This window comes from Salvia splendens, chromosome 1, assembly GCF_004379255.2.
Source record: "Salvia splendens isolate huo1 chromosome 1, SspV2, whole genome shotgun sequence".
Taxonomy (NCBI): Eukaryota; Viridiplantae; Streptophyta; class Magnoliopsida; order Lamiales; family Lamiaceae; genus Salvia; species Salvia splendens.
In genome coordinates, this window is record NC_056032.1 from 39,610,326 (window position 1) to 39,751,485 (window position 141,160).

The 141,160-nt window shown below is 40.1% G+C and overlaps 13 protein-coding genes, 2 long non-coding RNA genes, 1 other non-coding gene and 1 pseudogene across 25 annotated transcripts; 7 read left to right on the forward strand and 10 right to left on the reverse strand.

Annotated features, from left to right (window-relative positions):
* Positions 1–13,983: 13,983 nt before the first annotated feature.
* On the forward strand, positions 13,984–17,416 carry LOC121750537 (tRNA-specific adenosine deaminase TAD1). Its single transcript, XM_042145089.1, has 10 exons — positions 13,984–14,286; positions 14,421–14,541; positions 14,626–14,813; positions 14,895–14,999; positions 15,175–15,288; positions 15,761–15,927; positions 16,009–16,085; positions 16,176–16,295; positions 16,828–16,915; positions 17,171–17,416. Exons 1-10 carry the CDS (start codon positions 14,130–14,132, stop codon positions 17,273–17,275), a joined length of 1,242 nt encoding a protein of 413 aa, XP_042001023.1. The 5' UTR covers positions 13,984–14,129; the 3' UTR covers positions 17,276–17,416.
* A 7,555-nt stretch (positions 17,417–24,971) lies between these two features.
* LOC121750580 (O-glucosyltransferase rumi homolog) lies at positions 24,972–27,103 on the forward strand. Its single transcript, XM_042145142.1, has 5 exons — positions 24,972–25,550; positions 25,819–26,011; positions 26,107–26,171; positions 26,258–26,468; positions 26,534–27,103. Exons 1-5 carry the CDS (start codon positions 25,243–25,245, stop codon positions 26,936–26,938), a joined length of 1,182 nt encoding a protein of 393 aa, XP_042001076.1. The 5' UTR covers positions 24,972–25,242; the 3' UTR covers positions 26,939–27,103.
* On the reverse strand, positions 27,052–28,229 carry LOC121751084 (actin-depolymerizing factor 1-like). Its single transcript, XM_042145801.1, has 3 exons — positions 28,127–28,229; positions 27,563–27,828; positions 27,052–27,476 (listed from the first exon to the last, which is right to left on the reverse strand). The coding sequence occupies exons 1-3, from the start codon at positions 28,127–28,129 to the stop codon at positions 27,326–27,328; spliced, it is 420 nt and encodes a 139-aa protein (XP_042001735.1). The 5' UTR covers positions 28,130–28,229; the 3' UTR covers positions 27,052–27,325.
* Positions 28,230–37,689: 9,460 nt separating this feature from the next.
* Positions 37,690–42,167, forward strand: LOC121750192 (FT-interacting protein 7-like). Its single transcript, XM_042144679.1, has 2 exons — positions 37,690–37,951; positions 38,827–42,167. The coding sequence occupies exon 2, from the start codon at positions 38,884–38,886 to the stop codon at positions 41,911–41,913; it is 3,030 nt and encodes a 1,009-aa protein (XP_042000613.1). The 5' UTR covers positions 37,690–37,951; positions 38,827–38,883; the 3' UTR covers positions 41,914–42,167.
* Positions 42,168–42,440: 273 nt separating this feature from the next.
* LOC121750972 (kiwellin-1-like) lies at positions 42,441–43,004 on the reverse strand. Its single transcript, XM_042145676.1, has one exon. It carries the CDS (start codon positions 43,002–43,004, stop codon positions 42,441–42,443), a length of 564 nt encoding a protein of 187 aa, XP_042001610.1.
* Positions 43,005–43,492: 488 nt separating this feature from the next.
* LOC121750996 lies at positions 43,493–60,168 on the forward strand (annotated as a pseudogene).
* Positions 60,169–60,860: 692 nt separating this feature from the next.
* Positions 60,861–62,387, forward strand: LOC121750748 (putative ripening-related protein 1). The gene is made up of 2 exons (XM_042145355.1): positions 60,861–61,421; positions 61,890–62,387. Exons 1-2 carry the CDS (start codon positions 60,861–60,863, stop codon positions 62,385–62,387), a joined length of 1,059 nt encoding a protein of 352 aa, XP_042001289.1.
* A 514-nt stretch (positions 62,388–62,901) lies between these two features.
* LOC121750850 (AT-hook motif nuclear-localized protein 11-like) lies at positions 62,902–65,370 on the reverse strand. Of its 3 annotated transcripts, none has more exons than XM_042145478.1 (6): positions 65,093–65,370; positions 64,270–64,642; positions 63,959–64,023; positions 63,728–63,853; positions 63,476–63,634; positions 62,902–63,333 (listed from the first exon to the last, which is right to left on the reverse strand). In XM_042145478.1, exons 2-6 carry the CDS (start codon positions 64,607–64,609, stop codon positions 63,166–63,168), a joined length of 858 nt encoding a protein of 285 aa, XP_042001412.1. In that variant the 5' UTR covers positions 64,610–64,642; positions 65,093–65,370; the 3' UTR covers positions 62,902–63,165. The 3 variants fall into 3 exon arrangements, with proteins under 3 accessions (XP_042001412.1, XP_042001418.1, XP_042001427.1); XM_042145484.1 differs by lacking the exon at positions 65,093–65,370 and adding an exon at positions 65,009–65,070; XM_042145493.1 differs by lacking the exon at positions 65,093–65,370 and having other exon boundaries at positions 64,246–64,621.
* A 2,339-nt stretch (positions 65,371–67,709) lies between these two features.
* LOC121751139 lies at positions 67,710–68,545 on the reverse strand. The gene is made up of 3 exons (XM_042145861.1): positions 68,382–68,545; positions 68,191–68,252; positions 67,710–67,972 (listed from the first exon to the last, which is right to left on the reverse strand). Exons 1-3 carry the CDS (start codon positions 68,437–68,439, stop codon positions 67,850–67,852), a joined length of 243 nt encoding a protein of 80 aa, XP_042001795.1. The 5' UTR covers positions 68,440–68,545; the 3' UTR covers positions 67,710–67,849.
* Positions 68,546–74,014: 5,469 nt separating this feature from the next.
* Positions 74,015–79,730, forward strand: LOC121750451 (protein pleiotropic regulatory locus 1-like). 3 transcript variants are annotated; one of them, XM_042144992.1, is made up of 18 exons: positions 74,015–74,230; positions 74,307–74,643; positions 74,774–74,798; positions 75,491–75,602; positions 75,783–75,864; positions 76,062–76,124; positions 76,670–76,754; positions 76,849–76,941; positions 77,305–77,368; positions 77,455–77,540; positions 77,630–77,731; positions 77,810–77,893; positions 78,008–78,068; positions 78,153–78,219; positions 78,310–78,387; positions 78,944–79,008; positions 79,167–79,244; positions 79,333–79,730. In XM_042144992.1, the coding sequence occupies exons 2-18, from the start codon at positions 74,522–74,524 to the stop codon at positions 79,503–79,505; spliced, it is 1,440 nt and encodes a 479-aa protein (XP_042000926.1). In that variant the 5' UTR covers positions 74,015–74,230; positions 74,307–74,521; the 3' UTR covers positions 79,506–79,730. The 3 variants fall into 3 exon arrangements, with proteins under 3 accessions (XP_042000926.1, XP_042000928.1, XP_042000934.1); XM_042144994.1 differs by having other exon boundaries at positions 74,380–74,643; XM_042145000.1 differs by having other exon boundaries at positions 74,471–74,643.
* Positions 79,731–79,817: 87 nt separating this feature from the next.
* Positions 79,818–79,889, reverse strand: TRNAC-GCA. Its single transcript has one exon. It is a non-coding gene; the product is annotated as a tRNA-Cys (tRNA).
* Positions 79,890–82,526: 2,637 nt separating this feature from the next.
* Positions 82,527–84,864, reverse strand: LOC121751191. The gene is made up of 2 exons (XR_006040019.1): positions 83,585–84,864; positions 82,527–82,957 (listed from the first exon to the last, which is right to left on the reverse strand). It is a non-coding gene; the product is annotated as an uncharacterized LOC121751191 (long non-coding RNA).
* Positions 84,865–86,407: 1,543 nt separating this feature from the next.
* LOC121750553 (riboflavin biosynthesis protein PYRD, chloroplastic-like) lies at positions 86,408–88,784 on the reverse strand. The gene is made up of 3 exons (XM_042145113.1): positions 88,322–88,784; positions 87,436–87,734; positions 86,408–87,325 (listed from the first exon to the last, which is right to left on the reverse strand). The coding sequence occupies exons 1-3, from the start codon at positions 88,670–88,672 to the stop codon at positions 86,743–86,745; spliced, it is 1,233 nt and encodes a 410-aa protein (XP_042001047.1). The 5' UTR covers positions 88,673–88,784; the 3' UTR covers positions 86,408–86,742.
* Positions 88,785–89,358: 574 nt separating this feature from the next.
* LOC121750679 (F-box/kelch-repeat protein SKIP4-like) lies at positions 89,359–91,957 on the reverse strand. Of its 5 annotated transcripts, none has more exons than XM_042145289.1 (3): positions 90,801–91,829; positions 89,812–90,386; positions 89,359–89,682 (listed from the first exon to the last, which is right to left on the reverse strand). In XM_042145289.1, coding segments are annotated over exons 1-3 (1,080 nt in total). In that variant the 5' UTR covers positions 91,304–91,829; the 3' UTR covers positions 89,359–89,680. The 5 variants fall into 5 exon arrangements, with proteins under 5 accessions (XP_042001223.1, XP_042001209.1, XP_042001202.1 ...); XM_042145275.1 differs by having other exon boundaries at positions 89,772–90,386; XM_042145268.1 differs by lacking the exon at positions 89,359–89,682 and adding an exon at positions 91,848–91,957 and having other exon boundaries at positions 89,699–90,386; positions 90,801–91,315.
* Positions 91,958–92,255: 298 nt separating this feature from the next.
* LOC121750756 (zinc finger CCCH domain-containing protein 56-like) lies at positions 92,256–95,063 on the reverse strand. Of its 2 annotated transcripts, XM_042145363.1 has the most exons (4): positions 94,549–95,063; positions 93,575–94,263; positions 92,942–93,034; positions 92,256–92,840 (listed from the first exon to the last, which is right to left on the reverse strand). In XM_042145363.1, exons 2-4 carry the CDS (start codon positions 94,152–94,154, stop codon positions 92,590–92,592), a joined length of 924 nt encoding a protein of 307 aa, XP_042001297.1. In that variant the 5' UTR covers positions 94,155–94,263; positions 94,549–95,063; the 3' UTR covers positions 92,256–92,589. The 2 variants fall into 2 exon arrangements, with proteins under 2 accessions (XP_042001297.1, XP_042001304.1); XM_042145370.1 differs by lacking the exon at positions 92,942–93,034 and having other exon boundaries at positions 94,549–95,053.
* A 28,693-nt stretch (positions 95,064–123,756) lies between these two features.
* On the forward strand, positions 123,757–126,647 carry LOC121750483 (rop guanine nucleotide exchange factor 3-like). Its single transcript, XM_042145023.1, has 8 exons — positions 123,757–123,969; positions 124,269–124,572; positions 124,646–124,762; positions 124,841–124,995; positions 125,100–125,174; positions 125,268–125,570; positions 125,652–125,996; positions 126,087–126,647. The coding sequence occupies exons 2-8, from the start codon at positions 124,314–124,316 to the stop codon at positions 126,204–126,206; spliced, it is 1,374 nt and encodes a 457-aa protein (XP_042000957.1). The 5' UTR covers positions 123,757–123,969; positions 124,269–124,313; the 3' UTR covers positions 126,207–126,647.
* On the reverse strand, positions 125,103–128,340 carry LOC121751205. The gene is made up of 4 exons (XR_006040023.1): positions 126,677–128,340; positions 125,716–125,897; positions 125,407–125,561; positions 125,103–125,171 (listed from the first exon to the last, which is right to left on the reverse strand). It is a non-coding gene; the product is annotated as an uncharacterized LOC121751205 (long non-coding RNA).
* Positions 128,341–141,160: the final 12,820 nt, after the last annotated feature.

Sequence of the window (141,160 nt, forward strand, 5' to 3'; positions counted from 1 at the left end):
GTACCGCTGGATCAAGTATTCATTACTACGTGGTACACCCATCTGCAGGGGCTCCATGGCAGTACCCGGGCTCGAACTAGCACCATCTTCCGGTGTCCATCGCTCTGCAGCAAATCCTTCGTCATCTATTATCATATTGTTCATCGTCGGAATCCATAGTTCCAAGGTTGAATTGAAATTGGAAGGAAAGATTGGAGGAAAATGGAAGTAAAATGGAGTTGGAAAAATGGAATGGAAGTGTAGTGTTTTATAAAATAATTTTCGAAAATTAAAAAAAAAATAATAATTTTTTCGCGGCCCAGCCGCGAAACGCGGCCCGCTGCAGTGGAGGGCCGCGGCTCACCCTCGGCTCTCGGCTCTCTGCAATGGGGGGCCGCGCACCGAGCCGCGGGCCGTGGCTCCCCCATTGTGGACACTCTAAATGCTAACTCGACCAAAAAACAATATAGTGAACAATAAATATGTTACTTTGTTTTATAGTAATTTTGGAGCAACTATTAAATGCTAACTCGACCAAAAAAAATATAGTGAACAATAAAATGGTGTTCGGTTTACAAGATTATATCTCATGATTAAATTTGTATTATATTTGGTTTATAAGATTGAATCTCATGACTTAATTCTATATGGATAGTCATTTGATAATTAGTCATAGCCAACCCCCTTATACTAAATAATCTCACAACTTAATTCTAAATTATACTGCCTTTGTCTCACATTAGGAGTCATATCTATGTACTCATTTTATAAAAATGATAATAAATAGTTAAAGTGGAGAAATAGTAAAGTAAGAGAGAGAATAATGTAGAGAAGAACTTCTCTACACTTCTCTACATTATTCTCTCTCTTACTTTACTATTTCTCCACTTTAACTATTTATTATCATTTTTGTAAAAACGAGTGCAGAAAAGTAAATGTGACTCCTAATGTGGGACAAAGGTAGGATCTTGCAACTAATTAATTTAGAAAACCGAACACCACCTAAGGGTATATATATGGTCAATAAACAATATCTTGTATTATTTATTTTTCACATGAATTTAAATGCTTACATTAAATGTTCTCATTTCGTAATTACAACTTTCATATTTTTCTAGTAAAGTTTGTCAAACATACATGCACCACAAAATTATGTCAACTAACAACCAAACTTGTTGCAGCTGAAAATAATTAAATGCTACTCCTAATTGTTATTGAAATGTTTAAAAAAGTTGCTACGGTCTTACATTTATTAAACGCAAAGGAAAGAGGTGAAATAAGAGGAATTGTCAAACATAACACAATCTATACATGATATTATTTTATTTCACTTTTGATTCTTTAAACGATCCCCGACTATTGTACTTCAATGTGCCGTATAATTCATTGTGTTATTTTACAATAAAAAAAAATGGGGCAATATTAATATGATATTGATGCTTTTAAAAAATGAATAGAAAGAGATGGTGGAGTAGTATTATTTATTGTTGAACATGAGATGTGATAAATAATGGAATCCCATGACTGTAGCTTTCAACTCAACTTGACATGATATTTTAGATTTTGATGAATTAATTTCATTTCACAAAAGTCCAATTTCCCATAACTAGACCACGTATTTTAGATTTGAGGACGTCGACGTCAATCATTATTGTTTATGAGAGTCAGATGAATTCCCTTTAACTTTATAAAATCATAATATAATGACAGAATTTACTTGTATATTTTATGGTAGTTACATATTTTGGTTATAGGTATTAATAAAAAAAATATAACAAAACAAAATATCATGTCAGTTGACAGGGAAGGAGTCAGAAATTCTATATAGATGAGGCAAAAATATACATAAAGATATTTTAATATTGAGAAGGAGTCAGGAATTCTATATAGTTGAGGCAAAAATAAACATAAAGATATTTTAACGAATTAAGAAGGAACACAAATAAAGATATTTAAAAAAATTAATATTAACTAAAAAAGTAGCATAAATATTTTTTTAGGTGGGGCATTTGTCCCTTGTGGCAACCATATAGATCCTTTGGCCTTGATCAATATAAAGTGCTTATAATTAACTGTAAAAATAAAATAGGTGGAAGTTGAGAAGACATATATATTGCTTCTATAATCATAAAATAACATCTTCGAAAATTTTATTTCGAATAATTTTTAGCAGTTATACGTATACACTTATTTATTTCTTTTATAAGTGAAAGTCGAGGATCCGATGCTTTCGAAAATACTCAAAATTATTTCGGAAAAGAAATTAATGATATGGTGGTGCCAGCATGCAATTCTTGGTCGTATTGAATTAGTAATTGTGGGTAGGGGCACTTTCACCATTATTTTATTTCTTCTTGTTTGATTTTTTAATTCGAGATGATTGGGTGGGACCTATCTAAAATTAAAAGCCGGGGAGGAATTTCAGTATTTACTGTTACTCAGTAAAAAAATATATATATTGATACCGATACACACCAGTTAAAACAAATTTCAGTTTTTATATTACTAGTATATTTTCAGTTAAATATAAGTCTGAATAAAAGTAGTTTTATGGTTGAGTTAAATATAAGTCTGAATAAGATGGGTTAGATTAGATCTGAAGGGAATACACATGTGATTAGAAGAAAGAGCTTGATGAACATTTTGACGTTGATTCCTGATGGTTGGGCGAATTTTTGATGGTAGTAAATGCAGGTAATGAATATAGATCACGACACAAAGAATTACGTGGTTCGATTTACTGAAGTAAATCTACGTGCACGGGAAGAAAGGAGGGCAAGATTGTATTGCTTGATCTGGTTTGCAGCTTACAAATACAGACTTGCTATATGTTATTTGATGTCTCGAGCCCTTCCTCTATCTGATCTAAGTTCTATTTATACATTGAACTAAGATCGTGGCTTGCATCACCACTAACTAGGTCGTGGCTTGCATCACCACTAACTAGGTAGTGGATGTCGTGGAGGTCATGAGATCCTGCATGGGTCCACTATCTCTTTGTTTGGTCCGCTATCCTGCATGAGATCCTGCATGAGTTGACACCACTAAATAGATCGTGTAGTGGAGGTCGTGGAGGTTCTGCATGAGTCCACTATCTCCCAGTTCGGTCGAATACTGAGACCGAACTTCTGAACTATTGCCGAGCAGCTTTTGCCGATCTGAGAGTAGAGCTTGATTGGTCGGCTTTTACCGAGCTGTAGGCTGGGGCCGAACTCTTTGGTAATGCCGAACTGATTGGTTGGCTTTTACCGAGCTGTAGGCTGGGGCCGAACTCTTTGGTAATGCGGCTGGGGCCGAACTCTTTGGTAATGCCGAACTGATACTCTTCCTTTGGCTTTGGGCTGATGGGCCGTCACTGCTATTGGGCTTGTTTAGTACGTACCCCATCACTACCCCCCCCCCCCCCGAAAAGCGAAGTGAATCACTTCGGCGAAGCGAGTCACTTCGGCATTCTGGATAAAGGTACGGGGGAGGCTGACGTCAGGGGACGTGCCTTGCGCGTGACTGCATTAAATGCGACAGTAAAATCCGGCCGTTGAATCCTGAAAAGGTGGGATTCGAAACGGTGCGATGATTTTGAAATCTTCTCCGAATCTGATAAATACGTCCTTTCTTCATCATTTGAACACTTTTGCTATTGCTTCTTCTGCATTCTCTCTCTTTTGCGTAAAAATTTCCTTCCACTTTCAAGAATTTCTTCAGAATTTCTTCAGACTTTCAAAGAGTAAGAACCATGTCTTCTTCTTCTTCTTCTGAGTCAGGTAGCGGTAGGAAAGGGGGTAAGGGGTCTTCTAGCCGGAAAGAATCCGGGGAGAAGACCGTAGAGTATTTTCACAGCATCTTGAGTAAGGATACTGTGATATCCTTACACGAAAAATATTTTTTTCCTGGGGGGAAGGTTGCGATTCCCGACGACCTTCATAGGGCTGACTCGCCGCCGGAGGGTTACGCCACCGTTTATGAAGCCGGCTTGGAATGCGGGCTTCGTTTCCCTCTTCCCCCTGCCTTTGTAGAGCTGCTAGATTTTTTTCAACTCCCTTTAGGTCAGGTGACTCCGAACTCTTGGAGGCACTTATCGGCCTTTGCTGCCGAACTGCGTAGGCTAGATAAGGATCTGTCTCTGAGGGCAATCCTTAATTTCTTCCAGTTTAAGAGGAAGGGATCTTGGTTTTACTTGATCCCTTTACAGCCCTTTAGGGCCTTCTGCAAAACCAAGTGGCCAAAGTGGCAACATCGCTTCTTTTTTTATAATAGGACAGCGGCTCCGGGCTTTCCCTGGAGAGGGCCGAAGTCCGTGATTCCTCATCCTCGGTTAGAACCGTTGGACGAGCTCGAGGGCGAGCTCAATAAGATTCCTATGATTAGGAAGCAGTACCTGGAGTCTGAGCTCGTCAAGGGCGACTTCGTGTTCGACTCCTCGTCTTCGGACGAAGAGGCTGAGGGTGAGGATTTCTTTTTTATGCATTACTGCCTTGACGACGAAAACTAACCTTGTTTTCTTGCTTTTTGGCAGTGAACTTGCTAAACAAGTTCGGTCGCAAATCCTCCGAATCTAAGGAACCGGAGAGGCCGAAAACCAGCAGCTCGGCGTCTGATGCCGAGAAGAATCCGAAGAGGCAAAAGACCTCTTCGGATCCAAAGAAGCCGGAGTCGACTTCGGCAAGTAGGAAGGGGAAGACCCAGAAGCCCCCAAGAGCGCCGGAGAAAGACGTGGTCTTGGCGCCTCCTTCGGAACATATCTGTGAGCCCTTTTTATGGCCCACGGACTTCGCCGAGGTGAATTCTCTTCTTGATTTTCTGGCCTTGCTTTTTTCCTGTATTTTTTGTGGCCCCTCGGTTGACTTTTTCCTTTTTCCATTTTCAGAGGAACGATATGCTCTCCAAGCTCGTCGCCGTTGAACTCTCCAAAGCGTCCAACGATTATGCTGAGATGCAGAGGAAGTTGGCGGCTGCTCGTCACCAGGCCGAACAGGCTAAGGCAGACTTTGAGAAGGCCAGAGCTGCTAGGATCTCGGCCCAGGATGAAGCCCAGTTTGCCAAAAACCAGCTCGTCATCCAGCGAGAGCAGACGAAACGGAGGGATGCTGCCGCCGTGGTTGCCCAAGGGGAGGTTCTCCTTGCTTTCGCGGAGAAACTCTTTCTGAGCAATCAATTTTCGGCCTTTGTCGGTGATCTGCTGAAACTGATGACCGATAATGCCGAGCAGGGGCCCGAAGTCGTCCTGCCGCTGTACGACCGAGAGATAGCAGCTCGTCTCCAGAGTCTGCCGCTCCTTGAGGAGCTTGCTTCGTCCTCGGTCCTGCTTTCTGCTGACCGAGTTCGTAGTTGCCGAGCTGACCGGGACGAGAATATGGAGGCTATCTTTGCCTCCTTAGGGCCAGTTTCACCCGCTCCAATTTTCCACGGAGAGGGTGAGACCGAGCAGCTTGATCAGCAGACCGGAGACAGGCAGGCCGAGCAAGAGGTGCTGCTGATCGGTGATGGGGGCACCGAGCAGGCTGGGGGGAGCAAGGAGGCCGAGGCTGAAGCTGAGGCAGACAAGGAGAAGGAAGCTGAACCTCACCGAGGAGCCGGAGACGAAGTTGGCGGAGTATGATTTCGTCTCCCTTCTCTTAGTTTAGTTTCTTCCTTCTTGTAAAATGGCCTTGAAGCCCTCCTTGTGTAAAAATTTTTTTCTTATGAATGAAAAAATTCTTCTTTCTGCACTTGTGTCTTCGTATAGCTTTTCGTACTCTCTTTTACTCCTGTTGTGGTTTACTACCTGCTCAGTAAACTGAAATGCCGAACTGACATAGCTGCTTTGTATTCTTAACTCTTAAGGAGCTGGAGGTACTTCACTGGAAGCGGCTGTACTCTTCCGCTTTAGACGAAGCTGAGAAAAAAGCCATGGCTGACCAGATGAAGAATGACGAACTCTTGGCTTGTTTAGTGAAGCTGGAGGCCGACAATAAGGACTTAGAGTCCGAAAAGAAAGATCTGGAGGCCGAGCTGAACACTGCCGTCGCTGAGAGGACTGCGTATGAGGATTTCATCTGCAGGCGCGGGGGAATGACCATCTCTGAAGTTCAGGAACGAGTTGACGAACTGTGGGAGGAATATCATGTACTCCGGAGGAACAATGCGCTGGAGAGCTCGGCTTGCCAACAAGTCGTGAAATCATTGCGGCGCTGGGCTTCTCGGTACGACATCATTCTTTCCCGGCGTCCCTCAATCGAGAGATTCCTTAGGCATTTCCCGCCAACAGATGGTCGCACTCCAGCTCAAACCCCTGATTCACTTGCTCAAAACCCTACTCCAAGTCAGCAACGAACTCAGGAACAGCCGGAAACGTCAAGACGAGAACGGACTCAGGAGCAACCGGAAACGTCAAGACAAGGACGGACTGAAGTTCGTAGAGGAGCTGTGATTATGAGTGAGCAAGATCAACAAATGCTTCGTGAAGAGACTCTTCGCCGCCGAGGTGCCAGAGCTTCCCGGGCTCAGGGAAGAGGCGGTAGGTCGATTAGAGCATCTCGTCGACCTGCTTATTCTTCAGCTGCCCGGAATGACCGAACTCGGCTTCACGAGGATTTTGTGAATAGATGGCTCAACTTTAGCAGCCAGGGACAGTAGAATAGTCCTTTGTAATGGCGTAACGCCTTCTTGTAGGGCAGCTGAATTATATGCCGAACAAGATTTAATAAATGAAATTTTCATTTCGCTTCTATCACTGCGTATTTACAGCTCAGCGAAAAAATTTCATCGTGCTCGTCCTCGGTCTTATGAAGTAAACTTCTTTGACCGGACTCGTCCTCGGTCTTATGAAGTAAGCTTCTTTGACCGGACTCGTCTTTGGTCTTATGAAGTAAACTTCTTTGACCGGACTTGGTCCTTGGTCTTATGAAATAAACTTCTTTGACCGGACTCGTCTTTGGTCTTATGAAGTAAACTTCTTTGACCGGACTCGTCTTTGGTCTTATGAAGTAAGTTTCTTTGACCGGACTAAGCTTGTGTCCTAATTTGGCGAGTTTTATCGCTCGGATCGGACTTTCCCTTGTCCTAATTTGGGGATCGGACTTTCCCTTGTCCTAATTCGGCGAGTTTTATCGCTCGGATCGGACTTTCCCTTGTCCTAATTTGGGGATCGGACTTTCCCTTGTCCTAATTCGGCGAGTTTTATCGCGTGGATCGGACTTTCCCTTTGTTGCAGTTCGTTTCAGACGAACTGCTTGTTTCTTAAGCTGAATTGTGGTCTTGTATCCTCCTTAGAAGCTTGGACTCACAATCGTTGGCTTATATATGTTCTAAAAAGGGGATCAGCCTTCGAAGAACAAGATACCTCAGTAACATTTGTAAGAGACGACACGCACATAGACAGACAAAACGCACATAGACAAACAAAACGCACATAGACAAACAAAACGCATATAGACAAACAAAACGCACAAGTAAAAAACAAAGAAAGCACATACCCCTAGGACCGAACTAGACACAAGACTGACTGACCGGACTGTCTCTTACAAATGGAACTTCATGAGGTTGGAAATGTACCATGTTCGGGGTACTTGTTCTCCTGACATGTGAGTCAATTTATAAGACCCTTTGCCGAGGACTTCTGACACCCGATATGGACCTTCCCATGTGGGTTCGAGTTTGCCCAGCTTTTCTGCTTGGCTTACTTCGTTGTTTCTCAAGACGAGATCTCCCACTTGAAATTGCAGCTTTTTCACCCTTTGGTTATAATACCGGGCTACTTGCTCCTTGTACTTGGCTGCTTTTATGCAGGCCAATTCTCTTCTTTCTTCGGCCAGATCTAGCTCGGCTCTCAGTCCGTCCTCATTCAGTTCTGCTGAGAAATTAAGAGTTCGGGGACTGGGTATGCCGATCTCAACCGGAATCACGGCTTCAGTGCCGTACACCATCGAGTTCGGCTCCGGTGTGACTTCGGTCATTTCGCCTGCCTCTGACTCCGCCTGCTGTGATTGCTATGCTTGATGGTGCCGATCTGATTGCTCGGCACTTTTAAGCGCAATCTGCAAACACTCTTGCTCTTTTTTGATCACCTCGGATGACCGCTATCCCTCCTTTAGTGGGGAAGGAGTTCGGCGAGGAAGCCTCTGATCGCTATGATCGGGCTTCTTTTTGTCTTTTCTAGATGAGCTGTCTAAAGACCGTTTTCGACGGTCTGCCTCATCGGCACGAGAAAACTGGTCCGCAATGTCCCACATCTCTTGAGCTGTTTGCGGACTGTATTCCACGAGCTTTCTGTAGAGAGCTCCGGGCAGGATTCCATTTTGGAATGCCGAAATGACAAGTAGATCATTGAGATCATCTACTTGTAGGCATTCCTTGTGGAACCTCGTCATAAAGTCGCTGATCTTTTCGTCGCGACCTTGACGTGTAGAAAGCAGCTGAGCCGAAGTGATTCGGGCTTCCGCTTTCTGAAAGAACCTCCTGTGGAAAGCATCCATTAGATCTCGGTAAGATCTAATGCTGCCTTTGGGGAGGCTATCGAACCACCTTCTTGCGTTCCCGATAAGCAGCTCGGGAAACAGCTTGCACATATGGACCTCATTGAGACCCTGGTTCGCCATGTTATACTGATAGCGTCCCAGGAAGTCATGAGGATTCACTAACCCGTCATAAGTCATTGACGGAGTTCGGTAGTTCTGTGGCAAGGGAGTTCGGGTGATATCGTCCGAGAACGGAGTCTTCAATGCTCCGTACATGGCGAACCCGACATCTCTTCGGTATGGAGGAGATGGAGTTCTCCTGTGATTCCGGTACCGAGGAGGAACAGGAACATGTCGGGGTTGAGGATTCTTATTCCTGGAAGACACGGCACTACTGCGGTAGTGACTTTCATGTCTGGATGAGGAGGGAGAATCCACCGTTTTCGTCTCAGGCTTTTGGCCTGTTTGCAGGAATGTTAAGAATTCATCCTGCTTCTCGGCCAAAAACAACTTGACAGCCTCGTTCAAATCGGGCTGCTGGGAAGACTCGGTGCGATGAGTCTTTGAGCGGCTTGTTCCTTCTCCGTGAGAACTGGAAGTAGATTTCTCCCGAGGCTGTTTTCCAGATCTGCGGGCTGGACTAGCTTCCTCATGGTTATCACGGACGGAAGCACGGGTATTATGTGATCTGGTATGCATTTTTTTGGTGGAAGAGGATCAAAAACTCGCTTTTATCACAGATTTGGTTCTCTGTTTCCCACAGACGGCGCCAGTGATGGTTGGGCGAATTTTTGATGGTAGTAAATGCAGGTAATGAATATAGATCACGACACAAAGAATTACGTGGTTCGATTTACTGAAGTAAATCTACGTGCACGGGAAGAAAGGAGGGCAAGATTGTATTGCTTGATCTGGTTTGCAGCTTACAAATACAGACTTGCTATATGTTATTTGATGTCTCGAGCCCTTCCTCTATCTGATCTAAGTTCTATTTATACATTGAACTAAGATCGTGGCTTGCATCACCACTAACTAGGTCGTGGCTTGCATCACCACTAACTAGGTAGTGGATGTCGTGGAGGTCATGAGATCCTGCATGGGTCCACTATCTCTTTGTTTGGTCCGCTATCCTGCATGAGATCCTGCATGAGTTGACACCACTAAATAGATCGTGTAGTGGAGGTCGTGGAGGTTCTGCATGAGTCCACTATCTCCCAGTTCGGTCGAATACTGAGACCGAACTTCTGAACTATTGCCGAGCAGCTTTTGCCGATCTGAGAGTAGAGCTTGATTGGTCGGCTTTTACCGAGCTGTAGGCTGGGGCCGAACTCTTTGGTAATGCCGAACTGATTGGTTGGCTTTTACCGAGCTGTAGGCTGGGGCCGAACTCTTTGGTAATGCGGCTGGGGCCGAACTCTTTGGTAATGCCGAACTGATACTCTTCCTTGGGCTTTGGGCTGATGGGCCGTCACTGCTATTGGGCTTGTTTAGTACGTACCCCATCAATTCCCTTTGGCTACATTTTTACTAGAGTAGTTGTGAGTTTGTGAGCTCCTGAGACCTTAAACTTGAATGTGTAATATTTGATAACCTTCAAAGGAAGATGATCTTTCTGTATTTATGGCTATGAGGCACTAAACTATATGAATTTGTTGGTTGTTGGTGACGTGTCGTCATCAATATGAGAATCTTTATTAAAACATCAAATAAGGTTTAGTTGATTGAAAATAAATTAGTAAGGCATGAACCTTGTGAATGTCATGGTTAAATGTCTACGAAAGGATATTACTATGTTGTTGTATGTACTAGTTGGCTACTATTTTCAATTGGTATCCTAGCGGTTTTACTATTATATGTTGTCTTCTTTTATTGTCATTTTTTAGGAGTTCTTCTTTAATGATACTCTATAAATCAAGGTATACCTAGCTTCCTACATTTCAAATATGGCTTGTTACAACAATTCACAACTTAGTGGCACATCGTCAGAAAAAATTTTAGTGATGTTTTTACTTTATAAAAAAAGATAAAAATGACCTATATTTTTTTACTATAAACAATCAAATGACCTCTAAATTTATGTTAATAGTGAGTGAATCTCTTAATTTATTTATTTATGTATCTAATTGATTGGGTTGGGTGGGAAATGAGCACAATTTATGCTTTACTAATTAGCCAGGCTGTTTATCTAACTTTTGAGATGGTGGCCTTAATTTCTAATCAATGACCACTAGTCATCGAATACATTCATTTCCCACCACTATCATATTATGAACCCTACTATTGTTAGGAATATTATGACGCACACATATCTCACTGTCTTCTTGATCATATTGATACCTTCACAAATATATCAGCCCTCCAACGTTCTTAAACATGGAAGCTAAACCAAAAGTACATGCATAAATTATTTTGTCTACACCACAATTTTATTTTTGAACCGACAACAAACACATCATTTCACATGTAGTGAGGAAATTTTTTTTTAATGCATGTTAATGGAATTCCATTTTAATGAAGCGTTTTAGTTGTATTCCGACTTAGGGAGTGACGTATAACCGTTATGCGTCGTTAATAGAGAGACGCATAACCATCATGCATCTTTTTTAAATGACGCATAAGAATTATGCGTATTTATTTAGTGACGCATAAGCATTGTGCGTCTTTCTTAAATGACGCATAACACTTATGTGTCTTTCCCTAGCGACGCATAACACTTATGCGTCTTTTCCTAGCGACGCATAACACTTATGCGTCTTTTCCTAGTGACGCATAACACTTATGCGTCTTTTCTTAGCGACGAACCATACTGATGTGATGGAGTATCCAACTTCGCAACGGCGAAATGTGGCCATGCCGCCCCGCCCACCAACTTCTCTTCGTCATGGACTGTCGGGTGTCCGGACGGGTGGGCACATGGAATACACGACAACATAGGTTGTCGCAGCCGCAGCATCTGCAACCTCAGTATGCGGTACCAGAGCCCACGAATCCGGAGTACGATCCCCCAAGTTGGTCTGTCTATCCAAGGTCACAGTCTCAGTTGAGTGGTGAAGAGTTCATCAAGAAAGATTGGGAAGGCTATGCACAATGTATTCAGGGGATTTTCAACAAGGAAGAACAAAAGGGAAAGCTCCAACAAAGTTCACCCCTTCGGGGAAATAGGTTTTGGTCATATGTTGGTATTTGTTTATATTGAAACAGATTTTGGTCATATGTTGATATTTGAACATTGTTGATGGGTTGAAACAGGTTTCGGGCATAAGTTGGTATTGTCGGGCATATGTTGGTATTTGTTTATATTTGTTTATATTGACATAACAACCGTCAACAAACGTCAATAAAAATCATAATAACTGTCGACAACATCTCACAAATGTTGATACATAAACATAGTAGCTGTCAAATAAGATCCATCAAATATGCTCCAAACACAAATATCAACAACATTCATCCTTGACGACATGCCCTCTCTTGTCATCAGTTCCTGCAATTCAACAAAAATGTCAATACAAAACATAACAGATCTCCAATACACAACGCAATAGCAAATATATACCACGAATTTACTGAACAGCACCGGCTGAGCAATTTCTTCGGTCATGCCCCTCTATCCCGCAATTTCTGCAACGGCGGGGAGCTCTCGGTTCATCTTCCTCGCGGACATCCATTTGATTAAGTATCCTCCTTCTTCTAACTCGGCCACGCGTTCTAGGAATCAACTGCTGAGGGGTGATGCACAATTTTCATGAAGGTTCAATCCAATAATCTTCGTGTCTTGGTGCATCAAATGAAATTTGACCATAGTACTGTGATCTCCATGCTCATCTCCATCAGCAACATCTACAACATCTACAACATCTCTCTGTTCATTCATACTACGATCAAAGCTCATATTCTCCACCCTCGCAGATGATCCAATACCACAGTCAAAGCTCATTTGTTCAACCCTCGCAGATGATCCAATACCATAATCAACAACTGGTGGGATTTCTGAACTCCTCAAAGGTGAATACTCAACAAATAATTCAATACACCCACTTGAATTTTGAGCATTGTTGAACATAACCATCACACTTTTATCATTGCAAATCACAGAACATGTATAGCTCATACCGGAAGCAAAGACTATACATTGTCTCCATAATAATTCAATTGTGTGTTGGTTCATATCTATTCTCATCGCATCACAGATCATTGCTACCAATTCAGAATAAGAAACACATGAATTTAATATGATCGAGCTCCTCGCACGAGGTAGTTCATAACCAATACCCATATGTGGTAGTTGCACTACTCTACCACCCCAATACAAACTCACAAATACTTGCATGATTTCTGCATAAAAAAAACATTTAAAAAACAACAAATATGGACATTTTTTCTACAAGCCCTAATTTAATAAATTGGGTAAAACTAACAAATGAAATCAAAATAAACATGAATAATGATGAATGTAGCTAAATTGAAGAACAATTACCGGATCTTATGGAGAAAATGTTGGAAATCGCCGGAAATCACATGAAATTGAGAGAGGAATTGAAAGTGTATTTCTGTGCGCTGCTTCTGCCTTCTGCTGTTAAAACCTGACTGAAAGACGCATAACCGTTATGCGTCATTATACTAAGACGCATAACCGTTATGTGTCATTACACTAAGACGCATAACAGTTATGCGTCTTTAACGACGCATAATGGTTGTGCGTCACTAACAGAAGACGCATAAGGGTTGTGCGTTTCATTAATAATGACGCATAACAGTTATACGTCACTCCCTAAGTCGGAAGAACACTACACTCTTTCATTAAAATGAAACTCTATTGCTAGCCTAGAAAGAAAAAAAAAAAAGAAAGAACTCCATGTAGTGAATTGCACATTAATAGTACAACATGCATGCGTGATGAGATCATCAGTTATAAACTTTCATTCATAATTGATTAGGAATTACAGTATGTTTATATACTACTGGTAATTCTTTACTAAATACTAGTAATATAATTATAATACTATTATTACATGCATATATATAATTCTAACAAAATTAGTATAACTATTTTTATTCGCGAAGAAAACTCGCAGCCAGGTAAGAATTTAATTATGATATAAAAATATTATAATGACTTCATTTGAAAAATGTATATGCATGTGGGCTATCCATGTCTTGAAATTGCTTTTTTCGAAGTTAGGTCAAAGTGCTCCTCTTTAGGGTGTCACACCAAAATATAGTGCTGAAATAATCATATGCAATCGTATAATGCAGCAATACCACACACTTTTATTAATTTAGTTTCTCTTACAACTTGCCCAATCACGCCAATAATTAGACACCAGCCTTATCATTCAAGATTCTATATTAACAAGTTCTATTCATGATCTAAATATTTCTATTTTATAATCAATTTAATTTTTACGAATCACAATATTAATATCCATATACAATATAAATTTATAAAGGGCAAATTGTCTTTGAAATACAAACTTTGTCGATGTGAATCATCTTAAAAGTTGTAAAATATGAGAATTGAGTAAAATTGGGTTATAGGTTCAAAAAACAAACAATTCAACTAGTAGTCTCTGTTACTATTACAAAAGTTATTTGGGCGTAGTTTGGTCATATAATTGGATCGATTTTGAGCCCAATTAAAGCCCACCGTTAAAGCACATTCAAAACGATGCCGTATGAAGTTTATATTCCCGCTCAGAAACTCGAGCGCCACCGGCGATGATGTCATCGCCGGAGAACACAGCTGAGAAGCCATGGGCAGAGAAGGTTTCAGAAGCAGTGACGTCGGTCTACAATTCTCTCCCCAAGAAAGGGAAGCCTCAAGGCCGCGAAGTCAGCGTTTTAGCCGCTTTTCTCCTCTCCGGCCCATCGCAAGGTTAGTAAATTCAAATTTTCCAGCGTAAATTGGTGATTTTTGGATTTGATTTTATGATAATGAATCTGGATATCGTCCGTTAGTTATTGTTGTAAGTGTCTGGTGTTTCTCTTTTGTATGTGTCGTGCGTGAAGAATTACGAGTGGTGGCGTTGGGCACGGGGACGAAGTGTATGGGGAAATCCCGGTGGAGTTCGAGCGGCGATGTCGTGAACGATTCGCATGCTGAAGTAATCGCCAGGCGATCTCTTCTTAGGTTCGGATTTTAGTTCCTTACAGGATTTTAGTTTCATATATTCAATATTGACATAAACCTAATAAATTCTCTTCATTTTTCTAGATATTTCTATACAGAGATTGATTGCTTGGCAAAAAAGTATAGGAAGCTTAGCAATGATGGAAGCGCGGCTTTGCCGAATGATGACATGATTGACGCAATTTTCCAGTTGAGGGCGGATAAATCCGAGGGAGAAAAATTTGAACTGAAACATGGCTGGGAATTGCATCTGTATATATCGCAATTACCATGTTGGTACTAGGTTTTTCGCTTTTCCTTCTCTTTTTTTAGTGATTACTGGACTAAATATACGATCCATCCTTCTGTAACAGGTGGCGATGCATCTCTCAATTCCCAGATGTTCACTTCTATTAGTAATAATTCTGTAGAGAAGCCTAACAATGAATGTCTCCATTCGCAAGAGTCTCTACAGAATGGTAGTTTTGGTTTATTTTGGCGCTGGTGGTTGGGTTGGGCGGGATGCCAGCAGCTGCTATGTTTATGTGTTTTCTAGAATGATTAACCTCACATATTTACGTTCTGGTCTTTGTTTTCTTCTTTAAAGCACTTAATTTGGATTATTGGAGTGTAATCTCAAAGATTTGTCTCCAGATGCTTTCGTTCAAGTTCCCGGTACAGTTCACAGGAAGCCTGGCCGAGGAGATACAACTTTGTCTGTAAGCTGCTCTGACAAGATTGCTCGCTGGAATATTGTGGGAGTTCAAGGTATTTGCTTGTCATATGATGAATTTGTGCAGAGGCCATCTGTATGTTGGCTTGCTGTTGTGTGATGCATCATGAATCCTTCCTGGAAACTAGCTGAACCTGTAAAAAGAATGAAGAATTTTATCTATTGGTTTAATCTTTAACTAGTTGGTCATTAAGAAGTAGTAGAAGTTAATTAGCAAATCCCCTAAATGAGTTTTCCTCATAAGAGTAAAGCCTGAAAGTTGGCAAGTATGATGATTTCTGAATAACCTCCAAAACTCCTGTTGCAAATAATCCATACTAAGCCTCTGTTCCGAGTTGTATATTTTTATTTATTTCTGCTAATTAGTCAGAAAATGAAATTGTCTCAGTTGGTAGTTTTATATGCCATATGCACTTCTGAAGACACCTTTTCAAAACTGGAAGCTATTTTGCTATTTGTGTAAAAGTAATTTATTGCGATCGTCTGGTTAATCTGTCTTTTACACAGGAGCTCTGCTTACCTTCTTCATGGAGCCAATTTATATTTCTTCTATAATTGTGGGGCAATCGCAATTTGACTCTGAAAAGATTGTTGGAGACAATCTGAGAAGATCTTTATACGAGAGGATCATTTCATTGTCAAACACCCTGACAAAACCTTTTAAAGTGAATAAGGTCATGCAGTGCACTATTTCTCCTGTTAGCCGTATGAGTGTTGAATTCAACTAAAAGCTTTATTTTATTTTTATCTTACAGCCATGCTTTCATGTTGCTCCAGTGCCACCCAAGGATTTTCAACATTGTGAGACTGCTCTTGAAACCTTAACTTGCGGGTGGGAATTTTAAAAATACATCTGATTTTGGAATTTATCTTTACTCTTGCTATGCCTGATCTCTGAAATTGGAGTCTCCTTGATTCGCAGGTACTCAATATGCTGGAACAAATCTGGCTTGCATGAAGTCATTCTTGGAACAACTGGCAGAAAGCAGGGAACCTCTGCAAAAGGTGCATTGTTTCCATCTACACAGGCATCTTTATGCAAGTAAGTATTGTTAGGTCACTAACAAAAAAATTGGCACCCTGACTTTTAAGTACTGAATCTAAGGATGAGTTGTTACTTGTTATATAGGTTATATAAGAGTTCATTGCTTTGGCTTCCTTTGTCATGTGCAATATTGGAATTGTAGAATTTTTCATTTGTTTGATACTTCCTCTGCAGTTTTTGTTTTCCGCATTAAATAGGACAACAAATCACGTTGTCAATATTCTTGAATCTTAATGAACTTGGGGCCATGTGAATCTTATATATGGGTAGGTCATTTCAACTCCTTCCGCCAAGTATACCACTCTCTGTGCGGCATAAACTTTTTAAACAACCTACCTCCATACTTGAATGCTAACAGATATTTCCAAGTGAATTCTGCATTGCTTGGCCATACTTAACCGCTTTTAGAACTACAGGCCTTTTTTCTTCTAAATCAGAAAATTACTACAAGAAATTGTCACCTTCATGATCAATCTTTTAACTAATAGTTTAGAGCTGCTATTAACTCTACTTAATCCTTTGTTCTTAGGAAGCGATTGTTGGAGCTTTTTATTTCACTCAAGCAAGATCACCCTTCACAGTGCCGCACCAGGGATCTCACTTATCGAGAACTCAAGGTACAGAATCTGTGCTGTCACTTCTCAGCATGTCTTTATAGAGTTCCTATACTGGACAACCAAGTGCCTCATGTTTTATTCATCCAACTACATAGTTTATGATTACCTTTGAGTGTAATTCCAAGCAGATCTAATGAAATATGAATTATTTTCTAGCAGTTGAGTCCTATGATATATTCAGTTTAAAATGTATATCTGTTCTTGAGTCTAAAGAGATTGAGGAGATGACCGAATCACATGGTTTCTCTATCGTAGGAATGTGCCGAAGAATACAGTGCAGCGTCAAAGGCCCTAAAAGCTAGCCCACATTTTAGAAACTGGCTGATGAAACCCCAAAACTTTGAGTCCTTCTCTTGCTAGAGGCGTTATAACAGGAGCACGGTGTTTCAGCTCATTCATTGATTGTTGTGTACTGTTAGTGGCAATGACAATATTGTATTGTTATGTGTAATTAGTTTTGCTGACATGCCGTTATTCAATTACAAGATTGTTTCAACTAAATTTTCCTTTCTCTGATTTTACATACATGCATGCATCATATATATGTAGATTCAAACTTACGTCGTACTGCTCATCTTTTTTTGTAATTTCTATCTGGTCAGCTGTTCGTTGATGGAAAATTGGTGAGGAAATGTCCATCATGTGTTGGTGTCACGTTTTCAGGTGATCCATTCTTCTTGCTTACTATTTTCTACAGCATGAGTTTGCATATGTTTTGAGATGAAGTAGATGTAGTCAATCCCAGAAATTGTGGGCTTCAGTCACATGTTTAATTCGTAGTATCACGAGAAATTCCCTAGTTCTAGAGTTTACTTTTCTCAGTTTTGTGGTGCTGTAAATTCCTCTTCTTACACAAAGTGCATTGTAAGTAATTGATCCTAAATTTTGTAAAGTTTGCTTGCCATATAAGACAGGAGTTGACTTCTAAGATCATTTTTGAGTTTGACCTATTTATAAAAATAGTTTTTCTTGATATTTTTTCTTGATGATAATTTAGTAAATATGTTATAGGAGTACTATTATAAGAAAATCTTCATGTTTATTTGTAGTTATTAGGTGATATCTACATTTGTTGAAGGTGATGGAGTAGTACGTGTTTAATAGGAAAAATATATACTAATACCAAAGGTCATTTACATTTATTATTATTATTATTATTATTATTATTATTATTATTATTATTATTATTATTATTATTATTATTATCAATGTTATTAAAATCGGCCATGGCGCCGCCGTGGCGCCATTGCGTGGCGGGTTTCGGAAAAAACGCCATCGCCACGAGCTGCCACAACTTTTTTATGGCGACCGCCATTTGCCGCCATGAGTGAGGCGCCATGGCAGTTATGGCGTCACTTTTGGTTGGGCTGCCCCAAACCTCAGCCCAATTATCAAATAACACGGCCCAAATGATTTTTAACCCTTAACTCGGCCCAAACCCGACCCAAATAATGAAATAAAATGTCAATTAAGTCAAAATCTAGGGTTTTTTTCATAGTATATATTTCCCTCTCAAACAAACCTAACCTGCTGCGGCCCCAGTCCCACTGCCCTAGTCACGTCGCCGCCTGCCGGTCCGTCTAGAGCAGCCCACTGCTCAGATTTTGAAGGTAACCGAAATTGTACCAGATTTTCTAATTTGCATGCCCTTTTAATTATCAATTTTCTAATTTGCATGCCATTTTAATTAGGAATTAGGGTCAGATTTTTAATTAGGATCAGATTTTTATAATTAGGGTCACATTTTTAATTAAGGTGTAGCTGTGCAGATTTTTAATTAGGATCACATTTTTAATTAAGGTGTAGCTATGCAGATTTTTATCATACTTCTATTTTTATAAATTTAGTAATTGCAGTAGATTTAGTAATTAAAAAGCATGCTTCTATCTTTTGAAATACAGTTATTGCCATTTGCAACAATGTCTAACGGAGAAGAAGCCACATCAACGGCGGCTAGTGGTGCAGATTCTAGTATTTCTACTAGAACTGATCCGGGGTGGATGTATTGCATTCAAGTGGAAGTATTTCACTCGATTACATTGATCACTGTAATGAGTGGTTGGTTGGAGAGTTGGATGGTGCTAATGGTGAAGGCAGTGATAGAGTTTTTGATGGAGATTCACTTGATTGGGATACTGTCTACGAGTCGTCGGGGATTGGAGAGCCTATCACATATACTAGGTCTAAGAAAAGAAAAGAAGCTTCTACATCATCAAGTTCTAGGAAAGCCTCAAGAACCACAACCACATCTAGAAAAGGGAAAGGCCAATTAGGGAAAGGCAGATTGGTGACAGTGGTTGAAGAAAGAGAGCTTGTGGATGAAGAAGAAGGATCTACTTCGTTAGAGGACGATGATATCGATGAGGATGAGGATAACTATCTTGTGGAGGATGACTATGTTGGGGATGGTGATGATTGAGGATGGTTTTAATTTAGATTTGATATGTATTATGAATTTGTGATGATGACTTTATATTTTGATTGTTGAACTAATACTTATTATGGTAGGCATATTATATAATTGCTTATGACTTTATGCTTTATTTATTGTTTTAATAGTTGATAACTTGATATATTACAATTTTTATTATTTTCTAATTTTTTGAATTTATATATACATATATTACTAATATTTTAGTATTAATTTATTTATCGACCGCCATATCCCGCCATACTGATACGCCATATCCCTGTGGCGGTTTTTGGGCTCACCGCCGTAAGCCGCCATACGCCATCCATAACATTGATTATTATTATTATTATTATTATTATTATTATTATTATTATTATTATTATTATTATTATTATCTTCATTCTAATAGTAGATTCATTAACCCCATATTTCCTTCCTCGGCCTATGTGTAAGGCATGATATAAGGAGGGTCAGTTGGTGTATACTGGGGGAGATTCCATTTTTGTTCTAGAGAATTAATGGAATTCCATTTTAATGAATGAGATTAGATTTATTCCGAATGGGGGAGTGACGCACAAGGGTTATGCGTCGTTATTATTGAACGACGCACAACCCTTATGCGTCGTTGGTTAACGACGCACAATGATTATGCGTCGTTCAAAGACGCATAAGCATTATGCGTCTTACCCTAATGACGCATAACCCTTATGCGTCACACTGGTAAGCATTCCTGCCTGTCACCCGGGTGACCCGGGTTCGATCCCCGGCAATGGCGCATTTTAACTATTATTATTACTATTATTTATTAGAGTATAGTCACCGCTATTATAATAAGCATTATTTTATTTTCTTATAATAGTGGGTAGAACATTCATTAATCAATATTGCAGCAAGGACTTTTGGAAATTATTTTATTTTATTTTCTTATAACATAAAGACTTGGATGATTTAATTAATAGTATATAATATTATGCCATGTATTTTATATAAGCGTAATCTATAAGTGAATAAAGTTTTGATTTTTATGTTATTATACAATTAACGGCATAAACAATAGTAATTTTAAGATATTCAAAAATAAACTTAATATTTAAAATAAAATAAAAGTGGTCATAGATAATAGTAGTATAAATTAATTTGTCAATGTACATGTATTCGTTTTGGGGGATCAATTAGATTGGGCATTTATTCTTAACTTCTTTAATTAATTCTTTTATAAGAGTAATATCTATTTGCCAAAAACAAATGTTTAGAATAACTCATTTTTATCAAATAATAATCACTTAAAAAAATGTGCCGTTGCCAGGGATTGAACCCGGGTCACTCGGGTGATAGGCTGGAATGCTTACCAGTGTGACGCATAAGAGTTATGCGTCATTAGGTAAGACGCATAATGCTTATGCGTCTTTTAACGACGCACAACCCTTATGCGTCGTTACCCAACGATGCATAAGGGTTGTGCGTCGTTCAATAATAACGACGCATAACCCTTGTGCGTCACTCCTCCATTCGGAATAAATCTAATCTCCTTCATTAAAATGGAATTCCATTAGTTCTCTAGACCAAAAATAGAATTGTTCCGTGTATACTGTCATCCAATAGGAGATCAACGTGAATAGCCCTCTAAAGAGTAGATGATTCTACAAATCATTTATTTTTATTTTTTTTTAAATGACCGCAAAGAATTATTCATATTATTACCCATGTTTCACAACTCTATATATACATTCAACTCTCTCCCTCTCTCTCTAGAATCTTGATTGATGAGTTTTGATTACACATGTATAAGCAGTAATCACGAGGTGTGTTGGCAGAAGTGAGGGAAAACATGAAAGGACATGAGGAGAAGTTGATTAAGGCCATTGCAACGCATCCCTTAGCCGTCTCTTATCTCGTCCCGGAGAAACGAGACGGATAAGAGACGGCGTTGTAGCCTTCCGTCTCCATCCCGTCTTGGAGGGACAGCTCGCGAGACGTCTCGCCACGCGCGTTGGCGACGTGGCGAGCTCCGGTTCGTCCGTGACGGCCACACACGGGCCGACGAGTGGGCGACGTTCTTATCCGAAAAAATGTTTTTTTTTGTTTTTTTTAAAAAATTCAGGAAAATTTCAAAAAGTAAAAAAAAATCCCAAAAAATATATTAGTCGTTTATAGGCGTTTTTTGCAAATTTTTATTATTTTTTATTTTTTTAAGCCTCCAATCACTTCAATAAATATCAAATCATTCCCACAAATTAATCCACCATAAAAAAATATGTTTTTTAATTTAAATTATGTATTTTTAATTTTTTTAGGATTTTATTAATGAGGTTTTTTATTTTTTTAGAATTTTAAGTTGTAATTTTATTTTATTTAATGAAGTATTTTTTATTAATTGAATTTGTTGGAAATAAAAATAAAAATAAAATGAAATTGAATGAGTTAAGGGATGAAATGGTTAAGAGATGGAGGGTTGCATGTGCTGTCTCTTAGTTAGGAGATGGAGTAAAAAGTACAGTAGGGCCCATGAATAGTTAGGAGATGAGATGGTTAAGAGATGGATAAGAGAAAAAGTACAGTAGAGCTCATGAATAGTTATGAGATGAGACGGTTAAGAGACGGATAAGAGATAGTGTTGCGGATGGCTATATGCTGGCTAAGAGCATCCGCAACGGTGGTGGGGAAGAAGGCCGCCGTCCGTGCCAGCGGCGAGGACGAGGCTCGCCGCCGCTGGCACGGCGCTGCTCGATGCATCGAGCAGCGCCGTGCCAGCGAGCAGTCGACGTGGAGGCACACGATTGGGCAACGGCATAGCCGTTGCCTTTGAATAATTTTTTTTAAATTCGTTAATTAATTTTAAATAATGATAAAAAATAAAAAAAAAAATTTATTTTCCAAATCCCAAAAATATGGCCGTTTTTTTGCCCATTTTTCTAAATTTTTTTGATTTTTTTATATTTTTTTTCCCCAAAATCATCTATAAATACACACATTCATCATCTATTTATCACATCAAATCATCTCTCATTCATCTCTCATTCATAATTCTCATACAAACTATCAACACATTCATCCCTCACTCAAAACCTCAAATGGATTTCACCCATATTATGGCGGAAGCGGAGCGCGAAGAACAAGAATACTACGAACAACTAAGGATGTCAATGTAACCCGAACCCGTGGGCCGGCCCGAATAACCCGATAAAAATACAGGGTTAGGGTTGTAATTTCGCAGCCCGAATTTAAAATCGGGCCATTCGGGCTGACCCGTTCGGGTTGTCGGGTTAGGCTGGCTGACCCGTTCGGGTTACGGGTCGGCCCCGTCGGGTTGAAGGTTTCTGCATAGTGAGTAGTTTTTGTAACGGTCATAACTTTCTCTACAAAGCTCCGATTGAGGCATGCAATATATCCACGCGAAGCTCTTTCGAATACGAAGAGAATAATATGTATTATAGGTTTATCAGACTTCAAAATCGCGAGAAACATTGACTCAAACAAGGCTGCTGCACATCCACATATTTTGTGTACATTTTCTAATCAATTTTCTATCATTTCTCAACAAACATGTAAACATACCAAAATATAGAAATATAATCAAAATCATCCAAGACAACCCTCTAAAACCATGCAAAATCCAAATACGTCAACCGACTGTATAAGATCACAAAAAAAATCACCATGTGGTTCATGGATTCATAAATACGCGTATATAAAAGCTTTCTTTTAGTATATTTCCAATATAATAGTGCAAAGTGTTTTGACGTCGCTTCGTCATTGAATTATGTGTACTTTGATGATTCTTAAAACAAAGATAAATTATTATTTGACTTATTTACAGCTGGAATAAATTAAATTTGACCAATTATAATTCAAGAAAACTTAGAGTTACTCCAATTAGCTAGCATCTTGATAATTCACTCTTTAACAATTCAAAATATTTTTGTTACATCTACGATGCACCTCTCACGTTATGAAAATTTTATTTAATTTTCTACGAATTGATTTATGTTTGAATTTTGAAACAAAGTGTTGATTTATGTTTTAAATACATAAACATAAACATACTATTGATAGATATTTTGTAAATAATTATGTAATGAATAAGTTATTTAAATTTAAATAACTTAATCTTTTTTAAAAATATTAAAGAAAATTAAAAATATATATTTCATTATTGAATGATTAATTAAAAATATGTATATAATTAAAGAAAATTTAAAATACGTATTATTTTTTGAAAATATTAAAAGAATTAAAAATACGCATTGGCCCGAATAACCCGGTGGGTTAGCCCGAAACCCGAAGGGTTAGGGTTATGGTCGAACTTTTATAACCCGAAAAAATCATAACCCGAATAGCACGTACCCGAATGGCCCGACAACCCGAACGGGTTGGCCCGATTGACATCCCTACGAACAACATTGTGCCGCTTACGAAGCATATGTCGCGGCGAATACCCCCGCTCCTCCTCCTCAACGAACTAGATCAAATCGCCGCTACATCCATCGTGACCGCGGATGAAATTCAGCAACGAGTAGTGATTTTTTAATTTTTAGTATTTTAATTATGTAATTTTTAATTTTTAGGCTTTTAATTATGTCGTTTTTATTTGATTTGTCATTTGTAATTATATTTAGGTTTTTTAATGAATTTTATTATTATGGAAATGTTATTGTTTAATTGAATTTTAAATTAATTGTGCTCGTCATTGCGGGAGAGCACAGCTGTGGGTGTTATGCTCTTGCCAGAGAGCAGGCAGAAAAAGTGGGGTCGGGCCCACAATCGTGCCGCTGGCAAGAGCACGGTTGTGGATGCTCTAAGGCCTTCTTTCAAGAGACATTCTCTGTGGTCGCCCTCATTTAACAAGCCACTTTGTTCATCATATTCACTTCTCCTCTTCGTCTTCTTCCTCCTCGTTCTTGTTGTGCTCATCTTCACCGCCCAGGTTGACCCCGTAAGTGTCCTACATCAATCTTTTATGAAACATTAGTGAGTGAAACGATTTTTTCTTTTTTTTAATACATCTCGTTGGATAGTAGTAGTATTCGATATTATTATTGTTAAGTGGAATAAAATTTTCTTTTATAGTCTTATGTATTCATACAAGATCTGGAAAAAGGAATTTATTACCATGGGGTTAAAGTGACCTCGTTGTGCACTATCAAATTATTCGTAAACTAAATTTTATTAGGCGGAGAGAATTACTCCTAGTAGACTAAATTCAGTGAACAATATCTCTTTTGCAAAAGGGATTTGCCATGATCAATTTTTACTAGATAAAAGATGTTAGTTGGATAGATGAAATTGCTCGCTTCATTATTGAATTAATGATAATTTGACTTAAAAAAAGTTAATGGAATATAGATGAAATTGCTCGCTCCCATATTGAATTATTGGTAAGTAGTTCATTCATGTAGATATAGGACACAAATCTATTGGGACATCACATTCATACATGCCCTCTATTAAACAATTAATTCGGAGATGCAGATGTTAAAATATCTATTTTCTGAGTATTAATTCGATGATCTTGTACATGTGCACCGAGCCACTAACATGACATTACTCCTCATAACAACCAGCCTCATCATTTGAATTTAACTAATTACGCTTAATTAGATTTCATAAATAGGAGTATAATTTAAACCTTGGCGCAGAAAAAATTATTTATTGAGAAATGTTGTTATGCATATATGAGTAACCAAGCTAAATTTAATCTTGAAGGGTAAGTATGTAAAATACTCCTATCAAAGGAACACTAGCAAAAGGCGAAAATACCCTCGCCTGCGGCGCGTGGAATCACACCAAGTCCTGCCCGATAAACCGCCCGGTCAGGCGCGAACCGTCTAGAAATCCGGCGCCGACCTGCCCTGGATATTTCCGATGGATCCACGAGGACCTCCGCCACTGGAGACGGACCGGAGTGACGAAGGAGATGGTGGATAAGGCGCGAGCGACGGCGCATTTCCGCCTCACCATCCTGGACGGGAAGGTGTACGTCGAGAATTTCCGGCCGTCGATCCAGACTCGGGCTCTGTTCACGGTTTGGGGGATCGCGCAGCTGATCCGGACCTACCCAGGGAGATTGCCCGATCTGGAGCTGATGTTCGACTGCGACGACCGCCCCGTCGTCCAGACCAGCCGCTTCCGGCTGCCCGACTCCGCCCTGCCGCCGGTTTTCCGCTACTGTTCGGATTGGCGCAGCTTGGATATCGTGTTTCCCGACTGGTCGTTTTGGGGCTGGTAACGTTGTTTTTTAACTCGGGGCATTTTTTCCCTGCTTATTGTTTGTTGGTGTATTCTTGGAAAAAAAAAAGGCGCGAAAATTAGGAATTATAACAAAATTAGGGTTCTTGAATCTGTTCTAGTCCAATATGATTTCTTGTCTAGCTCATTTGTAATCATAAATAGCATGTATTGATAAAATGAAACCGAAGACACTAGATAAATTGGATTGAGGCGTTTGATCATTGATGATGAAGGGGAAAATTAAGAATAGTTGGTGGTGTAGGGCTGAGACGAATATAAAGCCATGGAGAAGTATGTTGAAGGACATAAAAGAAGGAAACAAGAAGATAAAATGGGAGGATAGAGAGCCCTATGCTTATTGGAAGGGAAACCCCAATGTTTGCAAATGGAGGGCTGACCTTATGAAGTGCAATGCTACTCCTCAAACTGACTGGAACACTCGTCTTTATGTTCAGGCATGCAATCTTCTCTTCACCCAATCATCATCATCATCATCCATCCCTCAACCTCAATTACTACTATTCTTATTGTTGCTTTGCTTGCATTTCAGGACTGGATTGCAGAGTCCCAACAAGGATACAAGCAATCTAATCTTGGAAACCAATGCATCCACAGGTGATAATTTGCTTCTTGCTTTTCTTTTTCAAGAATGAACCAACCTCAAAAGAAAAAAGTTGTTCATTCATACATTTGAAATTTAGGTACAAGATTTACATAGAACGATGGGCGTGGTCCGTGAGCAAGAAGTACATATTTGCCTGCGACTCCCCCGTCTTGCTGATGACACTACGTTGGTATGATTTCTTCACAAGAGGCATGGTTCCTCAGCACCACTATTGGCCCGTCAGGGACAGTGACAAATGCAGGTCTCTCAAGTTCGCAGTCGATTGGGGAAACAACCACAAGGAAAAGGTAAACTGTTTCCTTCTTGCTAAAAAACCTCAAAAGTGTCCTAAACAAGTGAGTCCAAATTCTAGGCAAAGTCCATTGGTGAAGCCGGGAGTCGCTTCATCCACGAGGATCTGAAGATGGAGTACGTCTACGACTACATGTTCCATCTTCTCAACGAGTATGGGAAGCTGATGAAGTACAAGCCCTCTATTCCTGCTGGCGCAGTGGAGCTGTGCCCGGAGTCAGTGGCCTGCTTTGCTCAAGGGATCTGGAGAGAGTTCATGGAGGAATCCTTGGAGAAGGGGCCTAGTGAGTCGGATCCGTGCACGATGCAACCTCCCTACCAGCCTCAAGAAATCCAAGCCTTGGTTGATGGGAAGATCAAGATGACTAAACAAGTGGAGGCGTGGGAGAATCAGTACTGGGACACAGCGGTTATAAGCACTCTTTTATCTTTACTTTTTTTAAAAATTTGTTACATGCTTGTTTAATGTGGAAGCTGCTGTCTTTTTATGGTTTTTTGTTCACTTTTTAAGCTAGTGTTGCATAAGAGCATAGTTTGAGGTTTTGTAAATGTGGGTGTCATGATTCAGAAGCCATGGTGTGATTCTTGAAAAGCATTGTTTATATGAGATGAAAAAAAAGGTTGCCACAGAGAAGATGCAGCAAATGCATCGCAACACTCTTGTAAAAAAAACACAACATAACCAAAAATGACAAAAAAAAACAGATGGTTTTATCCTTCTAGAAGTAGTAATTCCAAAATACTAAATAAAATGAAGCCCTGTTGAGATGTAGTCGAAAGAGCCGCCCACGAAACTATAAGAAGTCGAACGTTTTATGTGAGACTGAGACGTGGTGGATGGTGCAATGTGTGTTCAAAGAGCCCTGGCCTTGAGGATATCCCAGCTCATCTCGCTAGGATCGGTTGCCTGCAACTCAACCTGAATCCCATCCAACTCTCTCTTGAACCTGTCTTTGGAGCTTGCATACAACATCTTAGTCCTCACCTTTGCAACATCAGGTGACCTACAATATTTGAAAGAAAGAAAATAAAAAAAATTATTTTTGAGAAACAGACAAAGCAGTGAAAAGGAAAAATAAAAGAAATTTACCATGCAAAGAAGAAGATCTTGCTCTTGTGGCAGTTTTCATCTGTGGTGAAGTCATAGTCGAAGACAGCATAGCGACAGTCGTCATCGGGCAAGCACTTGCAGAAATCCTCGTAGCTTTCGCCCTGGCCCCCGATCTTGTCTACCACCACTTTGTCGAGGCCATCATCCAGCTTGAAGATCACATATCTGTGGTTTCTTCTGGCTTTTAGCTCCAAGAATGTCAGTTTGCATTCGTCGTGCACAGCAATTCCGGAGGCTGAGTTGGCCTGCAATGAAGATTGAGGAAATGCAGGAAACAAGCAATGTTGTGACAGTTTCATCTCTTACTTATAATGTTCAAAATCTTGACCAATATTTTCCATGCCTCACTTTTGCACATTTTGGTGGATTAATCAAAATGATCTAAATGTCATAAAAACAGAACTACAAAATGTGTTAAGGAAAAAACAAGCAGTTTTCATGATATTTCATCTCAAGAATCAAGATTAATGGATGCAAACAGAATAGAAATGGAAGATGAAAGGATGAACAAAATCATGAATGAGTTGCACCAAAGAAACATACCATGTTGTGTCTGTGTGTAATGAGAGAAAGGGAGTTGGAATGAAGATGGAAGTGATCAAATGGGAAATCGAGGCAGAGATGAATAGATAATGAAAAATGGTCCTTGTTTTTTTGTTAAAGAAGTTGACGAAATATTCAGAGGATGGGGAGATTTTTTAGCTGCGTTTTTAGGAAAATTAAAGGTGCATATCTCTCATCTTGCCTATTTTTTAGGATCATCATTTTTCACTCTCATCTTGCCTATTTTTTAGGATCATCATTTTTCACATCCAACAGCAGTATCTTTTAATTATTTTCAACAGCCTCAAAATTCTAAGTAGGGCTGACAATTTTTTATACCGATAATAAGATATGAATTTGGACGAAAATAATGAATTTGGGTCAAGCTTTATTGGATTTTGAACTTTAACGGGTCGACCCAATAAGAATCAGATGATTTCATGTTTGGTTCAGGTTATACGATGAGAAATAAAATTATTATTATCAATTAAAAAAATTGCTAAGTTTATTTTATTACTTAGATTTAAATCATGTTAAAGTTTTAATTATGTTATGATATAATATCGTATTCTATAATGTAATATCATGTTCTGATTGTTACAGTGTCGTGTTAAGTAAATTTGTACAGTAACTTACAAATATTAACTTACAAAATTTTTGACATGACACAATAATCAGATAAGAACCCGGCGATTTTGGCTTGGTTAGGATTTGGCCTTATTGAGTTGGGTCGATACAGGGTTGACCCGATAACGACCCAATCCGCACGACTTGTCAGCACTACTTATGAGTTACTCCCTCCGTCCACCAATAATCGTCTCATTTTCATCTTCACCCACCAATAAATATTTCATTTGCTTTTTTTACTATTTTTTGTGATGGACCTTGCATTCAACTAATTTAAGTTCATTCATATTTCACTTTACATCTAATACTACTACTCCATATAATAATAGGATCCAACTTCAACTAACTTTTTAGTATCCACTTTTTATTAAGTGTAATTGTTAAAATCTGTGTCAAAACAAATTTGATTTTGTATCAGTGAACGAAGGGAGTATGCAATGGACATGGCCAGGGGCGGACGCAGAAATATTTATCAATAGGGGCTGGAATTTCTAAATTTTATTCTAAAGTATACTTTTGAATAAATTAGATCATTTGTAGAGGCTTTTACATAATAATTTACACTAAATCTTAATAATTTTTTTTAAAATTAATAGAAAAAGGTTTAAAAAATAATATCAATGAGGGTTTAAGCCCCTCCCCCTCCTCACTTGGGTCCGCCCATGGACATGGCCATGGGTGGGATTTTTCAAATAATACCGTACTATAGTCTTTAACTAAAAAATATTGGATAATTTTGTGGAAAAAATAAAGAATAAAAAATGTAGCAATCGCACGTGTTGGGTTTTATTTGTAATCAAGTCCTAAGTTTTTTAGTTGATTTTTATGTGATTTTTTATCAGTGAATTGTGGCATGATCTATAAAGGTGCTAAAAATTATTATTAATTTAATTATATAAACATGTGTTAAAAGATTCATGGTCCGGTTAAAAATTCATGGTCCGATTATAGAAGAGTTAAAGCCCAAGACTAAGTTAAATAGAGTAGTGTACATCTGTATCCAAATAATGAGACTTGGAAATATTGTTCTATAGTACCCATACACAATACTATAAAATTAGTAATGGTAATAATGTGCGTTTGTGTTGGTATAATGGTAAAGTGGTTGATGTCTAAGCCAAAGGTCACCGTAGCGTAGCATGATCTTTAAAGTTTATGTTTATTTTCTAATTAAAAAAATAGTACTATAATAATATGTATTCATTAATGGGTTAAAGAAAAAAAAAACTAACTTGTACTAGTATTTGTGGAGTAATTATTTATAGGACTTTGTAGTGTAGCATATAACTTCGACTTGCTTTACATTATAAGAGCACCCACAATGAGCGATCGGCCTTCCCATCGGCTCTCTAAGGTCTTCATTGTGGAGCAAGGGCCGATGGCCACCCACCATGGGCTCCTCCTCAGGGCCAATTGATCGGCACAGCCGATCTCCTCTTCTCTTACTTTTTTTAATTTTTATTCATTTTTTATCCTCTATATATAACCCATTCCCCACTAATTATTCACATTTATCTCACTTCATTCTATCTCACTCTATATTTTACTTCTCTCTAGTCACAATGTCTTTTAATATTTTTATTAATGTTTTTTGTTTGTTTTTTTCTATATTTTTTTTAATGTAGGATGTTTTCTTTTTAATAAAATTTGCTTTTTTATTGAGTTGTCTTTATTCTTTCTTATTATATATCATTTTATTTCACTAAATTAAAAGTGAAAAATATAAAATAGTGGTGATGTGGAAAGATATAGACTCTGAGATAGGCTCTGGGATGAGCTCTCATTGCATGGAGATAGGCTCTGAGATGGGCCTGCTGATGTGACAGGAAAAAAATGGAGATAGGTTATGAGATGGGCTTCGGAGATAGGCCACCATTGCTAGTGCTCTAAAATGATAAAGTGATGTCGATTAGCCTACTAAAACAAGAAGTAATAAAAAAAGTCAGTACTCCCTCCGTCCCACTGAAGATGATCCACTTTTCTTTTTCGTTTTTCGTCTGTCCCAACCAAGATGGCTCATTTCTTATTTAGGAAATATTTAAAATACTCAATTATTTTTTTTCATTTCTTACTTTATTCATCTCTCCTACTTTTAAACACCCAACAACCTTATTTCTCTTACTTTTTGCATTTCTCCTATTTTTAAACATCAACAACTTTTTATCTCTTTTACTTTATTCAATCTCTCCTACTTTTAACACCCAACAACTTTCTCTCTCCCTTCTAAAGTACTTAAAAATTAGCATGCATAAACCATGTGCCGTCCCAAGAAGGGGGGGTCGTCTTCTTTGGGACGGGGGAGTAGTACTATATTCGTGCCTCACAACAGAGAAAAATATTTTGACGCATCAATTGCATACTTTTAAAAACACAAATACAAGTGAAATACTATATGCTAGTACTAGTTTATGTATGGAGTAGTAATAAATGGGCAAGGCTAAGACCTTGATATCTAAAATGAGTATACTTCCTTCATGGGTATGAGTAATCTTAACAATTAATTAACACTAATATAGTTATAGAGTAAGACTGTAAGAATGATGCATGATTGTCATTTGAAATACTACATTTCTGGGAGTAAGACTATGAACACAAGTCCCATTTAGTGTATTGTTGCATGGTTTAATTATATTGGTTGAGAAAAATTGGTAGAGAAATACTAGTGGATTCTGAATATCAAGATGCGTTGTAGTATTATCTTTATGTTAAAGCGCAATATTACAATATATATGTCTCTCTCAAAATATGTGTAAAAGCTACTGCTTCCTTTAATTAATCCGACGGGTCACAATATTTTTCAGGTTTATTTATGACCCTTTGATCTACTTTCATCCTTTTTAGGGCAAGAATGTGGTTACTTGTGTTGTGTGTCTTTATTTGTGAAAAATGTGAGGTAAAGGAGAAATGATATTGACCGATCAACGAATACGCTTTGCCACTCTACGGATAACCAATTACTACATGCATGTCAACCAACATTATTTGATTGCTTCACCTTTAATTAAAACAATTATCAATGAATTATGAATCTCTCTCTCGTATTTGGATTTGTAGAATTTGTTTACAACGTCGTAGTGGTGAAAACTAGCTAGTCAACGTAATTATTATAATCTTATATTGAAATTTAGGTTATCCATATTTCTAAACTAATTTCACCTAAATTTATCAACCCCTTTCTATCGCACGTGCCACTAATTAACCTGAATATGTTTAATTTAGTCCCAAACTAATTAAATCGAAATCTGTTGTCCAGATAATGTGAAATTCATTAGAAAATGAAATTTCGGTAAAGGTTGGCCATTATTTAATAAATTGCCTAAACTATAGAAACGCGTCAATACGAGAAATCAATAGCACCTTAAATACTAATTGTATGTTATTTTATTGAGGTGAGTTGAAACTGCTTTTTTGTATGGTTGGGTGTGAAGACGACACCAAAGTTAATCTACTCCATTCATACATACCCATTACTAATATTATATATATTCCACGTACAACTACAACTCTTTTTTTTTTTTAATTAAACATAGTTGTTGTCATCTGGTAAGAAGTCTATTTGCAGAAGGTTAGTATAATATTTTGATAATCAGGTGATATTATCTAAAATTGCAGACCACTTTTCAACCTCAAATGATACATTAAATGTAAGGCAAAGCGTTCAACCCTTCTCACGCAGTAGGTCGGTTGAATTAGATTTCTTTGCAAACAATAATACACCAAATTTGACCAAAAACGTTTAAAATTATTTCAATAATTAATACTTCATGCTTTTCTTTCTTTTCCTTTTTTGCAGCAAATAAACACATTTTAGATAGTATAGGAAATTGTTGAATCTTGACAAAAAAAGCATATGACGATATTGTTTTGCTACAAATTCAAAGCTAGGTCAAAATTGATATTTTATTTTTTAGAGTTACATGTGTCATGTGTGTATATAGACGTCTCCAAACCGAACCGGCCCGGATGAACCGGCCCGGAACCGTCGCCGGCGGTTCCGAACCGGAATCGGAACCGTCACCGGCGGTTCGAACCGGCACCGGAACCGCCGGAACCGCCGGGCCGGTTCCGGTTCCTCATTTTATGCAAACCGTAACCGGCGGGTCGGAACCGCCGGTTCCGGCGAAACCGGCAGTTCCGAACCGGCGGTTCGGCGGTTTCCGACACAATTTCAGGCCTACTCCCTAGCCTTTTCACAATGTCAGGGTTAAACCGGCGGTTCCGGGCCTAAACCGGCGGTTCCGGGCCTAAACCGGCGGTTTCCCACCGAAATTTTCAAAATTTGAAAATTCAAACGGTCCGTAAACCGCCGGTTCCACCGAAAACCGGCGGTTTCGGCGGCGAACCGGCGGTTTCGGCGTTATTTTTCAAAATTTGATTTTTTTTTTAAATTTTTAATCACAATTTTCCCCTATAAATACCCCCTCCTCTTCCATTTCTACTCACCCCATTCTTGTGTTAATAAGAATTTCTCTCTCAATCTCAATTTCTCTATTCTCCATCCTCATTCTCTCAAGTTGTGTACGTTGTTTGCGCTCATAATTTACTCACGTTGTTCTTGTTCATGTTATCATATAGTCATATTCACATAAACACTACTATCTATTCTCTACTTCCAATTTCCATAATATCATGTCTTCATCTCGTCGTGGTGGTGATCGGGGCAAAGGCATTGCTCAAGATCAAAGTGACTCTCGGCGTCGTCGTGCCCCTTCTAGAGCACAAGTTGCGGAGGAGGTGGGAAGGCGAGCCGCTCTTCGATTACAAGTAAGTTCTGAACTTCTAAATTAAATGTTTTACTATGTTAATATGTTATAATAAGTCTTTAATTTGAGAGCACCATTTGGTATACTTGCTCGGAAAAAGATTATGTGCGGACTACCGCCTTTTCTTATATCCTTGTGCAAGATGGCCTATTGTGGAATGCCTCAGCGTGGTCCTTCCTTTGATTTATATGTTAGTATGTTTTAATATGTTTTAGTACGTTTTAATATGTTAATATGTTTTAATATGTTTTAATATGTTTTAGTAAGTTTTATATGTTTTAATATGTTTTAGTAAGTTTTAATATGTTAGTATGTTTAATATGTTTTAATATGTTATAATATGTTAGTATGTTTTAATATGTTAGTATGTTTTAATATGTTTTAATATGTTATAATATGTTAGTATGTTTTAATATGTTTTAGTAAGTTTTAGTAAGTTTTATATGTTTTAATATGTTTAGTAAGTTTTAATATGTTAGTATGTTTTAATATGTTTTAGTAAGTTTTAATATGTTAATATGTTTTAATATGTTTTAATATGTTTTAGTAAGTTTTATATGTTTTAATATGTTAGTATGTTTTAATATGTTTTAATCTGTTAGTATGTTTTAATATGTTTTAATATGTTTTAGTAAGTTTTATATGTTTTAATATGTTTTAGTAAGTTTTAATATGTTAGTATGTTTTAGTATGTTTTAATATGTTAGTATGTTTTAATATGTTTTAATATGTTAGTATGTTTTAATATGTTAGTATTATATGTTTTAATGTGTATAATTCTCGTAGGAGGAAGAAGATCGAAATGCGGCCTTGTTACTTGCCACCCTCGGCGACGAAGAGCCACATTCGGCTTCGCGTTTCGAATACGATGTGAATCTATCATCGGACGAAGGCGACGATGGATCGCATCAATTCCCACCTTCTAGTGCCGGCCAAGTTGGCGAAAATGACGAGGAGGCCGAAGCTCCTCCTCCTTCCGGGAGACAAAAGAAGAAGATGCCTCCAAAGTTGAAATCCGACATCTTCACCAAACATTACAAGAAGGTCCCGGTTGTAATTTCTAATCCTGATGATTCGACCACTACCGTGGAGACAGGCGAGTTCAAAGCTTATTGCAACTATTGCGATAAAGTCTATCCATTTGTAATCGGTGGGGGATATGGTACTCTCACACGCCATTTGAAGGCAAAACACCCCGTGGAATTTGGGCATTCTAGATCCCAAACCCAAATCAACTTCCCCGCCGGCTCATCGTCTCAAACAGGTACGCCACTATTTAAATACGATCCCAAAAATACTACCGATACCATGGTAAGATGGGCGGCAATGAAACATTTGCCGTTCAATTTTTTTAATGACAGAAAATATGAAATGACTATGCAACAAGCTTTTAATGTTGCTGCAAAAAGAATTCCCCCCTCTACTGCTCAAAGATCTAACAACCGGCAGTATTTTGCAAAAAAAATGGAAATTGCAAAGAGTCTATCCACCTTGGGGCACAAAGTTAATATTTGCTCCGATTTGTGGACGGATTCTTTCCAACGAAATTCTTACATGGGTATTTCTTGTCATTTTATAGACAATAGTTGGTCTTTAAATAAACGTTTGATTGGTTTTAGACAATTTCCTTCCCCACACACCGCACAAGCAATTGCTTCTTTAATTATTCAAGTTTTGAATGAGTATGAGTTATGCAACAAGATATTTTCGGTTGGTTTTGATAACGCAACCGCCAACACCGCAAGTATATCCGATTTAATTGCGGCTTGCTCCCCGGTGATAAGTGGTAAGTATTTTCATCAACGATGTATTTGTCATATTTTAAACTTATGTGTACAAGATGCTTTGTCTTTATGGCAAAGACATATTCAACCTATTACTACAGCTGTATCCTTGATCCACTGGAAGCCTCAAATTGGCAAGGCGTGGAAGAAGTATTGCCACTCGAAGAAAATAAGGTACACAAAGTTTACTTTAGACGTTTCTACTAGATGGAACTCTACATATGACATGTTGCAATCTACAATGGAGCATATAGACTATTTAGTTGATTTTTATAGAACTTACCATGTTGATGATTTATATCTAACATCTTCTTGTTGGGAACAAAGCCTGAGTTTATTTAAATTATTCAAAAATTTTCGAAGTGCCACTATGGAGTTATCGGGTGTGTATTATTGCACATCCGTTCGTGTTTTAGAACATTGCATGATCATATCACTTGGTTTTAAAACTGCAATGAAAAATTCCGCAAACAATCTTGAGCTTATGTGTGTTTTATATTACATGGTTGAAAAATGGCTCAAGTATTTCAATGAGATCCCAACAGTTTTTTTGCTTGCCAAAGTTTTGGATCCAAAGTGGAAACTAGTTGGTACTTTCAAAATTTTAGAATTTTATTACAACAGTTTAGCTTCTATTGATCTTGAACCACTCCGAGCTTTGCAAACTGACGACGACGACAACTACATAAACCTTGCCCAAACATTCCAAATAAACCTCCCCCACCTCCCAAGCCTCCAAAGAAATTTTGAGTTCGACTTGCGGGCTCTCTTTCACGATTACGAAGTCAAGTACAACACTACCCACCAAGTTCGACCTAGACCCCCCCGTCAAACACAGAACTTTGGCTTCTTCCAAGTTGATGACCCCGACACCCAATCCCAATTGGCGGACCTATACGCCTTCAGCAGCGGAGGAAGGACGACACATTCGGTAAGTGAGTTAGATTTATATTTAGACTCACACTTTTCATTCAATGAAGAAGAAGGAGGTCCCGTTCCCCAACAAATAGACGTCCTAGATTGGTGGTCTTCACACGAGAAAGATTTTCCCATCCTTGCATCAATGGCCAAGGAGATCTTTTCGGTTCCGGCTTCCACTGTCGCCGTCGAGTCCGCCTTTAGTGTTGGAGGCAACGTCTTGGACGACCGAAGAAGTAGGCTCACCGGACAAAACATGGAAGCCACCATGTTACTTGATGATTGGTGCTCCGCCGAAATTAGAGACCAAGAACCGGATTGGGATAAACTAGTAGTACAACCCGACCAAGACTACTTCCCCGACGAAGAAGAGTAGGCGCCAATACTTCCGATCAAGCCAAATAGGTAAGCAAGGTAAGAGAACTACGTGGACTTTGATTCCAAAATGCAATTGAGCATTGAGGATACGTAGGCATCTCAACTTATATTTCAACTTAAATTTTAAATTTAAGTTTAAATTTAAGTTGAGCTCAAGTCCTTTTCCTTTATTTCTTTTTTCTCCCCTTTATTTCGAATATGTAATTTTGTAAATTGTAATGAAGAATTTAAGTCTTTTGTAATTTATAATTTTGAAGTTGTAATTTCTAATTTTTATGTTGTAATTTGTAAATTTTAACTTGTAATTTGTAATTTTAAAGTTGTAATTTGTAATTTTGAAGTTGTAATTTGTATCAATAAAATTACATTTGTACATCGCTTCATTCTAATGTTATTTACGCAAGTTTTTTTACATTTTAAACTTGAATTACAATTTACAAAATGCAAAAAAAAAAAAAAAAAAATCGGATAAACTGCCAAACCGCCGAACCGGCCCGGAACCGGGTAACAACCGACGGTTAGGCCGGTTCAAGTGAACCGGCGGTTCACGGTTCATAAACCGGAACCGTGCGGTCTTCGACGGGCCGGTTCCGGTTCCAACAAATTTTGAACCGGAACCGCCGGTTCCGAACCGTGAACCGGCGGTTCACGAACCGTGGTGACGTCTAGTGTATATGCATATATATCAAAATGTGCTTCTTATTAGACAATTAAATTAAAATGCAATGTGTACTTTCAAGAACCTTGGGTTATATTTCAACAAACATGAGTTCAAGTATGTCATATAAAGAAGACACCAAATAATAAGATGATGATAAAATATAAAAAAAAAAATGCACATAAGCAAAAAGACTAACACGCACTGTATTTTTTTATGCGAACAGAAACAAATGCAGTCGTATAAACATCAAATTATTTTCACGTCTTGTAAAAGACCTCGACGCGTATGCTGAATCGATGATCACTGGACGCGTATGCTGAATCGATGATCACTGTTTCAACTTTCAACGTCGTTAGAAAACAGTACTCCTAATTAAAAAGTAAAAATAAATATTAATTCCATTGTTTATGTGCTGGAGTTGAATGCAAAAGAAACAACACACGTAACTCCAAAACAGTACAAGACTTTTCCACTTTCTCCTTTCTTGCTAAAAGGATGACCCCTGCCCTGCCCTGCCCTGCCCTACTGTTACACTTCCTTACTCTTTCTTCACCACCATAAATTCTCTCTCTCTCACGTTTTCTATTTCTTCTTCACCCTATTTGTTGCTGATTGGATCTGTGTAATTGAAGCTCACTGTCCTCTTTTTCAAACTCTGAAATTTTCACCTTTCTGTGGAAGGAGTAGATAACAGGTAGTACTATCATTTTTTCCCCAACCCTTTTCCTTTTGCGGTTTATGTTGTAGTATATTCTTTTTCTGAGCTGTATTGTTAATTTTGTTTATATATTTGGTGGGTTTTCTATTTTTTTACTGTAAAGACTCCTCCTTTCGTGTGTGTGCTTTTCTGTTGGTGTGGGGTTTTGATTTTGAAGGTGTGATTTTTTTTACTTGGTTGTTTTTTTCAAGAATCTTGCGCATCTGGCTCCTTGTTGATGAGTTTCTTTGTTTTGATAATCAGTCATGAAATAAATAGAATTATCGTAAAAGTGGGAAGTTTTATGTAAAGTGGAATATAACTAAAAGTGGAGCTCTTTCTGAATAAAAATTGGGAATCTGGAAGGGATATTCTGCCCTTTATTCCAGCCTCCTGACATGGTTCAGATTTTAGATGCCTATTGTTCTTAAACTTCTCTTTGTGGAAAGATAAAATGTGTGATTATATTCAATGTTTCTTGGTTTCTGGTAAATGAATCTATAATTTGATTTTGACATATCTTATTGTTTTGGTCTAGAGATAGTTCGTGAGTAAAATAAGAATGATTTTTTCACCCCTTTTAAAGACTTATCGAGCTTCATTAGCACTTGCGTATTGCTGGATATTCGAGGTTATGCATTGTTGATATGAATATAATGTATAATGTACTCCATAAGCTTTAACCAAGATGCAGATTTTAGTGTCATAACTTTGAATTGATCTTACTTCTTTATTGCTCACTACTTTTATGCTGCAAAGCAATAGTTCTTGACTCTCTTTGGCACTGCAAAAAGATATACATCTCCGAAATACTGGGGTTATTTTTTTATTCTTCATCATCACTTTGACGTTGCTCTCCTTTTCATGAGCAGGTTGATAAATTCACCCGAGAACAAGACATTACTTTTTTGTGGTGTAAGTTGTAATCCATGAGCAATCTCAAGCTAGGTGTGGAGGTTGTAAGAGCCCACAACCTTTTGCCCAAAGACGGGCAGGGCTCGTCCAGTCCATTTGTGGAGCTGCATTTTGATGGTCAGAAATTCCACACCACGGTAAAGGAAAAGGACCTTGACCCATTATGGAACGAGACGTTCTATTTCAATGTGGCGAATCCTGATAACCTGCACAATCTCATTCTCGAGGCTCATGTCTACAATATCAACAAAACCACCAACTCAAAAGCTTCACTTGGGAAGGTTAGATTAACCAGTACGTCGTTTGTTCCCCATGCTGATGCGGTTGTGTTTAACTATCCATTGGAAAAGGGGAATTTATTCACCCGTGCCAGAGGGGAGCTTGGCCTGAAAGTTTTTGTGACGAGTGATCCCTCTATCAGAGCTTCAGTGCCTCTTCCTGAGACAACTTCTTCGTCTTCACGTTCGAGCGTGCATCCAAGCAGCCATGCCAGTCATCTGCCTTCTCAGAAAGGGGAAGAGGTTGTCTCTGGCACATCGGCTAAAGGCAAAAGGGGGTCAATACGCACGTTCTTCCATCTTCCTAACTCAAGTAGCCAGCCGCAACAGCCACCTCCTACGGGTTTCCAGCAACCAAATGTACAGGGAGTTAATGAGATGAGGTCTCACCCTCAGGAACCACAAGCATTTGGCATGTTTGTGAATTCCTCCTCGCATCCTGCTGATTTTGCTCTTAAAGAAACAAGCCCTTTTCTTGGAGGGGGGCAGGTCATTGGGGGACGAGTTAGACGTTCGGAGAAGCCATCTGGTATCTATGATCTTGTCGAGCCAATGCAGTTCCTATTTGTTAGAATTGTTCGAGCTCATGACCTTCCTTCCAAGGACGTTACTGGGGGTCTTGACCCATATGTAGAAGTGAAGCTTGGTAACTATAAAGGAGTGACGAAGCACTTTGAAAAAACACAAAGTCCAGAATGGAACACTGTGTTCACATTTTCAAAGGACAGAATACAGTCATCAGTTCTGGAAGTTACTGTTAAAGATAAGGATACACTGAAAGATGAGGTTGTTGGAACTGTTCGATTTGATCTCCGTGAGATCCCCACACGAGTTCCACCTGACAGTCCGTTGGCTCCAGAATGGTATCGACTTGAGGACAAGAAAGGTGGGAAAAAGAAAGGTGAATTGATGCTAGCTGTCTGGATGGGCACACAAGCTGACGAGGCTTTCTCTGAAGCTTGGCACGCAGATGCAGCTAGTCTTGTTGATAGCTCGGTTTCCTCCACTCATATTCGCTCAAAAGTCTACCACTCACCGAGGTTATGGTATGTGCGGTGTAATGTGATCGAGGCACAGGACTTGGTCATGGGTGAGAAAAATCGTATTGCAAATGTGCATGTTAAGGCTCAGATTGGCAACCAAATTCTGAAGACGAAACCTGTCCAATCACATAGTATGAATGCTTTGTGGAATGAAGATTTGATGTTTGTTGCTGCTGAACCTTTTGATGACCATCTGATACTTTCGGTCGAAGATCGTGTGGGTCCAAACAAGGATGAGGTTCTTGGTAAGGTTTATATACCATTGACAGCAGTTGAACGACGTGCTGATGACCGAATGGTTCACTCTCGATGGTTTAACCTACAAAAATCAAGTTCAGCTGATAGTGAGGAGCCAAAGAAAGACAGGTTTTCTAGTAGAATCCACCTGCGTGTCTGCCTTGACGGGGGCTACCACGTGCTAGATGAATCCACGCATTATAGCAGTGATCTCCGACCATCAGCTAAGCTGCTATGGAAGCAACCCATTGGCTTGCTCGAGCTAGGCATTTTGAGTGCTGATGCTATTACCCCCATGAAGACTACAAATGGCCGGGGCACTTCTGATACTTTCTGTGTGGCAAAGTATGGCCAGAAGTGGGTTAGAACAAGGACGATCACAGACAGCTTAAATCCGAAGTATAATGAGCAGTATACTTGGGAAGTTTCTGATCCAGCAACGGTTCTTACAGTTGGTGTTTTCGACAATGGTCATATTGGTGAGAAGGGCTCGAATGGTCACAGAGATCTGAAGATAGGTAAAGTTAGGATACGAGTGTCAACTCTTGAAACAGGCCGGGTTTATACTCATTCGTACCCATTGCTGGTGCTTCATCCCTCTGGTGTCAAGAAAATGGGAGAGTTGCATTTGGCTATTCGGTTCACATGCTCATCAATGTCCGACATGATGGCCTTGTATTCCAAACCACTCTTGCCCAAAATGCACTACAAGATGCCATTAACAATGGTGCAGCTCGACATGCTGCGCCATCAAGCTGTTAATATAGTGGCAGCACGTTTGAGCCGTGCAGAGCCCCCTCTGAGACGAGAAGTGGTTGAGTACATGAATGATTCTGACTCACATCTCTGGAGCATGAGGCGTAGCAAGGCTAATTTTTTCAGGCTAATGTCGGTTTTCAGTGGATTGCTTGCTGTTGTAAAATGGTTCAAGGAAGTCTCCCTGTGGAAGAACCCGATCACAACCGGACTAGTCCATGTCCTCTTCACCATGCTCATCTGTTTCCCAGAACTGATCCTGCCCACACTGTTCCTCTACATGTTCCTCATCGGGCTTTGGAACTACCGCTTCAGGCCGAAGTACCCGCCTCACATGAACATACGTCTGTCCTGTGCCGACACAGTGCACACTGATGAGCTTGATGAGGAATTCGACACTTTCCCTACCTCACGGAACCCAGATCTCGTCAGGATGAGGTATGATCGGCTACGAACCATTGCTGGGAGGATTCAGACAGTGGTAGGCGACATAGCATCCCAAGGGGAGAGGATCCAGGCACTGCTGAGCTGGCGAGACCCACGCGCAACTGTCCTGTTCATGGTCTTCTGTGTTGTGGCTGCAACCGTGCTGTATACTGTGCCTTTCCAGCTGCTGGTGATCTTGACAGGACTATATTTCATGAGGCATCCAAGATTCAGGCACAAGTTGCCGCCGGCACCACTCAACTTCTTCCGCCGTCTCCCTGCCAGGACTGATAGCATGCTGTAAGTCATCACGCCGAGCTTACTACTGTTTTGCTAAGCCATCAGATTCCAGTATGTATTCCACAAATTCATTTAGTTTAGCTATGTCTTTTTTATGGATTTCTGGAGTGGAATGTACAAAAGTGTGTGTGCAGCTTCTTCTTTGCTGTAGCAAGCCACTTTCTGTTTTGGTGACAGAAACTTCATGTCAATTGTCATGTATAACAGATATTCCTGTTTATCGTTCTTCAATTATGGATATGTAATTATGTATGGTCACATCTCTTGTTTCTAGACTTAATAGTAGAAAGCAAAAAAGAACAAAAAAAATTGCGGTTGGTATATGTATCATAAATATTAAAGTATAATATGAAAAAAAATCCTTAGTATTGAAAATCAGAAAGCCATATGTTTATCAATCTTTAATCCTTGATAGAGATAAAGCAAAAATTTCAACAAGCTGAATTATATTACATTCTTGAATATAATTCAAGAATTCTCACAAGATAATTTTACAGTACATAAAAACTGGATAAAAACGCATAAGCTGCATCAGGCATCAGACCAAGTGATATCCAACTCGCCCCAGTCACCTTCATCTACTCCCAATGCTTTCCAGACAGCTTTAGAGGCATCGACGATGTTGTTAGGACACGGAGGCTGATAGTCGTGGTCATCATCGCACCCCATTGTCGAGTCACACTCATCAACCACCATGGCGGTCACACTCTGCCCATTACCACTTATGACAATGTTCTTGAGGCACCTTGATCCTCCGGTGTACCATCCAGTCGAGAGCGCCACAACAGGCGTGTCATCGGAGTGGTACTTTTTGTCGCACTCTGATGGGCCACCTCCGTCTCCGCCCTTCTGGAAGCTGTTGATGGTGAGAACTGCCTTGGTGCTTCCAGAGACAGGGGGGGAGCACTTGTAGGTGGTGTACGTCTCCCCTGCTTTGCAGCAGTCGGAGTCGTTCTCTTTGTTGCATTCCCCCGGTGGTGGAGTTGTTCCCTTTATCTTGCCACTCGGCTTGCACGACTGGAGTCTGGCATCGGAGGGATATGATGCAACAAGGATCAGCACAAGGAGAAGCCCTCCTAGGGTGAAGTTCCTCATTTTGGATTGATATATCGATATATTGCTTTGAATTAGTATTGATCAAGAACTGGATGACTGATGCAAATTAGGATGCAATAATCTGATTATATATACAGATTTAGGCAGTGGAAATGACAAGAGAGTGCTCAAAACAGCAGTGAACGCTGTTATTTTGTCTCTGATGATCAAGATTTTCTAGTAGTTAAGAATTACTACTACTTTACCATGATAACAATCATAAAGAAATAAATAAATCTCAATCTTTTATGATATATATAGGCCAAATTATCAGTCTGTGGCGTGAGAATGAGGATGAGAAGATTGATTTATTTTGACTGATAATTTAAGCTATTTTGAGCAACTAATTTGGTTGGAGTTGATTGCCTTGATCAGTTTCTCGGCATTTTTACTGCAAAAAGACTTATATAAATAGATCCCTTCATCCTATTTGAGCATCAAACACACAGCAAGTTAATACAATCCTGAGGCAACAGAAAAAATACAAGATGATGAGCCTCAGAAAATTAGCCATCTTTGCTTTGCTAATCATCCTTACTGCTCAGGCATTGGAGGGCCGTCTTCAGTCTTGTAATCCGAGTGGAAAAATTAGAGGAAAGAAACCACCTCCGGTGCAATGCAACCAGGAAAACGACTCCAATCGCTGTAAACAAGGGAAGCTCTACACCACTTACAAATGTTCTCCCCCCGTTTCTGGAAGCACGAAAGCAGTTCTCACCATCAACAGCTTCCAGAAGGGTGGAGACAGGAGGCGGCCCATCAGAGTGTGACAATCAGTACTGTTGATTTATTGAGCTGATATATCGATGGACTATTATTTGGGCCTGGGAATTATTTTGGCCCAGGTGGTGACTTGGGCTTGGGCTGCCCTAGCCCAGTTTTCGGATGATATACCCCCCTCTCCCTCCATCTGCCGCTTGACATTCACTACTCTCTCATTCTCTCTCTGCTCTCTCTCGCGTTTGTGTGATTCCCTTCTTTCTGTCTTCTTCTCTGATGGGTCTCCGATTGTTTCACGATGATCTTTCACGGTTATTTGAGTGATTGATCTTGTGTAAGTGTGGGAGAAAGTAACTGCTTTGGTTGCTTGGGTGTTAGAGAAACTAGGGTTTCTGTTCCGAGGGTTTCTTGTGAGCTTGTGTTCGGAGAGTTGTTAGATCCGGCATTGTGGAGTGGATTGGGGTTGGTATCCGGTGTGTGAGGTTAATCACTTGTGGATTCAACGGTGCTCCATTGGATCTTGGTTTCTGGAGAATAGATTCGTACTATTAGCGGGTGGTTGAGCCATAGCTACTAGATCTATTCGAATCCTTTGTTTTCCTTGTTATTTCTGCACTGTGTTTGTATTACTATTTTAGATCCGAGAGGATCTTTTGTGTTTTACTAACTAGGGTTTTGAGTGTGCAGGTTCTCGGTGGTCCAGTGGCGCATCCGGTCAAGGATTGCATGGTCCGAGAGTAATAGCTAGTTGTTGTAATACCTAGGGATTCATATTGTATAAATCAGCCGCGTGGGTGAGAGTTTGGCTGAACTCTCTTGTATAAGAACAAAGAGGTATCGGTAATTAGTGAACTCGGATTTGTTACAGTGGTATCAGAGTCACGGGGGGACTAGTCCGGCATGCCGAGTCGCATTAATGAGGTGGGCAAGTGGAACCCTCCCTCGAGTGGGGGTTCTGGTAAATTGGCTGAAACTTCTCTTTTTTTATGTTTAGAGTCGATATAGGATTGAGATCTTTGTTGCTGGTAGACAGTCTTTGGCAAAGACTTAGGGCTTTTTCTGTTTTCACTGTGTTTTACTTGCTTCCGTGGTTTCTTGGTGATCTCTGATCTCTGTTCTCTGATCTCTTATCACTTGACTACCAAGCATATTGTGCTGCCTAAGTAACCCCCTGCGCCCTCCAGAAGTGAGTGATTGCGAACTGGGATAGCCTTAGCCAGTGTTGCTCATGACAATCAGGGATTTGAGGTCTGACTTGTTGTGAAAACTGTGTGAAAGTGTGCTCTGTGCTTGAGTGCTTGCAAGATTGTGTGTTCTTACCTTGCTCCCTGTTTTCTTGCAAAAAAAATGACTCAACATGTTGTCTTGGTTCCTTTTAATGGCAAAAATGATTTTGTGATTTGGAAACAGAAACTTAAATGCATTCTTATTCAACAAATGGTGTTTAAATCTGTTGATGGTTCTTTGCCTGATGATACTCCTCAAGATAAACTAGATTAAATGAATGAGTTAGCTAGGGCTACTATTATTCTCAATTTGTCTGATTCTGTGATTAGGAAAATTGATCATATTGAATTTGCTTCTGAAATGTGGAAACACCTTGATACTAATGACAATGTGGATAGATTTCAAAAGCTTGTGCAAGATATTAAGAGATCTTGTGATAAAACAATTGATGAATATACTAGTATTGCTTTGATGAATGACATACCTGATTCTTATAGTGATGTGAAAGTTGCCATTAAGTATGGCAGGGATTCTGCTCCTCTAGACTTAATAATTAGCTCCCTAAAATCCAAAGAACTTGAATTAAGGGAAAGGGTTTATGATAAAACTACTTTTAATAAGACTTTAAATGTTAGGGGAAGATCTAAGTCAAGAGGGGGAATGAATCAAATGGTGGATTTAATACCAACTCTAATTTCAAGAAAAAATTTAGATCTAGGTCCAATATCAAGGACCATAGATCTTTCAGAAAATGTTTTAATTGTGGAGAATCTGAGCATTATAAAAGAGATTATACTAAGCCTAAAAAGAATAGACCTCCTAATAATAATAACTCTCTGATTGAAAATATTGCAAATGTGGCAAAGTATGATGCTGACAATGAATCTGTGTTTATGGTGCATGATTTGTTGCATATAAATGCTTCCCCTATTTGTCCCTTTACTTCAAATGATTGGCTGTGTGACTCTGGATGTACTTATCATGTTAGTCCCTTCAAGGAAGTGTTCACTGATATTAAGCCTATAACTAATACTTATGTGTCAATGGCTGATGACAAGAAGTGTGAAATTCTTGGCATTGGCACTGTGTGTTTGAAGTTTGATAATGGCTATGTGTTGAACCTGAAGGATGTGAGATATGTTCCAGATTTGTGCTATAATTTGATGTCTTGTACTGCCTTGGAAAATTCTGGCATGGGTGAAAAATGGGGGGAAGGTTGCATGAAAATCTGTAAGGGTTCTATGTGTTTGTTTAAGGCTAAAAGAAAATGTGGTTTATATGTCTGTACTGTTGTGCCTCTTACTTGTGAAAAAGCATGTGTCAATGTTGTGAAATCTGATAAATTGATGTTGTGGCATAATAGGCTAGGCCACATGAGTGAAAACGGGCTGAATATTCTAAAAAAGCATGCTATCTTATCTGAATCTAATGTTCATGGTAATTTGCCTTTCTGTGACACTTGTGTGCTGGGTAAACAACATAGGGTTACCTTTCCTACTCCTGTGCCTGCTAATATTAGTAGAAATACTCTTGAATACTTGCATATGGATGTGTGGGGCCCTGCCTCTGTGTCTTCTCACTCTAGTGCTGTGTATTTTCTTTCAATCATTGATGTTTTTCAAGAAAAGTTTGGTGCTTCCTTGTGAAACATAAGTATGATGTGTTTGGAAAACTTGTTACTTGGAAAACCTTGATTAAAACTCAGACTGGAAGTAAAATTAGGGCTATAAGAGCTGATAATGGATTAGAATTTTGTAATAAACAAATGGATGATATGTGTGCTGATTTTGGAATTAAAAGACATAAAATTGTGCCTTATACCCCACAGCAAAATGAGGTTGCTGAAAGAATGAATAGGACTTTACTTGACAAAGTAAGATGCATGCTAGCAAAGTCTGGTTTATCTAAAAAAATTTGGGGTGAAGCTTTGTTGACTGCTACTTATCTGGTAAATAGATCTCCCTCTGTGCCTTTGTTAGGGCAGTACCCTGAACATGTTTTTACTGGAAAATACCTAAATCTTTCTCATTTGATGGTGTTTGGTTGTTCTGCTTTTGTGCATACTAAAACTGATAAACTTGAACCTAGATCTAGAAAGGGTGTGTTTTTGGGATATCCTGAGGGTGTCAAAGGGTATAGAGTCTGGTTAATAGATGAGCCTGGGTTTAGAGTAATTAATAGCAGGGATGTGGTGTTTATTGAAACTGAATTCCCTTGCTTGAGATTGACTGATAACCATGCTCCAGATAGTGTGGACAATGATCCTCTTATTGAGGTGGAGTCCACAGAACAGCCCACTGATGTGGAGCATCCAGTGGATGTTCCAAGTGAGGTGGTGGAGCAGCCTTTTTGGAACTCTACTCCAGCCTATACTCCTAATGAGATACCCAATGAGGGGAATCTTCAAGATAATGATGTCAACAATGTGCCTTTGCTTGATAATGTTGATAATGCTGGTGATATGCTTAATAATCCTGTGAGAAATAATACTCCTGCTTCTGCCCAGAATGTGTTAAATAGCCCCTCAGGAATTCAAAATGCTATTGATGTTCCCAACTTGAATGTCTATGTGCTATCTAGGGATATGCCTAGAAGGCTTAATGTTCAGAAACTTGCTAGATATGAAGGTTATGTGGGGTTGGTTGCTTTGATCAATTTGGCTTTTAATGTGCATTAATCTGATGGGGATGAGCCTTAGTCTTATAAGCAGGCCGTTAAATCTAAATTCTGGAATGAATGGCATAAAGCTATGTTGGAGGAAATGAACTCTCTTAAAATAAATCTTACATGGATTCTTGTACCTCTGCCTCCTGGTGCATCTATGGTTGATTGCAGGTGGATTTATAAGTTGAAAAGTGAGGTGGAAGGCCTGTGGTATAAGGCCAGATTAGTGGCAAAGGGTTTTACTCAACAAGAGGGAGTAGATTATACAGAAATATTTGCTCATGTTGTTAAATCTACTACTGTTGAGGTTAATGCTTTCCTTATGTGCTCATTTTGATTGGGAATTAAAACAAATGGATGTTAAAACTGATTTCTTGCATGGTGACTTGGATAAACCAATTTACATGAAACAACCTGAAGGCTTTGTTGATCCTAAGTTTCCCAATCATGTGTGTTTGCTGAAAAAAGCTTTATATGGTTTGAAACATTCTCCTAGGCAAGGGAATATCAAGTTCAATAATTGTATGCATAAGTTGGGCTTTGTTAGAAGTACTTTTGATGCATGCTTGTATATGAAGAACCTTGATTCTGTGCCTGTCTTCTTGTTTCTGTATGTGGATGACATGCTGATAATGGATCCCTGTTTGAAAACCATAATTGCTGTGCAAACTGCCTTTAGTAAGAATTTTGATATGAAGGACCTAGGTGATGCTCAGAAAATATTAGGAATCAATAGTTTCAGGAATAGAAAATAGTGTGTGCTTGTGTTGCATCAGGAACCTTATGTGTACAAAATTTTGAGAAAATTTAACATGTTTGATGCTAAGCCTGCTTCTGTGCCTTTAGCTGCTCATTTTATGTTGAGTAAAGATATGTGCCCTAAAACTGAACATAATATTAATGCCATGAAGAAAATCTCCTATGCTAATGCAATTGGATCAGTAATGTATTTAATGGTAAGTACAAGGCCTGATATTGCCTATGTTGTGTCTTGCTTGAGTAGATACATGGCTATTCCTGATCCTGTTCATTGGGAAGTTCTAAAATGGCTTTTGAGATATCTTAAGAATACTGCTAAGTATGGAGTGTGTTATTCTAAATGTGATGATGGTGTGAAATTAACTGGTTTTGTTGACTCCAATTATGCTAATGATAGAGACAAAAGGAAGTCCACCACTTCCTATATGTTTATTGTGTGTAGATCATGTATAAGTTGGAAGTCTCAGTTGCAGCATATAGTGGCTCTGTCCACTACTGAATCAGAGTATATTGCAATTACTGAGGCAATGAAAGAAGCTGTGTGGTTGAAGGGAGTGCTTTCTGAACTGAAGTTTGTGAAATCTCCTCCTGTTGTGTTTTCTGATTCTCAATCTGCTATTCAGTTATGTAAAACATCCTGTTTTCCATGATAGAACTAAGCACATTGATGTAAGGTTTCATTATATTAGAGACATTGTAGAAAATGGTGGAGTTTCTCTTTTAAAAGTGCACATTGATAAAAACCCAGCTGACATGGGGACTAAATGCTTGCCACTTGAAAAACTTCTTTTCTGCATAAACTATCTGCATTTTGACCTAGGATAGGTGCATGTCTCGGGGGAAAAAGTCCTCAGTCACCTTATCTACTATGGTAAGGGTATTAGGTGGCTGGAGGCATAAAGTCCTTTAGACTAATGGGTGTCAGCCCCTTTGGTGTCTAATAGGCAAACCTGGTGGCTTCCCTAAATGCTAGTGAACTTTGTTCTTTGGAACTGAGGGGGCTGTCTTGTAGGCAATGATGATTTAAACCTTAGCTAATAGTGCAATTGGTTTCCTAGAATAATGTCCAAGGTGGAGTATGTTGATTTATTGGGCTGATATATTGGTGGACTATTATTTGGGACGGAGAATTATTTTGGCCCAGTTTCCGGATGATATACCCCCTCTCCCTCCATCTGCCGCTTGACATTCACTACTCTCTCTGCTCTCGCTCGCGTTTGTGTGATTCCCTTCTTTCTGTCTTATTCTCTGATGAGTCTCCGATTGTTTCACGGTGATCTTTTACGGTTATTTGAGTGATTGATCTTGTGTAAGTGTGGGAGAAAGTAATTGCTTCGGTTGCTTGGGTGTTGGAGAAACTAGGGTTTCTTGTGAGCTTGTGTTCGGAGAGTTGTTAGATCCGGCATTGTGGAGTGGATTGGGGTTGGTATCCGGTGTGTGAGGTTAATCACTTGTTGATTCAACGGCGCTCCCTTGGATCTTGGTTTCTGGAGAATAGATTCGTACTATTAGCGGGTGGTTGAGCCATAGCTACTAGATATATTCGAATCTTTTGTTTTCCTTGTTATTTCTGCAATGTGTTTGTATTACTATTTTAGATCCGAGATGATCTTTTGTGTTTTACTAACTAGGGTTTTGAGTGTGCAGGTTCTCGGTGGTCCAGTGGCGCATCCGGTCAAGGATTGCATGGTCCGAGAGTAATGGCTAGTTGTTGTAATAACTAGGGATTCATATTGTATAAATCAGCCGCGTGAGTGAGAGTTTGGCTGACCTCTCTTTTATAAGAACAAAGAGGTCTCGGTAATTAGTGAACCCGGACTTGTCTGTTCCCTACAAGTACCACTCTGATGATGACACACCAGTCGTCGCGCTGTCAACTGGATGGTACAGCGGAGGGAGCAGATGCCTCAGCAATGTAACCATAGGTGGAAATGGCCGGAGTGCGACAGCAATGGTGGTGGATGAGTGTGATTCCACCATGGGATGTGTGTTAGGAATTCTTGTATTCATCTAATGAGCGCAGCGGAAATTGCAGACAAGAATAACATATCTAGATTCATAATCATATTGCAAGTTGAGCACGTAACACACAACGGAACTAAATCTTACTTGTTGTGTTGTTCTTCTTCGATTGAATCCTGCAAGTTGAATCCACTACTATCGAGGTCCACGTGCAATCCAATCCGATGCAGGAACTATCCCGGTACAATTGCTCCGTAGAAGAAAGCTAGGAATTCTCTCTACAGAGCTTTACGTATTTTCTCTCTAATGTTACGCTATTTCTCATCTCCCACAATGGAGAATAAATAACCATATATATAGACAAAGAGTCATTAGGGTTTCATGATTGTTGGGCTTATGGACTAATTATAATTTTAGCCCAACTATAATTATTTAATCCATATTAATCTAATCTAGCCCATATCCTTTCAATCTCCCACTTGGACTAGCATTAGATATAATACGCAGTTCCAACTTTGTACCCTTGAGCGGATCAAAATACACTTATAGTGTGACCCTTTAGGCCCCCATTATCGACGACGATCTAATCGAAGTCTGCACAAAACTCCTAGACTGCGTTGGCAGCGTAGCTCGATATATGACGGACGTTTACGTGAATTCGGTAAACAAACCTTTACACAAAGTTTATAGTAATATCCTTTCATTCACGAACCACCCGATTGAGCCTAAGATTTGTCATGTGTCATCCAAATAGTTCAATCACTTTATCTCATCTTTATTAAATGACTCATTCGATCATATTCAATTACTTTAATTGAATATATCTTTGCATTGGCCAATGACTTAATGGTCAAGTAATATAGAGAATTTGAGTGTTCTCTCGAAATTCTAATCGAGGAATGAATCTCATTCTTGGCTCAACTACCATTTCCATTTATCTTATGATGTACCCAACACAAGTCCGTGTCTCAATCCTCCTTTGGGAGGCAAAGCATTGGACAAGATCAAAGCACACCACTCAACAAACAAAATGTGTAATGACCTCAGATCCAAGGACTATTACATACTTCATGCACTAATAAACTGTAGACACCTAACAAAACAGTTTAAGAGTAGGGTATACCAATACTCTCCAAAGTATACCATGTGTCCATCACGAGTATCTAATATCTCATAGTTGTGAGAACAACTACATTCTCGAAGAATGTGATGCAAACCCCATGCTAACCTATAACATATCATCAATATCCCATTCTTGATGATCATTGGTTAGGGCTATTTTAGAATTATACTATATCATTAATGTCTCACACCATTAACGACAGTCATAATTCAAGGGAACAAATATTTAGAATAAAATCAAACATTTAAAACAATTATTCCAATAAGTGCACAAAACCCATAGAAAATGAAATTTTCATATAATGTGATCAAGTAATATTGTCTCAACACAAAATGTTTCTAAGACATATAAAACTGTAACTCCCACTGATTCAAAGCCATCTACCAAGATGCTTAACACCTAAGCTCTCAAAGTGCTTGTTGTGTTTTGCTATACATAACGGTTTGGTGAAAGGATCAGCCAAATTATCATCAGTGGGTACTCTTTCTAATTTTATGTCGCCTCTTTCAATTATTTCTCTGATCAGATGATATCTTCTGGGAACATGCTTGTTCCTGTTCGTAGCTCTGGGTTCTTTTGCTTGCGCAACAGCACCAGTGTTGTCACAATACAAAGGTATTGCACTATTGGCACTCGGAATGACACCCAGTTCTTTAACGAACTCTAACAAAGCAACAGCTTCTTTGGCAGCTTCAGATGCAGCAATATACTCGGCTTCGGTGGTGGAATCGGCAGTTATACCTTGTTTGGAACTATTCCAACTACTGCTCCACCATTGAGGACAAAACATATCCAGACTGAGACTCATAGTCGTCATGGTCTGTTTGGAAACTAGAATTAGTGTACCTAGTAACTGATAACTCTGGTTGTCTACCATAGACTAAGAAATATTCTTTAGTTCTTCTAAGGTACTTAAGAATAGTCTTAACAATTTTCCAATGTTCCTCACCGGGATTTTGCTGAAATCTGCCTGTCATGCTAAGCGCATATGCCACATCTGGCCTAGTAGAAATCATGGCATACATAATAGATCCTATAGCCGAAGCATACGGGATCCTTTTCATGTTGTCTCTTTCTTTGTCATTAGAAGGACAATCCTTCTTTGACAATACAATGCCATGTCCCATAGGAAGAAAACCTTTCTTAGAATTCTCCATTGAGAAGCGCCTTAGCAACTTGTCTATGTAAGTGGATTGTGATAATCCTAACATCCTATTTGGTCTATCTTGATAGATCTTAATTCCAAGGATGTAGGAAGCATCACCCAGATCCTTCATCATAAAGGAACTAGACAACCATTCTTTCACGGATTGCATCATGGAACGATCGCTTCCCATAATCAAGATGTCATCAACATATATGATGAGGAAGACAACGTTTCCATTCTCGCGTTTACTATAAACACATGGGTCCTCTTTGCTTCTGACAAAACCAAACGATTTGATTGTTCTGTCAAAACAAATATTCCAACTCCTCGAAGCTTGCTTAAGTCCATAGATGGACTTCTTTAGCTTGCACACTGCATTCGGCCTTTCTTTCGATACAAAACCTTCTGGCTGTGTCATGTAGACATCGCCTTCTAATTCTCCATTGAGAAATGCGGTTTTGACATCCATTTGCCAAATGTCGAAATTGTAGTATGCAGCAATTGCAAGTAATATCCTAATGGACTTGATCTTAGCAACTGGCGAAAAGGTTTCATCATAGTCAATGCCTTCACGCTGACTATAACCCTTTGCCACTAACCTAGCCTTATAGGTTTGTACTTTGCCATCTGCATCTCTCTTCTTTTTGAAGATCCATTTGCAACCTATGGGGTAAACCCCATCTGGCAAGTCAACTAGTTCCCAGACTAAGTTGAAGTACATCGAGTTCATTTCAGATATCAAGGCTTCAAGCCACTTCTCTCGATCGGTGTCTGACACCGCCTCGGTATAGGTCTTAGGCTCATCATCATCTAAATCAACTTCATCATCTTGGTTCTCAACCATTAGATTCAGTCTCTCAGGTGCACGACGAATCCTTCTAGGCCTATTGAGTTGGTTTTGTTCTGGTTCAGGCTGTTCATTCTGTATGTGAGAAGGTTCAGGAATATCACTATGATCTTCTTGAGGTAGAGGTGATGCAACTATTGTATCATCTTGTCTTTGATGCATCTCATTGTTTTGAGGTGGTCCTTCGAGAGTCTCTCTAAGGTCCTCTCTAAGAGTAATTTCCCCTCCCAATAGATCATCAAAAACTCCCACTAAGTTATTGTCCAATCCAGTGGATAAAACTTCATCCTCATTGTTAACTCGTGGTTCTTGAATTTCTTCAAGATCTACTGTATTTTGACCTTGTTCCTTGCAGACATAATTGTCTTCAAGGAACGTCACATTCCTTGATGTTATCACCTTGTGATTTTCAGGACAGTAGAAATCGTACCCTTTAGTTTCTTTAGGATATCCCACAAAATAACATTTCTCACTTTTGGTTTCCAATTTATCAGTCATCATTTTCTTAACAAAAGCTGGACAACCCCAGGTCCGGATATGGTTAAGACTTGCTTTCTTGCCACACCATAACTCATATGGTGTTTTCTCGACTGATTTAGAAGGAACCCTATTTAGAATGTAAATAGCCGTTAGTAAGGCATGACCCCATAGGAATAAAGGAAGACTAGCTAAACTCATCATGGATCGAACCATATCTAATAATGTTCGGTTTCTCCTTTCAGATACTCCATTCATTTGTGGTGTACCAGGAGGTGTCCAGTCTGACTAAATTCCATGTGATTTCAAGTAATCAAGAAATTCTCGGCTCAAGTATTCCCCTCCTCGATCTGATCGGAGAGTCTTGATACTTTTCCCAAGTTGTTTCTCAACTTCACACTTAAACTCTTTAAATTTCTCAAAGGCCTCAGATTTGTGTTTCATAAGATAGACATATCCATACCTTGTCAAATCATCAGTGAAAGTAATGAAGTACGAATAACCACCTTTTGCTTGAGTTGGAAACGATCCACACACATCTGTGTGGATCAACTCCAACACACCATTAGCACGCACCCCTTTCCCAGAAAGTGGCTTATTAGTCATTTTTCCTTTGAGATAGAATTCACAAGCACCATATGATTCAAAATCAAATGAAGTGAGATAGTCTAACTTTCTCAATCTTGGTATTCTTTTCTCATTAATATGACCAAGTCTGCAATGCCAAAGATAGGTTGCATTATTCGTATTACTTAGTTTAAGTCTTTTATTTTGCACATTGAGAATATCTCGTTTGCATTCAAGCATATACAATCCATTCTCTAAAGAGGCATTTCCATAAAACAATCCATTATTAGAAAACTAGCATCTGCTGTTTGCAAAATGGAAGGAAAAACCTTCGATGTCCAACATCGGAATGGAAATAATATACTTTGAAATAACTGGAACAAAATAACAATTATGTAAATCTAGTCTATGTCCTGAGGGAAGATCTAATCTATAAGTTCCTACGTGTTCGGCAGCAACCCTTGCTCTATTTCTAACACGTAGGTCTACTTCCCCAGGCCTCACTTTCCTGCTGTCAATTAAACCTTGCACATTATTACAAATGTGTGAACCACAAGCGGTATCCAATACCCAGGATTGTGAGTTATTCATAGACATATTTATCTCAATGACAAACATAGCTGAACTCCCACTCATTGCACCTTGTGCCTTGAGTTTTGGGCAGTCTCTCTGCCACTCCGTGAAATTTGACCTAGTCAATTTGTTTGTTTCCATCATACACTCATAAGATAAGTTTGACATATTATCTGAACAGAAAATAAAACGAAAAGCAAATTATAAAAGCATATAAAGATCACATTCGTATCACTAATTAAACAAGGGTTTATTGTATTGATTAGCTCCCACTAATTTTAACATATATTATGTCCCCCAAACATAAAATACGAATTTATATCAAATATAAATTTTAGTGGTCCAAGATCCAAGTCTATATTATTGCAGCCCCTGCTTTGGCTGATCACTACAATAATATCACAAGGTAGGCCTCCAAGCCAATTGCAACAACTATTTTGCAATTCTTGGTTTATTAATCCAATTAATATGCATCCATAAACTATTTAGGCCGCTTTGGCGTCACTAAACAATTTAAGCAAGTCAACCCCATCACACGATGCCAACCATGCATCTATGAATGAGCTTAGGCCTTGTAGATTTAGAGTAAACACTTTGGCGTAAAACTTGTGGTCGAAAAGGCTAGGAACATCAAACAATTATGATGGACGATGCGTTTGTTTCAAAACAAGACTTATATTTTATGGGGAAAAGTGTGATACTAGTTTTGTGAATATAATATCCAATATTAAATTTCAAACAATTACTGGGCGCCGCCTACCCAGACATAGTATAACACGGACTACACATACTGGGCGCCGCCTACCCAGACAATAAAACGGTCTCTAACTACTATAGTTAAAATAAATAAGCATAAAATCAAATAGCATGCTTATCACATAAGATATCAAATAATGCCCAATGAATAAAATCAAATTTTATTCTCTAATTAAATGTGGATTTAAAATTACATTAATTCGAAATTAATATAACAAAATTTATTAATCCAATTAATAAACTAATTAGGGATACTTTATAATTAAATTGATTCTTAATCAATGTATACAATCAAATTGATTCTGAATCAATGTATACAGCCCAAAAGAAAAGCCCCAATTCCTTTTCCTTCTCTATTCTGTCTCACTGCATCAACGAATTATCTAACCAATTAGTAAACAATCACCAATTCCAAATCATCACTTGTGTTTCGAGCTTTACATCCTCAATTATCCAATCAATAAAATGGATGCTAAAACAATCAAAGAGGAGAAGGCTGAGGTAGAGATCTGGCAGTATGTATTCGGCTTCACACCAATGGCCGTAGTGAAGTGCGCAATCAAGCTCGAAATCGCTGACGCCGTCGAGAGCCACGGTGGCGCCATGTCTCTGCCCGACCTCGCCTCCGCCGTCGGCAGCATCATGCGGTACTTGACCCACCGCGGCTTCTTCGAGCTCAACGAATCCACAAATCAATGCTCCAACACTCCCTCGTCTGCGGAATTTGCGCTTGCGAGAAGCCAATCAGTGACTCGTTCCAGATCCACGGCTGCAACCACTCCTACTGCACGCGATGCGTCTCCAATTACGTTGCGGCGCGGCTACAGGAGAGCATAGCCGCCATCGGCTGCCCCGTCCCCAGTCCCCGTCGATACGACGCCTCTACTCTCAGACCAGATCTTCCGCCCCACCGTCGCCCTCGCTCCCCCCGCCTCCGAGAAGCAGCCGCCGATCAAATCGAGGAGTTGCAGAGAGATTGGGGTTTGTTGTTCGAAGATCATAGTGATTTTAGATTTCGTTTGAATTTCGTGAAATTTCCAATTTTGAATGAATCAAATCAAATCGGATTCGATTGCAAGATTTTTGAAATCTTATTTCATAATTTTGATTTCCAAAATCATCCACAAATTAATTAGGAAACAAAATTAATTATGAATCAAGCCCTGAGCTCTGATACCACTGTTAGGAATTCTTGTATTCATCTAATGAGCGCAGCGGAAATTGCAGACAAGAATAACAGATCTAGATTCATAATCATATTGCAAGTTGAGCACGTAATACACAACGGAACTAAATCTTACTTGTTGTGTTGTTCTTCTTCGATTGAATCCTGCAAGTTGAATCCACTACTATCGAGGTCCACGTGCAATCCAATCCGATGCAGGAACTATCTGTTAAGGACCTAAATCCCTAACGATCCGATAAAACGGACAATAACGAGATAAAGATAATCCGGCGCCCGTGAGGGTCGGCGGAGATAAAGATCTGGGCGGCTGTGCGCGGGTTCCAACCCGTCGGGCAACGGCTACAGATCAGATATACGTTCCGGCTGTGCGCGGAGACCTTCCGTCGGGCAGCAGGTAGCGTAGGGAATTATGGATTCAAAGTATAACTCGAGGCATTTGGCCAAAATAATATATTCATTGATGGATGATTAAATATGATAACAGTCTATCCTATTTATAATGCTACTGACTTAATGAACAAGAAAACAAAGATATAGAAAAAGATATGCTAAATCCCTATAATATCTAAACTAAATAATAATAATAAGGATTCGTATCAACTCCCCCACGGTTAAAATCCACCTTGTCCTCAAGGTGGGAACCACGAAGTAAAAAGGAGAGTTGAAAGCAGAAGCTTCGGCGAGGCAACTCCTCCTGGATCAAACACACACCGAACAGATGAACATTTCCCTTCTTCACTTCCATAAAAAATCAACAAAGGAGACCTAACTTTGTCGGAAAAATTCCTTGCCAAATCGAAAAGCTTGTCCACGCCTTCCAGAATGCCCAAGCATGGCATGTCATTACTAGGAGAGATCAACCTTGCATCTTTGTCGAACGATATTGATCGATGATTCATACTTGGAACATCACCGACATTCAAATCCACATTGACACAAGCAATTACGGGCAAATCGGTATAAGCACCATCTCCTTTCTTGCCCCAACAATTTCCAACAACATTTGTGGATGACACTTGAACAACATTGAGTGAGACGATTATCTTCTCCACTTCACCAATAGAACCATCCTCCTCTTTATCTTCTAGCAATGTCTCCTCCTTTTCACCAATCTTCTCATCATATACCCCAACGAGCACTTGCGGTGGCTCATTGTCGTTCTTGACAATCCCTTTGTTCTTGAGGAACTCTCCAGGGGACTCGTTGTTTGGAACATCAAGAGGAGCGCCATCATTGTGAACATCGGTAATGTCATTGGGAACATCATCACCGAATACTATCGTGGGAGTATTATCAATTTTCTCTTCGGCTAAATTCTCATCTTGAATGTTCTCCTCAAACTCATCCTCATCATCCGCATAACAGAGAATGCGTTGTTTACACACATGTCTCATCACCCATTTCTCGGGACAGTGCCAGCAGAGACCCAATCTGGACCGTTCTGACTTCTCCGCCTGCGAGACCCGTATTAGCGGCAGGCGTGGCTGCTCCGGAGTTTGACTGGTCACACGTGCGGGCTGACTGTACAGGTCCCGCGTTGGCTTTTCGGTGGAGTAGCGGGGCTGGTGGGAGGCGGGCTGGACTCGCGCTATCACCTCCTCCCGAGGGCGAGGTCGGTCCCAGCACGTGTCCGAGCGTCGGGGCCGGTCAAAGGGCAGGTAGTCGCGGTCCTGCTGTTGCGCCGGTGGACAGCGGCGATTGGTTCGATGTCTGGGCGGATCCCAGCAACTAGGTGGACGCGGCGGTGGCTGATCATAATCCGAGTATCCCTGCGATGCCCGGCGAGGCGGTGGTTCCCAACAAGAGGGCTGCCGCGTCGGTGGAGGGTAATAGGGATCGAAATCCTGGAGTTGGTATCTCGGTCGTGGGCGACGATCAGGTGGATCCAAGTGGTGTGAGACGTAGAGTGATTCTGGATCAGACCACGATGGCGAATGGAGTACTTCCACCCGGCTGCTCGGAGGGTCCCAACAGGTTACACGGCGAGGTTGGGCCGGCTGGTAGGGACGGAATGACTGTGTGGCCTGAGGGACGTCGTATTGACGACGATGATAGCCGACGTAGTCGTATGACATGTCGACGGACTGAAGCGTGGCTGTGGTGGATGATCGTCTGACTTCGACGCGGCACGCGGGAATCCTTCCCGTCGGGCGTTGCAGAAGTAGAGTTGTCCGGTGGCTAGAGCTCGGCGGACAGGCGGGACTCGCCAACCAAAGCAGTTGCTGTGCGCGGAATGTTTTCCGTCGGGCAGCGGTGTAGCTTCGGTTCGAGATGGTGGGAGGGTGAGATCACGATGAAAGCACCAGTTGTTAAGGACCTAAATCCCTAACGATCCGATAAAACGGACAATAACGAGATAAAGATAATCCGGCGCCCGTGAGGGTCGGCGGAGATAAAGATCTGGGCGGCTGTGCGCGGGTTCCAACCCGTCGGGCAACGGCTACAGATCAGATATACGTTCCGGCTGTGCGCGGAGACCTTCCGTCGGGCAGCAGGTAGCGTAGGGAATTATGGATTCAAAGTATAACTCGAGGCATTTGGCCAAAATAATATATTCATTGATGGATGATTAAATATGATAACAGTCTATCCTATTTATAATGCTACTGACTTAATGAACAAGAAAACAAAGATATAGAAAAAGATATGCTAAATCCCTATAATATCTAAACTAAATAATAATAATAAGGATTCGTATCACTATCCCGGTACAATTGCTCCGTAGAAGAAAGCTAGGAATTCTCTCTACGGAGCTTTACGTATTTTCTCTCTAATGTTACGCTATTTCTCATCTCCCACAATAGAGAATAAATAACCATATATATAGACAAAGAGTCATTAGGGTTTCATGATTGTTGGGCTTATGGACTAATTATAATTTTAGCCCAACTATAATTATTTAATCCATATTAATCTAATTTAGCCCATATCCTTTCAATATGATGATGATCACGACTATCAGCCACCGTGTCCCAAAAACATTGTCGGTGCTTCAAAAGCTGTCTGGAAAGCCTTGGGGGTTCCCGAAGGCGACTGGGGCGAGTTGGATATTACTTGGTCTGATGCTTGATGCTTGTTTTTGTATAATGTAAAAATATAGTATTGTATTACTATGTAAATCATCTTATGAATATACTATCTTTGAGTGTTGGTGTACATTATTTTGCCCTTTTGTTGAAATGAAAAGTACTATTTCTTGCAAATCCTGCTTATTTCTGCTCTGAGAAATCGATGGTTCTGAGAACCAGAGTAAAACTGATCAATTTCAGAACTGTTCTAAACTCGTTGTATATATTTCATCACTGTTTCTCATCATGTCTGATCTGAAAATTGAGAAACAACTTTCTTGACATATATCTCCATCAATATTGAATCTTTCTGGCAAAATATTCATGATTAATAAAATGAAAATAATACTCCTATTTTTAAGGAACACAGTTGCTACTGTAGTTCTTGTTCAAATGTATGAAGCTTTTCCTAATCCTACACATCTGGTCTGGACTAGGAATAAATGGATTTCCCCATGAGCTTTTTCAGTAGAAAACTAAGCATTTTGCAGTCCTTTTCACATCTTACTAGATTCACCCATGCCAAGGAATAAACCAATATTAGTAAAATACCAAATTATAAGCCAAGATTCACTGTGCACATATTTCTGGCTACATGGGAAAATTACATGGTTTCCTTGTTCGAGCCTGCAAGGAGAATCCTCGAACATATAAAACTGATAGAACAGTCATTAGTTCTATATTATAAGTGTTAACTGTTTCAGCCACTATAAATATGCTTGTACCAAATCCAAGTTCACACACCACAAAAGCAAGACCTACAACAAAAGAAGAAGAAAAATGAGAAATCTTGGCTTAACATTCTTGGTCCTCTCTGTCCTAATCATGTCGTTGAGCTTGAGCATTGATGCTAAAGGCAAAACCTGCAAACCAAGTGGCAAGATCAAGGGCAAGAAACCACCTAAACACAAATGCAACCAGGATCACGGCTCCGACTGCTGTGAAAGTGGCAAGTACTACACCACCTACAAATGCTCGCCCCCGGTCACTGCCCGGACTAAAGCAGTTCTCACCATCAATGGCTTCGGGAAAGGGGATGACGGTGGAGGGCCGTCAGAGTGTGATGGAAAGTTCCACTCAGACGACACCCCCATAGTGGCACTCTCGACGGGGTGGTTCAGCAACATGAAGAGGTGCTTCCATAATATCACCATTCATGGGAATGGGAGGAGTGTGGGTGCCATGGTGGTGGATGAGTGTGATTCCACTATGGGGTGCGATGATGAGCACGACTATCAGCCTCCGTGCCCCAACAACATTGTCGATGCTTCTAAAGCCGTCTGGAAAGCTCTGGGAGTGCCTGAGGATGATTGGGGTGAGATGGAAATCAAGTGGTCTGATGCTTGATCAACAACAGAATTCAGTCACTTGTCTTCTAGTCAAATAAAATATGTAATCTGATACATATGGAATGAAGATTTGGCCATCTTGTTCTGAATAAATCCAACCATGTAGTATACCATAAATATATGTATATTGGATTTCTTGTCTACTGTTCTATTTAGCAGATAGATAGGCCAATGCATTAGTCTTGACAAAAAAATCAACTCAGACAGAATTTCAGTTGAGCATAAGACTGTATTTCTGTCATCTTATACACATAAAATTTTGCAGAAGTAAAAATATTTGAGCACTTTCTTGGCGTTTCTACTGAAACTAAATCTATATAAACACTTACTTCATCCCATTTCTGCTTCCAAAATTCAGAGTTTCAACACTAACTTAAACAAATATAGAGCAGAGATGAAGAGTCTCAAAATAGTAGCCATCTTTGCTTTGTCAATCATCCTTGCTGCTCAGACGTTGGAGGGACGCCTTCAATCTTGCAACCCGAGCGGAAAAATCAGAGGAAAGAAACCACCTCCGGGGCAATGCAACCAGGAAAATGACTCCGATTGCTGTAAACAAGGGAAGCTCTATACCACTTACAAATGTTCTCCCCCCGTTTCTGGAAGCACGAAAGCAGTTCTCACCATCAACAGCTTCCAGAAGGGAGGAGACGGAGGCGGCCCATCAGAGTGTGACAATCAGTACCACTCTGATGACACACCAGTCGTCGCGCTATCAACTGGTTGGTACAGCGGAGGGAGCAGATGCCTCAACAACGTAACCATAAGTGGAAATGGCCGGAGTGTCACAGCAATGGTGGTGGATGAGTGTGATTCCACCATGGGATGTGATGACGATCACGACTATCAGCCACCGTGTCCTAACAACATCGTTGATGCCTCCAAGGCTGTCTGGAAAGCCTTGGGGGTTCCCGAAGGCGACTGGGGCGACTTGGATATCACCTGGTCTGATGCTTAGTATGTAAGAATATTTACCATCTCTTCCTCTATTAAATCATGTCAATGTATGTAATATGGGATTCCTGTATCATTTCTCACACCTGTGACAAAAATTATTAAACAGTATCCTATTTACTTGCTTATATCTACTATCTCTAACCATATACTATTATCCAGATAAGAAAAAAAAAGATCATGGAATTGTAACTGTTCAGAATCACGCATCTTCTTGTTTTCTGCCGTTTAGTGATAGTTCAGACAAATGGCATAATGAATGACACAACATTTGTCTCCATCACAATTTACCAGAGAAGAGATTCAAGCAATGGACAGCAGAAAAAGATTCATTGTGGGATTAATGATATGTCCAAACAACAATTCTTGTTAATGTCAATTTGTTATGTTTACTAAGCTAATAGAAGAACCATAATTAGAGCTAAGACATAAACCGTCTCTAGTTCCATTTCAAGAATATAGACAAATGAATTCTCTAAAAAATGGCTTCTCAATTCGGATCAATTTACTCTTGTTTGTGACAGCCAAAATGCATACTCTCACCAAGATTCAGAAAAAACTTGCAAATTAATACAAAAAAATCTGAGTACACAAATGTTTCTTGAGTTGTCCTCTCAAGATGAATTACAAGTATCTTTGTTCATACAAGGAAAATCATTAATGAAGGGATGTACATTTGTAAGAAAAGCCTATGTCATCTAAGAAAACCAAATCCATTGAGCCAAACTGCTCTTTCCTTCCAGCTTCAGTTAAAGTCAGCACAACAATTTCATGTACATCCATCATCTTGAACTCGTCCAGGCGCGCATCTGGTTGAGATTCTGACTAACGTTAGCTGGATTTACCGAGTTTCCAAGTGTGCTATGTTGAGGATCTCCAGAAGGTTCCAGATCTTCGGGAGCCTTGGTTTTCGCCTTCGAAGTGAAAGGTGCCATGGTTCCAGCAATCACCTGGACCAATTCATCACCAATAAGATAGAAAATAGGCATATCAAGTATATGTTGTTTGAACATAAAACTTAGTAAATTTTATGTAGGAAGCCATGTAGTAAAATTCAGTTGGTTTCGACACGAGAGCGCGTCTTAAGGGCACCTGAACAGGGCTGCCAGCAATGAGGAGTCCCTCGACTGGGCCGCCTATGAGAGTACCATCAGGACCAGAAAATGTGACATTGAGACCACCAGTTGGGCCGTGAGGACCATCAACATCGTTGATGTACGAGCCTGATAGATTTACCATATCAAAGTTCCCCTACAAATGAATGAAATCCATGTTACACCCATCCATCAAGATTTCATATACTCTTCCCCTAAATAATTTCTTTAGGCGTAGCTAACACCTCACCTCGTACGTGACACTCCCACTAGAATTTGAAATCTTGATATTTGCCGCCGAGACAGAACCAATGCCCGAGAAGATAACTATGCCTCTTCGCCCCTGCAAAAGCGATAATACTTTTCTTTTGATATCCTGCAACAGAACAATTATCAATCACCATTTTTTGCTTGAGTTGAAAAGGCAGAGATATCATACTAAGAAGTAAAGGTTAAAAAAAAACTATTCAAATATACATACTTCTCCAACTGCAACATTTATGATATGTGGAGTTAGTTTTCCAGCTCCACTGAAAGCAGATCCACCTTCAAAGATAATTTTAGTTCTTCAAAAAATCAGCTAAATAGTAAATATCCCATTTTAGAACTTATGAACCAGTATTGATAAAATATAGAAACGCACGAAAGGTTGATACAATAACCAGATGATTATAAGTGATTCAATGGCAAAGTAACAGTCTCTAAGATTTTACATAATTGATTTTATCAATAGTCTCTAAGATTTTACATCAAGATGGGTAAAGCTACCCAGAGGCAAGAGCTGTTGCTTACGTCCAAGCCCCGGTGGTCTCCCTCTCTTCTTTAGAGTTTCTCTTGCCATCAGAGTAGAACTAGGGACAGAGGGAGACAGTCCCAGTGAAACTGCACCATTGTGCCCATATTTACGCGGTCTTCCCCTCTTCCTACGCACAGGTTCGCCTTGCTGCATAGCAACAGACATTGCCGATGAAGTATCTAAAGGCAAAGACGACACATTTATGTTGCCACCGGTGTTGGATAGGAAGTGCGACATTGGGGTCATAGTGGGTGAGCTGTGCAGCCCCGTGACAGACTCGACCTTCATGTAATATGGAGACGAGCCTGGTAATGTCATAGCATTCCTTTGATCCATGCATTTACTTAGGGGCTTCTACTCTTGATACAACTAAAACACACATCAAAAATCAATGTTTCAGGAACCATATCAAATCTAGCTCACTGAACTCTCCCTCTCAACCAATTTACTAAAATTTTAAATTAAGACATGACATTAAACCTGTGATAATCATGAAGATATAAACACAGAAGCTGAAAAACAAGTTAGTAACAAATGTTCAAACTTAACCATCTAAGGATTCTACTTACATAAATGACTTAAATTCAAGATAGCTCAGTAGTAGTACTTCATAAATCAACTGATTGCACCAAGGTTTTCAATCAAGAAAAGGAAGAATCAAACAAACTCATACAAGAATCTTTAAAGCAAAAGCAAAATTCAAGAAACATAACAGAGCCCATCTGGAGAACATACTACTGCATAATAAACATGCAAAGTGAATGAATGAATGCAAAACCAAGTCGGAGAAGAAACAGTAAGCCATGGATGAACTCTCACCATAACTTTGGAGCCCTTCTTATCTAAAGAAACGCAGTTGCTTATTTCTTGGTTTTTTCTGACTAAATGCCGTTGAGAACACAATAGCTATTTTGCCGCAATACCGGCCTTTCCATGTCAGATGTTGTTTTTGGTAAATATCCAATCTATGTGTCATAATTCCCATACGTATTTTTAGTATATTACAGATGTATCAGAGTATATACTATTCGTGTAAAAAATGTTACATGGTTGAGATTAGGAAGATGAAAAGTGGGGTTGGAGAGAGGTTTGGAAATCAAGACAAAATAGAGTGCTTGGTCCATAATTCTCATCTTAATATCTTCGTGCCGTTGTGATTGTCACACTTCAATGCAATCACTAAAACATTTTATCCCACTCGCCTACGTGGGCCATGACTTTGAATAAAACTTTAGTGCTCCATAACATATTGAGACATGGTGTGTATCCAAAACTAAAAGGTAGTAGTAATTATAATGATAAGCGTTTATTTTTAAAAGGCGTATACGAATCTTAGACCTTTTCTAATATAACCCAAAATTTAATTTTAACAGTGGTTTAATTTGTGAACTTTTTTCCAAGTCTACTTGCTCTCTCGAAGATTCAAGATGGATGTAATGAATTGTTCAAAAGTGAACATTAGGCATGCACATGGTTCAAAAATTGCCGGTTTCGGACGGTTCAAAAACTGCCGGTTTCGGACGGTTCAAAAAAATCATGAACCTGAATCGGCCCGCCCCGCCAAGGGTTTAGGCGGTTCCGGTTCCGGTTCAAAAAACCGCTGGTTCCGGGCCAGTTCGGCGGTTCAGTTTTTTTTTTTTTGCATTTTCTTCTTTATTTATCTATGGAATGTTTGTAAATAAAATTCAAAAAATCACGAAGAAAATTGTTTTATTGATATAAATTTAAACGAGTCTACAAGTTACAAATCACTAAAGACTTGAAGTCTTAAACAATAAATTTAAATATTGGTTGCTTTTTTAATCGTCTATTTTTATCATTCTTATACAAATTATATTAATTGTTGCTTTTTTGCACATTTTAATCAATACATTGAGAAAAATGAGTAACATACCTACATTTAAATCCAATTATTTGAACATGTCCACATTCTATAAATATACAAATTATGAGCAACATGCCACATTCAAATTTAATTAAACTATTATAACTAAACTATTCTAGTTGATGCTATTATTTAAATATAAATTTGTCTTAGGAATTATGACAAAAATAAATATAAAAATAGTAAATAATAAAATATAAAAAATAAAGAAAGTTTTGTCTTCTATATTGAAAAAAGATTAATGAATGATCTAAACGTATATTTATAAAAGAAAATACTTTAACATATTTTGTCCTATATTGAAAGTGAAACATAAAATATTCAAGGATGTCTTTTATAAAAGAGAAAGAGAAACAACCAAGAATGATTTCTTAGAATTCAGAAGCCCAACAAATAAATATGAGATATTATGAAATTTTTGTATTTATTTTTTTGTGAAAATTAATTTTTAAATATAAAAATCAATTTTTATAAATAATAAATATATTTTTTTATTTGAACCGCCGGTTCCGGTTTCTGAAAATCGTGAATCTGAACCGAACCATCCGGCGGTTCGAACCGCCACCGCGGGTTCAGGTTCAGGTTCCGGATTATGAACCGGCGGTTTCCGGTTTCTGAAAATCGTGAACCTGAACCGAACCGTCCGGTGATTCGAACCGCCACCACCGGTTCCGGTTCCGGTTCCGGATTATGAACCGGCGGTTAACCGCCGATTCAGTTCGGTTTGTGCATGCCTAGTGAACATTAATAAAACTAAGGCGGCTAGTTGCCCTGAGTGCCCTTATATATTGGGAAAACTGAAGAGGACGTTTGAAGCGACCTCATTTGGTACTCAGATTCGAGCTCAACCCAGGCCCACGTACCCAGATATGATTGCGCTGTGACCACGAAGCAACATTCCTTTTAAGGCAAAGCAAGTGCAGAAAATGAGATAGCCGTTGCAATGAATAAATGTTTGATAGCGAAACCAGGACCTGTGAGAATGAATGTTTCATCTACAAACTAGCTACCCCAACCATGACCGCTAGAGAAATACAAGCCCATAGCTATTTTTAGGCTTCTTCGTTTCAAGTTTGAACAAGTCACAAGGTGTCATTCAATAATACACGAAATGGTGATAACAAGGCAGCATAGATTACTTGAGAACGATTACAGTAGACCAAATCAGTACTTATATTCCTAAGAAATGTAGTCCTAACCATAAGCTGCACTGGGATGGGAACCATCAGCTCAGGTTAAGATGAGAACTGTTGCAGGCACACAACACAACCTCCTATATATTCCCCTCAGCCAAGAGAGACTCATTGTGTTCTATAGCACAAGGAAAACTGTGTGTGTAAGACTGATGGTTTCATTACTATATGACCACAGAAACAGGTAATAGTAATAGAACCACAAACTCCAGCATGTGAGGAGGGATTGTCTTGACCTCACCTGAAGGAATAAAATGTCACACTATGGGATACCGAAATATATCCTTCTGCGGAGTTCCCTCAACTATGGGATACCGAAATATATCTATGCAAAATTCCAACATATCCAAAACTGAAGTTAAAAGAACACAAACGCATAATTGAATTAATGATAGATGAAGGCAAAGTATGCAAACAATGGAAGTTACTAGGCTACAGCCAACTAGATTCAACAGATTCCCTATTTTCTGCTGCATTGTTTCCATTCTGACAATAACCTTACTTGTCCACCTCCATCGCCTGGGCAGCTTTAGCTTTGGCCAATGGCGTCATCCTTGTTTTCAACTTTTTCTTTCCAACTTGAAATCCACCCCCACCTTTCTTCTTACTGCTACCATCAACCTAAGCACCGTACAAATCAATTTATTCAACATACATAACTAAATAATCTCCAAACACATAAAAGATATGGCCAATTTAGCATGTTAAACCATGCAAAACAGTTTAACCTACACCAAATCGTGATATGCATAAACAATAACCAATGAAAAATTAAATAAATTCATTATAATCGAAGAAGAAAACAGGTGAGGTGAGCCGATCGAAGAATAAATTCATACTTTCATTTTATTTTTCTTGGCATTGAGCTTCTTTTCCTTCTTTTCCCTCGCTTCTTTCTCTCCTGTTTCCCGCAATAATCCAAAGCAAAGTTAAAAATTGATAATCAACAGAGGTACTACAAAACTTGATTTTAGGATTACGGCGGAATCACAAAATCGACAAGTACAAAAAAAGAATAGAAACGCATTACTTTTTAGATCGAAATCATGCTGCCTTTTTCTTCGACCTAAATCGTTCTTCTTCGACATTTTCTTTTCTCGGTGACTCAATCGATCGGGGCGATGACTGGGATACGAATACAAAACCCTAGGGCTCCAATATAGGCGGTGGTGGATAATTAACGATTTTTACGTAGAAGCCCACGAAGGTCTATTTATTTCTATTGAAGACTTCAAAATTCTGAAAATCACGTTAAGACCTTTTTTTGCTATTAATGACTTATTGTTAACAAAATTAAAGAAAATTAAAATTGTGCCTAAATATATCAAGTTTAATGTATTTTGAAATTTCTCACGAATTAAACTTTAGCAAAACTGAATTTGACTTAGACATTAAAAATTGATAATATAGCTGATGGAGTACGGACTAAACAAGCCCAACAGCAGTGACGGCCCATCAGCCCAAAGCCCAAGGAAGAGTATCAGATCGGCATTACCAAAGAGTTCGGCCCCAGCCTACAGCTCGGTACAAGCCGACCAATCAGTTCGGCATTACCAAAGAGTTCGGCCCCAGCCTACAGCTCGGTAAAAGCCGACCATTCAAGCTCTACTCTCAGATCGGCAAAAGCTGCTCGGCAATAGTTCAGCAGTTCGGTCCCAGTATTTGACCGAACTGGGAGATAGTCAACTCATGTCAGAACCCCCACGATCTCCACTACACCCACGATCTATTTAGTGGTGTCAAGCTGTCATAGTGGGCCCATGCAGGATTGCATGACCTCCACGACATCCACTACCTAGTTAGTGGTGACGCAAGCCACGATCTTAGTTCACTGTATAAATAGAACTTAGATCAGATAGATTAGGGAGGCCCTCTCTCGATCTCTAGAGATAAACTATCAAATAGCAAGTTTGTATTTGTAAGCTGTAGAAAACAGATCAAGCAATACAACTCTGCCCTCTTTTCTTCCCGTGGACGTAGATTTACCTCAGTAAATCGAACCACGTAAAATCATTGTGTCGTGATCTTTATTCTCTACCAGCATTTACAAACACCAGAAATTCGCCGATTCATCAATGGCGCCGTCTGTGGGAAACAGAGAACCAAATTTGTGATAAAGCGAATTTTTGACCTTTTTTCTACCCCAAAAAAATGCATACCAGATCACATAACACCCATAATACCGTTCGTGATAACCGTGAGGAAGCTAGTCCAGCTCGCAGGTCTGAAAAACGGCCTCGGGAGACATCTACCTCCGGTTCTCACGAAGAAGGAACAAGCCACTCCAGGAGTCATCGCACAGAATCTTCCCAGCAGCCCGATTTAAATGAGGTTGTCAAGCTGTTTTTGGCCGAGAAGCAGGAGGAGTTCTTAGCCTTCCTGCAAAAAAGCCAGCAGCCGGAGAAGAAAACGGGGGATTCTCCCTCCTCCTTCAGACATGAAAGTCACTACCGCAGTAGTGACGTGTCCTCCAGGAGAGAGAATCTTCACCCCCGACATGTTCTTCCTCGCCGAACTCCTTTTGAAAGAATTCAGAGGGCACCGGTACGAAGTAGATTGGGACCACGTCTCAATCCTGAGACGCCACCCGCTCAGTTCGTACCATTGAACAAGTCAAGAGCGGAAATTTTCGAACTACATTCCGAAATGTTCGAAAAACCAAAACGGATGACGAAATCGGCCACACGCCGAAGTCTTGATGCATATTGCTCCTTCCATCAAACCCACGGTCACGATACCGAGGAGTGCCGAAATTTGGCTGCAGGTATTGATGTTCTTGTGAAAACAGGAACGCTAAAAAAATACCAAAGCAAGCAGCCGAAAAACAAAAAACAAAAAGCAGAGGGGTACGAGCTGCTTTCCTCAGAATCCGAAAAGGCAACAGGATCCCGAAGACGATGACGAGCAACAATATGATGGAGTAATCCTGACCATTGATGCTTTCCCTGCCGGGAAGACTAAATCGTCCCTGAAGCCGTAATTCCGGTTGAGATCGGCATACCCAGTTTCCGAACTCTAAACTTCTTCTCAGCAGAACTGAAGGAGAACGGACTGAGAGCCGAGCTAGATCTTGCCGAAGAAAGAAGAGAACTGGCCTGCATAAAAGCAGCCAAGTACAAGGAGCAAGTAGCCCGGTATTACAACCAAAGGGTGAAGAAGCTGCAACTTCAAGTGGGAGATCTCATCTTGAGAAACAACGAAGTCGGCCGAGCAGAAAAGCTGGGCAAACTCTAACCCACCATCAAAAATTTCCATATCGGGTGTCAGAAGTCCTCGGCAAAGGGTCTTATAAATTGACTCTCAAGTCAGGAGAATAAACGCCCCGAGCATGGCATATTTCCAACCTCAAAAAGTTCCATTTGTAAGAGACAGTTCAGTCAGTCTTATGTGTTTTCTTTGTTTTTTACTTGTTCTTGTCTCTACGTGCGTTGTGTCTGTCTATGTGAGTGTCGTCTCTTACAAATATAACTGAGGTATCTCGTTCTTCAAAGGCTAATCCCCTTTTTAGAACATACAAGCCAACGATTGTGTGTCAAAGCTTCTAAAGAAGATACAAGACCTCAATTCAGCTTAAACAAGCAGTTCGTCTGAAACGAGCTGCAACAAGCCAACGATTGCGAGTCAAAGCTTCTACAGAAGATACAAGACCACAATTCAGCTTAAACAAGCAGTTCGTCTGAAACGAGCTGCAATAAGCCAACGATTGTGAAGTCCAAGCTTCTAAAGAGGATACAAGACCACAATTCTGCTTAAGAATCAAGCACTTCGTCTGAAACGAACTGCAACAAAAGTCCGATTCTCGCGATAAAACTTGCCTGAATTAGGACAAGGGAAAGTCCAATCCACGCGATAAAACTCGCCGAATTAGGACGACCAAGTTCGGTCAAAGCAGTTTACCTCATAAGACCGAGGACGACCATGTCTAGTCAAAGAGGTTTACTGCATAAGACCACTTCGGTTAACTGGGAAAGTCCGATCCACGCGATAAAACTCGCCGAATTAGGACAAGGGAAAGTTCGATCCCGGCGACAAAAATCGCCAAATTAGAACACAAACCAAGTCCGGTCAAAGATGTTTATTTCATCAGACCGACAAGCCAAGTCCGGACAAAGATGTTTATTTCATCAGACCGACAAGCCAAGTCCGGACAAAGATGTTTATTTCATCAGACCAAAGACAGTCCGGTCAAAGATGTTTATTTCATCAGACCAAAGACGAGTCCGGTCAAAGATATTTATTTTATCAGACCAAAAACGAGTCCGGTCAAAGATGTTTATTTCATCAGACCAAAGACGAGTCCGGTCAAAGATGTTTATTTCATCAGACCAAAGACGAGTCCGGTCAAAGATGTTTATTTCATCAGACCAAAGACGAGTCCGGTCAAAGATGTTTATTTCATCAGACCAAAGACAAACATCAACTTACCCCGTACCTTTATCCAGAATGCCGAAGTGACTCGCTTCGCCGAAGTAATTCACTTCGCTTTTCGGGGGGGGTAGTGATGGAGTACGGACTAAACAAGCCCAACAGCAGTGACGGCCCATCAGCCCAAAGCCCAAGGAAGAGTATCAGATCGGCATTACCAAAGAGTTCGGCCCCAGCCTACAGCTCGGTACAAGCCGACCAATCAGTTCGGCATTACCAAAGAGTTCGGCCCCAGCCTACAGCTCGGTAAAAGCCGACCATTCAAGCTCTACTCTCAGATCGGCAAAAGCTGCTCGGCAATAGTTCAGCAGTTCGGTCCCAGTATTTGACCGAACTGGGAGATAGTCAACTCATGTCAGAACCCCCACGATCTCCACTACACCCACGATCTATTTAGTGGTGTCAAGCTGTCATAGTGGGCCCATGCAGGATTGCATGACCTCCACGACATCCACTACCTAGTTAGTGGTGACGCAAGCCACGATCTTAGTTCACTGTATAAATAGAACTTAGATCAGATAGATTAGGGAGGCCCTCTCTCGATCTCTAGAGATAAACTATCAAATAGCAAGTTTGTATTTGTAAGCTGTAGAAAACAGATCAAGCAATACAACTCTGCCCTCTTTTCTTCCCGTGGACGTAGATTTACCTCAGTAAATCGAACCACGTAAAATCATTGTGTCGTGATCTTTATTCTCTACCAGCATTTACAAACACCAGAAATTCGCCGATTCATCAATAGCATCAAAGTAGATGGTGTTGTGAGTTCGATAAGCAAAACAATGTAGTTTGGACTATATAAATTCAGTATCAATAATTGAATTTCAACTGATGATTTAAATTCAAAGAGAAATTAAGAATACATTTAAGTTCATGAGTTTTAGAGATTATACTTTAAATGATATTTTTTTTCCTAGCCATATCCAAAAAGTAGTTAGTAAATTTAAATAGTAGTGATTGAAAGTATTGCGAAATAAGAAAACACTCGCAATATTACACAATTGATAATACAAACTGATAAATATAAATAAATTGATATTTAGAAATAATATGGCGTGAGAGATTATATGTAAATAAAATTAAGATAATTTTGGATGGAATTCCAAAAAGATAAATTATGACTATATTTTGTGTAGTAAATCTGTCCACGAATTTATTAGTGTAATAATTTAGTGGAGTGTGAGGTTTATATATTAAAGTAAATAAAATTTTGATTTTATGGATATTTCAAAAGAGCAACGTTAGTTATTTCGTGGATAAAAGGAGTACTAATTTATAGTGTATTCTATATATACTCCACATTTTAACTAATCTTTGATTAAACAAAGAATATATTGCAAAAGATTCAGATTTTTTACAAGTATTAATCATGCGATCTATAGTAATAATGATGTAGGGATTGAACCGACTAACCCATATAAGCAGTAACTAGAACGACACCAAGCCCATATTTAGTTACCGGATAATCTTCAGCGACACACTACACCACATAGTCCATCTTCAACTCTTACCGTAGGCAATAGAATTAGAATGAGAATGAGAATGAGAATGAGAATGAGAATGAGAATGATGTTGAGACTTTAATGTGCCGCATTAGTTCAAAAATATTGGAATATAACCTTGAGGTCACGGGTTCAAACCCCGCCACCTGTTAGGAGACTTTCGGTCTTAATCCGCAAGCCCGGTCGAGCAACATTAGTCGGATTCCGCCAAAAGACGGATTCGATACCCCTGTGGTTAAACAAAAAAAACCAAAAATAAAAAAATATTGGAATATAGACGAGTTTCATCGAAGTTTAAAATTCTCACAATCTTAAATTATTAATTTTATAAACAACTAATATTCCTATTATTTTAATTATTACTCCATCCATTTTTTAAAAATAGCAACTATTTCCATTTTGGTCCGTTCCTTAAAAATAAAAACTCTAAAATCTTTCTATTTTAGGACATAGACCTCACGATCTACTAACTCTACTCTCACTACTTTTTCTCTTCTTCTCTCTTACTTTATTCATTTCTCTTTTCATCTCTCTTATTTTACCAATTGTACATTAAAACTCGTGTCTTTTCAAAAGTTTCTATTTTTTGAACGGGTAAGGAGTATCATTCACTATCATGCTTATAGACATAAATGCATATAATAATATAAGACCAGCTTCAATCATTTAACTCAACATCAAACATAACAATTTTATTCAACCTATTGGCCAATAATTGTAATTATTATTAGGTAAATATAGGTGATTAACTAGACGTAATTTACATATGGCATATACATATGAACACTATTAATTACTGCAAATCAATAAAAATTTAAACATATTAGTAACTTAAGTAATTTTGTTAAAGCAAACCGAATCCATACAAAAAGCCCATTGCCATACTCCAGAATTGCTGCGCCGCTGCCGGTTTTCAATCTTCCTCGGTGCCTCTTCTTTTCTTCTTCTTCAGGTAACTTTCATTCTTCTTCTCTTTACTTTCTCGTTTTTCTCAATACAATAAAATGTGAACTTGATTGCAATTCCAGATTTATCTGGCGTTTATGCAATTGGTTTTCAAGCACGATTGGAGGAGATTTGTAACTGTATTTTTGGGTTTAGTTGTACATTGGAGATGATATAAACCCCAACTCCTTACCCCGTACGCATTGCTATACTGATTTGAATCGTCGTGTGGCCGACCGTTGATCAGACTTTACATTGAGCTCAGACTCCCTGAGCCGAGTGAGTGCCGGGAGAAGCGATGGAAACCGACCTGTCCATAGAACCGCAGTCGCTAAAGAAGCTCAGCTTCAAATCCCTAAAGCGGTCGCTCGATCTATTCTCTCCTACACACGGTCAAATTCCGCCGCCCAACGCAGAAAGGTTTGTGAAAACTTTAAATTACCCTACTGCTTGAATAATATTTTCGGGGTTTCATTAGATAATTCGGCGTTACATCCCTAATTTAATAGTAACTAATTACTTACTAGTTTTTTCTTTTCTCTTTTTGCAGCTCGAAGATTCGAATAAGTCATAAGGTCAGTGGGGAATAACCCATCTTTGTTCCCTCTTTTTTCATATGATATACTACATCTTTCTTTGAAAAATAGAAACTTTAGAAGTGTTTTAATGCCTAACTGGTAAAGTAATAGTCAGATAAAACGAAAAATAAATTGATTGAATTATTGTTAGTGGAGACTGAGAGAAAAATCGTTCTTAGAATAGAAACTAGAATGTATAAAAAGTTTCTATTTTAAAGATGTGTATCAACGCGTCTTTCGAAAAACTGAAGAGTGGAAAGTATTGCAAGTTTTTAAAAAAGTTGGGTGTTATATGTTTTCTTTTGAGAGTAGGCTATGTGCACTTGGCTTCACAACCCTACCAGCCACTCTCCCCCATTACCAACTACTTGGATTTGCCATCAAATGGGTAGACCGGGGTCAACCTGGAGACAAAAACCTTACGATATTAACTATTTTAATATGGAGAGGAGAGAATTGACTTCGCTGGGTACCTGCTTGTAGTGGCGTAGATGTCAAGAATTGGATGAGTTATGTTTGGTGGTTCAACTGCAATGTGGTTGCGTACAATTTAGGCTCCTGTAGAAACTGTTGAACACCATTTTCCTAAATGTCTAGTAGCTATCTCCCTCTCTCCATCACATATAATAGTAACAATACAAATGTATTGGTTACTTCAAAGAATTCAGATTCTCATTTTTGTGTTGTAGCTCAATTCTGATTATGCAAGAGTGAAGACCACGTCGTCTGAACATGCTACTAATGCTGCAAAAAGTCAAGTACAGCAAGAACCTACTCCCTCCAACGCCCTTGCACTTCCAGGTATTACCAATATTAATCATGTAGCTGTTAGTTTGTTGAGGACGTCCGGATTATGTTAAGAAGTGTTGCAGTTACACAGGCCTGTTCATATTAACACTTTCATGAATCATGACTACCTCCCTCGTTCCGTGTTAGTTTTAATCTATGCCTAGTTGATTGAACTGCCACACTAATCCGCAGGTCCTCAGCAATCAAATGATACGCAGATGGGAGGGCCACCAAAGGATTTGGTGATTGGCTCGGCAGGGAAACCAAGGGGCTCGTATGTATCTTATAGATCTTGTTTTCATACTCAGTATTACACTGTACCACCACACCTTCATCACCTATCAGTCCAAAGATTTAGGATTTGAAAATTAATTATAGCATTTCTCAATGCGCCATATTTAAAATATTCACTCACTGCACCTGCATCTTTCTGTAACATAACGATGATGAAATTGTGAATGTTTGGTATAGAGCGGATGCTGGTGGTCAAGGCAGGAGCTCAGCTATTATTCCATCTAATGTCTCATCCGAAAGGTCTTCTATTTATAAATTTCATTGATTTCTTTGTGTAGTATAAAATATGGTGATATGTACTCACTCTGTTCCATTTGAAGTATCTCACTTTCCCTTTCTGCCTTTCAAGTTGTCCCATTTCAAGTGTCTCATTATTATCAGTGATTTTAATTGTGTAATTAGTTGGCTTAAATACACCAACAATCCAGTTGTCTTGTCAATCACTTTTCTCTCTCCCTCTCTTAATACATGTGGGGCATACACTTATACTCTAATCCCTTTTTCATTATACCCACGACCAAAAGATATGAGACACTTCAAGCAGGATGGAGGGAATATATTAAACATGATTGCCTGGTCATGGTTTCATGTTCTTAACATTCAAATGGTGCAGTTTGGAAGCATGGGGATCAGTTACTAGATATAAGGACATTGATTGAGATAGAAACAGATATTGCAACATGTCATTAGTTTCGAATTAAGAAGCACTAAGCTTGAACTTTGTCGCATTTGAGATGACACCATCATTTGTGTGATAAATATTGTTCTGTTCTGCTGGTGAACAGGAACATGTCAACTTCTGCCATCATGGAAAGAATTCCAAGCAGATGGCCTCGTCCTGTTTGGCGTGCACCCTGGAAGAATTACAGAGTGAGATTCTACTTCCATGTCTAAGTAATATGCTGGTCGTGATACCTTTTGGCCTTTTTGACCTGTCTTAAATTGCAAGCTTTGATCTCTGTAGGTAATCAGTGGCCATTTGGGATGGGTGCGGTCTGTTGCCATCGACCCAAGTAACACTTGGTTTTGCACAGGATCTGCTGATCGGACAATCAAGGTTAGATTAACACATTCTGTGATTGAAGATTCGACATTCATGTTCTATTTTGTTTCCAGAAAAACCGGTCACAGAAGACTCACATAAAATAAGTGGGAGTAACTAAACAACAGTTACAATTCCTCAATACTTAGTTAGGTCATACAGATACTATATCACTTCTGAGGACAGTAACTTCTTGCATGCTAATACTGAGGTCATGTCATGTGTGAATGCCTTTCGCAAGTCTTTATATCTTTACTTGGTTATATTTGTCATGAGCTAGTATATCATTCTCCAGAAAAGTCAACATTCAAGCAATGTACTCAATTTCATTATGTTGTATTCTTTCTGTTAGCTAATTTTTTTCTCTCTGCTGTGAAGATATGGGACCTAGCAAGTGGCCGATTGAAACTAACTCTTACTGGTCACATCGACCAAGTACGAGGTAGTTCAGTTTTCCCTTTCCTTTTTGTGTTGTTCAATTTTTTTATCATTCGGCTATATTAATGTATGGACCAAATTTTGTTGCAGGTCTGGCTGTTAGCAACAAGCATACATACATGTTTTCTGCCGGTGATGATAAATTAGTTAAATGTTGGGACCTAGAGCAGAATAAGGTACGTTGTGCAATTTCAACAGCTGGTTCAGCTGAGTACATCCATTGGCTTGTGATGCTTGTGTTAATGCTGCTTGATTTTGTTTTTAGGTTATTCGTTCTTATCATGGGCACCTTAGTGGTGTTTATTGCTTGGCTCTTCATCCTACTATTGACATTTTGCTCACAGGAGGTCGTGATTCTGTGTGTCGGGTATGTATTACATTTTATGCAAGTATGATAGCTCTTTTAAGTGGTGATGTACTGATTTAGATTCCGTGATGATTTTAGGTATGGGATATTCGCAGCAAAGCGCAAATTCGTACACTTCCTGGGCATGATAATACTGTTTGTTCAGTATTCACACGACCTACAGTAAGTGCTTATTTTGTAGTAGTACCTTGGAAAGTAGCATCACTATTTTGTCTAATGTATCTGCTGTAAGCCAAAAAATTAATGTTTTAACTCATGGCATGAGTGTTCTTGCAGGATCCACAAGTCATTACCGGATCCCATGATTCAACAATAAAGTTATGGGATCTTAGAACTGGTATTTCTTTTAAAACACTTGTATTTTTTTATATAACAATGGTATGATCTCTCTTTTCTAAAGTCAAAGTGCTTGTCCTGTCAGGTAAAACAATGTCAACCTTGACACATCATAAGAAATCTGTACGAGCTATGGCTCCTCATCCTACAGAGTAAGCATTAAAATTCTTAGTTTTGTTGCAACTTTCAGAGAGTTAACTTATTCCTTTTTTGGTTTTTCCCTAATTTCACATTTCCTCCAGGGACTGTTTTGTATCTGCTTCTGCTGAGAATATTAAGAAGTTTAGACTTCCAAGAGGAGAATTCATGCACAACATGCTGTAAGTTTTTAGAATCACGACCTTACTATGTGAATTTAAAAAATGCCATATGATGTTTGCTTTTTTCCCGATAAATTAATTATGTACTGAAGTTCATGACTTTTAATGTGTATATAAAGTAGTGCTGTGCTCTATTGTAAACCATCTTAGATATGTTTGTTGTATGCCAAGTTAAAAGCTGTCAGTGACTGCTTGTTACCTATTTTGACCATTTTATAAGTGAGATGTAATTAGTTTTCCTTGGTGGAATCAAGTCCAGTTGTACTTCACTTGTCTCATGAAATATTATGATTCTTTGTATTGATGTTTGGATTGAGCTTGAGATTTGTCAATGAAGTCATTTGATCTTCCTCCCAATCTCTTGGGACCCTTTGTGTGGAAGTTATTTTAAACCACATCAGTAAGTTAAGTGTACATTTTAATGCTTGGGGACTGGAGTAGATGGTTGCATATAGATGGTAATTGTCTTCAGTAGAAAGTTAGAAACTCTCTCCCTCCAAATATTGCCTAGTTAAGTTAAGTGGACATTTTAATGATTCGTGTTTTCTTCATGCAGTTCGCAACAGAAAACGATCATTAACGCTGCAGCAGTCAATGAGGAGGGTGTACTGGCCACAGCAGGTGAGTTACAGAACATGAAAATATGTCTTTTCTCTCCTCGAATGATTGTCTTCTTGTGGCAGCAGCTCATTCCAGCGTTTCCGATTTCCTATAATAGTCCGATGACACGACACATGTTTTTTTCTTCTTTACTATTTCCTCCATTTAAATCATTGTAGGTGATAACGGAAGTCTATGGTTCTGGGACTGGAATAGTGGTCACAATTTTCAGCAAGCACAAACAATTGTTCAACCTGGTACACACATTTATAACTTACAATTTCACTTACTATTAAATCTTTTTGATCAAAGCATCAAACCTCCCTCACGGATCGTTGATTTCAGGTTCACTGGAGAGCGAAGCTGGTATTTATTCCATCATGTACGATTTATCTGGGTCGAGGCTTATCACCTGCGAGGCAGACAAAACAATCAAAATGTGGAAAGAAGATGAGACGGCAACCCCAGAAACTCATCCCCTGCACTTCAAGCCACCCAGAGACATGCGACGCTTCTGATCGCGTTTGCTGCATTAATTTTCAGACTTGCTTGTTGCACTTCCCTTCCCATCTTTGAAAGCTCGATCGCTGCAAAATTAATTGTAAAATTCTGGGCTGTTCATTCTTATCAGCTCTACGTTAGGTGATCTAATTAAAATTTGATCAAAAGTAGAATATCGAACTACAGTTTTTTGTATTTATGTCTGGAAAATTTATGAAACTTTTGCCACCAATATTTCCAAATTTTGGTTTTCCCTCAAACGCTTTTTATCCCTTCCACTTTCCAAATAACTGTGACAATCACTGACAAGTAGAGTTTACAAAATAAATAGGGCCCAACCGGGTTCGAACCGGTGACCTATTGATCTGCAGTCAATTGCTCTACCACTGAGCTATGGACCCTCGGGTGTTACTATAATCAAGTATATATATAATATATTGGAGACAGATCCATAAACCTAGTCCTATCTAAAATAATTTGCCTATATCTAATATTCACAATATTATATACTACATTGCTCAATATCACCATAAGACCTAAAATTGGCAATTATTACAAATTTGAAAATTTTCGAGACATCTTCCCATGATCTCAGACACTTTCGTCTACCCTTTAGAATTGTTTCACTCGTGATGATATTGTTTACATATTGTGATGATATAGAACTAATTATCACTATTTTGTTGCCAATTACGAAGTGTTATCTCGTGTTTTTAAACACTTTTATAAAATAAAGAGTTAAGTACTATTTTGGTCCTAAATATATGGCCGATTTACGATTTTGGTCCAGAACATTCCCTTTTTGAAAATTGAATCTAAAACATACGAAAACATTGTTGAATAAGTCCCTTTTTAACGGTTTCCATCATTTTTTACGGTCAACCGTCAATTAGTCCAAATTTGACCCGATTAGACTTAATCTGTGGTTATTAGTAGGTTAATATTAAGCTAATTATTTTGCTAAATTACTCAATATTTAATATTTGAATTTGAATAATAAATCTTCTAAATTCCCTTAGACCATGTTTATCAGCAACCCCCAACCCAATCCAACTATCAACTTTTTCAATATTTAATTCATTTCTATCTCCTCCACATCATCTTCCATATCATTAATATTCATCCAACCCAACCACACATATTTCCATGATTTATCAATGACCAACCAACCACATTATTATATATTTATTTTTATATTATTTTTTAATAATATTATTATTACATGAAATACTTATTATTGTAAATTTATCGAAAAACGTAATAAATGACAAACTAAAAATTGTTCAGAATTCGGAAAAATCATCAAAGCTAGGGAAATAATCATGAGAAGGGTTAACATTTTGGGAATGGTTGAAGTTTTGGGAAGGGTTGAAGTTTGGGAATCGGAGAATATATTATTCTCATCATCTTCCATAGCTAGCAACAAAGGAAACTAAAAAATATGAAATTCTATTAAACAGTAAGGATTATAGGAGGAGAAAAGATGATATTTTTTGTGTGTGCAAAACTATAGCAAATGTGGTCTCTATTTATAGAGGAAGAAAAATTATGAATTTTGGTATAATTTTTATAATTTTTTAATATAATAATTAAAGATATATAAATTATTAAAAATAATAATACCAGCCAATGAAATTGTGCCATTTGGCACAATCTCATTGGCTGAGTGGTGAAAGAGGAGGAGAGACCGAAAGGTCTGTTTGAAGAGAGAGAGAGACCCATGTGTAGAATTTTTTTTTAAATTGCATTACTTACGTGGAGGTCGACCTCCACATACCGATAAACGTGGTCTTAATATCTCTTAACTTTTCATTTGAGAAAAAAATGAAATGTCAAACTCTCTCTTCTCTCTCTTCTATCTCGTCACTCTCCTAAGAAACCTAGTCCCGATTTCGACCAAGAACCAACCGATTCCGACCGATTATTGTGTTGGTTGCTATGAGTTGGAAGTCGCCGTACTCAAACTTCCGTTGCAGCGACGGTCTCGCGCCGTGAAAGTTGCATATGCGAGGAAGAAGAAGTCCACACATCCGCCTGAAAATGAAGCCGAAGAAGGTCCGTCGGCTACTCGTAGTTCTGAAAAGAACGATTCTTTGAAGCAAAACGAACAAGGCCTGTTGGCGGCGTCGAGGTTTCTGTTTTCTTCTAACCCTAGTTCTCACGCGGAAGTCCATTCTTCTCCGATTCCAGAAGTTGAAGACGACATTGAATACTTGGTTTCGCTGGTTTTTGGGTTTTGATGGTGTTAGGGTTGATGTAGTGCCTATGACAACATTTTTTTATGTAATTTGGCACTGGGTGTAGTTATATGTTCAAGACCAATTCGAAGTAGAAAATGAATATAAAGGACTACTTTGTTTTGTAATTTATTGTCCATTTATTGTCTCAATTTGATGTCAGTTTATTGACATAGATTATTGCCTCATTGTCGACGAAGAAGCGATCATATAATTGTTAACTTGTCACAACTACGCATAATGTATCAAACCAAAAACACTAGAAAATTTTTTGGTTGTAACTTGTAAGTTTGCATTGGGGTGTGGTTAAATGTTCAGGACCAATTGAAAGTAGATAAAGGACTACTTTGTCTTGTAATTTGTTGTCCATTTATTTTATTTAACATTTACATGTAATTCCAAAAATTTTAAAAAAATTCAAAATTAGCTACAGTAATAAAAATAGGCTAATCAGGTCAAATTTTCACTAATTGACGGTTGATCGTCAAAAAAGGACCTATTCAACAACGTTTTCATATGTTTTGGATTCGATTTTCAAAAAGTGAATGTTGTGGACCAAAATTGTAATCGACCATATATTTAGGACCAAAATTGTACTTTACTCTTAAATAAATATATATTTTCTCATTATACAAGTGAATATAAGTTTCTATAGGTTTCAAGAATTAGGTGAATTATTTTTTCTTCTTCATTAGTAGTATATGTTTCCACTTGCAATTCAGTATAATGACCAATATAAACACAGGTCAAGCATTATTTATCTAATAATTCATGAAGTACAGGATAAGAGGCCACAAGATATACAAAGAATGAACGCAGAATACATCAATACAAATTTCCAACAATTTTCTCTACATTGAAGATAGAAACCTGCAAAATATAGCTTCTGACATAAACTGGTACATTATCCTAACACATGTTACACTATCATTAGTTCCACATTCAGCTAGACTTGGGATTTAGTGCCCGAAAAGCTTCTTTTGTTCGCCCGTAGTAGACAGCTCTTCTGCTATGGCATGTTATGAAATTCCACCCGAAAGCAGAGCCCCCAACGATGAGTGTTCTTTGTTCCTGAGTTTCTGGAGGCAGGGCAGACATAACATCGTCCAGCAGAGGATTGTCAGCAGGTTTCACTGCTTTCTTGGCATCGGCATTGTCACCGTTGCTGCATTTTTCCAGCTTAACAGCCTTTTCTGTCGTCTCTTGGTACAGTTCCATCAGAAGCTTCATCCCTGCAAAGCATGTTTTAGAAGATAACGAGATCCAATGTGGAAAAGCATAATAAATCTGCATCTTCTTTTGTCATTGCATAATACTAGTACTACATATGTGAAGGAGACTAAGTAGGGTGAACTGTGAAGTACAAATTCTCAGCATTAGAGCAGGAAACTGTGAAATATACTTAATTAGCTGACACTACCCAGAGATAAATGCGGTCTCTTGAGCAATGTAGCATTTTTTGGTCAATCTTAACCATACCGTGGAGACAAAACCATTGTGTACAGACACATTAATTTCAGTTGCACTAGACTGGATTTGGAAGTATATAGATGCAGAAGTAAAGATAAAAAAAATGATTGTTTTGTCACATTACAGAATGCAGAAAGACGTCATAACAACAAGTATAATGACGGCCGAACTTCTTTTTTTTTTAGGAAAAAGAAAAGACACCAAACTCTGAAGATGACTAGTAGGAAGTAAACTCGTGGCTATGAAGATAATCAACACTCGTTCATTTACAAGTTGAAGAAATCAAAGTGACGATGCAAGAAATTGGAAGGGTTCAACTCAGTGAAAAAAAGTCAATCAAGATGATAGGTGTTTGTCAATCAATCCACCCACCAAAAAGAGAACCATACCTTGACGGATTTCATCAGCTGCTTGTCAATTTCGAAAGTCAGGGGTCTTAAGCACCAGCAAGATTGCACACATCACAAAATTATCAGGCCATGCACTTAATGAGCTCACTCTCTACAAGAATATTAGTAGGTACTTTAGAAATGGAATTAACTAGCTTAGTTAGCAACAACAAACTTAATGTGAATTTTTTCTCTCTTAATATAAAACACTACAAACCATAGCCAGCAATTTTTTTATTGAATATACTCATAACAATTAAGCTCCATTTTTTCTCACATAATAAGCAGTTTCCATACCTCTGCAACCACTTTGATAAAACTAAACAAAGAAAATGGCTAAACGGAATAAGTCTCCTTAGGGAGCAACTTCCAACTAATATTCCGAATTTTCAACCTCTAATTGTATGAACTAACCAAGTCCACACTCCATACCCAGATCAACATTTGTTGTCATAATCATACATAAGGATATCTAGTCCATCCAAGAACTGAGTTTATTCATAAGATTCACTGTAATACTCATGCATAAAGATAAATACCTCAAACATGCCTTTTCAAAAGCTTACGAAACTTCAGTAAAAGAAGCCATATCGAAAGAGAACACATACTTGAAGAAAAACTTTCTTTCTAATCTGTCCGTTCCCAAAGCACCGAGGCATTGCAGATACAAGCACTGTTGACTTTCGTTATTGCATGTTTATGCGGAAAGGGGAAATAAAGGGAGTTTGTACATTATGGTAATCTTCTTCAATGATCCCTTTGCTTGATGTAACATTACTGTCTACTGATTCAAGAAGATCAAGCTCTAACTACTCTTCAAAAACAGTTGTTACTTTCCAAGATTCAACTAAGAATCTAACATTTCATCCACAGTCAATTAGTCGATTAATTATTAACTATTATGCTGAGAAAGCAAATTGAAGACTAAGAATTTAGTCTATATGCGGAAAACTGAAACTGAAGAAACCATTAGCACGTCGAGATACACACGAACTACTATAACCATTGCGTTGGAGACAAATGATTTCAGCAAGAATAGAAAAGTAGACGTCGATGGCAAGAGAAATCGACAAAATAAAAAACCGGACGTCGATGAAATGGGGGCGAAGGTCTTTGAGAAGTTGACGCATCTTGTAATAGGGGGAGTGCGGAAGAGGTCTCTTCCTGCTCTGGGTCTGGGGCACGGGTTTCGGCTCGTCCATTGATGCTCCTTCTCAGAATTTAGTAAAGCTGTGTGAATGATGAGAGTCGCGAATCCTTTCTTGATACTTTGAATTCAAATTTTGGGTGAAATTTTCGACTTTTCGTGAACGAAGGGGATATTTATATGATACACTATGTACTAAAAAGTCTAAAATCTCACATTGGCCCTCTAAAATGTATTTAATCAGAAATTCGATCCTCAAATCCCAAATAATACTACTATAGCCTATGAGTATGACTATGAGTTTCAGTTTTGCCACCTTCAATTAGAATTACTACAAATTTACAATCTCTGTACTCTTTTATTTTATTTTATTTTTACTATTATCTTCGTCCACAAATACTACCTTCGTCTAAAAAAAATATATCAGTATTACTATTTTCGGTGTCCACCAAAACTAGACCAATTTTAAATATTGAAAGTTTTAAACAAATATTAACCCTGCACATCATTCTAAAGATGGACCACAAAATCCACAAACACTATTTCACTACATTTTTCTTCCATCTCTCTCACTTACTAATTGTGCATTAAAACCCGTGTCATTTATAACTTTGTCTATTTTTTGTAGACAGATGTAGTACTCCCTCCGTCCCGCACTACTCGCACTTATTTCCTTTTTGGGCGTCCCAAGTTACTTGCACTCTTTCCATTTTTAGTAAAAAATTTCACCTACAGCCGTCATTTTTGACTTTCCTATACACTCATTCATTAATCTCCGAGCCGAAAAGAAAATGAGCGAGTAGCCCGGGACGGAGGGAGTATAATTTAATGCTGAACGACATCACGAGTATTAATATAAAACTGATAAAATAAATTGATTTTCCTTTATTAGTTCTCATACTACAAGTGATTGATTATAATTTTTAGTAAAAAAGGGCTAAATTGCCAAAAAAAACTCACAAAGTTTGGTTAAATTTTGCTCTGCCTCGTAACTCTAAAAAATGACAAATTAAATCATAACTTTGACGATTTATAGTTGAATATATGGAGAATTGAGCATGACGTGGATCCCGGAATAGAGCTACTTTTTGGGCTTTTGGAATATTGATGTATTACGTTCACGTCATGCTCAATTCCGGCTTTACATCATATGTTTATGGCGACCACGTCATACTCAATTCTCCCTAAATTCAACTCTATGGGATAATTTAGAAAATTGTCAAAGTTATGATTTAATTGACTATTTTTAAAAGTTAAGGGATAAACCAGAATTTGACCGAAAGGATTAATACATTTTATTCTCTCGCGTATTTTGCTCTATCTTTATGTGTCTTACTTTATTCTCTCCAATTAATTCAAAAGAAATCAATCATTTATATTGGGATGGAGGAAATATTTACTTAAAAGAATATTATTTTCTTAAATGTCACATTCAAAAGAAATCAATCATTTATATTGGGGGAAGAAATATTTACTTACAATTTTTAAAAACTCCATTTTATAATTAGTTACAGTAAAAGAGCATGTCAACTTACTCTTATTACTTTATCTAAACAATAAGTTCTTAGTTATTTCTTTGGTAAAAATGGCAGGATTCTATCTCTTTGGTGAAAATGACAGGATTCTAATAGCCAATATAATGACTTCTCTCTCTCCGTGCCCACACAACACAAATACATAAGAATTTATAAGTAACATAAAGAAGGGGCATAAAACAAAAGCCAAGGTACAACAACATAAAGAAGAACCACGATTTGATCACTATAGTTTATTTCAAGGCTCCCACACTGCTTACAACAATGCAGCATGATAATCTACAATCTGAGATGAAACAGTTAACAATGAAGTCATCAATGACAAGCTCGGAGCCATGAGTTTTACCGGTGGCAGACTGGCAGCAACAGATGCGTGGAGGAATCAGACTTGTAGGTAGCAGCCTCCACTTACATCATTGTCACAACACCAAAACGTCGTCTTGAACAAGATTATCAGCACAAAGAGGAGAATATGATCAGAAATATCCTTCCAGTAGAACACTTTTACCATACAGAGATGATATCAATTTCTTCACCTTTCCTTTTAGGTCCACATTACTCAGATATCTCTCGCGATCGCCTCCCAAAATTGGCAGCACCTCCACAACCACCTTCTGGAACAAGTTCTGCTCAAATCCCTCTTTCAGTGTATCCTCAAAATCCAGAGTGTTACCCGTCAAATCCAACAAGACACTGCATAGTCCTTGATTCTTGCAGTGTTCAAGAATTTCAAGTATACTTATCTTTTCAAATGATAGTGTTTGGATTCCTTCTTGCACAGCACTGTCTTTCTCAGTGACTATCAACAGTTTGGAAGCTGCATCATCTTTGAGAGAAGGAATCTTAATCAGGGGATTCCAACATTTTGACAAAACGATTTTAAGAGGCTGATTGGCTCCGGGTTCTTTGGAAATGGGAAGAGATGACTTCTCAACCAATACAGAAGAAGAAACTATGATAGCATCGTATTCTTGCAGCAGTTTTGAATAGTATCCACCACACTCCTCAGCTTCTTCACCGAGCTGATCTAGCAAATGCCCATCAAGTGACATGGAATACCTGTCACACAAATCAATTTTTAGCAATTATCTCGTGTAAAAACTAGGCATTGATCAACTGGAGAGGGTAGTTCCAAAATATAATCAATCAAGAAAGATTCTTGAAAGCACCTCAGTGTAACATATGGTTTTCTTGTAAGCATATAATGGATATAGGCCTCATTGAGCCTTTTGCAGAGTTCCTCCTCGACTCCAACAGTCACTTCAATTCCCGCATCTTGCAGTTTTTTCACCCCTGTTGAAGCCACAATGGGATTAGGATCCACCATGCCGACCACCACATTTTTCACACGAGCTTTGATCAATGCTTCGGAGCAAGGTGGAGTTCTTCCATAATGATTACAAGGTTCTAAACTCACATATGCTGTTCCATTTTCAGCCAAATCGCCCGCATCTCTCAACGCAAAAACCTATACCTTTCCTAATCAGACTCTTTACAAGAATATATATACATAAAAACATTCAGAAAGTTGATAAATCAGGAATCAACATGAAAAATCTCTGGAAAGAAGAAGAGACACTACATAAATCATGCAAATTCTAAACACCAAGTCAAAAGCAGTACACCATTTTTCTTGTTGTTGTACAACCTAATTGTTTTGGTAGATATCACTAGTTTCTTGATACAAACAGCAGCATAGATTAGTTCGATAAATTTCAGTTTTTAGAAACTCAGTACTTCGGGCTGGATGGTAAAAAAATCAAGCCTTTGACAGAAACCAAAGGCAAAGACTTCAAACTAACACCAATAAGCAAACCAACTCACTTCCCATACAAGAACAAAAACACAAACACCCCCAAAAACCTCCAAAAAATATAACATTATCTACAACATTTAAAGGATACTGCTGTAGTGCTCTCATAATCATCAAAACAACAATGCAAGAATCAAAATGCACAAAATACTCAAACTTGGCAGCTCAAAATAATGAATTGAAAACTCCATATTCAACCAAAATGCAATCATAAAAGAGAGAAAAAGTAATTGGAGTTTGACCTCAGCATGAGGTTGACCAGCTTTCGGGTGGAAACCTTCTCCAACAATCTTGCCATCCTTGACAATCACACAACCAACCATTGGATTAGGACTGGTGCAGCCAATCGCCTTCCTCGCCAGCTCAACGCAACGCCTCATGTAATACCCATCGTCAAATTCATATGCTTGCATCTCGCCGCACCTGATCACACCCAAGTTTCCCCAACTGATTTTCGTTTTGGACACCCTTTTCTTAGAAATGCAGAGCCCCAATCTTGATTTCGGGGATATGGTTAGACTGTGTGTGCAGTTAACTAATGGATTGTGGGAAGTGTGGGTGGGAATTGGAAGAAGGAGCGTTTGAATATACATATTGCTGGTGATAATTCAAAATTTAGGATTCCATTTCAGAGAAGAAAAATCAGCAGACGAGCCTGGTGAAAAAGGTACGGACAATGGGTATATAAATATCTTTTCCGTTAAATATAATTTTTTGGTTGTAATAGGGTGTACTAATAGGGGGCCGATTTTGGCCAGTTTGTGTTTATTCGAAAATGTATTAAGTACTCCATCTAATACCTATCCTTTTATTTTTTAGAACAAAATGTCTCGAAAAAAATTTCTGGTCATCTGAATATCGACTTGACTGTCTAAACTATACGTTTATTGAATACTCCCTCCGTTTCATGTTAATAGAGTCATTTTTTTTCTATTTTTAGAGGTTTCAAGTTAATTGAGTCATTTCTATTTTTGGCAAAAAGTAATTCTCTTTTTTACTTTATTCTCTCTTCATTTCTCTTACTTTTTCCACCATTCATTTAACACACTATTCTTAAATTTCGTGATGAAAAGAAATGTCTCTATTAACAAGGAACGAATGGAGTAATTGATAAGTACTAATTTAGATAATTGACATGTACTTTCAACTATCATGTCGATATTCCAATCACCAATTTTTTTTTGCATGACCTTTTGTTCTCAAAAATAAAATGATGATTACTTAATGATACTATAATTATCTAAACAGTAAAACATTTTTTATTATGCGCCGTAAAAGATGGAACAAAACTGAACCTTTATTACTCTACTCTGCTTTCATCTTGTTACGGAATTTTAGTTTTGTTTTCAATTAAACTGAAAAAAAGTTTAGCATATATAGAGTTATTTAGAACTCCATTAAAATTTTCTATTTCAATTGCTGGTTCTTCCAATTCGTATGAATCCAATCTCACTCACATAGACCTGAACCGGTCTCACCACCCATTATCAGTCTAGCCGGTCATATTGCCCAGTCTGGCTCAAGTTTCTTTGTCGTGCTGGAGCCGAGGAAGGGGGCAGTGGAAATTGATCTGTATACAGTCCACGTATTGAAGCAAGAATTTCTGGCAAGAAAGATCATTCAACAATTATGAGATATCAAATTCTGTTTCATAAATAACATGTGCAACAATTTTACAAAGATAGAGATTACATTTGGCTATGGGAAGAAACTCAAATTGCCAATGACTTACAACTTATCACTTCATCAACGCAATCAAGTTTCAAGACAGAAGAACTCACTAGCACACCATCTACACAGCTTGCACTCTCAACATCAAACATCACAGTATTGAGTCCTCTCCCAACAACAAACATCTTCTTCCCGACTGCCACGAGTCGGCAGGGGGTGTGTACAAGGTGCTCGGAGAATCTCCGTAGACCAATCCACACTCTCGTATCCTTCTGCCACATCATCAATCTCACTCCCGAGTTTTGGTCTAGTATGTATAAGATACCATCTACCACAACTATAGGACCACACCAACATGCCACATCACTATCAGCCTGTTGCCATGTCCAACTGGAGGGATCATATACAGCAGCATTCAATTGGGATGACGAAGCTGAGATATGAGCTCGTACGTAAATCTTGCCATCCATGACAGCTGAGTCTTCAATGTCTGGTATGACATTTATATCCACATGAGAACTCCAAGAACTCGTCTGGCTATCATATATATCCCAGGAATGCTGATCGCTTGATTCCGATCCGAGCCCACCAATAGCATAGATTTTCCCATCTAGTGTTTCATGTGCAAAAAAGCACCTGATAATGCAGAGCACAGAACATCCTCATATCAGCAACCAATCACATGTAATTTCTAGTAAGGGATTCAATGGTGGCTATGCTAGCTTCAAATTCCATGATTGCAGTCAAGAAAATTGAGCATAAAAGAGAGAGAGAATAATAGGAATCCGCATAATCATACAACACAAGCCAAAAGAGGATGTTACTAATGGGGTCTTGGATATTAAATAATATCCAGAATTCAACAGGGAAGCAGAGATAGTGTTGTGACAAGATCATATTTTAAATCATGAGCCCTTATTTCGAATAATCTTCACATGGATGGAAACATTATAATCACAAAAAAAACAAGAACATACTGTAAAGTGATGAATTTCCTGCAGCAACTAATGAGATGCATTTCATGATCAACGTTAACAATGAAACAAATACCTAGCAGTGGGTAAGGGAGCGCCTCTAGCCCATGTGTTTGTGGAAGCATCATAAGAGTAGACTTCGTCGGTGGCATCCTCAATCCAACCACAACCTCCAAACAAGTAAATTTTCTTTCCCAATACTTCAAACCCAACACCTTTCCTCCTCAGGAAGCTACCTGGAGGGCCATGAATTTGCCTCCAACCTCTTCTAAATTGATTGGGGTCTAAAGCATACATGCAAAGTTGCTCTGACTTGTCTCTGCAGAGAGAATAAATCCATGTCTCTTCCAGGTGATGATTCAGCCTGTACCAAAACCACTCTTCACTGCCGACCAAATACCTCCAACTTTTCGAAACACAGGTGAGAACCGGATGATACTTTCGAGGAACTCTTGCCAAGCAAGAAAGTGCAACATCATCTGGAATTCCAGGTATCAGAGATTGGTCAAGAGACTTCAGAAGGGAATCCGTCTCCATTTTTGAGCAATCCACATTTGTAAAGCTTTCCACACAATCCATACTTTTCCTACTCTATGATATCAGAATAAAAAATAAAATACCAATACCAAATCAGAATGATCATCACTTCAAGCAAAAATCCCCAATCATATAAACTTAGAATAAGAAAAATCATTCAATACTCTCTATTTTAACCTAAATTGACTGAAAACAATTAACCAGTTTTTGCAATGATAACTCAAAATCGAAGGAGCTCAACAAAAACCACCGGAAAATGAAGTGCATCAACAAACCGACTCAATCCTCATGCGATAACCAATCCGCATTCCTATTTAATCGGTTTAATCATGATCAACTGACTTAGAAACATAGAAATTCATAGAATGAAGTATAATCTAAATTACAATGTTCCATCCGTATCACTCCTCTACAAGGCATAGCATGGCAACCATTAAATTTAAAATCCTTACGATGAAGGAGAAAACTTCAATTCAATCCTCAAAGAGAACCCCAAATTCAATCGAAAACACCCGGATCAAATAGCAATAATGCTGCTACTACACTAAAGATCCAAATTGCAAAATCAATCAACTCGATAGTTTACCTTCGGAGGAAACGCGTGGGTTCTGAAGTGATCAATTTAATCTCATCAAATGGAGGAATGAAACTGCGTTGAGGAGTTGCTATTTGCGGGCTTCGGATTTGTTTAGGCCCATTAATTTTGGGCCGGATCTAATTTATTAATAAGTGTACTATTTCAATTTCTCATTCATACAAAGTGGATTAGCAGAATGAATGAAGTATTGCAGTGGTGAACATTTGGGAATCAAACTCCCATGAAGGCATTCGCGCCATCATTCTCTGTGGCATGAGTACCATCAAGGTTGCCCGTCTACACGTTTTTAGTACGCATTCCATCACCCAATTCTACTCTGTTCAACTCAAATACGGTTAATGCCTCCATTCTAAATACCAGTGTGCATAAATATGTTAGAAATTTGAATAAAAAGGGTACATTTCCAACTCCATATACCATATATTTATTTAAATTGTTTCAAGAACAACCTATATTCAATCCTCCAACAAATAAACGAATAGCATATAAATCACACTGCCATTCAGTAAAACTAAAGAAATTGCACATGCAAACATAAACAGTTGAACAATCAAATACGTTCATCCAAAGCCGCGTCCACTGTAGTCTGTAGTGCATTCCCTCAATGTTTAAAAGGGATTTATTCCAAGAAAATAACATAACAATTCAAACTAAATGCCTCGACTTCAGCATGAAAAACAATCCGGTTGCGCGAATCACCTTCAATGTCGAGCTTGCCTGACTGGGAAGCCTACTTGAGGTCATCAATCAAGTCACCATAAATTTTGCTAATTTTGTCCGGGCCTTTCCAGTTCCGGATAGCTATCTCTCCAGTCCTCGGTATCTCACCAGACAGCCTTCGTGGTGGAGCTCCAATATGATATGAGTAAGGAACATGACCCACAGAAGCTTTAGCTGGTACTGACGCCACCTGATTGGCACCCAAGGCTGAAGAACCACTATCTTCTTTCTTCACTTGCCGTCCACGGTAATGCTGCAGCTCTGTTCAAGATGGCCTTGAGCTCGTTATCAAGTCAAAAATCAATCAAAGAGAAATACTTATAATTCAAAGAACAGGAGAAATGTAATTTTAGTAGAGTAACTAATAACTCCTTGTTTTGCAAGCTCTAGTGTGGCTTCGAAGATCGTGTTTTTGGACAAAACCAATTCTGCACTGACCAACTCAAGGGAAGAGTCTGGATGTAGAACAATGAAATGTAGGTTACAATCCCTTTTCTTTAAAAGATAGACAAGGATTTCTATCAAAAATTGCTAGTTTCATATGGGATAATTGTTCAAAGAAAGAAACAAGTAAATGAACAATCATTATCATTGAATTTTCCTAATGCTTCTATATCCATCTTTCAGCTGTATTAATCTGCAGCTGAAGTTGGAAATTACTTACTCTGCCAAGGCAATAGGCATTAATAGATATTCAGACTGGAGAGATAAGGATGGGGGCACCATATAAGATGAGGAAGGAGAAGCAAACATAGCGATCTTCACCAACATTTTATGATATATAGCACAGTCGATTCAAGTTAGCTTATATGCTTAACACATTTGATGAAATATTCAATACCAGTGCAAAATGCAGAGCCAAAGAAACAATAATAACATTTGCAATGTAATGTCAAGAAGGAAATATTACGCACACTAATAAATGCAACTCAAATAATATCACAGCAGAATATGAATTGCATTAACTAGGGACTGAGAATGGTAAAGAATGATACCTGCTAATCCATGAGCAAAAGTGCAGTTCTTTCCATAACCACACATCCATGTTAAGTCCCACTTGGTACAAAGCCTTGCTTTCCAATTTGAAGTAGTTCCATTGCTCTTAAATCCACCACCAGAGCCAGGAAGCACACATATTGCTGCAGATTTTCTTTCCATATAATGCTCATTGTGAATGAGAAGGCATTTCTCACCATTCTGGCAACCAGCCGTAGACAAAAAACCCTTGCAGTGCTGCCTCGGACTAGGTCTATGTTTAACTTCATTTAAACCCACAACTGGTATCTGAGATACCTCCCTTGGCTGCTCTGATAAGCGCATCGGTTCTTCCTTGTGACTATGAGGCAGTTCCCTAAGTTCCTCCATACTATGAGCAAATTCACAATTTTCAGCGAATGGACAAGAGCCAGCACGGAATTGGAAACACGGTCTTGTCTTGTAAAGCACCTTTTCAATGGCCTTCTTTGCTCTTTTATTTGGTGGATCACTTTCCACATCAAATTGGAATGATCTTTCGCTACGATTTAACGTTAAATTAGGTTCAACAGGCATTTCTTTTTCACACATATCATCCATGGCGCCACAATTGGCTTTACTAATAGACCCAGGAAACAACTTTCTTTGACACTATTTTATGGGTTTTCAGATTGGAACCTTACTACATCTGCAGCATGAGATCCACTCCCTGAGACATTCCATTAGCAGATAAAATTTCACAAATCAAACAATTCCAATTAATATAAGTATTACAAAACAGATATACTAAATTATCCCCAAGTTTTATATCACAAGGAACTCAAACAACAGTTTCCTCACCTACAAATATCAGGATTCAAATCAAGGGAAGTGTGGAAAGAATTTGGTTGCAGAAAAACCCAACTTTTCAAACAGGCAGGAAAATAGGCATTAAATAGAATCTGTGCCATCACATTGAGAGGAAGCAGCAAATAAATGTACAACTCACACATACCTTGTTTGTGATTCGGCTTGTTCCAAAGGATGGAAGAGACGCCGCAGCTAAAGAGGAAACCTGATGCGTAGCATATTTCTTATACTTTTCCCCCTAAACTACACACTTTTATGTTAATTATAACTCATCAAGTTGTATTTGTATTGAAGTTTAGGAGGGTTGGAAGCTGGAAGTTCGCCGGGTGAAATTGGCAAAGCATGCAGAGATCAGACACTTCGCCCGGTCGGGCGATTATGAGCTTCAAAACGCCCGGTCGGGCGAAACATGTAAAAGCATGAGGAGAGTACAGAAAGTTCGCCCGGTCGGGCGATTCTTCAAGACACAAAACGCCCGGTCGGGCGTTTCCCGCGAGCCATCCAGAAGCCTTACGCCCGGTCGGGCGTTTCTCTCTTTTAAATTAGCCCGGTCGGGCGTTTTGGTTTGGCAAATGCTTTTTAGCAGTTTTGTCGGCAGTTGAGGGGAGAGAGAAGAAAGAGAAGAGGGGAGAGAGAAGAAAAGCGGCAGAGGAGAGAGAACGAAAAAGGCTGTAGAAAGAAAGGAAAAAGAGTGATGGGACAGGTGAATTAATTAAAAAGAGGGGAAGTTGGAAAAAGGAAAAAAGATGACGTGAGGAGGGCATTATTTATTCAACAAATTGAGACTTGAAGGGGGGGACGGTTTTAGACAAAAAAAAATTAGAAGAAAATAGGAGAAAAAGACAAGAAGAGAGAAGAGGAAGGAACGGTCCAAACTCCATCTCGGGGGAGATCAGCCATCATCTAGAGTTGGAGAACACCACGGAGTTCACGGTACACGGTTCTTTTGGTGTAATTCATTTTAGTATGTTTGGCTAGATTTCCTTCGTTGCTCCGAATATGTTGTAGGGTGAATTGTGGATACTTTGATGATTTTTACGGTTTAATTTATGTGGGATTCTTGTTTATGAATTGTTTAATTATTCTAGATAGGTAGAACTTTGTAGCCATTATTCTATTGCCTCTTTAGCATAGATTTTGGTCGTACTCATATGCAAGGAACTCAAGATTTGATACTTGTTCAGGGAGATAATCTCGAGTGGATCGATAGTTTTCATCTATAAATTTGGTTTAGTGTCTGCTGCGCTTCCGCGTGGGCATTAAGTTAAAATGAGCTAATTATCGTGTTTGACAATCATAGAAGCTAAACTAAAGCTTACTGCGCGACCTAGCAGGAGTGATAGGTTAGTGAGTAGAACCTTGGAGACGCGTTCAGCTTATCCTAGGTATACAATTCCCTTGAAGTGTTCAGCGGATAGGGAGCGTAAAACAAACTTTATCCTCTTAAGCATAGTCTTGATCGTAGTAATCCATCGAAGTATGCCAATTCGTATGCCCAAGACATATAGGAGCAATGATTTCTTCTTATCCTATTTTCTAGTTTAGTATTTTATTTATCTTTGTTTGTTTTATCCTATCTTTATCAAACTTTATTTTGTCTATCAGGAATTAAATAACCTACGCCTCCCTGTGGTTCGACACCCTAAGTATTACAACTACAACTGTATTCTTGCAGTTAAGTTGTAGTTTTAGAGTTATTATTTTAAACTTGAGTGTTAAATTTCCATTGACTTAAAAGCTCTAAAATTACACATCAAGTTTTGGCGCCGTTGCCGGGGAGGCAACTGGTTATTTAATTTAGGATTCTTTTTGTTTTTATTTTTGTAAAGTTTTCTAACATCTTATTTTTTTTGTTTCAGAGTTGTAGCTAGAAGGCTAAGTCGAGCCAACGACTTTAAACAAAGGCGCTAGTTGGGAGGCAACCCAATGAGTTTTTAGTTTTTTATTTTCTCTTAATAAATCGAGGGTTTTGTTCGCTCAATTCTTTCCTTCGATGTATTTTTATGAATTGAGTATTTTGTTTTCTTTTTGTTGTTTTAATTTTTCTTTTTGTAGGAGCATTATGGAGATAGGATTCACATTCGAGCTTATGAGGAAGCACACCTACAAAGGAAAATACACCCAACCACCCACCCGAATGCACTATGGATATCACGTCAAGTTTGGGGGAGTCTTCTTTCCCTTTTCTTTATATGTTCTTCTTTGCATACATTGAGGACAATGTAGCATTCAAGTGTGGGGGGATTGTGAATGATTTTTATGCATTATGCATGTTTATTGGGTGTATTATATGCTAAAAGTGTTTTGAATCATGTAATTGACGGATGCATGCTAGATCTTCGACTTTCTGGTTGGGAAATTTTGCTTGATCTTACTTGATCTTTGAAGCTTAGGATGGATGGAATTTGTGCATGATTTTTTTTGAAAGAGCATGTTGTGATTTTAATCGATTTCTTGAGTTGAGGAGAGTATGAAAATCGCATGTCTTGTGGAAATTATTTTGGGTTGATTTGCTTTATCGAGTGAAGTGCTTGCGTTCGCTTGTGTTAACGATTTGGGAGGATAAGGCACTAGGATGAACTCTATGGCCAAATGATCACATGCCTAGTCCATCTAATGATCCCCTAGAAGCCACTTTGAACTTAATTCCCTATTGTTTGTGTAAACACTTAGCCAATCACTTAGCCACTTAAATAAGCCTCATTTTAGCCTCATCAATGGACCTTGCTATTATTTGGGTGCTAAATACAAGTTAGAGCTTTGTGGTTTGAGTTTGAGTGTGGGTGGTAAAGAGCAGACAATTCTAGACTTGATGTAATGTGAAAAGAATGAAGTTCTTAGAAAAGAAAGAGAAAAGAAAAAGACGACCTCCAATTTTGCAAAAGTCGAGGTCTTTACAAAAAAAAAAAAGAATAAATTTGATGAAATAAAGATAGAGCTTCTGTAGTTGTTTGTTGTAATCTTGCCTAGAATAGATCTCAAGTTTGGGGGAGTGAAAGTTTGGTTGTAAAATCTTGTTTGATCTTTGGAAGGATGTTGTAGGAGGGAAGAATTTGGCACTCAAATGTGTAGCCTTTGAGCTTACTATCCATATTTATCCTACCTCATCCCTAGCCCCATTACAACCTTGAATGAAGACCTTGGACCTTTTCGTTGATGTATTGTGGATGTTTTGTAAATAGCTTGGTAGAGTTGATGAAGTTTGATTTGAAATCCGCGAGTCCACGTGATTAGTAATGCTTGACGAGTCAATGATGATGGTTTGAGTTGTTTGATCTTGTGCTTGGACTTACTTTGAAATGCACCTTGACTTGAAGTTCTAGGTTGATAGGTGATTGTTCTTGAGAGTGGGAATTTTTTATTGGAATTGTTGGGGGTTTAGATTTTGTCATTCACGTCCCTACATGATTCTTTGTGATGAAATCTCTTTGTGGGTTAGACTTGTGTTGAGTTATTGTGCTTAAAATAAACCTTGCTCGAGGGCGAGCAAGAGTTCAAGTTTGGGGGTATTTGATGCGTAGCATATTTCTTATACTTTTCCCCCTAAACTACACACTTTTATGTTAATTATAACTCATCAAGTTGTATTTGTATTGAAGATTAGGAGGGTTGGAAGCTGGAAGTTCGCCGGGTGAAATTGGCAAAGCATGCAGAGATCAGACACTTCGCCCGGTCGGGCGATTATGAGCTTCAAAACGCCCGGTCAGGCGAAACATGTAAAAGCATGAGGAGAGTACAGAAAGTTCGCCCGGTCGGGCGATTCTTCAAGACAAAAAACGCCCGGTCGGGCGTTTCCCGCGAGCCATCCAGAAGCCTTACGCCCGGTCGGGCGTTTCTCTCTTTTAAATTAGCCCGGTCGGGCGTTTTGGTTTGGCAAATGCTTTTTAGCAGTTTTGTCGGCAGTTGAGGGGAGAGAGAAGAAAGAGAAGAGGGGAGAGAGAAGAAAAGCGGCAGAGGAGAGAGAACGAAAAAGGCTGTAGAAAGAAAGGAAAAAGAGTGATGGGACAGGTGAATTAATTAAAAAGAGGGGAAGTTGGAAAAAGGAAAAAAGATGACGTGAGGAGGGCATTATTTATTCAACAAATTGAGACTTGAAGGGTGATGAAGCGGCGAATTTTCGATGGTAATTAATGCACGTAAAAATAAATTACGACACAGAGGTTTTACGTGGTTCGATTTACTGAGGTAAATCTACGTCCACGGGGAGAAATGGGGGCAGGTTTGTATTGCTTGATCTGCGAATTACAGCTTACAACACTGGCCTGCTTTATGATATTCTCTCTAGAGAGCTTTTTTAGAGTTTAAAAGAAGAAGCAGAAGACCTTATCTATCTGACCTAGGTTCTATTTATACAGTGAACTAAGATCGTGGCATGCAGCATTTATTAGGTAGTGGATGTCGTGGAGATCGTGGCGACCTTGCATGGGTCCACTATCCTGCATGAGTTAATGACTGCTTGACACCACTAAATAGATCGTCGGTGTAGTGGAGGTAGAAATCTTGTATGAGTCCACTATCTCCTAGTTCGGTCGAATACTGAGACCGAACTGCTGAATTATTGCCGAGCAGCTTTTGCCGATCTGAGAGTAGAGCTTGATGCCGACCTGAGAGCAGAGCTTGATGAGTTGGCTTTCACCGAGCTGTAGGCTGGGGCCGAACTCTTTGGTTGTACCGAACTGAACTCTTTAGTCACGCCGGACTGATACTCTTTAGTCATGCCGAACTGATACTCTGTCTTGGGCTTTACTGCTGTTGGGCTTGTTTAATACGTACTCTATCACTACCCCCCCCGAAAAGCGAAGTGAATCACTTCGGCATTCTGGAAAAAAGTATGGGGTAAGTTGATGTTTGTCCACGGTCTCATGAAGTGAACTCTTCTTTGACTGGACTTGGTTTGTGTCCTAATTTGGCGAGTTTTATCGCTCGGATCGGACTTTCCGTTGTCCTAATTTGGGGATCGGACTTTCCCTTGTCCTAATTTGGGGATCGGACTTTCCCTTGTCCTAATTCGGCGAGTTTTATCGCGTGGATCGGACTTTCCCTAGTCCTAATTCAGGCAAGTTTTATCGCGAGAATTGGACTTTTGTTGCAGTTCGTTTCAGACGAAGTGCTTGTTTAAGCTGAATTGTGGTCTTGTATCCTCTTTAGAAGCTTTGACGCACAATCGTGGGCTTGTTGCAGCTCGTTTCAGACGAACTGCTTGTTTAAGCTGAATTGTGGTCTTGTATCCTCTTTAGAAGCTTTGACGCACAATCGTGGGCTTGTATATGTTCTAAGAAGGGGATCAGTCTTCGAAGAACAAGATACCTTAGTAACATTTGTAAGAGACGACACGCACAGAGACAGACAAAACACACAAACAAAACGCACAGAGACAAATAAAGACCAAGTAAACCAAATAAAGCACATTGAGCAAACAGGACTCAAGACTGACTGACCGGACTGTCTCTTACAAATGGAACTTTTTGAGGTTGGAAATGTGCCATGTTCGGGGTACCTGTTCTCCTGACATGTGAGCCAATTTGTAAGACCCTTTGCCGAGGACTTCTGATACCCGATACGGACCTTCCCATGTGGGTTCGAGCTTGCCCAGCTTTTCTGCTCGGCTTACTTCATTGTTTCTCAGGACGAGATCTCCCACTTGAAATTGCAGCTTCTTCACCCTTTGGTTGTAATACCGGGCTACTTGCTCCTTGTACTTGGCTGCTTTTATGCATGCCAATTCTCTTCTTTCTTCGGCAAGATCTAGCTCGGCTCTCAGTCCGTCGTCATTCATTTCTGAGGAGAAATTTAGAGTTCGGGGACTGGGTACGCCGATCTCCACCGGAATTACGGCTTCAGTGCCGTACACCAGACTGTATGGAGTTTCACCATTGGAGGTTGTGGGTGTAGTTCGGTAGGACCATAGGACTTGAGGGAGATTTTCTACCCATTGTCCTTTGGCTTGTTCTAACCGAGCTTTTAACCCTTTCACCAGGATACGATTTGTTACCTCCGTTTGTCCGTTTGCTTGTGGATGAGAGACCGAAGTGAACCGCTGTTGAATATTCAGCTCTTGGCACCAATTCTTGAACGTCTTGTCGGTGAATTGAGTCCCGTTATCCGAGATGAGGATGTGGGGTATGCCAAATCGGCACACTATGTTCTTCCAGACGAAATCCAATGCCTTCGAGCTCGTTATCGTAGCTAATGGTTCAGCTTCTACCCACTTCGTAAAGTAGTCCACGGCAACGACTAGGAATTTCATTTGCCGAGGAGCTTGAGGAAGTGGTCCCACTATGTCTATGCCCCATTGCATGAAAGGCCAAGGGCTTTGCATAGTGGATAGATCGGTCTGCGGCATTCTTGGGATATTTGCATGGATTTGGCACTTCGGGCATGTCTTGACGAGCTGCACTGCTTCTTGTACCAAGGTTGGCCAATAATATCCCCATCTTAGAACTTTTTTAGCTAAAGCTCTAGCTCCGATGTGGCTACCGCACGACCCTTCATGAACTTCTCTGAGGATGTAGTCCGTCTCTTCTGGTCCTACGCACCGCAATAACGGCTGGAGGTAAGACTTTCTAAAGAGGACTCCTTCATGAAGTTCGTACCGAAGTGCTCGGCACGTGATCTTCCGAGCTTCTCTCTTATCTTCGGGCAATTGTCCTTGATCCAGATACTGCAAGATCGGCGTCATCCAGTTCGGCGAGCTGGATATTGAATGTACCTCGGCTTCATCAATGCTTCGATGCATTAATTCTTCCGCCTTTGAGCTCGGATCTGAGGCCAACTTACTTAAGGTATCTGCTCGGCTATTTTCCGCTCTGGGAACGCGGATTATCCGAAAATAGGAGAAACTTCGGCTGATGCTTTGCGCTTTGTCCAAATACTTCTTCATTCTCTCGTCACGGGCTTCACTGGTACCCAACATGTGATTTACTATGATTTGTGAATCACAATGGACTTTGAGAGATTTGACGAGCAGACTTTGCGCTAACTGAAGTCCGGCCAGGAGGGCTTCGTACTCGGCTTCATTATTAGTAGTGGGGAATAGGAACCGAAGTGAGTAGGTTACCTCGTGTCCGTCGGGAGCGACGAGTAAAATACCAGCTCCACTTCCCATCTTGTTTGAAGCTCCATCTACGAATCCGCTCCAGCAGTCTGGCGGCTCTACTTCGGATTCCAAGGGCTGTGCAAGTTCGGCATTGGCAGACTTTTTCTGTTCGGCAATGACAGGGATTGCTTGATCGAACTTGGCCTCTGTAAGAAAATCTGCCAAGGCTTGTCCCTTGATGGCTTTCCGAGGTAGGTACTCGATCGAGTGTTCTCCCAGCTCTATGGCCCATTTGGCGATTCTGCCTGATGCTTCTGGCTTGGTCAAAACTTGCCGAAGAGGCAGATCGGTTAAGACACATACCTTGTGAGCATAGAAGTATGGCCGCAGTCTCCTTGCTGCATTTACTAACGCCAGAGCAATTTTTTCCAGAGGTTGATACCTTGTTTCTGGACCTCTTAATGCTCGGCTTGTAAAGTAGATGGGAAACTGCTTTAGGCCTTCTTCTCGTACAAGCACCGCGCTGATGGTTTGATCTGATGCCGCTAAGTATAAGAATATTACTTCGGCTTCGGTTGGAGCAGAGAGAATAGGAAGCTCGGCTAGATAACTTTTGAGCTCGTCAAAGGCCTTTTTCTGCTCGGCTCCCCACTCGAACTTTGGTGCTTTTTTCAACACTTTGAAGAACGGCAGTTGCTTTTCGGCTGCTTGGGAAAGGAATCGATTCAGTGCGGCTAGACATCCGGTTAGCCTTTGCACGTCATGTATGGACTTCGGCATTGCCATGTTTTGAATGACTTGGACTTTTGAAGGGTTTGCCTTGAGTCCGTCCTTTGAAACCCAACAACCCAGAAATTTTCCTGAATCTACCAAAAAGGTACATTTTTGGGGGTTGAGTTTGAGGTTGGCTTTCCGGAGCACGTCGAGAGTGGATTTGAGGTTGTCTTCGTACTCCGAAGTGCTTTTGCTTTTGACAACTATGTCGTCGACATACACTTCAACCTGTTTCCCGATTAGGTGCCGAAAAAGCTTGTCTACCATCCTTTGATAAGTGGCTCCGGCATTCTTTAAACCGAATGGCATCTTTTTATAAGCGAAAATGCCGAAATCGGTGATGAAAGCTGTTTTCGGAGCGTCACTCTCATCCATCAACACTTGGTGATATCCTTTGTATAAATCAAGAAAACAGAAAATTTCGAAGCCGATCAAAGCTTCTACTTTTTTATCTATATTCGGAAGGGGATAGCAATCTTTTGGACAGTGCTTGTTTAGATCGGTAAAGTCTATGCACATCCGCCATCCTCCTCCTTTTTTCTTGATCATCACAGGATTGGCCACCCAAGAAGGATATTTCACCTCGAATAGTACATCCGCCTTTAGTAATTGGCGGACTTCGTCATGGATGACTTGGCTTCTTTCTGCCGCAAAGAGTCTTTGCTTCTGTTTTACTGGCCGGATTGAAGGATCAATATTTAACCGATGAGTGATTACCTCGGGGGGCACTCCGGTCATGTCCAACGGAGACCATGCAAAGACATCTTTGTACTCCTTGAGGAGCTGAATGGTCTTTTCCCGGAGTAGAGGCGTTCCTGCGAAGCCGACGTTGACCGTTCTGGATGGATCATCTTCGTATAACTGAACGGTCATTGAGTTCGGCTCTGAAGTGACTTCGGTCATCTCGCTTGCCTCCGACTCCGGTTGCTGTGATTGCTATGCTTGATGGTGCCGAACTGATTGCTCGGCACTTTTTAGCGCAATCTGCAGACATTCTTTTGCTCTCTTTTGATCACCTCGGATGACCGCTATCCCATTTTTAGTGGGAATCTTGATGGTGAGGTGATAAGTAGAGCAAACGGCCCGAACTGTGTTGAGCCAGTCCCTCCCCAGGATGATGTTGTACGGAGACCGAGCTTTCACCACAAAGAACTCGATCATCGTATTGGAGCTTGTAGGCGCTTTTCCCACCGTGATCGGAAGGCTGATAATACCTTCAGGGCGGGTGTCCTCCTGGGCGAAACTTTTCAGAGGAAGTGGAGCCGGACTGAGCCGAGCTGGATCCACTTCCATTTTATCGAAACATTCTTTAAAAAGAATGCTGACTGACGCTCCTGTATCCACAAATACTCTGTGGACCAGTTTGTTTGCCACCCCGGCTTGGATGACAATAGCGTCTTGGTGAGGAGAGATGGCTGGGACGGGATCGGCATCTGAAAATGTAATCACTTCGTCTTTCTTCAGCCTTTTATGTGTTGGTTCCTCTTGATTGGAACCTCTGCGTTCTGCTTTTAGGGACGACTTAGTCTTCCCGGCAGGGAGAGCATCAATAGTCAGGATTACTCCATCATATTGCGGCTCGTCGTCGTCTTCGGGATCCTCATGCCTTTTCGGATCCTGAGGATTGCAGTTCGCACTTCTCTGCCTTTTGTTCTTTTTCGGCTGCTTGCTTTGGTATTTTTTTAACGTTCCTGTTTTCACAAGAACGTCAATACCTGCAGCCAAATCTCGGCACTCCTCGGTATCGTGACCGTGGGTTTGATGGAAGGAGCAATATTGATCCTGAAGTCGCCGTGCGGCTGATTTCGTCATCCGCTTTGGTTTTTCGAACATATCGGAATGTAGTTCGAAAATTTCCGCTCTTGACTTGTTTAATGGTACGAACTGAGCGGGCGGCTTCTCAGGATTGAGACGTGGTCCCAATCTGCCTTGTACTGGTGCCCTTTGAATTCTTTCAAAAGGAGTTCGGCGAGGAAGCACCTGGTCGCTTTGATCGGGCTTCCTTTTGTCTCCTTGGGATGAGCTGTCTAACGACCGTTTTCGACGGTCTGCCTCATCCGCACGAGAAAACTGGTCCGCAATGTCCCACATTTCTTGAGCTGTTTGCGGACCGCACTCCACGAGCTTTCTGTAGAGAGCTCCGGGCAGGATTCCATTTTGGAATGCCGAGATGACAAGTAGATCATTGAGATTATCTACTTGTAGGCATTCCTTATGGAATCTCGTCAGGAAGTCGCTGATCTTTTCGTCGCGACCTTGACGTATAGAAAGCAGCTGAGCCGAAGTGATTCGGGCTTCCGCTTTCTGAAAGAACCTCCTGTGGAAAGCATCCATGAGATCTCGGTAGGATCTGATGCTGCCTTGAGGAAGGCTGTCGAACCACCTTCTGGCGTTCCCGATGAGCAACTCGGGGAACAGCTTGCACATGTGGACCTCATTGAGACCCTGGTTCGCCATATTATATTGATAGCGTCCCAAGAAGTCATGAGGATCCTCTAGCCCGTCATAAGTCATTGACGGTGTCCGGTAGTTCCGCGGCAAAGGAGTCCGGGTGATGTCGTCCGAGAATGGAGTCTTTAATGCTCCGTACATGGCGAACCCGACATCTCTTCGGTACGGAGGAGATGGAGTTCTCCTGTGGTTCCGGTACCGAGGAGGAACATGTCGGGGTTGAGGATTCTTTCTCCTGGAAGACACGTCACCACTGCGGTAGTGACTTTCATGTCTGGATGAGGAGGGAGAATCCGCCGTTGTCTTCTCCGACTGTTGGCTCTTCTGCAGGAAGGTTAAGAACTCCTCCTGCTTCTCGGCCAAGAACAGCTTGACAGCCTCGTTCAAATCAGGCTGCTGGGAAGACTCGGTGTGTGGACCTTTTGAGCGGCTTGCTCCTTCTCCGTGAGAACTGGAAGTAGATTTTTCACGAGGCTGCTTTCCAGGCCTATGGGCTGCTGGATTAGCTTCCTCATGGTTATCACGGACGGAGGCACGGGTGTTATGTGATCTGGTATGCATTTTTTTTTTTTTTGGTAGAAGAGGATCAAAAACTCGCTTTATCACAAATTTGGTTCTCTGTTTCCCACAGACGGCGCCAGTGATGAAGCGGCGAATTTTCGATGGTAATTAATGCACGTAAAAATAAATTACGACACAGAGGTTTTACGTGGTTCGATTTACTGAGGTAAATCTACGTCCACGGGGAGAAATGGGGGCAGGTTTGTATTGCTTGATCTGCGAATTACAGCTTACAACACTGGCCTGCTTTATGATATTCTCTCTAGAGAGCTTTTTTAGAGTTTAAAAGAAGAAGCAGAAGACCTTATCTATCTGACCTAGGTTCTATTTATACAGTGAACTAAGATCGTGGCATGCAGCATTTATTAGTGATGAAGCGGCGAATTTTCGATGGTAATTAATGCACGTAAAAATAAATTACGACACAGAGGTTTTACGTGGTTCGATTTACTGAGGTAAATCTACGTCCACGGGGAGAAATGGGGGCAGGTTTGTATTGCTTGATCTGCGAATTACAGCTTACAACACTGGCCTGCTTTATGATATTCTCTCTAGAGAGCTTTTTTAGAGTTTAAAAGAAGAAGCAGAAGACCTTATCTATCTGACCTAGGTTCTATTTATACAGTGAACTAAGATCGTGGCATGCAGCATTTATTAGGTAGTGGATGTCGTGGAGATCGTGGCGACCTTGCATGGGTCCACTATCCTGCATGAGTTAATGACTGCTTGACACCACTAAATAGATCGTCGGTGTAGTGGAGGTAGAAATCTTGTATGAGTCCACTATCTCCTAGTTCGGTCGAATACTGAGACCGAACTGCTGAATTATTGCCGAGCAGCTTTTGCCGATCTGAGAGTAGAGCTTGATGCCGACCTGAGAGCAGAGCTTGATGAGTTGGCTTTCACCGAGCTGTAGGCTGGGGCCGAACTCTTTGGTTGTACCGAACTGAACTCTTTAGTCACGCCGGACTGATACTCTTTAGTCATGCCGAACTGATACTCTGTCTTGGGCTTTACTGCTGTTGGGCTTGTTTAATACGTACTCTATCACTACCCCCCCCGAAAAGCGAAGTGAATCACTTCGGCATTCTGGAAAAAAGTATGGGGTAAGTTGATGTTTGTCCACGGTCTCATGAAGTGAACTCTTCTTTGACTGGACTTGGTTTGTGTCCTAATTTGGCGAGTTTTATCGCTCGGATCGGACTTTCCGTTGTCCTAATTTGGGGATCGGACTTTCCCTTGTCCTAATTTGGGGATCGGACTTTCCCTTGTCCTAATTCGGCGAGTTTTATCGCGTGGATCGGACTTTCCCTAGTCCTAATTCAGGCAAGTTTTATCGCGAGAATTGGACTTTTGTTGCAGTTCGTTTCAGACGAAGTGCTTGTTTAAGCTGAATTGTGGTCTTGTATCCTCTTTAGAAGCTTTGACGCACAATCGTGGGCTTGTTGCAGCTCGTTTCAGACGAACTGCTTGTTTAAGCTGAATTGTGGTCTTGTATCCTCTTTAGAAGCTTTGACGCACAATCGTGGGCTTGTATATGTTCTAAGAAGGGGATCAGTCTTCGAAGAACAAGATACCTTAGTAACATTTGTAAGAGACGACACGCACAGAGACAGACAAAACACACAAACAAAACGCACAGAGACAAATAAAGACCAAGTAAACCAAATAAAGCACATTGAGCAAACAGGACTCAAGACTGACTGACCGGACTGTCTCTTACAAATGGAACTTTTTGAGGTTGGAAATGTGCCATGTTCGGGGTACCTGTTCTCCTGACATGTGAGCCAATTTGTAAGACCCTTTGCCGAGGACTTCTGATACCCGATACGGACCTTCCCATGTGGGTTCGAGCTTGCCCAGCTTTTCTGCTCGGCTTACTTCATTGTTTCTCAGGACGAGATCTCCCACTTGAAATTGCAGCTTCTTCACCCTTTGGTTGTAATACCGGGCTACTTGCTCCTTGTACTTGGCTGCTTTTATGCATGCCAATTCTCTTCTTTCTTCGGCAAGATCTAGCTCGGCTCTCAGTCCGTCGTCATTCATTTCTGAGGAGAAATTTAGAGTTCGGGGACTGGGTACGCCGATCTCCACCGGAATTACGGCTTCAGTGCCGTACACCAGACTGTATGGAGTTTCACCATTGGAGGTTGTGGGTGTAGTTCGGTAGGACCATAGGACTTGAGGGAGATTTTCTACCCATTGTCCTTTGGCTTGTTCTAACCGAGCTTTTAACCCTTTCACCAGGATACGATTTGTTACCTCCGTTTGTCCGTTTGCTTGTGGATGAGAGACCGAAGTGAACCGCTGTTGAATATTCAGCTCTTGGCACCAATTCTTGAACGTCTTGTCGGTGAATTGAGTCCCGTTATCCGAGATGAGGATGTGGGGTATGCCAAATCGGCACACTATGTTCTTCCAGACGAAATCCAATGCCTTCGAGCTCGTTATCGTAGCTAATGGTTCAGCTTCTACCCACTTCGTAAAGTAGTCCACGGCAACGACTAGGAATTTCATTTGCCGAGGAGCTTGAGGAAGTGGTCCCACTATGTCTATGCCCCATTGCATGAAAGGCCAAGGGCTTTGCATAGTGGATAGATCGGTCTGCGGCATTCTTGGGATATTTGCATGGATTTGGCACTTCGGGCATGTCTTGACGAGCTGCACTGCTTCTTGTACCAAGGTTGGCCAATAATATCCCCATCTTAGAACTTTTTTAGCTAAAGCTCTAGCTCCGATGTGGCTACCGCACGACCCTTCATGAACTTCTCTGAGGATGTAGTCCGTCTCTTCTGGTCCTACGCACCGCAATAACGGCTGGAGGTAAGACTTTCTAAAGAGGACTCCTTCATGAAGTTCGTACCGAAGTGCTCGGCACGTGATCTTCCGAGCTTCTCTCTTATCTTCGGGCAATTGTCCTTGATCCAGATACTGCAAGATCGGCGTCATCCAGTTCGGCGAGCTGGATATTGAATGTACCTCGGCTTCATCAATGCTTCGATGCATTAATTCTTCCGCCTTTGAGCTCGGATCTGAGGCCAACTTACTTAAGGTATCTGCTCGGCTATTTTCCGCTCTGGGAACGCGGATTATCCGAAAATAGGAGAAACTTCGGCTGATGCTTTGCGCTTTGTCCAAATACTTCTTCATTCTCTCGTCACGGGCTTCACTGGTACCCAACATGTGATTTACTATGATTTGTGAATCACAATGGACTTTGAGAGATTTGACGAGCAGACTTTGCGCTAACTGAAGTCCGGCCAGGAGGGCTTCGTACTCGGCTTCATTATTAGTAGTGGGGAATAGGAACCGAAGTGAGTAGGTTACCTCGTGTCCGTCGGGAGCGACGAGTAAAATACCAGCTCCACTTCCCATCTTGTTTGAAGCTCCATCTACGAATCCGCTCCAGCAGTCTGGCGGCTCTACTTCGGATTCCAAGGGCTGTGCAAGTTCGGCATTGGCAGACTTTTTCTGTTCGGCAATGACAGGGATTGCTTGATCGAACTTGGCCTCTGTAAGAAAATCTGCCAAGGCTTGTCCCTTGATGGCTTTCCGAGGTAGGTACTCGATCGAGTGTTCTCCCAGCTCTATGGCCCATTTGGCGATTCTGCCTGATGCTTCTGGCTTGGTCAAAACTTGCCGAAGAGGCAGATCGGTTAAGACACATACCTTGTGAGCATAGAAGTATGGCCGCAGTCTCCTTGCTGCATTTACTAACGCCAGAGCAATTTTTTCCAGAGGTTGATACCTTGTTTCTGGACCTCTTAATGCTCGGCTTGTAAAGTAGATGGGAAACTGCTTTAGGCCTTCTTCTCGTACAAGCACCGCGCTGATGGTTTGATCTGATGCCGCTAAGTATAAGAATATTACTTCGGCTTCGGTTGGAGCAGAGAGAATAGGAAGCTCGGCTAGATAACTTTTGAGCTCGTCAAAGGCCTTTTTCTGCTCGGCTCCCCACTCGAACTTTGGTGCTTTTTTCAACACTTTGAAGAACGGCAGTTGCTTTTCGGCTGCTTGGGAAAGGAATCGATTCAGTGCGGCTAGACATCCGGTTAGCCTTTGCACGTCATGTATGGACTTCGGCATTGCCATGTTTTGAATGACTTGGACTTTTGAAGGGTTTGCCTTGAGTCCGTCCTTTGAAACCCAACAACCCAGAAATTTTCCTGAATCTACCAAAAAGGTACATTTTTGGGGGTTGAGTTTGAGGTTGGCTTTCCGGAGCACGTCGAGAGTGGATTTGAGGTTGTCTTCGTACTCCGAAGTGCTTTTGCTTTTGACAACTATGTCGTCGACATACACTTCAACCTGTTTCCCGATTAGGTGCCGAAAAAGCTTGTCTACCATCCTTTGATAAGTGGCTCCGGCATTCTTTAAACCGAATGGCATCTTTTTATAAGCGAAAATGCCGAAATCGGTGATGAAAGCTGTTTTCGGAGCGTCACTCTCATCCATCAACACTTGGTGATATCCTTTGTATAAATCAAGAAAACAGAAAATTTCGAAGCCGATCAAAGCTTCTACTTTTTTATCTATATTCGGAAGGGGATAGCAATCTTTTGGACAGTGCTTGTTTAGATCGGTAAAGTCTATGCACATCCGCCATCCTCCTCCTTTTTTCTTGATCATCACAGGATTGGCCACCCAAGAAGGATATTTCACCTCGAATAGTACATCCGCCTTTAGTAATTGGCGGACTTCGTCATGGATGACTTGGCTTCTTTCTGCCGCAAAGAGTCTTTGCTTCTGTTTTACTGGCCGGATTGAAGGATCAATATTTAACCGATGAGTGATTACCTCGGGGGGCACTCCGGTCATGTCCAACGGAGACCATGCAAAGACATCTTTGTACTCCTTGAGGAGCTGAATGGTCTTTTCCCGGAGTAGAGGCGTTCCTGCGAAGCCGACGTTGACCGTTCTGGATGGATCATCTTCGTATAACTGAACGGTCATTGAGTTCGGCTCTGAAGTGACTTCGGTCATCTCGCTTGCCTCCGACTCCGGTTGCTGTGATTGCTATGCTTGATGGTGCCGAACTGATTGCTCGGCACTTTTTAGCGCAATCTGCAGACATTCTTTTGCTCTCTTTTGATCACCTCGGATGACCGCTATCCCATTTTTAGTGGGAATCTTGATGGTGAGGTGATAAGTAGAGCAAACGGCCCGAACTGTGTTGAGCCAGTCCCTCCCCAGGATGATGTTGTACGGAGACCGAGCTTTCACCACAAAGAACTCGATCATCGTATTGGAGCTTGTAGGCGCTTTTCCCACCGTGATCGGAAGGCTGATAATACCTTCAGGGCGGGTGTCCTCCTGGGCGAAACTTTTCAGAGGAAGTGGAGCCGGACTGAGCCGAGCTGGATCCACTTCCATTTTATCGAAACATTCTTTAAAAAGAATGCTGACTGACGCTCCTGTATCCACAAATACTCTGTGGACCAGTTTGTTTGCCACCCCGGCTTGGATGACAATAGCGTCTTGGTGAGGAGAGATGGCTGGGACGGGATCGGCATCTGAAAATGTAATCACTTCGTCTTTCTTCAGCCTTTTATGTGTTGGTTCCTCTTGATTGGAACCTCTGCGTTCTGCTTTTAGGGACGACTTAGTCTTCCCGGCTGGGAGAGCATCAATAGTCAGGATTACTCCATCGTATTGCGGCTCGTCGTCGTCTTCGGGATCCTCATGTCTTTTCGGATCCTGAGGATTGCAGTTCGCACTTCTCTGCCTTTTGTTCTTTTTCGGCTGCTTGCTTTGGTATTTTTTTAACGTTCCTGTTTTCACAAGAACGTCAATACCTGCAGCCAAATCTCGGCACTCCTCGGTATCGTGACCGTGGGTTTGATGGAAGGAGCAATATTGATCCTGAAGTCGCCGTGCGGCTGATTTCGTCATCCGCTTTGGTTTTTCGAACATATCGGAATGTAGTTCGAAAATTTCCGCTCTTGACTTGTTTAATGGTACGAACTGAGCGGGCGGCTTCTCAGGATTGAGACGTGGTCCCAATCTGCCTTGTACTGGTGCCCTTTGAATTCTTTCAAAAGGAGTTCGGCGAGGAAGCACCTGGTCGCTTTGATCGGGCTTCCTTTTGTCTCCTTGGGATGAGCTGTCTAACGACCGTTTTCGACGGTCTGCCTCATCCGCACGAGAAAACTGGTCCGCAATGTCCCACATTTCTTGAGCTGTTTGCGGACCGCACTCCACGAGCTTTCTGTAGAGAGCTCCGGGCAGGATTCCATTTTGGAATGCCGAGATGACAAGTAGATCATTGAGATTATCTACTTGTAGGCATTCCTTATGGAATCTCGTCAGGAAGTCGCTGATCTTTTCGTCGCGACCTTGACGTATAGAAAGCAGCTGAGCCGAAGTGATTCGGGCTTCCGCTTTCTGAAAGAACCTCCTGTGGAAAGCATCCATGAGATCTCGGTAGGATCTGATGCTGCCTTGAGGAAGGCTGTCGAACCACCTTCTGGCGTTCCCGATGAGCAACTCGGGGAACAGCTTGCACATGTGGACCTCATTGAGACCCTGGTTCGCCATATTATATTGATAGCGTCCCAAGAAGTCATGAGGATCCTCTAGCCCGTCATAAGTCATTGACGGTGTCCGGTAGTTCCGCGGCAAAGGAGTCCGGGTGATGTCGTCCGAGAATGGAGTCTTTAATGCTCCGTACATGGCGAACCCGACATCTCTTCGGTACGGAGGAGATGGAGTTCTCCTGTGGTTCCGGTACCGAGGAGGAACAGGAACATGTCGGGGTTGAGGATTCTTTCTCCTGGAAGACACGTCACCACTGCGGTAGTGACTTTCATGTCTGGATGAGGAGGGAGAATCCGCCGTTGTCTTCTCCGACTGTTGGCTCTTCTGCAGGAAGGTTAAGAACTCCTCCTGCTTCTCGGCCAAGAACAGCTTGACAGCCTCGTTCAAATCAGGCTGCTGGGAAGACTCGGTGTGTGGACCTTTTGAGCGGCTTGCTCCTTCTCCGTGAGAACTGGAAGTAGATTTTTCACGAGGCTGCTTTCCAGGCCTATGGGCTGCTGGATTAGCTTCCTCATGGTTATCACGGACGGAGGCACGGGTGTTATGTGATCTGGTATGCATTTTTTTTTTTTTTTGGTAGAAGAGGATCAAAAACTCGCTTTATCACAAATTTGGTTCTCTGTTTCCCACAGACGGCGCCAGTGATGAAGCGGCGAATTTTCGATGGTAATTAATGCACGTAAAAATAAATTACGACACAGAGGTTTTACGTGGTTCGATTTACTGAGGTAAATCTACGTCCACGGGGAGAAATGGGGGCAGGTTTGTATTGCTTGATCTGCGAATTACAGCTTACAACACTGGCCTGCTTTATGATATTCTCTCTAGAGAGCTTTTTTAGAGTTTAAAAGAAGAAGCAGAAGACCTTATCTATCTGACCTAGGTTCTATTTATACAGTGAACTAAGATCGTGGCATGCAGCATTTATTAGGTAGTGGATGTCGTGGAGATCGTGGCGACCTTGCATGGGTCCACTATCCTGCATGAGTTAATGACTGCTTGACACCACTAAATAGATCGTCGGTGTAGTGGAGGTAGAAATCTTGTATGAGTCCACTATCTCCTAGTTCGGTCGAATACTGAGACCGAACTGCTGAATTATTGCCGAGCAGCTTTTGCCGATCTGAGAGTAGAGCTTGATGCCGACCTGAGAGCAGAGCTTGATGAGTTGGCTTTCACCGAGCTGTAGGCTGGGGCCGAACTCTTTGGTTGTACCGAACTGAACTCTTTAGTCACGCCGGACTGATACTCTTTAGTCATGCCGAACTGATACTCTGTCTTGGGCTTTACTGCTGTTGGGCTTGTTTAATACGTACTCTATCAATTAGGTAGTGGATGTCGTGGAGATCGTGGCGACCTTGCATGGGTCCACTATCCTGCATGAGTTAATGACTGCTTGACACCACTAAATAGATCGTCGGTGTAGTGGAGGTAGAAATCTTGTATGAGTCCACTATCTCCTAGTTCGGTCGAATACTGAGACCGAACTGCTGAATTATTGCCGAGCAGCTTTTGCCGATCTGAGAGTAGAGCTTGATGCCGACCTGAGAGCAGAGCTTGATGAGTTGGCTTTCACCGAGCTGTAGGCTGGGGCCGAACTCTTTGGTTGTACCGAACTGAACTCTTTAGTCACGCCGGACTGATACTCTTTAGTCATGCCGAACTGATACTCTGTCTTGGGCTTTACTGCTGTTGGGCTTGTTTAATACGTACTCTATCAAAGGGGGGGACGGTTTTAGACAAAAAAAATTGGAAGAAAATAGGAGAAAAAGACAAGAAGAGAGAAGAGGAAGGAACGGTCCAAACTCCATCTCGGGGGAGATCAGCCATCATCTAGAGTTGGAGAACACCACGGAGTTCACGGTTCACGGTTCTTTTGGTGTAATTCATTTTAGTATGTTTGGCTAGATTTCCTTCGTTGCTCCGAATATGTTGTAGGGTGAATTGTGGATACTTTGATGATTTTTACGGTTTAATTTATGTGGGATTCTTGTTTATGAATTGTTTAATTATTCTACTAATCTTGAGACGTCTAGATAGGTAGAACTTTGTAGCCATTATTCTATTGCCTCTTTAGCATAGATTTTGGTCGTACTCATATGCAAGGAACTCAAGATTTGATACTTGTTCACGGAGATAATCTCGAGTGGATCGATAGTTTTCATCTATAAATTTGGTTTAGTGTCTGCTGCGCTTCCGCGTGGGCATTAAGTTAAAATGAGCTAATTATCGTGTTTGACAATCATAGAAGCTAAACTAAAGCTTACTGCGCGACCTAGCAGGAGTGATAGGTTAGTGAGTAGAACCTTGGAGACGCGTTCAGCTTATCCTAGGTATACAATTCCCTTGAAGTGTTCAGCGGATAGGGAGCGTAAAACAAACTTTATCCTCTTAAGCATAGTCTTGATCGTAGTAATCCATCGAAGTATGCCAATTCGTATGCCCAAGACATATAGGAGCAATGATTTCTTCTTATCCTATTTTCTAGTTTAGTATTTTATTTATCTTTGTTTGTTTTATCCTATCTTTATCAAACTTTATTTTGTCTATCAGGAATTAAATAACCTACGCCTCCCTGTGGTTCGACACCCTAAGTATTACAACTACAACTGTATTCTTGCAGTTAAGTTGTAGTTTTAGAGTTATTATTTTAAACTTGAGTGTTAAATTTCCATTGACTTAAAAGCTCTAAAATTACACATCAAAACCCTAACCCTCTATTAGACGAATTGAATGAGAATAAATAGAGCCGAGGGGAGGAGGTATGTATACAGAATTATGAAGCAAGAAGACAACTTTGCCCCTTCGATAAAATATTCTTCGCGCACCTCCTTTAGCCAACTCAGCCACATTTATTCAAGGAACCTCACTATATAGTCAACTTTGCAAAATAAGAAGAAACTGAATAGGAAAAAGAACCAAACACCAATCAATAGTTCCAACTTAGAGAGAGAGAGAAGAGGTGTAGCTCTAATGAATACAACATCCCAGAAATACTAGCAATCCACAGCTTGTTTGAAAGCAATCAGATATGACAGCAACAAAAGATAATGCCATTAACTAGTATTGAATTTTTTTCATGTAAAAAGTAAACGATTTGGTTGTTATTACTGGTTCAATTGTAACTGTTGTTTTCAAACTCATGGAAAGATGCAAGTTAATATCACCAATATTCACAATTTCGATATAGAGCTAGCTATAACCAAGTATATTAAGACAATTATACGGTTACTTCTATATAGCATTTTCTTTCATTTTGGCATTTTGGGAAAAGTTACCACACTTACTCTCCACATCGAAGAATGATGGTTTCTTTTTTCCACTGGAAAATCCTCTAGTCCATGTCTCTGCACGCATTTCATCAAATCATTATGCTAAACTGCATCTTATAGCATATTAATAACCAACGTGTAAGTGAAAGCCTAACTGAGCCCGTGATGAGGCTAGAATGAAAATCAGATATAGATATGAGGGGTTCTATGTGCTGAAAATTTTAGAATTATAGGAGTGATAAATTCTAAATTGAAATATGCAAACTGAAGATGAAATGTGGAGTATGACAGCAGAAAGCATCATCATATGAAAAACTCGATAACAAAAAATGTTGGGATTCAATACGCACAAGACTTTCACACACACTCAGGTGAATCACACACACACTCACAGTTGTATGATAACTCACAATGCAGAAGAACACACACTCACACTTAGAGTATCGAAGATGGTAATCTTGGAGAGAAAACTTGAAAACTCTTTATTGATTTTCACTACTCACTACGTACATGGTTTTGAGCTATTTAAAGCTCTACAATCAAGTAGCAACTGCTACTAACTAACTACAAGAAGAATCAAGAAAGCAAGAAGAATAACTGCTATATCTCGGCTAACTAACTGCTGCTCCAACGGCTAGTTTCTCTAGGCCGAACTTCCTTCTCGGTTCAAGACCGAACTGTTGCTTCTTCTTTCTCGGCTCAAGACGAACTCTATTCTTGACTCAAGACCGAACTTTCTTTTCGGCTCACAACCGAGCACTATCTTCGGCTCACAACCGAGCACTATCTTCGGCTCACAACCGAGCTCCCTTCTCGGTTCACAAACCGAACTTCTTTCTCGGTACACAAACCGAACTCCTTTGCTTCTCGGCTCAAGACCAACTGTCTTCTCGGCTCAAAGCCGAACTCAAAGCCGAGCTCAAAGCCGAGCTTCCTTCTTCTTCTCTTCTTCTTCCAACTGAAATGAGCACTCCATTATTACAATTCTCCACCTGAGGGCTCATCTCAGTTCTCGCACAAACATTGATCAACTTCTTGCAATGATCAAACTTGTCTCTACTTAGAGATTTAGTTAGCATATCTGCCGGATTGTGCAAGGTGTTAATCTTAACCACCTTCACCCTTCCCCTTTCAATCTCATCTCTAATAAAGTGCAACTTTATGTCTATATGCTTGCTCCTTTCATGGAAACCCGGATGTTTAGCCAAGCATATAGCTGAGCTGCTGTCACAATGAATCACCATTGTTTCTTGGTCAAAACCAAAATCAGAAATCACTCCCTGGATCCAAAAGCTCTCCTGTACAGCTGCAGTGAGAGCTATATACTCTGATTCTGTAGTTGAGAGAGCAACTACACTCTGCAGACCTGATTTCCAACTGATCACAGTTCCAAACATGGTGAACAAATAACCTGTTTGAGACTTTCTGGTGTCCAGATTTGCAGCATAGTCTGCATCACAATACCCCTGCACAACCTCCTCAGATCCACCTTCCCAGCCATTGAACACAATCCCCCAGTCCTTAGTTGACTTCATGTACCTCAATATCCATTTAAGAGCATTCCAATGCTCCTTCCCCGGGTCTGCCATGTATCTGCTAGTCACTGAGATAGCATGAGCAAGATCTGGTCTTGTACAAATCATAGTGTACATGATACTCCCAACAACACTAGCATAAGGGATAGCCTCCATCTCATCAGCCTCTTGCTTAGTTTTAGGAGCTTGTTCCTTTGATAATCTGAAACTCTGGGACAAGGGTGTTGAGGCAGGTTTAGCATTCTCCATTCTGAATCTCTGCATAACTTTGTCAATATAATCAGTTTGCAGCATCCACAGCTTCTTGCAGCCTCTATCTCTCTGAATATGTATGCCTAGGATCTTCCTTGACTCTCCTAGATCCTTCATTTCAAAGCTCGACTTCAGATCTTGTTTAACTTTCTGAATTTCTGTCATAGAAGGGCCTGCAAGTAGCATATCATCCACATAGAGTAATAGGTAGGCAATGGGAGTCCTGCCTGCCTTCTTGATGTAAATACAATCATCATATTCTGACTTGGAGAAGCCAATCTTCTTCATCTGTGCATCAAACTTCTTATTCCACTGTCTAGGACTTTGCTTAAGTCCATAAAGACTTTTCTGTAACAGGCACACCTTGCCTTCTTCTCCAGTCTTCACATAGCCCTCTGGCTGTTCCATAAAGATAGTCTCCTCTAGATCCCCATTGAGGAAGGCTGTCTTCACATCAAGCTGTTGTAGCTCCCAGTCTAGCTGGTTCACAACTGCCAACAAGATCCTAATCGAAGTGTGCTTAACAACTGGAGCAAATACTTCATTGAAATCAATTCCTTCTTGCTGTGTGAAGCCCCTAGCCACCAGCCTTGCCTTGAATCTGATTCTATCTTTATCAGTGGTCTCAATCTTTTTCTTAAACAACCACTTACAACTGATCAGCCTCCTTTCTTTTCCATCTGTAGTCAGTCTGGATTTATCCACCAAAATCCATGTTTTGTTCTTGAGTAAAGATTCCATTTCCTCATTCATGGCTTCAATCCACCTTTCTCTGTCTTTACTCTTCATGGCTTCTTTATATGTGAGAGGATCTGCAATATCAATGCTCTCAGCAGCACAAAGTGCATAGTAGACCACATCAGAAAACCTTTCAGGTGGTCTTGTATTTCTTCTGCCTCTATCTCTTGCTATCTGGTACTCTCTGGCAGAATCTGCTGTAGGCTCATCATTTTTTCTACCTCGAGCTAGAGCACCATCATCCTCTGGTTCAGACTCACTTTCTGAGTCAGAGGCTCCACCTGCTCCTTGGCAAAGTCCCACTGGCTCCACCTTGAGGAAATCACTCTCAACTTCATTGGAGTCCAGCTTCCTTTTTAAGTATGGCATCTGATCCTCCAAGAACACAACATCCCTACTCACCACCACCTTCTGCCTACCAGGCTCAATGCACCAGAGCCTATACCCCTTAACACCCCTCTGATACCCCAGTAATATGCATTTCAGAGCCCTAGCCTCAAGCTTACTTTGCCTAGCATGAGCATAGGCTGCGCACCCAAACACCTTGTATTTTGAGTAGTCACTATGGGCTCCATACCACATGTAATCAGGAGTCTCAGACTTAAGGGCAGTAGATGGACACTTATTGATGAGATAGGCTGCTGTATACACAGCCTCTCCCCAAAATCTGTTGCTCAGACCAGAACTGAGTAACAAGCACCTTACTCTCTCTAGGATAGTCCTATTCATCCTCTCCACAACACCATTTTGCTGGGGGTTACCAGGAACAGTGCGGTGCCTCTTCATACCCTTCTCTTTGCAAAACAGATCAAACTCAGTAGACAAGAATTCCAAGCCATTGTCAGTTCTTAGGCATTTAACACTCCTTCCCTTCTCTAGCTCCACCTCTTTACACCATATCTTGAATTTTGTGAATGTCTCTGATTTTTCTTTCAGTATGTACACCCACAGTTTCCTAGTGTAGTCATCAATAATAGCAAGGTAGTATTTCCCACCACCAATTGAGCTTACAGGTGAAGGGCCCCAGAGATCACTGTGTATGTAGTCTAACGGGGCTGTAGAAGAGTGAATACCTGTAGGATAGGGTGCCTTCTTTGCTTTTCCAAGTATACACTGCTCACAGGGGTCCATCTTGTTGAAATCTCCAGAGATCAGGCCCTTCTTGATGAGTTCTTTCAAGCTTCCTTCTGCTGGATGGCCCAATCTCTTGTGCCATAGCATTATGGAATCATCTGACACTGCATTGCTTTCTCCATCAACAGCCTTAGCCTTCAGATAATAGAGAATGTGCTCTCTGTCAGCCTCCATCATCACTGCATTCCCAGATTTCACAAGCATCTTTCCCTGACTCATCAATATGGTGAACCCTTTCTCCTCCAGCATTCCCAATGAGATGAGATTTCTTTTCACTTCCGGAATATACCTCACCCCAGTTAGGATCTTTATAGAGCCATCTTGCAAACTTAGCTTCACTTTCCCTATCCCTTTGATCTGACACACATGGTTATTTCCAAGAACTACAGTCCCTGATGCATCCTGAAGATCATGAAACCAAGATTTGTTGGGGCACATATGGAAGCTGCACCCTGAGTCCATTATCCACCTGTGACTGATCCCATTATCACTGACATTCATGAGTTGAGCAGGGGGATCAGTACTCTCTACACAATCAGAAGTGTTGTGGCCCTCAGAGGCTAGTTTTCTCTTCCAGGCATGGCAGTCCTTCTTCAAGTGCCCTGGTTTCTTGCACCAAAAACATGCTCTGGTTTCCTTCTGAGCATCAGAACTTGAGGGTTTAGAGCCCTCAAACTTTTTCTTGAAGTTCTGCTTTTTGAACTTCTTCACATTCAAGGCCTCTGCAGCTTGAACATTGGAGCTTGCAGAGCCTCTGCTGGTAGTCTTCTGGAGTTCCTTAGCCATCAAGGCCGAGTAGACTTCTGCATAGGTGATAGGCTTATCTCTGCCATAGATAATTGCATCACTCAACTGGTCATACGAGCTAGGCAAGGCATTCAATGTAAGAATGGCCTTGTCTTCATCTGAAATTTTAACATCCACAGAGCCCAGATCATCAATGATCTTATTGAACTCCTCCAACTGCTCTATGATAGATTTTTCACCAGAAAAACTATAGGCATAGAGCCTCTTCTTGAGATACAGCCGGTTAGCCAAAGATTTTGCCAGGTAAACTTCATCTAACCTGTTCAAGATCTCCACCGCAGTCTTGGCTTCTTGAACTTCCCTCAAGACCTTATCTCCAAGGCACAGAATCACTGCAGAATGTGCCTTGAGCTGCATCTCCTCCATCTTTGCCTGAGCTTTATCATCAAGCATTGGAGCCTTTCCTTTCTCTTCTGTATTTGCAAGAACTGCGGCCAAGCCTTGTTGAATCAAGACCGCCTTCATCTTCATCTTCCACAGGCTATAATCATTCTTGCCTGTGAACTTTTCTGCATCAAGCCTTGCTGCCATCTATGAAACCGTTTGATCCTCTGCAAATCAGCTTCAATATCCCCTTCCCACAGACGGCGCCACTTGTTGGGATTCAATACGCACAAGACTTTCACACACACTCAGGTGAATCACACACACACTCACAGTTGTATGATAACTCACAATGCAGAAGAACACACACTCACACTTAGAGTATCGAAGATGGTAATCTTGGAGAGAAAACTTGAAAACTCTTTATTGATTTTCACTACTCACTACGTACATGGTTTTGAGCTATTTAAAGCTCTACAATCAAGTAGCAACTGCTACTATTAACTACAAGAAGAATCAAGAAAGCAAGAAGAATAACTGCTATATCTCGGCTAACTAACTGCTGCTCCAACGGCTAGTTTCTCTAGGCCGAACTTCCTTCTCGGTTCAAGACCGAACTGTTGCTTCTTCTTTCTCGGCTCAAGACGAACTCTATTCTTGACTCAAGACCGAACTTTCTTTTCGGCTCACAACCGAGCACTATCTTCGGCTCACAACCGAGCACTATCTTCGGCTCACAACCGAGCTCCCTTCTCGGTTCACAAACCGAACTTCTTTCTCGGTACACAAACCGAACTCCTTTGCTTCTCGGCTCAAGACCAACTGTCTTCTCGGCTCAAAGCCGAACTCAAAGCCGAGCTCAAAGCCGAGCTTCCTTCTTCTTCTCTTCTTCTTCCAACTGAAATGAGCACTCCATTATTACAAAAAAACACACAACTACACATCCAAGAACTACAGAAAGAACTTGGAATCAGCATGGCTTCCATGTCAACACAAAATCAAGAAAATCCCTCATATGCTTAACCAGGCACCATCATCCCAAAATGTTACTGTTACCTACTCTGAGTGGAAAATATTTCTGGGGAACTCAGCTGAAACAATTCCCATTTATGTTACAACAGAGGCCTAGAGGATATGGCAAAATTTCAAGTATATCAATAATTGCAGTTTCATCAGTGACACAGAAGTTTTACTTCAATTAGATCCCAGTAATGGGAAGCTTGATAAACAGAAGAATCACAAAAATGAAACCAATAACCCCTTTTAGCATCAAGGACGAAATACAATTTATCAAAACCCACCATGTATCCATACAATTAAATTTTCCATGCTTCAAAGAACCTATACGAAATTAAAAGCAATTAAAAAAAATTAAACACTGGTTATTCCTTCTACCGGATTTCATACGCGATCAATATACACAGGGTGCTTCTGAATTTAGTAAACCGTAAACAAGCAAAAAATTATGTAATAGTTTCCGAATTTTACAATCAAACACCACAATATCAAACCTATGAGACTCCGCCCAGGCGGCTGAAGACTGCGCGCGGTGAGACCGGACGGCGCATAATGCATGGAAGCTGTCATCGCTAGCGGCTGTGGCATTTTGGCAGCTCCACCACCACCACCGCCGGCCTACATAACTTTCAATTATCACTCACGATTTTAGCAGTTCCTATATTAAAAAAAAGGTTTCAATCATATTCTGCTTTCATCAGTGCATGGGCTTTAGCTGCAAATAAATAAAAATGGGCTTAAGCCCATAAGAAATATCTATGACAACTTCAGCCATTGCCTCCACTCTCGTGAAAAGACACAACTAACCTAATTGAAAAGTAAGTGAAAGAAAATAGTGAGAAAATGACATGAAGCTACATAACTCAATCACTCACTTGAAGCTTGAGATGGAGATGTTTAACGATATGAAACAGCTTCCTATAGCCTGACCAGTTGTATTGCTGAGGGTTATGAGCTTCAACTATGCCCCACCAGCAATCAACCATCAACTATGGTAACATTAAAGATGAGCAAAAACTTAGACAGACACACATTCTGGAACTGATTTCTGAAAGAAGTTGTATAATGCAATTCTAGCCAACAAATCCACTGAAGATGGATAGATTAAAGCTATATATTTTAGATTATGAACACAAAGTTGTTTGCTTTTCAGAAGTTGATTTAAGAGAAACTCATTAACTAATCTTCAATGAATCAATTACTATAACACAATTATGTTCTCAATAAATAGAACAACATAAAAGTTGTAAATAATAGTTTTAAATTTATCCTAGAAAATCAGTGAATTGTAACTCTCAGCCTCAGCAAAGCACTCCTCATCTTCTACTAACAATTGATTTTTGATTTTCGATTTTCATCTCCCTCGTCAGAATACTCAAGCGGAAAAGAGAAGGAATTAAGAAATTCAGCTGCTCGTGCAGCGGGCGGATCATCAAGTGGAACGCATATTTACTTATTTATATGTTACATCTTCATCCATCCATAAAATACCAATTCATTTACACTTTACATAGATCTCACGAATCACGGTAATACTACATTTATAACCCTCACATCAATTTTTCCTTTCTTTTAATTTTTTCTTATTTATGAGTATATTCTAGTTAAACTGATTTATGCAGAACCACGCTATCATTTCTTGGAGGATCATATAATACGTGGTTGTGTTGAAAATGAGAGGCCTCAGAAAGCCTTGGATGTCTTTTTGGAACTGCTTGCTTGTGTGGTGAAGAATGAAAGATGCTGATGAACTTATCATCCATGAAGTCATTGGAGCATATAAACTCATGTTGGATGAGATCAAAAATCAAAAATAAAAATAATCTACACGAACACATACTGCCACATTTCGATGACAGATTACTTTTCAAGAAACATACAAGGAAACCAAAATATAGATCTGATCAAACATAAAGTCCCATTGCTACTATACTTTTTTTCTTTTTAAATGTTTTTTAACTGTACAAATAGATTAAAAAAACGGTTCACATCTATAATCGCTGTAACTTAATCACGCATTGATTTAGTTTATGATTGACAGTAAGCACAAATTTCAAGGAAAATTTAATTGTGATGGAGTTGGCCGATTTGCATAAACAAAGATCTTATATTTTTCTGAAACCTTTCTTTAATTAATTAATTTCTTATGCCACCCATTGACTATTTTGCTATCATTGAAACACTCCTTTAACTCATGCACGTTGTTAAGACCCATTTGTGAACCTAATAACAGGCAAATCATGATGTGCACGTCTATCACTTCAATACCTAAGTATGGTTCAAAGAATCTATATTTATTTAATTAAAAATTCAGCAGTGTTTCTTTATGTTTTTTTTATAAAAATGTTAAGCAAGAATCAACACATTTTTTTCATTTTGATTTTTATGATTTCAAAACGTTTCTACATTAATTCCTATGACATCTTTACTCATATTAGCTTTGGTACCTCTATCTGATAAAAGTATAAAGCGAACAATCTTATCTCATGTAATTAAAAATAAAAAAACCACAAGATTAATTCCACCAACTCCTTCTGCATCGATTTACTCAAATTCATTTATACCTTCACAAATTAGAAAATATTGGGCATATGAGTAGAACTAATACACTAGACTTGCATAATTTCTATATAAAAAATAAGTCGGCAAGAACTATACTTATAAAATAATTACTTGTGAGTAGACTACATTAAAGTCATCATCTTTTTTATATGTTATCTTTGCAACACCTTTAAAAAAAATTCCAAATGAAGCAGCCCTTGAGCTCGTGGAAGCATCCAAGACGACCTAACATTATTTTATAAAAGGGAGTAATTAACTATTTCTATAATTATATATTAGGTAATATATTGTACTAATATAACCCCCCATCTTAATTATTTCATTGGCAACTAACACATATCACGCCACTATCCCAGCCAATCCCACTCCCAATATCTCATTCCAAGTTTATTGCCTCTCCTTTACAAATTCTAATTCATACAATCAAAAGGGTTAGAGAAATTCTGGGTTTTATTATCTAAAAAAAAGTTGGTTTTGGAGAAGAAAAAGTGTGATAGAGAGAGATGTTTCAAACGGTAGCCCTTAATTCCCACTGTTCAAATTCAAAATCTTGTCACAATTAAAAGGTAAATAAAGAAAATATACCGTTGCTTTCTTTCCTAACTGCCGTTGTTAGCTTTATTATTCTTCTTGTTGTTTATATAAAAAGCTCAGTTTTGTTAATTCTCACCATTTTGCTTTACTCTTTGCAATAAAACTTTGCTACATTGTGCAGAATTTATTCAAACGTCTGAACATAAACAGTGACATTTACTTCCTTTTTTATCCTCTCTTTTTTCTCAACCTTTGTTATATGAGTAATTTTCCCGGTTTGGCATTCAAATTTGAATCTGGAATTTATGTATATTATCTGAATTCTTGATAGGTGATCAGTCCGAAACCATTGAAAAAAAGTTGCACATTGTGAGAAATGGAGAGCTTATCAAACAGTGATGAGAGTTACGATGCAGGATATCAGCCTTCTCCTTCTTCGGCAGATCATTCGCTTGACTCGTTCGCCTACTGCCGGACTAACTCTGAAGCCTCGGCCTTTTCCGAAGATCACAGCTGCTTTGAACCTGCCTCGCCTCTCAGCTGGCAAGGCCTCAAGTCCCCTGCACGCGCCGCCCTCTCCAGATTAGGCATGAGGCAGCACAAGCATGGCTTGGATGATGAGATCATGGATCTAGGTATGTGTGTGGGAGATTAATGTATCATGTTTTTTTCCTTTGAATTGTAATGATTGGGAAATAATTTTTACAGAGCTAGAGTTGATGAAAGAGAGATTTTCAAGGCTGTTGCTGGGAGAGGACATGTCTGGAAGTGGTAAAGGAGTGTGCACTGCTGTTGCAATCTCAAATGCCATAACCAATCTTTATGGTATATATATCTCTCTCTCTTTTTGTGTATCTCTCCTCCCTCTCTCTCTGTCTGACTTTTTTTCATTATGGAATGCAGCTTCTGTGTTTGGTCAGCAGCAGAGGTTAGAGCCACTGCATCATGAGAAAAGGATGATGTGGAAGAGAGAAATGAACTGTCTATTATCTGTGTGTGATTACATACTAGAATTCAGACCCTCATTGCAGACATTAAAAGATGGGACTACTTTAGAGGTATGTATCCATAAATAAATAAAATCTTACAAAATGAGGCAAAAATTGTTAAATTTACTTGCTGCCACAGTTTCATGTACTAAGGTGAAGATTCCAATTTGCAGGTGATGGCAAGCAGGCCAAGATCAGACATTCACATCAACCTCCCAGCCTTGAAGAAACTCGACGCGCTGCTCCTGGTAAAAAAAATACTAAAAGATGGATTAATAACTAATACTAGTAATAAATGAGAATTTGAACTCTGATGATGATGATGATGCTTTGTGAAACAGGATGTTCTTGACAGCTTCCGGGATAATGAGTTTTGGTATGCTGAGCAGGGGAGCATGTCAGGGAACTCGACCCGTTCTGGATCATTCAGGAGGATCGTTCAGCCACAGACACAGCGGAATGAGGAGAAATGGTGGCTACCTGTTCCCTGCGTCCCCCTTGGTGGCCTCTCCGAGAAAAGCAAGAAACATCTGAGGCAGAAGCACGACCGTGCTAGCCAGATTCACAAGGCAGCAATGGCAATAAACAGTGGCATTCTTTCTGAAATGCAGATCCCAGAATCATACATGGCTACCCTGCCCAAGGTAGTGATGTTTAAATTCTTGGTTGTATATATTATGAAAAGAAGAAGAAAATGCTAACTGTGTTTCTGCAATATTACTCAGAGTGGAAAAGCAATTGTGGGAGATACAATCTACCGCTATATGTACAATGCAGAAAAGTTCTCACCTAATCATCTGCTTGATTCTCTCAACATAAGCTCCGAGCACGAAGCCCTCGAGCTGGCAGACAAAGTCGAGGCTTCCATGCACACATGGCGGAGGAAAATTTGTATCGCTCACTCGAAAACATCATGGGAAGTGGTTAAAGATCTCGTGTCTGACATAGATAGGAATGACAAGAACCATATCCTGGCAGCAAGAGCGGAGACTCTGTTATTCTGCTTGAAGCAGAGATACCCCGAGCTTTCACAAACTACATTGGATACAAGTAAAATCCAATACAACAAGGCAAGTTTCTCTTTCCAAATCACAAGATGAATTAAATTTTCGAATACAGTGCAGGGTGGATTTAACGTGTCTACGAATGTCATTTTGCAGGATGTAGGACAGGCGGTGCTTGAGAGCTATTCAAGAGTGCTTGAAGGTTTGGCATTTAACATCATTGCTTGGATTGATGATGTACTGTTCGTAGATGAAACGATGAAAAGTCAAGAGTAGCAGCAGCTAATATGAAGAAACAGGAAATTTTAGTGCAATTATTTGTTTTAGTATAGACAAGAAGAGAAGCAAGCCCCCTTCATAGACAATATTTTTGCTTTTCCAAATGAAGGAGCCAATTTATCATATGTAAATCATCCAATGTGCAGTCATTTTTCATGTACAGGGACTGATCATGAGTTTTAGTCATCCTAGAACTAAAAACCATATCAATATTGAAGTTTCCGCGACGGCAATAAGTCATTCATCACAATCAAGTCTTTCCTTATAGCTCAGTAGGAAAAAAAATACAATTCATTATTATGTTTAGGGAACTAGGTAAAATATCAACAAAGAAAAACCTCAAGTTTAGAGTAATTCATGTATATGCATGTAGCAATTCCATACATTATTCCTCCAAAAAATTTCTTGGAGTTTCATTCCAATAAAGAATCTCTCATTCCATGAACATCATCTATATAAAATGGAACCTTTCACAACTGAGTCTGCCGTTCTCTTTGAGTAGTAGAGGGAAAAAGATTGGGTTTGACGTTCTGACTCTTCAGTTCTTCAGCAGCTCGAAAAGAATCTTGTTGTTTAGCTCCTCCCAAAAAATATTTACACATGGTGAATTAATTGTATTTCCATCCTTGACACCTGCGACGTCAAACATGCTTTCCATATTTTCCCTAGGCTCTAATAAGATGAGGAGAAACAGGAACTTCACATCTTAGTCTTGCCACTCAAACGGCAAACCAAGTTTAAGATCCTAAATATGGATGGATTATAAATAAATTATGTTATAAACAACAAAATGAACATATTACAACTTGTAAATGAGAAGTGATATTCATGTTCTGGCTTCGCCAGATTTCAGGGGTAGAGGGAAGAAAAAACAATTGAAAGAATTTATAGCACACATGTTTACATGATATTACAGCATAAACTGATTCCTCAGATAAAGCATTTACTGGTTCAAAATATTCAAGGGGACTCATTCCTCTTTCACAAACGACGTAGATAGGCCAGACTGGTTTTCTTAGGCAAAACTTATCAAAGGTGGCTAAAACCTAGCTAAAGTAAAGACATACAGAAATTGGAACTGTTTGGATAAACACGCAATGTAAGAGAGCTTACTTCGAAGTAAAACTGAAAAGGAAAAAAGGACTTCATACATAATTATCTACATGTAATTTTTCAATACCAGTTTTTTTCGGGGCCAAACAGTTAACCATGAAAACTTTATTCTTTTAACTACTTTAGCTAAACCTCACCCACCATTGCAACTTTTGCCTAAGAAATCCAGCCAAGTCTATTTTTATCATTTGTGAGTAAGGAGAGTTTGGACATGTAAACCAGCAGAATGCTTGCCACAACAAATACATTTTTGAAATTTTAGTTCTATAACAAGGCAGATAGCTATAAATGGTTTAAAACTGATGCACATATGTTATGCCATAATTCACGAGACGATAAAAAACACTTGGAAGGCAACTAGCACATAGCAAAGTGGGAAACTTACCAAACTGATGCCGGAAAATCTTAAGACACATAGGTGAGTTTGTTATGAAGGAAGAAGATTCAATCTGTAACAACAAGATACCATATGCTAAGAAGTGTACGAAATCAGGGAAACAAGCAAACTATACCTCATTAGAATTCATTTAGTCTGAGTCATTTAGATAGAAACTGAGACTGCCAAAGCAAATTTCAAATAAGAATCAAATAAGTAATAATTTAGATCCTGAAACAAATAAAACATTTATTTCCACGTTCAGTAGCTTGTTGTATCTGCATTTACCTAATTATTTATTTTGAACAAATTCGAACCTTTTCCCTCTTGACCTGATTTTCCATACAAAAGAATATAGATTCAAGTCATGCAGCAGCAACAAGAACAAAAACTGATTCTTTCAAGTAGCATATAGAAGCAAATAAGTATCTAATAAAACCAGAAATTTCCAACAAAGAAGAACTTCAATCACAAAGGCAGATTCTCTCAATTGAAAAAAAATGAATAAAATATATTCTTGCGATTGGAAAAAAAAAAGAACAAAGAACAGACAGAGTGAGATGAACAAGTAGGGTTACAATGATGCAGGTTAAATAGGGAAGAAAAACACATCAAATTAATTGCAGTAAGCCAGTAATTCAAGTGAAGAATCTACAGTTAATAAATTGAGGTCCCTGCAAACATATATCGACCATCTGCAATTGATTTATTACCTTTTTTATATTATCTTTGAAGATTCAAATTTAACGGTATTGAAAGCACTGTGATTTATTTTTCATTTTTAGATTTATTATTAATAACAATTGCCCCACTATTATTTTCACAATCTTTCATTACTCTTGACCATGAATAGAATTGTTTAAAGTTATTTACGAAAAAGTTGGTGGATATCTCCGTGTATGAAGTGCCTAATGGTATACATGATTTAATGATTTGAATTATTATTGTCAAGTTAGAAGAAATATAGTAATAAAAACATATTATAAAATAATTATGTTTGATATTCGGATACTGATTTATTGGGTACGGGAACTCGCATCGGGTCGGCTAATCCAAATGCACAATTGGATCAAGTTCGGGCGGGGTTGCATTTACATTTTTAGTGCAGGCACGCGAAATTTTTGGATTGGGTACCCGTGGATACTTGATTCGCTACCTCTAATCTCAACTATAACATCGATGATAGCAATTTAGACGATGATGATGCTAGCCACCTCATTTTCATTGATTTAAAAACCAATGATTACTTTATATCCACCACCCATCGGTTCCTAAAGTCTGGACTAGATATGTACACTATGTACACTAGGAGTGTAAAGACTTAGAACGAGCATTTAACGTTCTGCAAACTTGTGTTTTCGATCATCAAAGGTACGACGTGTTTATGGTTTCGGAAAGTGCTTGTCGACATCATATATGTGTATTTGATTGTACAAAATGATTATTGAAGACGAATGTCCAATTACTCCTAATTGATCGACAATGATATTATCGGGAATAATCGTTAAAAACATACCCACTATATTTTCTTTACTAAAAAAAACAATACTACTATATTTTGAATGACTCAAATATAACAGTTTCTTTGTCCCATCAAACATCCTAAATATCAATTTATATTCCAATTGAAATTGCATAAAAAACTACGGAGTACCTATTTTGTTAAAATTACCTTACACATTATATATGATTGTGGAATTGAAAAAAAAAATGCAAAGTGGAATGAATTTATATAAATTACAATTAAAAAAATATTAAATATATAATATACAATGGAATTAAAATGGATTTTTGTCGTACGATAAAAATGAATATTAGAGAAAAAGAATACGGCTCATATTTCTTCAATTTTTTTAAAATTCATACAGAAAAAATTACAGAGTTCCAAATTATAGAAAAAAATCGTACGATAAAAATGGAATGAAATAAATAATGGACGTATAAAAATGACAAAGTGAAATAAATTTAAGATTGTATGGCCGGATTGTTATGTCCTTATTTTAAATAGACAAATCAACAGATTTTAAAAGTACATTTCTACATGTACAATGAGTAACTATTTTTCGTATTGATTTATAACATACACAAAGTCGGCATTTGACATAAGATAAATAGTTACTACTATTATATATTTTCTTCATCCTTAAAAAAATATAAATTACTCTCTTTCGTCCTACAATAAGAGTCACATTTTACCATTTTGGTCCGTCCCACAATAAGATTCACACTTCATTTTTACCATGAATGGTAAGTAGGTCTCACATTCCACTAACTCACTCAACTCACATTTTATTATAAAACTAATACTCCCTCCGTCTCGGGCTACTCGCTCATTTCCTTTTCGGCACGGAGATTAAGGAATGAGTGTATAGGAAAGTAAAAAATGACGGCTGTAGGTGAAAATTTTTACTAAAAATGGAAAGAGTGCAAGTAACTTGGGACGCCCAAAAAGGAAATAAGTGCGAGTAGTGCGGGACGGAGGGAGTATAAAAAAATGGATCATATTCCACTAACTTTTTCAACTCACTATTCTTTATATTTCTTAAAATCTGTGCTCACAATAAGAGTGACTCTTATTGTGGGACGGATGGAGTATTTTTTTAGTTCAGTAGTAGTACTATAAACTCTCCAACTCCATTAGTAGATTTTATTTTCCACTGACACTATCTTAAATAGTAATATTATTTTTTTTACTTTATTATTAATTATGCTTTAAGCATGTGCTCGACTAAAAGTTTATTTTTTTCACCGTACATAGAGTATTTAGTTCTCCAAGTAAGTATAATAATCTTCTCTGAATTTACGACGAACAATCAATGATCGGTCAGTTTCATCAATTATAAGTTTTTAACAGATTACTTCCTCAATTTGTCCTCTAACTGTCTGATTAACAAAAATCAAATCTTTAACTTCGCCACAATTAGTCCCTTCTTTATTCTGATAAATTTGTATGAATTCACTACATAGTCTACTACCTAGAATATGTAAAGGGACTGCTTTCTTGAAATTAGTAGCTTCAATTAATTACAATTGCCCCATTTCTACTTTCTTAAAAGCACTATGATTTATTTTTTTATTTGTAGATTATTTTGACAATGAAATTTCCACTTTAAATTACAAAAATCATAAGGAAAACTGTAGATAATAACGAAATTAATGATTTTTTATTAGTAATAAATAAATAGAATTTTAAAAATCTTATTATAGGTGAACTCGAACTCAAATAAAGAGAATAATGAATCATCATATTCTTTAATATAATTGTTTACATGTAACATAATAATAGTACCTGATTTATATGAAATCGAAAATCATAGTACTCCACATGTCTTATAAAAATATAAACTCTTTTCATTTTCGTTTGTCTCATAAAAATAATACACTTCTATTTTTTGATAATTTCTCTCTAATGAGTTGAGCCTCATTCTACACTAAAATATACTGCAATTACTTTTTCCTTCTACCTCTCTCTTACTTTATATGCTCCATTCATTGGTTCCTAAAGTTCGGACCAGAAGATACGTGCACCAAGAGTGTAAATAAGTAGAACGAGCATTTGACGTTCTGCAAACACATGTTGTAATCATCAAAGGTACAAGGCGTTTGTGGTTTTAGGAAGTGCTCGCTGACATCTAGTGACGGATACAGAAAAAGGAATTCGGGGGGTCGGACACAATAATAAATATTGTCGTATTTCAACTTTGATGCCTCTTCTTCATTGATTCCTACATCGCTCCCACTAAATTAATTAAACCGTGCATCTTGAATATCATCTTCGTAGTAAACTCTCATTTTTTCTGCTCGAATGCAGCGTCAAAATATGTAGCTTGAGAATCGCAGCTCACTTCTAACAATATGTATCCCTTCTTATATTTTACAAAAGTTTGAAGTTAGAGAAATAAACCATAAACTCCATAAATAAAAATTGTTAATTGTTCATAAAGAGTGAATTAAGAACAAATTTATCAAAATTAGAAATTACTACTATAATTTAATTATGAAATTAATTTATTTGACCATGTGTCCTAAATTTAATTATATAGTAGTAATTGATAACAAAATTAAACAATAATTGAATTTAATTAATTTAAAATTTTAAAAATATTAAACATATATACAATTTATATACATTTATCATTATTGCAAAATGCATAGTTTAATAAATTTAAGAAGATAATTTATTATTGTTTTAACGTTTTACTTGCAAAATTACATTTTAATAAAATTAAGTACCAAACTTTTTATATTTCATACAACAAATTAATTTTTTATTAAACAATTTTTTAAGAAATACTTCATCCATCCCACATTACTTGAGTCATTTCTTTTTTGTACTCGTTTTGAAAAAATCATACTAATAGTATAATGTGAATTTTGTGAATTCAAGAAACATATGTTGCCCGAATTTGTTCTTGCAAAAGATACCCAATAACCCAAATAAGAAATATGACAAAGAAAAGATGAGAAAAAAGAAGAAGATGATGATAAGTGTTAGTATTATTTAGGTTAAAACTCAAGAAAGAAAATCCAATGGCTACTTCCACAAACAACAACCTAATGGCTCCACCAACTAGCAACACAAGAACTAGCAAGCATACTTTAACAAATAATCTAAGTCCGTCAATAGATTAAGTGCGGATGAATCCGCGAATTTCTGATGTTAGCAAATGCTGGTAGAGAATAAAGATCAAGACACAGAGAATTTACGTGGTTCGATTTACTGAAGTAAATCTACGTCCACGGGAAGAAGGGAGGGCAAGATTGTATTGCTTGATCTGGGATTACAGCTTACAACACAGACTTGCTATATGGTATTTTATCTCTAGAGAGCTTAACCCTTTTCTATCTGATCTAAGTTCTATTTATACATTGAACTAGGATCGTGGTTTGCAGCCCCACTAACAAGATCGTGGGTGAGCAATAACTGCTCAATAACTGCTTCGTACCACTAAATAGATCGTGGGTATAGTGGAGGTCGTGGAGGCCTTTCATGAGTCCACTAACTCCTAGTTCGGTCGAATGCTGAGACCGAACTGCTGGACTTCACCGATCAGCTCTTGCCGATCTGAGAGGAGAGCTTGACTGGTCGGCTTTTACCGAGCTGTAGGCTGAGTCCGAACTCTTTGGTGCCGAACAGATACTCTTTCTTGGGCTCTGGGCTGATGGGCCGTCACTGTTATTGGGCTTGCCATTAGGGTTTAGTTCGTACCCCATCACTACCCCCCCCGAAAAGCGAAGTGAATCACTTCGGCGAGGTGAGTCACTTCGGCATTCTGGGTAACGGTAAGGGGGAGGCTGACGTCAGGGGACGTGCCTTGCGCGTGCCTGCATTAAATGCGACAGTAAAATCCGGCCGTTGAATCCTGAAAAGGTGGAATTCGAAACAGCGCAACGATCTCGAAATCTTTTCCGAATCTGATAAATATGCTCTTTCTTCCTCATTTGAACACTTTTGCTGTTGCGTCTTCTATACTCTCTCTTTCTCGAGAAATTTTTTTCCGCTTTCAAGAGCTTCTTCAGACTTTCTTCACCTTCAAAAAGTAAGAAAAATGTCTTCTTCTTCTTCTTCGGAGTCGGGTAGCGTTAGGAGAGGCGGTAAGGGGTCTTCTGGCCGGAAAGAGTCCGGGGAGAAGACCGTAGAGTATTTCCATAGTATTTTGAGTAAGGATACTGTGGTATCCCTACCCGAAAAATACTTTTTTCCTGGGGGGAGGGCGGTGGTACCTGACGGTGATCATAGGGCTGACTCCCCGCCGGAGGGGTACGCCACCGTGTACGAGGCCTGCTTAGAATGCGGGCTTCGTTTCCCCCTCCCTTCTGCCTTTATAGATTTGCTAGATTTTTTTCAGCTTCCTTTAGGCCAGGTGACTCCGAACTCTTGGAGGCACTTGTCGGCCTTCGCTGCCGAACTCCGTAGGTTAGGAAGGGATTTGTCTTTGAAGGCGATCCTTAAATTCTTTCAATTTAAGAGGAAGGGGTCTTGGTTTTACTTGATCCCTTTACAGCCCTTTAGGGCCTTTTGTAAAACGAAGTGGCCGAAGTGGCAAAATCGCTTCTTCTACTATGATAGGACCGCGGCTCCTAGTTTTCCCTGGAGAGGGCCGGAGTCCGTTATCCGTCATCCTCGGCCTGAACCGTTGGACGAGCTCGATGGCGAGCTCAACAAGATTCCCATAGTTAGGAAACAATACACGGAGTCTGAGCTCGTCAAGGGCGACGTCGTGTTCGACATCTCGTCTTCGGACGAAGAGGCCGAGGGTGAGGATTTCTCTTTATCTTTATGCTCTACTGCTTTAACGAAGAAAATCTGACTTTGCTTTCTTGCTTTTTGGCAGTGTACATGCTGAATAAGGCTAGCCGCAAATCTTCGGAGTCCAAGGAGCCGGAGAGGCCGAAAACCACCAGCTCGGCGTCTGATGCCGAGAGGGCTCCGAAAAGGCAAAAAACCTCTTCGGATCCGAAGAAGCCGGAGTCGACTTCGGCAAAGGGGAAGGGGAAGGCCCAGAAGCCCCCGAGAGCGCCAGAGAAAGATGTGGTCTTGGCTCCTCCTTCGGAACATATCTGTGAGCCGTTTTTATGGCCCACGGACTTCGCCGAGGTGAATTCTCTTCTTGATTTTCTGGCCTTGCTTTTTTCCTGTATTTTTTGTGGCCCCTTTGTTGACTTTTTTCTTTATCCATTTTCAGAGGAACGATATGCTCTCCAAGCTCGTCGCCGTCGAACTCTCCAAAGCGTCCAATGACTATGCTGAGATGCAGAGGAAGTTGGCGGCTGCTTGTCATCGGGCCGAACAGGCTGAGGCTAACTTTGAGAAAGCCAGAGCTGCTAGGATTTCGGCCCAGGATGAAGCTCAGTTTGCCAAAAACCAGCTCGTCATCCAGCGAGAGCAGACGAAACGGAGGGATGCTGCCGCCGTGGCTGCCCAGGGGGAGGCTCTCCGTGTTTACACGGAGAAACTCTTTTTGAGCAGCCAGTTCTCGGCCTTTGTCGGTAGTCTGGTAAGGCTAATTGCCGATAAGGGCGAGCAGGGGGCCGACGTCGTGCTGCCTCTGTACAGCCGAGAGATAGCAGCTCGGCTTCAGAATCTGCCGCTCCTTGAGGAGCTCGCTTCATCCTCGGTCCTGCTTTCTGCAGACCGAGTCCGGAGTTGTCGAGCTGATCGGGACGAGAACCTGGAGGCTATCTTTGCCTCCGTGGGACCCGTTTCACCCGCTTCGACTTACAACGGAGAGGGCGAGGCCGAGCCGCTGGAGCTGGAGGCCGAAGTCGAGCGGGCCGGGCATCCGGAGAAGGAAGCCGATCAGGAGGCGGAGGCGAGGCCGGCAGGATGCGAGGCCGAGGCTGAGGTAGCTCAGGAGAAAGAAGCTGAACCAGACCAAGGAGCCGGAGACGAAGCTGGTGGAGTATGATTTCGTCTCCCTTCTCTTAGTCTAGTTTCTTCCTTGTAAAATGGCCTTGAAGCCCTCCTAGTGTAAAAAATTTTCCTTGTGAATGAAAAATTCTCTACACTTGTCTTCGTATAGCTTTTCGTACTCGCGTTTATTCCTGTTGTATTTTACTATCTGCTCGGTACATCTGCCGAACTAATATAGCTGCTTTGTACTCAAGGAGATGGAGATACTTCACTGGAAACGGCTGTACTCTTCGGCTTTAGACGAAGCTGAGAAAAGAGCTATAGCCGATCAGACGAGGAATGACGAGCTTCTGGCTCGTTTAGTGAAGCTGGAGGCCGATAATAAGGACTTAGAGTCCGACAAGAAGGATCTGGAGGCCGAGCTGAACACGACCATTGCTGAGAGGACTGCGTACGAGGATTACATCCGTGTGCGCGGGGGAGTGACCATATCAGATGTTCAGAGTCGAGTTGACGAACTGTGGGAGGAATATCATGTACTCCGGAGGAACAATGCTTTTTAGCTCGGCTTGCCAACAAGTTGTGAAATCATTGCGGCGCTGGGCTTCTCGGTACGACATCATTCTTTCCCGGCGTCCCGCAATCGAGAGATTCCTTAGGCATTTCCCGCCAACAGATGCTCGCACTCCAGATCAAGCCTTTGGTTCCCTTGTTCAAAATCCTACTCCAAGTCAACAACGAACTCCGGAACAGCCGGAAACGTCAAGACGAGAACGGGCTCAGGAGCAACCGGAATCGTCAAGACAGGGACGGACTGAAATTCGCCGAGGAGTTGTGACTATGAGCGAGCAAGATCAGCAGATGCTTATTGCAGAGACTCTTCATCGCCGAGGTGTTAGGACTTCTCGGGCTCGGGGAAGAGGCGTTGGGTCGAGGATAGCATCTCGTCGACCTGCTTATTCTTCATCTGCTCGGAACAACCGAACTCGGCTTCCAGAGGATTTTGCAGATAGGTGGCTTAACTTCAGCAACCCTGGACAGTAGAATAGTCCTTTGTAATAGCGTAACGCCATTTTGTAGGGTAGCGGAGTTGTATGCCGAACAAGATTTGAAAAATGAAATTTTGTTTTCGCTTCTAACACTGTATTTACAGCTTAGCGAAAAAATTTCATCGTACTTGTCCTCGGTCTTATGAAGTAAACTTCTTTGACCGGACTTGGTCCTTGGTCTTATGAAGTAAACTTCTTTGACCGGACTCGTCTTTGGTCTGATGAAATAAACATCTTTGACCGGACTCGTCTTTGGTCTGATGAAATAAACATCTTTGACCGGACTCGTCTTTGGTCTGACGAAATAAACATCTTTGACCGGACTCGTCTTTGGTCTGATGAAATAAACATCTTTGACCGGACTCGTCTTTGGTCTGATGAAATAAACATCTTTGACCGGACTCGTCTTTGGTCTGACGAAATAAACATCTTTGACCGGACTCGTCTTTGGTCTGATGAAATAAACATCTTTGACCGGACTCGTCTTTGGTCTGATGAAATAAACATCTTTGACCGGACTCGTCTTTGGTCTGATGAAATAAACATCTTTGACCGGACTCGTCTTTGGTCTGATGAAATAAACATCTTTGACCGGACTTGGTTTGTGTTCTAATTTGGCGATTTGTCGCCGGGATCGAACTTTCCCTTGTCCTAATTCGGTGAGTTTTATCGCGTGGATCGGACTTTCCCAGTTAACCGAAGTGGTCTTATGCAGTAAACCCCTTTGACTAGACGTGGTCGTCCCCGGTCTTATGAGGTAAACTTCTTTGACCGAACTTGGTCGTCCTAATTCGGCGAGGTTTATCGCGTGGATCGGACTTTCCCTTATTGCAGTTCGTTTCAGACGAAGTGCTTATTTCTTAAGCCGAATTGTGGTCTTGTATCTTCCTGAGAAGCTTGGACTCACAATCGTTGGCTTATTGCAGTTCGTTTCAGACGAAGTGCTTGTTAAGCTGAATTGCGGTCTTGTATCCTCCTTGGAAGCTTGGACTCACAATCGTTGGCTTATTGCAGTTCGTTTCAGACGGACTGCTTGTTAAGCTGAATTGTGGTCTTATATCCTCCTTAGAAGCTTGGACTCACAATAGTCTTTAATAATCGATCTAAAAAGGGGGTCAGTCTTTAAAGAACGATATACCTTGGTACCATTTGTAAGAGACGACAAGCACATAGAGACAAAACACATAGAGAAAAAATGAAAAAGACGAAAGAAAAAAAAACTTTAAACTTTTTATAAAACGACAAGTAAAAGGTACAAGTAAAAACAAACAAATAAAAACATGTACCCCTATGACCGAACTAGACACAAGACAGACTGACCGGACTTTGTCTCTTACAAGTGGAACTTCTTGAGGTTGGAGACGTGCCATGTTCGGGGTACTTGTTCTCCTGACATGTGAGTCAATTTATAAGACCCTTTGCCGAGGACTTCTGACACCCGATACGGACCCTCCCATGTGGGCTCGAGTTTGCCCAGCTTTTCTGCTCGGCTTACTTCGTTGTTTCTCAAGACGAGATCTCCCACTTGAAATTGAAGCTTTTTCACCCTTTGGTTATAGTACCGGGCTACTTGCTCCTTATACTTGGCTGCTTTTATGCACGCCAATTCTCTTCTTTCTTCGGCGAGATCTAGTTCTGCTCTCAGTCCGTCGTCATTCATTTCTGAGGAGAAATTTAGAGTTCGGGGACTGGGTACGCCGATCTCCACCGGAATTACGGCTTCAGTGCCGTACACCAGACTATACGGAGTTTCACCGTTGGAGGTTTTGGGTGTAGTTCGATAGGACCATAGGACTTGAGGGAGATTTTCTACCCATTGTCCTTTGGCTTGTTCTAACCGAGCTTTTAACCCTTTCACCAGAATCCGGTTCGTTACTTCCGTTTGTCCGTTTGCTTGGGGATGGGAGACCGAAGTGAACCGCTGTTGAATGTTCAGCTCTTGGCACCAATTCTTGAACGTCTTGTCGGTGAACTGAGTCCCATTATCCGAGATGAGGATGTGAGGTATGCCAAATCGGCACACTATGTTCTTCCAGACGAAGTCCAATGCCTTTGAGCTCGTTATCGTAGCTAATGGTTCCGCCTCCACCCACTTCGTGAAGTAGTCCACGGCAACGATAAGGAATTTCATTTGCCGAGGAGCTTGAGGAAGTGGTCCCACTATGTCTATGCCCCATTGCATGAAAGGCCAAGGGCTTTGCATAGTGTATAGATCGGTCTGCGGCATCCTTGGGACATTTGCATGAATTTGGCACTTCGTACACTTCTTGACGAGCTGCACTGCCTCTTGTACCATGGTTGGCCAATAATATCCCCATCTCAGAACTTTTTTAGCTAAAGCTCTGGCTCCGATGTGGCTACCGCACGATCCTTCATGAACTTCTCTGAGGATGTAGTCCGTCTCTTCTGGTCCTACGCACCGCAATAACGGCTGGAGGTAAGACTTTCTAAAGAGGACTCCTTCATGAAGTTCGTACCGAAGTGCTCGGCACGTGATCTTCCGAGCTTCTCTCTTATCCTCGGGCAATTGTCCTTGATCCAGATACTGCAAGATCGGCGTCATCCAGTTCGGCGAGCTGGATACTGAATGTACCTCGGCTTCATCAATGCTTCGATGCATTAATTCTTCCGCCTTTGAGCTCGGATCTGAGGCCAACTTACTTAAGGTATCTGCTCGGCTATTTTCCGCTCTGGGAATGCGGATTATCCGAAAATAGGAGAAACTTCGGCTGATGCTTTGCGCTTTGTCCAAATACTTCTTCATTCTCTCGTCACGAGCTTCACTTGTACCCAACATGTGATTTACTATGACTTGTGAATCACAATGGACTTTGAGAGATTTGACGAGCAGACTTTGCGCTAACTGGAGTCCGGCCAGGAGGGCTTCGTACTCGGCTTCATTATTAGTAGTAGGGAATAGGAACCGAAGTGAGTAGGCTACCTCGTGTCCGTCGGGAGCGACAAGTAAAATACCAGCTCCACTTCCCATCTTGTTCGAAGCTCCATCTACGAACCCGCTCCAGCAGTCCGGCGGCTCTACTTCGGATTCCAAGGGCTGTGCTAGTTCGGCACTGGCAGAATTCTTCTGTTCGGCAATAACAGGAATTGCTTGATCGAACTTCGCTTCTGCAAGAAAATCTGCCAAGGCTTGTCCCTTGATGGCTTTCCGAGGTAGATATTCAATTGTGTGCTCTCCCAACTCTATAGCCCACTTGGCGATTCTGCCTGATGCTTCTGGTTTGGTCAACACTTGCCGAAGTGGCAGATCAGTTAAGACGCATACCTTGTGAGCATAGAAGTATGGCCGCAGTCTCCTTGCTGCATTTACTAATGCCAGAGCAATCTTTTCCAGAGGTTGATACCTGGTTTCTGGACCTCTTAATGCTCGGCTTGTAAAGTAGATGGGAAGCTGCTTTAGGCCTTCTTCTCGTACAAGCACCGCGCTGATGGTTTGATCCGATGCCGCTAAGTATAAGAATATTACTTCGGCTTCGGTTGGAGCAGAGAGAATAGGAAGCTCGGCTAGATAACTTTTGAGCTCGTCAAAGGCCTTTTTCTGCTCGGCTCCCCACTCGAACTTTGGTGCCTTTTTCAACACCTTGAAGAACGGCAGTTGCTTTTCGGCTGCTTGGGAAAGGAATCGATTCAGTGCGGCTAGACATCCGGTTAGCCTTTGCACGTCATGTATGGACTTCGGCATTGCCATGTTCTGAACGATTTGAACTTTTGAGGGGTTTGCCTTGAGTCCGTCCTTTGAAACCCAACAACCCAGAAACTTTCCCGAATCTACCAAAAAGGTACACTTTTGGGGATTAAGTTTGAGGTTGGCTTTCTTGAGCACGTTGAGAGTGGACTTGAGGTTGTGCTCGTACTCCGAAGTGCTTTTGCTTTTGACGACTATATCGTCAACATACACTTCGACCTCCTTTCCAATCAGGTGCCGAAAAAGCTTGTCTACCATCCTTTGATAAGTGGCTCCGGCATTCTTTAAACCGAATGGCATCTTTTTATAAGCGAAAATGCCGAAATCAGTAATGAAGGCCGTTTTTGAAGCGTCAATCTCATCCATTAAAACTTGATGGTATCCTTTGTACAGATCAAGAAAACAAAAAATTTCAAAGCCTATCAAAGCTTCTACTTTTTTATCTATGTTCGGAAGGGGATAGCAATCTTTGGGACAGTGCTTATTTAGATCGGTGAAATCTATGCACATCCGCCATCCTCCTTCCTTTTTCTTGATCATGACAGGATTGGCCACCCACGAAGGATACTTCACTTCGAATAACACATCCGCCTTCAATAATTGACGGACTTCGTCATGGATGACTTGACTTCGTTCTGCCGCAAAGAGTCTTTGCTTCTGTTTTATCGGCCGGACTGAAGGATCAATATTTAACCGATGAGTGATTACCTCGGGGGGCACTCCGGTCATGTCCAACGGAGACCATGCAAAGACGTCTTTATACTCCTTGAGGAGCTGGATGGTTTTTTCCCGAAGTAGGGGCGTTCCCGCGAAGCCGATCTTAACCGTTCTGGATGGATCGTCTTCGTACAGCTGAACTGTCATCGAGTTCGGCTCCGGTATGACTTCGGTCATCGCCTCTGACTCCGGCTGCTGTGATTGCTATGCTTGGTGGTGCCGATCTGACTGCTCGGCACTTCTAAGCGCAATTTGCAGACATTCCTTTGCTCTCTTTTGGTCACCTCGGATGACCGCTATCCCTCCTTTAGTAGGGATCTTGATGGTGAGGTGATAGGTGGAGCAAACGGCCCGAACTGTGTTGAGCCAGTCTCTTCCCAGGATGACGTTGTACGGGGACCGAGCTTTCACCACGAAAAACTCAATCATCGTACTGGAGCTAGTAGGCGCTTTCCCCACCGTGATCGGAAGGCTGATAATACCTTCAGGGCGGGTGTCCTCCTGGGTGAAGCTCTTCAGGGGAAGCGGAGCCGGACTGAGCCGAGCTGGGTCCACTTCTAGTTTGTCGAAGCACTCTTTAAAAAGAATGCTAACCGACGCTCCTGTATCCACAAACACCCTGTGGATCAGTTTGTTTGC

Bases quoted from the DNA above. Each gene is read 5' to 3' on its own strand.
- LOC121750537 (XM_042145089.1), top strand. From the start codon at position 14,130: ATGATGTCATCGCCGGAGAACACAGCTGAGAAGCCATGGGCAGAGAAG. The intron at 16,086-16,175 runs GTGGGAATTTTA...CTTGATTCGCAG, and splicing joins CTTGAAACCTTAACTTGCGG to GTACTCAATATGCTGGAACA. The intron at 16,916-17,170 runs GTACAGAATCTG...TCTCTATCGTAG, and splicing joins TCACTTATCGAGAACTCAAG to GAATGTGCCGAAGAATACAG.
- LOC121750580 (XM_042145142.1), top strand. From the start codon at position 25,243: ATGGTGGATAAGGCGCGAGCGACGGCGCATTTCCGCCTCACCATCCTG. The intron at 25,551-25,818 runs GTAACGTTGTTT...TTGGTGGTGTAG, and splicing joins GACTGGTCGTTTTGGGGCTG to GGCTGAGACGAATATAAAGC. The intron at 26,172-26,257 runs GTGATAATTTGC...TTTGAAATTTAG, and splicing joins GGAAACCAATGCATCCACAG to GTACAAGATTTACATAGAAC.
- LOC121751084 (XM_042145801.1), bottom strand. The intron at 27,477-27,562 runs GTAAATTTCTTT...CAAATATTGTAG, and splicing joins AAGATCTTCTTCTTTGCATG to GTCACCTGATGTTGCAAAGG.
- LOC121750192 (XM_042144679.1), top strand. From the start codon at position 38,884: ATGAGCAATCTCAAGCTAGGTGTGGAGGTTGTAAGAGCCCACAACCTT.
- LOC121750972 (XM_042145676.1), bottom strand. From the start codon at position 43,004: ATGAGGAACTTCACCCTAGGAGGGCTTCTCCTTGTGCTGATCCTTGTT.
- LOC121750748 (XM_042145355.1), top strand. From the start codon at position 60,861: ATGAGAAATCTTGGCTTAACATTCTTGGTCCTCTCTGTCCTAATCATG. The intron at 61,422-61,889 runs GCTTGATCAACA...CAGACGTTGGAG, and splicing joins TGGAAATCAAGTGGTCTGAT to GGACGCCTTCAATCTTGCAA.
- LOC121750850 (XM_042145493.1), bottom strand. From the start codon at position 64,609: ATGGATCAAAGGAATGCTATGACATTACCAGGCTCGTCTCCATATTAC. The intron at 64,024-64,245 runs GTAGCTTTACCC...TTATCTTTGAAG, and splicing joins GCAACAGCTCTTGCCTCTGG to GTGGATCTGCTTTCAGTGGA. The intron at 63,334-63,475 runs GTGCCCTTAAGA...GAATTGGTCCAG, and splicing joins TTGCTGGCAGCCCTGTTCAG to GTGATTGCTGGAACCATGGC.
- LOC121751139 (XM_042145861.1), bottom strand. From the start codon at position 68,439: ATGTCGAAGAAGAACGATTTAGGTCGAAGAAAAAGGCAGCATGATTTC. The intron at 68,253-68,381 runs GTAATGCGTTTC...TGCGGGAAACAG, and splicing joins GCATGATTTCGATCTAAAAA to GAGAGAAAGAAGCGAGGGAA. The intron at 67,973-68,190 runs GTATGAATTTAT...TACGGTGCTTAG, and splicing joins CCAAGAAAAATAAAATGAAA to GTTGATGGTAGCAGTAAGAA.
- LOC121750451 (XM_042144992.1), top strand. From the start codon at position 74,522: ATGGAAACCGACCTGTCCATAGAACCGCAGTCGCTAAAGAAGCTCAGC. The intron at 74,799-75,490 runs GTCAGTGGGGAA...TTTGTGTTGTAG, and splicing joins AGATTCGAATAAGTCATAAG to CTCAATTCTGATTATGCAAG. The intron at 78,069-78,152 runs GTATTTCTTTTA...TTGTCCTGTCAG, and splicing joins GTTATGGGATCTTAGAACTG to GTAAAACAATGTCAACCTTG.
- LOC121750553 (XM_042145113.1), bottom strand. From the start codon at position 88,672: ATGTATATTCAAACGCTCCTTCTTCCAATTCCCACCCACACTTCCCAC. The intron at 87,735-88,321 runs GTCAAACTCCAA...GGAAAGGTATAG, and splicing joins CTGGTCAACCTCATGCTGAG to GTTTTTGCGTTGAGAGATGC. The intron at 87,326-87,435 runs GTGCTTTCAAGA...TTTGTGTGACAG, and splicing joins AAACCATATGTTACACTGAG to GTATTCCATGTCACTTGATG.
- LOC121750679 (XM_042145275.1), bottom strand. From the start codon at position 91,303: ATGGATTGTGTGGAAAGCTTTACAAATGTGGATTGCTCAAAAATGGAG. The intron at 90,387-90,800 runs GTATTTGTTTCA...CTGCATTATCAG, and splicing joins GCTCCCTTACCCACTGCTAG to GTGCTTTTTTGCACATGAAA.
- LOC121750756 (XM_042145363.1), bottom strand. From the start codon at position 94,154: ATGGATGATATGTGTGAAAAAGAAATGCCTGTTGAACCTAATTTAACG. The intron at 93,035-93,574 runs GTATCATTCTTT...TTCTACATCCAG, and splicing joins TTTTGCTCATGGATTAGCAG to ACTCTTCCCTTGAGTTGGTC. The intron at 92,841-92,941 runs GTTACTCTACTA...CATCTTGAACAG, and splicing joins TGCAAAACAAGGAGTTATTA to AGCTGCAGCATTACCGTGGA.
- LOC121750483 (XM_042145023.1), top strand. From the start codon at position 124,314: ATGGAGAGCTTATCAAACAGTGATGAGAGTTACGATGCAGGATATCAG. The intron at 124,573-124,645 runs GTATGTGTGTGG...TAATTTTTACAG, and splicing joins TGATGAGATCATGGATCTAG to AGCTAGAGTTGATGAAAGAG. The intron at 124,996-125,099 runs GTATGTATCCAT...TCCAATTTGCAG, and splicing joins AAGATGGGACTACTTTAGAG to GTGATGGCAAGCAGGCCAAG.